General features: G+C 38.9%; 1 protein-coding gene across 1 annotated transcript; it reads left to right on the forward strand.

The window, feature by feature from the left end:
- Positions 1-45,708: 45,708 nt before the first annotated feature.
- Positions 45,709-119,544, forward strand: SRD5A2 (steroid 5 alpha-reductase 2). The gene is made up of 5 exons (XM_064277308.1): positions 45,709-45,989; positions 112,193-112,356; positions 112,865-112,966; positions 115,511-115,661; positions 119,478-119,544. The coding sequence occupies exons 1-5, from the start codon at positions 45,709-45,711 to the stop codon at positions 119,542-119,544; spliced, it is 765 nt and encodes a 254-aa protein (XP_064133378.1).
- The last annotated feature ends 24,635 nt before the right edge of the window (positions 119,545-144,179 follow it).

Genomic DNA, 144,179 nt, shown 5'->3' on the forward strand with positions numbered 1-144,179 from the left:
ATCATCTTTTTTTCACTTTAGTGACCCATCACAGGATCTTCCCAGTTCACATTTCCCTTTTTATTTGCTTGAGCTGCCATATATGCCCTAATATAAGACAGGTTTGTTTTCCTTTTAATTATACCTCAGGGGAAAAAAAAAGAGTTTATCATATACAGGGCACCTTCTCATTTGCTTCATTTTGAGAAACAAAGCGTTGTTGGAGGAACACATGAACCTGAAATAATTTCAATCCAATACTAGTTTTGGATACTTACAGAGTATATGTGATTAGAAATGTTAGAACCATAACAACAATTCAAGGACAAAGAAATTTAATATGGTTTTGGATATCATAATAATACAGTGAGAAGTTTAGTTATAGACATCAGACATATATACCTCTAGGGTGAATAAAAGGAGCCCTGGTGGCACAATGGTTAAGCACCTGGTTGCTAACCAAAAGATCAGTGGTTCAAACCCACTAGCCCCTCTATGGGAGAAAACACCTGGTGAGTTGATCCCATAAGGATTTCAGCCTAAGAAATCCTATGAGGCCATTCTACTTTGTCCTATAGGGTTGCTATGAGTCAGAATTGACTCAATGACACACGATAACAAGGGTGAATGAGGGTTCAGTAGTAGTTCAGTTCCATGCTTAGATTCCGGTTCTATTCCTGGCCAATGTACCTCATGTGCAGTCACCACCTATCTGTCAGTAGAAGCTTGTATGTTGATAGGATGCTGAACACATTTCAGTGGAGCTTCCAGACTGACAGACTAGGAAGAAAGACTTGGTAATCTACCTTTGAAAAATCAGCCAGTGAAAACCCTATGGATCACAATGGTTGTATTCCAATGTACATGGGGGTCATCATGATCGTGGGGCTGACTCCATGGCAGCTAACAACAGGATGAACCAAAAAGCAAAAAACCCTGCGCTACATTATGTGAATGTCCTTATGACTTAGGACAACACTGCCAAGGACAGTAATATATATATATATATATATATATATATATATATATATATATATATATATATATAAATCCTATATCTGGAAAACCTAGAAATGAAGATAATTACTCTTTGAGAAAACAGTGTTGAATGGCTTAGACAGTGATACTGAGATACATCAGAAGACTTTGGATCCCATAAACCCATTGTCATCAAGTCAATTCTGACTCATAGTGACCTCATAGGATAGAGTAGACCTGCCTCAAAGGGTTTCCAAGGCTGTAATCTTTACAGAATCAGACTGCCAAATTTTTCTCCCACCGAGTGGCTGGTGAGTTCAAACCACCAATCTCTTGGTTAGCAGCTGAGTGCTAGACACTGTGTAACCAGGGCTCCTAAGAAATGTATAATATTTATTTACAAAAATATGTAATACTATAATTTTGATCTATCTTGTTTTATATTTAATTTTCAATATATAAGTAATGAAAACAAAGCAAACATCACACACAGATATTTTACTATATTATATAGACCCCTAAAAGTACACGCATTCATGTAGATCAAAAATATATTATGTTTTAATTTTTAAATTTTCTCATTGGGAAAATGTGGCTGTCATTAAATATACATGAGAGTGGGAGTTGGGTGTCAGTCACTTGCAACAATAATAGTCCTGTCCTGTATGTCAGGAGTCAGTGGGTGGAGTATCTTCACAGTGTAGGTAATCAATAGGGTGTGCAGTCAGGTTGGGCCAAGTGATTATCATTCTTTCTTTCCCATGGAGTGCAACTGAGTAAGATAGTCATCCTTCCTTAAAATCAAGGCCAAGGGAAATGGAATAATCAACAGGTGCTTAAACTGTGGAAGAGGTAGAATCACTAACCAACAATCCACTCCAAATGAGAAATGTGGTATTCTGGAGAACTTGTTGGAGAAACATGGCCAGATTCTAGAGATAAGTATGGAGTTCATCTTTGGAACTGGAACTCCTGTTTTCTTAGAGAGCAGTGAATTCCAGAAGCTGACCAAAGTGGGGAACCCAAGAAGGAAAAGAGTATCTTAGAAGGCCTTGAAGTGCCCTTTGTCTTCTGTTAGTCTTCCCTAGGAATGCAGGAGCCATAACAACTGTATCGGGTAAACTGTATAGACAAAATTGTGGAAATAGATGTATAATGCTACCTGGCAGACAAAGCATGTTTTTATACTGTGAACTGGAAGTTTCAAATAGAATTGAAGACTAGGAAGTTTTATATGTCTCAAGTTGAGGAGGGAAGTCTTCCTAATGATGTTTAGGTTCAAGTTCATAGATGCTCACACAGATGGCTGCCAACAGGTAGGCTGCCCTCTTTTGAGGAAAATGGATTGAAGCTGTCCTTTTATAAATAATAAAAAAATTAAATAACATTTTATAAATAAAATAACTGTATGCCCAGGGACTAGCCCATGCTAAAGACAAACCACATATGGGCTGAACTTAGTGGAGTCTGATTGCCTTTGAGGTGGTCTAGCATGGAACTTGGACCATAATGAGTAACAGAAACCAAATCTGGTTAGCTTAACCTGCAAACACTTGATGTTATTGACATGTTGAAATGTGATTGCTGAATGGCTGGCTAGGAACACTCATTTACTGAGTGAATCACTCCTAGGCCTTTAGTGGTATAAACACTGGAAAAATTATGTCTCCTCACATGTCTAACTCAAATAGAAAACAATACTAGACCAAAAAATAAAGTTTTAATTTTTCCCATGGTGACTATTTTTTTTTGTGTGTGTGAAATCTCAACAGATTTTTGTCAAAATTTTTTCTTCTTATTTTGGTCCCTATATTATGCTGATGTTTTCAGCAGATGATTAGTCTGCCTGCTGGACAAGTTAGCAATCCACACACACCAGCCTCACGGTGAATAGCCCTCATATATTACTGAGGAGAAATGTAAATTGTTACCACAGAAGAGGGCAATTTGGTAATATCTATTAAAATAAACCATGCACACATGCTTTCACTCAACAATTGCATTAGGAATTTATTCTACAAACACTTGTGCAAGATTATATATATATAAATGTTAGTTAATATATATTAATATGTATGTATGAATGCATGAGTATAAATTTGTGTATATACAAATATATTTATAAACACATTTATAATAGGAAATGGTAGAAACAATATTCATCTACATAAAAAAAATTAGCCATATTCATAGAATAGATTATTATGCATTTGTTACAAAGAGTGAGATAATCCTTTATGTATTTTTAGGAACACTATCTCCAAGGTATACTGTCAAACAACCAAAAAAAAAAACAAAAGAAGAAGAAAGGGGCAAAGTAATGAATACAATTTAATGTCATTTTTGTAATATACACACATTTACTTCTGTATGTACAGAATACTCCTGGAAGTACACATAAAAACCAGCAGCAGTGCTTGTCTCTTAGGAGTGGAACTGAAGAGTTAGCTAACAGGGCTGATAGAGGGCCTTACTTTGAACTGTATTTTCCTTTTTATCTTTTGAATTTCATACCATTTATGATTAGCTTTTCAAAAAGGAATAAAATTAAATAATCTAGAAAATACAACTAATTTTTCTTTATCAAATGACAAACTACCACGTCTTAGAACTTTGGAGTGATTCACTCAATAGTTAAAACCATGAAAATAGAAACTGAGAATGCCAAGATATATTTTGTTAAGAAGGGGGGAAGGTGGGCTCCCATATCTGACCCTTATTATGGCAAGTGTGGTTCATGGATGGTCAGTATCAGCATTATCTGGGAGCTTGTTAGAAATACAAAATCTCAGGCCCACCGCAGATCCTCCAGATCAGATTATTCATTGTAACAAGACACCTAGGTGATTCCATTGTAAGCTGATACTTGAAAAGCTTTATATTCCTCTCCTAGTCAAACACCTGGTGTTTGTGGTTCACCAGAATTGCTCCTTTTACCGGTGTCAGGTGTTTGGGGAGACCAGCTAAGTCTTGCTTGGCCTGGCACAGGTGTTATCAATAAGAAGCCAGCGGTCTAACTTCAATTCCTTTTATATTATTTCCCGGACTATACACTCTTTCCTCACAACACACTGGCTATGACTGTTGGTTGCCTCTTATTTATTCTCCCATTAATGTCGTTGTTAGTTGCTGCACAGTCAGCTCCAACTCATAAAAAAAAAAAAAAAAAAATGGAGACCTTTTTTATGACAGAACAAAACGAAGTCCGGTCTGGTGCCATCTTTATGACTGTCAGTATGATTGAGCCCATTGTTGCAGCTACTGTGTCAATCCAACTCATTGAGGGTTTCCCTTGTTTCCACTGACCCTCTACCAAACATGATGTCTCCCTTTAATGGAACACCCAATTTTTTGCTGGACGCTTGGCTGCCCAAAGTAAAAATTATATTCCTTGGACTTCTTTGCATCTAGATGCAGTCTCCTGATTAAATTCTGGCCAAAGGGGTATGCTCAAGTCCTGAGACATATCCTTAAAAGGGGGGGGGGAGCTGTGCCCTTTTTGAAAGTTCCTTCTTCATTTTGCCCCACAGAGTCTCCAAGGAGCACCTGGTGAATTTGAACTGCCAACCTTTTGGTTAGCAGCTGTAGCACTCAACCACTACGCCACAAAGATTCGGATGCAATATGAAGCCCCCTGATATTGGAATGTACCCCGCCATTAAAAAAAAAAGGGCGGCCTGCGTGTGTGTCGTTGTTGTTAGGTGCCGTAGAGTTGCTTCTGACTGATAGGGACCCCCCATACAACAAAACTAAATGCTTCCTGGTCGTGAACCATCTTCACAATTGCTGTGTTTAAGCCCCTTATCAGAGCCACTGTGTCAATCCATCTCATTGAGGTGCTTCTTCTTTTTCATTGACCCTCTATTTTACCAAGCATGATGACTCTCTCCAGGAAATAATAACACGTACGAAGTAAAGAAGATGAAGTCTCACAATCCTCACTTCTAAGGAGCATTCTGGCTGTACTTCTTCCAAAACAGATTTGTTTTTTCTTCTGGCTGCATTCTTTATCTCTTCATTTGACTCTTTGGGTTCTAAGAATGATATTTGTCTTTGTTTTACTTAGTTTTTCGGGTCTTTGCTGTGGAGGGATGGCATGGTGCTTCTGTCTACGGCGCCACGTTGGCTGGAAGTCCACTTGTTTGATTTCTTGATTGCTGCTTTCATGGGTGTTGATTGTGAATCCAAGTAAAATGAAATCTTTGACAACTTCAATGTTTTCTCCTTTTATCATGATGCTGCCTTTTGGTCCAGTTGTGAGGATTTTTGTTTCCTTTATGTCGAGGTATAATCCATACCGAAGGCTATAGTCTTTGCCTTTCAGCTGCAAGTGCTTCAAATCCTTTTCACTTTTAGCAAGCAAGGTTTGGTCATCTGTGTATCACAGGTTGTTAATTAGTCTTCCTCCAGTCCTGATGTGTATAGCCTTGTGCATACCTCCCTCATGCATAAGAATTCTATTTGTTTGTCACACACACACACACACACACACACACACACACACATACACCTCAGGGACTTGTGTATTTGCTTTCTAATTTAACACCTATTTTGTCACAGGCACTTGAAGAGTGCCAGTGATATAAAGATAATAAAAAAAAGAAACCAGTTGCCATAGAGTTGATTCTGACTCATGGAGACCCTGCGTGTGTCAGAGTAAAACTATACTCCATGAAGTTTTCAATGGCTGTGATCTTTTGGAAGTAGATCTCTAGACCTTTCTTCCAAGGTACCCGTGGGTCGATTTGAACCACTAATGTTTTAAACAAGCATTTAACTGTTTGCACGACCCAGGGACTCCCATAAAGATTATAAGAACTACTGTTTATTGAGCAACTACTATTTTTCAAGCACTATGTTGAGAGCTTCATTTGCTGATGTGGGACAACTTCAATGAGAAGAAACAATTGCAAGCATCCATTAGTAATCAGAGAGTGGAGTGTACAAAGCATAAACCAAGGAAAACTGGACATCATCAAAAATGAAATGGAACTCATAAAGACAACTATTCTAGGCATTAGTGAGCTGAAATGGACTGGTATTGGCCATTTTGAATCAAACAATCATATGGTCTACTATGTCGAGAATGACAAATTGAAAAAGAATGACATTGAATTCATTGTAAAAAAGAACATTTCAAAATCTATCCTGAAGTACAATGTTGTCAGTGATAGTATAATATCTACATGCCTACAAGGAAGACCAGTTAATACAATTATTCAAATTTATGCACCAATCACTAATACCAAACATGAAGAAATTAAAAGATTTTTAATAACTTCTGCAGTTTGAAATAGATTAAACATGTAATCAAGATGTATTGATAATAACTAGTGACTAGAGTGTGAAAGTTGGAAACAAAGAAGGTTCAGTAGTTGGAAAATATGGCCTTGATAATAGAAATGAAGCTGGAGATCGCCAGATAGAATTGTACAAGACCAACAACCTATTCATTGCAAATACCTTTTTTCAACACATAAACAGTGACTATACATGTGTACCTCCCCAGATGGAATACACAGGTATCAAGTCAGCCACATCTGTGGACCGAGATGATGGAAAAGCTCAATATTATCAGTCAGAACAAGTCCAGTGGCTGACTGCAGAACAGACCATTAACTGCTCATATGCAAGTTTAAGTTGAAAAAGTTAAAACAAGTCCATGAGAACCAAAGTACAACCTTGAGTATATCCCACTTGAATTTAGAAACCATTTCAAGTATAGATACAGTCCATTGAACACTAATGACCAAAGACCAAATGAGTTGTGGGATGACATCAAGAACATCATACATGAAGAAAGCAAAAGGTCATTAAGAAGACAGGAAAGAAAGAAAAGACCAAAATGGATGTCTGAAGACACTCTGAAACTTGCTCTTGAATAGCTAAAGCGAATGGAATAAATCAAGTTAAAGAGCTGAACAGGAGATTTCAAAAGACTGCTCAAGAAGACAAAGCATAACATTATAACGGAATGTGCAAAGACTTGGAGTTAGAAAACCAAAAGGGAAGAACACTCTCAGCATTTCTCAAGCTGAAAGAACTGAAGAAAAACACTAAGGCTTGAGCTGCAATATTGAAGAATTCTATGGGCAAAATATTGAACGACACAGGAAGCATCAAAAGAAGATGGAAGGAATACACAGAGTCACTATACTAAAAAGAACTGGTCAACATCCAACCATTTCAGGTGACAGCATATGATCAAGAACCAATGATATTGAAAAAAGAAGTCCAAGCTGCACTGAAGGCACTGGCGAAAAACAAGGCTTCAGGAATTGATGGAATACCAATTGCATTGTTTCAAGAAACAGATGCAACACTGGAAGCGCTTGCCCATGTATGCCAAGAAATTTGGAAGACAGCTACCTGGCCAAATGACTGGAACGGATTCGTATTTGTGACCTTTCCAAAGGAACTTAATTCAGCAGAATGAAGAAATTATCAAACAATATCATTAATATCACACACAAGTAAATTTTTGCTGAAGATCATTCAAAGGTGGTTCCAACTGTATATCAACAGGGAACTTCCAGAAATTCATACTGGATTCAAAAAGGTTGTGGAATGAGGAATATCAGTGCTGATGTCAGATGCATCTTGGTGGAAAGCAGAGAATACCAGAAAGATGTTTACCTGTGTTTTATTGACTATGCAAAGACATTTGACTCCTTGGAGCATAACATATTATGGATAAGATTGTAAAGAATGGGAATTCCAGAACACTTCATTGCAATCATGAGGAACCTGTACATAGACCAAGAGGCAGTTGTTCTAACAGAAGAGGGGATATTGCATGGTTTAAAGCCAGGAAAGGTGTGTGTCAAGGTTGTGTCTTTTCACCATATTTCTTCAATCTGTATGCTGAGCAAATAATTGGAGAAGCTGGACTATATGAAGAAGGACACGACATCAGGATTGGTGGAAGAGTCATTAAAACCTGTGATATGCAGATAACACAACTTTGCTTGTGGAAAGTGAAGAGGACTTGAACAACTTACTGATGAAGATCAAAGACTACTGCCTTCAGTATAGATTTTACCCCAACATTAAGAAAACTAAAATCCTTGCAACTGGACCAATGAGCAACATCATGATAAATGGAGAGAAAATTGACATGTTCAAAGATTTTCCTTTACTTGGATCCACAATTAATGCCCAGGGAAGCAGCAGTCAAGAAATCAAATGAATTATTGCACTGGGCAAATCTTTAAAGTGCTAAAAAAAAGCAAAGATTTCACTTTGAGGACTAAGGTGGGTCTGAACCAAGCTATGCATTTTGAAAACTGCACAATGAGTAAGGAAGACTGAAGAACTGATGCATTTGAATTATGGTGTTGGAAAAGAATATTGAATATACCATGAACTTCCAGAAGAATGAACATTGTTTTAGATTTTGATACAAACTGAACTAAGAAGAGTCAAATTTACATTTGTCAGGAAAATGACAAATATCTAATTTTTTATTGTTGTTGCAATGCACAGCAAAACATATACCAGTTCAACAATTTCTACATGTACAATTCAGTGACACTGATTACAATCTTCAAGTTGTGCGACAATTCTCACCCTCCTTTTTCAAATTACCTCTCCCCCACTAACAATGAACTCACTGCTCCCTAAGCTTCCTGTATGACGTTTTGAGTTGCCGTTGTCAATTTGATCCTATATAGATAGTTCTTCAAAAGAGCATGAGGTTTAAGGCAAACATTCTTTACTAAATAACATGCCTACTGTTTGGTTTAAAGAAGACTTCAGGAGATATTTTTGCTTTAGGTTTAAAGATTATTTCAGGGCAACAGTTTTGGGGATTCATCCAGATTTAATGGCTCCTAAAATCTGGATTCCATGAGAATTTTGAAACCTGTTTCACACCTCTCCCCCCATTTTGATCAGGATTCCTCTATAGAATCTTTGATTAAAACGATCTGTAATGGTAGCCAGGCATCACCCAGTTCTGGCCTCCTCGCAAAAGAGGCTGTTGTTCATGGAAGCAATTAGACATACATTCCATTTCCTTCTATACCTGACTCTCCTCTTCTTCTGCTGCTTCGGGTGAATAATAGAGACCAATTATTGTACTTTGGATGGCAGCTTGCAAGCTTTTAAAACCCTAGGCACTATGCAAAGAACTAGGAGGTAGAACAGAAGCACTAAAAATGATATTAGGAAAATTACATGGGATGTCCCATGAAACCATGACCCTAAACCTCCAAAGTGAGCAACGAAATCCCATGAGATGTTTGGTTGTATATAAGCAGACTTAGCAGCTTATCTCTCTCTTTTTGTAAAAATATATATCGCTTGATATTTGCCATTTGATTTTTTACAGGTGTACAGCTTATTGAAATCAATTACATTAATCAGATGTGCAACAATTACCCTTAATTGATGTCAATTTTCCATCACCATAAACAGAAACTCAGTGCTACATAAGTAAAAACTCCTCCTATCACCCTCCCTCCTGCCCCTGGTAACCACTAATAAACTTTGGTCTCTATACCTTTTCCTGTTCTTGTTGTTTTATATAAGCGAAATCATGCAATATTTGTCTTTTTGTGGTTGACTTATTTCACTTAACATAATGACTTCAAACTCCATCCAGGTTGTAGCATGTATCAAGACTTCATTTCTCTTTTTGATTGAGTAGCATTCCACATTTTGATTATCTGGTCATTCTTGATGGGTATTTAGGTTGTTTCAAAGTTTTAGCTATTGTAATAGTGCTGCCACGGACATTGGTGTGGATAGGGCTGTTCTGTGGCTGCTTTCAAGTTCCTTGAGTATATTCCTAGCAGTGGGATTGCCAGTTCTGGAGCCCTGGTGGTGCAGTGGTTAAGAGCTCTGCTGATAACCAAAAGGTCGGCAGTTGGAATCCACTAGCCATTCCTTGGAAACCCTATAGGTCAGTTCTACTCTGTCCTATAGGGTTGCTATGAGTTGGAATCAACTCAATGGCAACAGGTTTGGGTTTTTTAAAAAAAATTTTTTATGGTAGTTCTGTTTTTAGTTTTTTGAGGCACTGTTTTCCACAATGGCTGGAATGGATAACAGTTATAATTTCCCCAAATTCTAAGAAACGTTTGTTATTTTCAGTTTTTTAAAAATTTTAGCCATCTTAGTGGGACAGTATCTCACTGTGGTTTTGAGTTGCATCACTGATTATTAAAGACATTGAGCACCTTTTCACGTGTTTGTTGGCCATTTGCATATCGTCTTTGGTGAAGTGTCTGTTCATATTTTTTACCCACTTTTAAAAAATTTTTTTTATTGAACTTTAGATGAAGGTTTACAGAACACACTAGTTTCTCATCAAACAATTAGTACACACATTGTTCTATGACATTGGTTAACAACCCCACAACATGTCAACACTCTCCCTTCTCAATCCTGGTTCCCTATTACCAGCCTTCTGTTCCCTCCTACCTTGCAGCCTCTGCCCCAGGGCTAGCGCTCTTTAGTCTTGTTTTGTTCCATGGGTCTGTTCAGTCTTTGGCTGAGGTCTTTACCCACTTTTTGATTGGGTTATGTATCTTTTTGTTGTTAAGTTGTAGAAGTTTTATATATGTATATATTAGATATTAAACCATTATTGGATATATTGTTCCTGAAGATTTTTTTCCCAGTCTATAGGTTGTCTTTTTACTCTTTTGATAATGCCTTTTGATGAACATAAGTATTTAATATTTGTGAGGTCCAAATTGTACTGATATTTGCCATTTTGAATTGGACAATCATGTATGATCTGGGAACGACAAATTGAAGAGGAATGGCATCACATTCATTGTCAAAAAGAATATTTTGAAATCTATCCTGAAGTACAACACAGTCAGTGATAGGATAATATCCATACACCTACAAGGAAGACCAGTTAATATGAACATTATTCAAATTTACAAACCAACCACTAATGCCAAAGATGAAGAAATTTAAGATTTTTACCAATTTTTGCAGTCTGAAATTGATCAAACATGCAATCAAGATTCACTGATAATTACTGGTGATTGGGATGCAAAAGTTGGAAACAAAGATGGATTAGTAGTTGGAAAATATGGCCTTGGTAATGGAAATGAAGCTGGAGATCACATGATAGAATTTTGCAAGACCAACAACCTATTCACTGCATATACATTTTCTCAACAGCACAATTGGTGGCTATCAAATGGAAAACACAGCTATGAAATAGACTACGTCTGTGGAAAGAGACAATGGAAAATATCATCAATCAGTACAAGATCAAGGGCCGACTGCAGATCAGACCATCAGTTGCTCACATGCAAGTTTAAGTTGAAGCTGAAGAAAATTAAAACAAGTCTACGAGAACCAAAATGTGACCTTGAGTATGCCCCACCTGAATTTGGAGACAATCTCAAGAATAGATTTAATGCATTGAATGCTAATGACTGAAGACCAGAAGAGTTGTGGATTGACATCAAGAATATTGCATATGAAGAAAGCAAAAAGTCATCAGAAAGACAGGAAAGAAAGAAAAGACCGAAATAGATGTTCAAAGACACTCTGAAGTTTGCTCTTGAATGTAGAGTAGCTAAATCCAGTGGAAGAAATGATGGAGTAAAAGAGCTGAACAGAGGATTTTAAAGGGTAACTTGAGAAGAGAAAACAAAGACCTGTAGTTAGAAAACCAAAAGGGAAGAAAACGCTCAGTATTCCTCAAGCTGAAAGAACTGAAGAAAAACACCAAGGCTTGAGTTGCAAATTTCAAGGATTCTAGGAGCAAAATATTGAACGATGAAAGAAGCATCAAAAGAAGATGGAAGGAATATACAGTCACTGTACTAAAAAAAAAAAAAAAAAAACTGGTTGGCATTTGACCATTTCTGGAGATAGCATCTGATCAAAAACCAATGGTATCGAAGGAAGAATTCCAAGCTGCACTGCAGGATTGGTGAAAAACAAGGCTCCAGGAATTGAAATGTTTCAACAAATGGATGCTGCACTGGAGGTGCTCACTCGTCTATCCCAAGAAATTTGGAAGGCAGCTACCTTTTTTTTTACCTGGTTAACCAATTGGAAGAGATCTGTATTTGTGCCCATTTCAAAGAAAGGAGATCCAATGGAACATGAGAATTATCCAATAATATCATTAATATCAGACACAAGTAAATTTTTGCTGAAGATCATTCAAAAATGGTTGCAACAGTACATGGACAGGGAACTGCCAGAAATTCAAACTGATTCAGAAGAGAATGTGGAAAGGATATAATTGCTGATGTCAGATGGATCTTGGCTGAAAGAGAATACCAAAAATATGTTTACCTGTATTTTATTGACTATGCAAAGACATTTGACCATGTGGATCATAACAAATTATGGATAAGATTGTGAAGAATGGCAATTTCAGAACACTTAATTGTGCTCATGCGAAACCTGTACATAGACCAGAATAGAACAGTAAAAAGAACAAGGGGATACTGAGTGGTTTAAAATCAGGAAAGGTGTGTGTCAGGGTTGTACTCTTTCACCACACTTCTTCAATCCACATGCTGAGCAAATAATCTGAGAAACTGGACTATATGAAGAAGATCATGGATCAGGGTTGGTTGAAGACTCATTAACAACCTGTGATATGCAGATGACACAACCTTGGTTGCTGGAAGAGAAGAGGACTTGAAGCACTTACTGATGAAGATCTAAGGCCACAGCCTTCAATATGTGTTACATCTCAACATAAAAAAAAAACCCAAATGCTCACAGCTTGACAAATAAGCAACATTGTAATAATCAGAGAAAATATTAAAGTAGTCATGGATTTCATTTTACTTTGATCCACAGTCAACATCCATGGAAGAAGCAGCCAAGAAATCAAATGATGTATTGCATCGGGCATATCTGCTGCAAACAAACAAAAGACCTCTCTAAAGCGTTGAAAAGCAAAAGTGTCACTTTAAGGATTAAGGTGCATCTGATCCAAGCCATGGTATATTCAATTGCCTCATATGCATGTGAAAGATAGGCAATGAATAAGGAAGACTGAAGAGTTGATATGTTTAAATTATGGTGTTGGTGAAGAATATTGAATATACCATGAACTGCCAGAATGAACAAATCTGTCTTGGAAGTGAGGATGATTAGACTTTGTCTTATATTCTTTGAACATGTTATCAGGAGGGACCATCCCTGGAGAAAGTAGAGGGTCAGGAAAAAAGAGGAAGGCTCTGAAGAAGATAGATTGAAACATAGCGATGATTGTGAGGATGGTGCAGAAGCTGGCAGTGTTTCGTTCTGTTGTACCTAGGGTTGCTATGAGTCAGAACCTATTCAATGACACATAATAACAACAATTTCTTTTTGTCTGCTGCTGCTTGTCCATTCGTTGTTGGGTTTGGTAATCTATTGAAAAAAATTAGGTCCCATAACTTTGCACCTATATTTTCTTCCAGGAACTTTATGGCTTTAGATTGAGATCTTTGATCCATTTTGAATAATTTTTTGTGTATGGTGTGAGGTAAGGATCCTGCTTCATTTTTCTGCATTGGAAATTCAATTTCGCCAACACCGTTCGTTGAAGAGACCACTCCTTTCCCATTGAATGGACTTATACCCTCCTTGAAATCATTGGCTATAGATGTATGGTTTTATTTTGGGTTTTGAAATCTATTCCATTGATTTATGTGTCTGTAATTAAACCAGTAACAGGGCGTATTGATTAGTGTAGCTGTGTAATATGTTTTGAAGTTGGGAAGTGTGAGATCCCCTACTTTGTTGGTCTTCTTCAAAACTGATTTGGCTCTTTGGGGCCTCTTGCCTTTCCATGTAAAATTGAGGATTAGTTTTTCCATTTCTGTAAAACAAATTTATAAATTTTTAAGGCTTGTCCTCAAAACTTGTGACACCCTGCTCAAAATATTGCTCTATGTTTTAATATGTAACTGAGTGTATGACAATTAGGTTCACAGCTGTCACTTAAAAAGTGGTATCTTTTTCTGAAAATTGTGATGTTTGTAAGTATGCCACTTTTATCTACTGAAAAGAGTAAATTGTTTAAAGACTGAACATATTAACACTTGCAATCTCTAGAAAGATTAATAATCTTTACTTTGGGTATAAAAATGAGTGTATTATTTGTGTATATTAATTTTTCCTGAACCATTTTAGAGAAAGGTGGAGTCATTGCACCCATTGCCCCTTAATATTTTAGGGTGTATTTCCTAGGAACAAGGACACTTTCTTTCATAACCAGTATAATTGTAAAATCAGAAAATATAACATTGATATACTGAGTGCAGCCCTGGTGGCACAGTGGTTAAGAGCTTGGCTGCTAACCAAAAAAGTCAGCAGTTCAAATCCACCAGGCATTCCTTAGAAACCCTATGGGGGTGTTCTACTCTGTCCTATACGATTGCTATGAGTTGGAATCGACTCGATGGCAACAGATTTTTTTTTATTCTTTTTTATTACGAGTATTTAATCCACAGCCCATATTTAAATTTTACCGGTTGTTTCAAATATGTCTTTTATAGCTATTTTCCCTCCCAGGCTCAAGGTTCAATCCAGGGTCATGCATTGCTTTTAATTGTCATGTCTCTTTAGTCTCATTTGAACTGAAACAGTGTCTCAGCCATTCTTTGTCTTTCCTGACTGTCTTAGGCTGGATTTTCTAGGTAAGCACACACACACACACACACACACACACACACACACACACACACACACACAAGAAATCGCTTACGTGATTGTAGGGACTTGAAAGTTCCAAGTCCATGGGTCAGGCTGGAGGCTTCTCCTAACTCATGTAGCTGCAGGGACTGGCGAAATAAGACTGGCAGGTCAGACAACAGGCCTCTGGCTCACAGGCTGCCGAAGCTGATGAATCCCAAGATCAGCAAGTAAACTGCTACTCAAGTCCCAAGACTTTGAGGCCAGATGAAGAGGAGCCAGCCACAGGTTCCAGAGCAAGCACAAACCCACAAGACTTGCCAAAAAGTCCACCTCTATTGGATGCAAGCCACACCGTAAAGGAAACTCCATTTCAACTGATTGGTTACTCACAGGATATCCATCATGAAGGTGATCACGTTATATCAGATGTCATCATGAAAGTGATGACATCATTATACAATTGCCAAACTACATCATAACTCCCAAACCACTGAGAATCATGCCCAGCCAAGCTGACACACAACCTTAATGATCACACTGACCTTGACATTTTTCAAGAGTGCGGGTCAGTTATTTTATAGAATATCTCTCAATTTGAGTTTGCCTGGTATTTTCTCACGGTTAGATTCAAGTTTTACATTTTGGTAGGAAAACCACAAGAATAATATTGCAGCATATCAGTTTTTTCCAGTGTTGGGTGATTTAATTTTGATTTGTGGGTTAAGGTGTTGTCCATCAGATTCCTCCACTGCTAAGTTACTCTTTTTCATTGTAATTAATAAAGTAATTATGGGAAATAAAAAAAAAAAAACTTTGAGGTTATTTAAATATCCTGTTTCTTTTCAAATTTTCACACACTAATTTTAGCAACCATTGATGGTTTTCTAATTCTACCCTTCCTTCTGGAGAAGGACATCATGCTTGGTAAAGTAGTAGGTCAGTGTATAGGAGGAAGATCCTCAAGATGGATTGACACAGTGGCTGCAACAATGGGCTCAAGCATAATGACGATCATGAGGATGGTGCAGGACCCGGCAGTGTTTCATTCTGCTGTACATAGGGTTGCTGTGAGTCAGAACCGACTCAATGGACCTAACAACAGCAACAACAACCCTTCCTTCTATATTTACTAGCTGCTAAAGTGTTCCTCTCCTCTTTATTCATTATTTATTTCAGAATGGGTACATGGATTCCTGTTTTATTCAGTGGGTTATAATCTATTGCTACAATGAATTATTTTGATGCTCAAACTGTCCCATATTTAGTCTGTGGTAGATTCCTGTGTCTCTCTGACATGCCCCAATTATTCTTTGAGAACTTCTTTACTTTCTGGCACAAAAAGGTGTTCTGTACTTAAGATAGTTCTCTCCCTCCCTTCCCACCCTAACCATCAAAGAATATTTTCTTCTGTGTTTAAACTGTTTCTTGAGTTCTTATAATAGTGGTCTCACACAATATTTCTTTACAGTTTTCTTTGAGGTAAAATTTATATATAGTGAAATGCATAAATCTTAAGTGACCAATTTGATCAGTGTTGACAAACGCACGTACCCACATAAACCAAACATTTATCAAAATATAGGGCATTTTTATCATGCTAGAAAGTTCCTCATGCCTCTTCCCATACAATGCACCCCTGAAGCCCTGTTGTTGTTAGCTGCCTTCAAGTTGGTCCTGACTCATAGTGTCCCTGTGTACAATGGAACAAAATGCTGCCTGGTCCTGCAGTATCCTCATGATCACTTGGGGATTGGACCATCGTGATCCATAGAGGTTTCACTGGCTGATTTTCAGAAGTAGATTGCCATGCCTTTCTTCCTAATCTAGCTTAGTCTGGAAGCTCCACTGGATCCTGTTCTTCATCATAGCAACACTTAAGCCTCTACTGACAGGTGGTGGCTGCCCATGAGGTGCTTTGTCCAGGAATAGAACATGAGTCTCCTACATGGAAGGCGAGAATTCTACTGCTGAACTACCACTGCCCCAAGCCCTTGTTGTTGTTGTTACGTGCTGTTGAGTCGGTTCCGACTCATAGTGACCTTATAGGACAGAGCGGAACCGCCCCACAGGATTTCCAAGGAGTGGCTGGTGGATTTGAGCTGCTGACCTTTTGATTAGCAGCTGAGCTCTTAACCACTACACCACCAGGGCTCCTAGCCATTCTAGTGGGTGTGTAATGATATCTCACAGTGGTAATTTGAATTTATCTACTAACTAGTAATACTGAGAACTTTTTTCATGTGATTATGAGTCACTTTTGTAAACTGCCTGCTCTAGTATTTTGCCCATATTTTAACTGGGTGTTTGATCTTTTTATTATTGAGTGATAAGATTCTTTATAGATTTTAGACATAAGTACTTGGTCAGTTGTATGTCTGCTCATTAATTTTCTTAATAGGTATTGATGAGAAGTTGTAACTTTTGATGAAGTTCAATTTCTCAATTTTTACTTTTATGGCATCGTGCTTTTTGTGTCTTTTCTAAAAAAATTTTGCCTAATCCCAAGATCAAAAATATTTTCTTCAAAAGTTTTATAGTTGTAGGTTCTACATTTAGCTCCATGATCCATTTTGAGTTAATTTTTATATATGGTGTGAGTTATGGGTCAAAGTTCTTTTTTTTTTTTTTTTGGTATATGAATATCCAATTATTCCAGCACTATTTGTTGAACAACTCATCGAATTTGTCCATCGAATTTCCTTTGAAATTTATCTAAGTCAATTGACCGTATTTGTGGTTCTATTTCTAGACTATTTATTTTATTACATTACATTTATCTGTTTCTATCTTTTTACCAATACAACAATATTTTGATTAACATAGCTTTTTAGTATATTTTGCAATCAGCTTGTGTGTGCCTTCCAAATATTCTGTCTGATTATGATATCAGGAAAATGCTAACATCATAAAATTAATTTAGATATTCTCTCCTCTTATTTTCTGGAAGAGTTTGTATACAACTGGTACTGTTTCTTTCTTAAATATTTGGATGGTGAAGACATCCAGGCATAGAAATTTCTTTGTGGGAATGATTTTCATTACAGATTTAATTTCTTCAATAGATACAGGACTATTCAGGTTTTCTATTTTTTTTTTTTTTTCCTTATTGAGTTCTGGTAGCTTGTGTCTTTCAAGGAATTTGCTTATCTAAGTTCTTGAATTTATGTGCATACAATTGTTTATAGTATTTTCTTATTCTCTTTTTCGTATCTGTAGGATCCAGACTCCTCTTTCATTTTTAACATTGGTAATTTGTGTCTTTTCTTTCTTCTTCTTTTTTTTTTTTCTTGATCATTCTGGCTAGAGATTTTGGTTCCATTGATTTTCTCGATTGCTTTTCTGTTTTCAATTTAATTTTTTCAGCTCTTATTTCTACTTTTCTAAAGTAATTTTTATCTTGTATTTTTGAGTTTAATCTGTTCTTAATTCTCTAGTTTCTTAAGATGGGAGTTTAGATCTTTAAAAAAATCTTTGTTTTTCTATTCCTTTTTTTTTTCTTTCTTTTCTTGTTTCTTACAGTAGTATCTTGTAGTTTTCTTTGTATGGGTCTTTTACATCTCTGGTTAGATTTATTCCTAGGTGTTTTATCTTCTTCGGGGCTATTGCAAATGGTATTGATTTGGTGATTTCCTTTTCAAAGTTCTCTTTGTTAGTGTAGAGAAATCCAACTGATTTTTTGTATGTTTATTTTGTATCCTGATACTTTGCTGAAATCTCCTATTCCAGTAGTTTTCTTGTGAATCCTTTGGAGTTTTCTATGTGTAAGATCATATCATCTGCAAATAGGGATACTTTCCCTTCTTCCTTACCAATTTAGATGCCTTTTATTCTTTTTCTCGCATTATTGTTCTGAAGAGGACCTTCAACACTGTGTTGAATAAGAGTGGTGATAAAGGCATCCTTGTTTGGTTCCTGCTCTCAAGGGGAATGCTTTCAGATTCTGTCCATGTAGGATGATGCTGGGCATTGGCTTTGTGTAAATGCCCTTTATTATGTTTAGGAATTTCCCTTCTATTCCTATTTAGCTGAGAGATTTTATCATGAATAGGTGTTAGACTTTGTCAAATGCTTTTTCTGCATCAGTTGATAAGATCATGTGGTTCTTGTCTTTTGTTTTATTTATGTGATAGATTACATTGATTGTTTTTCTAATGTTGGACCATCCCTGCATACCTGGTATGAATCCACATGGTCATGGTGAATTACTGTTTTTTGATATGTTGTTGAATTCTATTGGCTAGAATTTTGTTGAGGGATATCGGGCTGTAATTTTCTTTTTTTGTTGTGTCTTTACCTGCTTTTGGTATCAGGGTTATGCTAGATTCATAGAATGAGTCTGGGAGTATTCCATCCTTTTCTATGCTTTGAAATACCTTTGGTAGTAGTGGTGTTAACTTTTCTCTGAAAGTTTGGTAGAATTCTCCAGTGAAGCCATCAGGAACAGGGCTTTTTTTGTTGGGAGTTTTTTTTTTTTTTAATTGCTTCTTCAATCTCTTCTTTTGTTATAGGTTTATTTAGTTTTTCTACCTTGGTTTGTGTTAGTTTAGGTAGGTAGTGTGTTTCTAGAAATTTGTCCTTTTCTTCTAGGTTTTCAAATTTGTTGGAGTACAATATTTCATAGTATTCTGTTATGATTCTTTTAATTTCACTTGGGTCTGTTGTGACATCATCCATCTCATTTCTTATTCAGGTTATTTCTTTCCTCTCCTGTTTTTATTTTGGCCAGTGGTTCATTGATTTTGTTGATCTTTTCAAAGAACCAGCTTTTGATCTTTTTGACTCAATTCTTTTTCTATTCCCTATTTCATTTATTTCTGCTCTAATTTTTTGTTATTTCCTTTCTCTGGTGCCCAAGGGCTCCTTTTTATTTATTCAAGTTGTAGGGTTAATATTTTTATTTTGGCCCTTTCTTCTTTTTGGATGTGTGCATTTATTGCAATAAATCGACCTCCGAGCACTGCTTTTGCTGCGTCCCTGAGGTTGTGGTAGGACGTGTATTCATTCTCATTTGATTCTGTGAATTTCTTTATTCTTTTCTTGATTTGTTCTATAACCCAGTAGTTTTTGAGTAAGGTGTTGTCAGTTTCCATGTATTTGATTTTTTCTTTCCATTTCTTCTACTGTTATTGATTTTTACTTTTCTGTCCCTTTTTCTCTTTCCAGGATTCCAATTTCACATATATTGTACCATTTGGATGCTCTGTTTTTTTTCCCCTCTCTCTCTGTGTTTTAATTTCTGTAGTTTCTTTTTTACCTATTGTTGTAGTTATCTAGTGCTACTATAACAGAAATACTACAATTCAATCTTGTAGATTGAGTCCTGCCTCATTAACATAATTACAGCTAATCCCATCTCATCAACATCATAGAGATAGGATTTATAACACATAGGAAAATCACATAACCTATCTTCAAGTTCAGTGACTCTTTTCTTGGTTCTGTCCAGTCTACTAATAAGCTTGTAAAAAATAATTCATCTCTGTTATCTTGTGTTTTGTAACTAGCATTTCCATTTAACTCTTATAGTTTACATCTGTTCTGAAAGCCTCTTATTCATGAATATTGATAACCTTTTACACTAGGGACTTTAACATATTAACTATGTTGTAGTTGTTGTTAGGTGCCATCGAGTCCGTTCTGACACATAGTGACCCTATGCACAACAGAATGAAACACTGCCCACTCTTGAGCCATCCTTACAATCATTGTTATGTTTGAGCTCATTGTTGCAGCCACTGTATCAATCCACCTCGTTGAGGGTCTTCCTCTTTTCCGCTGACCCTGTACTCTGCCAAGCATGATGTCCTTTTCCAGGAACTGATCCCTCCTGACAACACGTCCAAAGTATGTAAGACGAAGTCTTGCCATCCTTGTTTCTAAGGAGCATTCTGCTTGTACCTCTTCCGAGACAGATTTGTTCATTCTTTTGGCAGTCCATGGTATATTCAGTATTCTTCACCAACACCACAATTCAAAGGTGTCAATTCTTCTTCAGTCTTCCTTAATCATTGTCCAGCTTTCACATGCGTATGATACACTTGAAAACACCATGGCTTGGGTCAGGGGCACCTTAGGATTCAAGGTGACATCTTTGCTCTTCAACACTTTAAAGAGGTCTTTTGCAGCAGATGTACCCAATGCAATGCATCTTTTGATTTCTTGACTGCTGCTTCCATGGGCATTGATTGTGGATCCAATTAAATGAAATCCTTGACAACTTCAATCTTTTCTCCGTTTATCATGATGTTGCTCATTGGTCCAGTTGTGAGGATTTTTGTTTTCTTTATGTTGACGTGGAATCCGTACTGAAGGCTGTGGTCTTTGATTAACATCAGTAAGTGCTTCAAGTCCTCTTTGCTTTCAGCAAGCAAGGTTATGTCATCTGCATAATGCAGGTTGTTAATGAGTTTTCCTCCAATCCTGACACCCCATCCTTCTTCATATAGTCCAGCTTCTCGTATTATTTGCTCAGCATACAGATTGAATGGGTATGGTGAAAGAATACAACCCTGACCCACACCTTTCCTGACTTTAAACCAATCAGTATCCCCTTGTTCTGTCCTAACAACTGCCTCTTGATCTATGTAAAGGTTCCTCATGAACACAGTCAAGTGTCCTGGAATTTCCATTCTTCGCAATGTTATCCATAATTTGTTAAGATTCACACAGTCGAATGCCTTTGCATAGTCAATAAAACACAGGTAAAAGTCCTTTTGGCATTCTCTGCTTTCAGCCAGGATCCACCTGACATCAGCAATGATATCCCTGGTTCCACGTCCTCTTCTGAAACCAGCCTGAATTTCTGGCAGTTCTCTGTCGATATACTGCTACAGCCATTTTTGAATGATCTTCAGCAAAATTTTGCTTGCATGTGATACTAATGATACTGTTCTATATTTTCCACTTTCGGTTGGATCACCTTTCTTGGGAATAGGCATAAATATGGATCTCTTCCAATCAGTTGGCCAGGAAGCTGTCTTCCATATTTCTTGGCATAGAGGAGTGAGCACCTCCAGTGCTGCATCTGTTTGTTGAAACATCTCAATTGATATTCCATCAAATCCTGGAGCCTTGTTTTTCACCAATGCCTTCAGAGCAGCTTGGACTTCTTCCTTCAGTACCATTGGTTCCTGATCATATGCCACCTCTTGCAATGGTTAAACATAGACTAATTCTTTTTGGTTTAATGACTCTGTGTATTCCTTCCATCTTTTGATGCTTCCTGAGTCGTTTAATATTTTCCCCATTGAATCCTTCACTATTGCAACACGAGGCTTGAATTTTTTCTTCAGTTCTTTCAGCTTGAGAAACACTGAGCGTGTCCTTCCCTTTTGGTTTTCCAACTCCAGCTCTTTGCACATGTCATTATAATACTTTACTTTGTCTTCTTGAGAGGCTCTTTGAAATCTTCTGTTCAGTTCTTTTACTTCATCAATTCTTCCTTTTACTTTAGCTGCTCGACTCTCAAGAGCAAGTTTCAGAGCCTCCTCTGACATCCATCTTGGTCTTTTCTTTCTTCCTGTCTTTTCAATGACCTCTCGCTTTCTTCATGTATGATGTCCTCCCACATCTCATCTGGTCTTCAGTCAGTAGTGTTCAATGCATCAAATCTATTCTTCAGATGGTTTCTAAATTCAGGTGGGATATACTCAAGGTCATATTTTGGTTCTCGTGGACTTGCTCTGATTTTCTTCAGTTTCAGTTTGAACTTGCATATGAGCAATTGATGGTCTGTTCCACAGTCGGCCCCTGGCCTTGTTCTGACTGATGATATTGAGCTTTTCCATTGACTCTCTCCACAGATGTAGCGGATTTGATTTCTGTGTGTTCCATCTGGTGAGATCCATGTGTATAGTCGCCATTTATGTTGGTGAAAGAAGGTATTTGCAATGAAGAAGTCAGTGGTCTTGCAAAATTCTATCATTCGATCTCCAGCATTGTTTCTATCACCAAGGCCATATTTTCCAACTATTGATCCTTCCTCTTTGTGTCCAACTTTTGCATTCCAATCACCGGTAATTATCAATGCATCTTGATTGCAGCAGCTAATAAAAATCTATTTCTTCATCTTTGGCCCTAGTGGTTGGTGTGTAAATTTGAATAATAGTCATATTAACTGGTCTTCCTTGTAGGTGTATGGATATTATCCTATCACTGACAGCGTTATACTTCAGGATAGATCTTGAAACATTCTTTTTGACGATGAATGCAACACCATTCCTCTTCAAGTTGTCATTCCCAGCATAGTAGACTATATGATTGTCCAATTCCAAATGGCCAATACCAGTCCATTTCAGCTCACTAATGTCTAGGATATCAATGTTTATGCATTACATTTCATTTTTTACAGTTTCCAATTTTCCTAGATTCATACTTTGTACATTCCAGTTTCCGATTATTAATGGATGTTTTCAGCTCTTTCTTCTCATTTTGAGTCATGTCACATCAGTGAATGAAGGTCCTGTAAGCTTTACACCATCCACGTCATTAAGGTCGACTCTATTTTGAGGAGGCAGCTCTTCCCCAGTCATCTTTTGAGTGCCTTCCAACCTGGGGGGCTCATCTTCCAGCAGTACATCCACTGCTATTCATAAAGTTTTCACTGGCTAATGCTTTTCGGAAATAGACTGCTGGGTCCTTCTTCCTAGTCTGTCTTAGGCTGGAAGCTCAGCTGAAACCTGTCCTCCATGGTTAACCCTCTGGTATCTGAATACTGGTGGCATCGCTTCCAGAATCACGGCAACACACAAGCCCCCATAGTACGACAAACTAACAGACATGTGGGCGATATTACCTTAAAAAAAAAAAAAAACTCCATTGCTGTCAAGGTGATTCAGACAAATAGTGACCCTATAATTTTGTTAATTATAGTTTTGTTAAATTCCTTACTTTGTAATTCCAATACCTGAGTCACCTCTGAGTCTATTTCTGTTGATTTTTTATCTCCTTGCAATGGGTTATTTGTACTTCTTTTTGTGTGTGTGTGTGTCTCATACTTTTGATTGAATTCTTGACATTTATATAGAACAGTAGATGCGGAAGTAAATAGCATTTATGCCCAGAAATGAGCACATAGGGTGTGATCCAGTTTGTTTCAGTGTTCCTGGTCCAATCTCAGTTTGTGGCCTTCCCTATATGTGTGTACCACAGCTGCACCACAGATGGTGTCTCTTTAACATACTTTTGCCCTTCACCATTGGTAGGCTGATGTTACTTATTATTCAATGCTTGCCAGATTGGTGTTGAGGGCAGTGTTGTTCTATATTGTCCTGGCCCAACACCAGTTTTATGTAGGCTCTATATGGTGGTGGGTTATATATTTGAGTCTCAGTGGCAAGATTTTCTCAGTGATCCTGCCCTTTTCTGTATTGCAGGCAAACTCTAACTTGTTTTTTTGGTGGATCTTGTGTGGTAGAGAGTTCTCCATCCCTCCCTTAGACGTAGAGGCTTGTTTTCCTTCACCTTCTCCAACCACATTGGGTTTTCCCATATACCCTGGGGGTGTCAGGTTTTACTGTCCTTCTGCTAGTGGCTTAAAGCTTTTGCTCCATAGGTGAGAAGGGTCTAGATAGGGCTTTATACTTTTCTGAAGTGGCAGCCACTTATTTCCACCAGTCCAGGAGTTGTCAGACTTTTTCTGTAAAGGCCAGATAGTACATATTTTAGGCTTCGTGGGCCATCTGGTTTCTAACACCACTACTCAACTCTGGTTTTTTTCTTTCCCTCCCTTAGCATGGAACCAAGTAAAATATGTAAATGAATAGATATGGATCTGTGCCAATACAACTTTATTTACCAAAACATGAAGCTGGCTAGATTTGACCCATAGGCTGCAATTTGCCAACACTTGTTCCAGACTTTCACCGCTAAGGGAGACTCTCTTGATTTTCTTGTTCTGCTCATAATTTTCTCATGAGCATCCTTGCATGTGCATGGAGAAAAGCCTATGAATAGTAATAAATTCCCTTTGTGTCTGTGATTTCCAAACATTTATGCTATCTCATGCTCAACTTTTGCAATTCATTAAAAGTTCAGCCAATTCTTATATCTTCTTGCATCTTTTTCTCCCATGCAATGTAACAAGTCAGCCAGTGTGTGCATCCCATTTATCTTTGGAGGTGTTTTTTCTTTCTTTGGATTTCAGACTACTTAGTTTCTTTACAGAGTGTGCCCTCTGATAGGTTCATAAGGAATTACAAATTTGTAGGGTTTTTTTCTTTCTTATTGTTAGTGTGGAAGCAATGCTTTTTTACAATTCTCTATATCCTAGGCAAAAGTATTCATTTTCTTTCTTTGCTCTTCAGGCTGAATAATTTCTATTGACCTTTTATCAAGTTTACTGACGCTTTCTTCTTCATTCTCCAAACCACTATTACGACAATCAAATATTTCTTTTCTTATTGCAGATACTGTACTTTTCATTTATACAGTATCCATTATAATTTTCATTTCTCTTTTGAGTTTCACAATTTGTTTATTCATTATAACTGTATTTTTCTGTAATTGCTTATTCATAAAAACTATCTTAAAATCCTTTTCTGGTAATTCCAACACCTATGTGATCTCAGGGTCTGTTCCTTTTGACTGCCTTTTTTCTTAACCATGTATCGCATTTTCTTCTATTTGCATGTCTACTAATTTTTTTACTGCATAATGAATATTGTGGCCAATATGTTGTAGTGACTTTGTATCTGTTTTTTTTTTTTCTGAAGAGCTCCCCCCCTTCTAGTAGACAGTTAACTGGCTGGACTCATACTCAAAATCTATCTTTCTCACAGTGGATGGCACCTGGAAAACCTACTCAGTCCTTTCTGCCTTCTATATTTGGATTTTTTTCAGGATTTTTGGAGTCCTCTCCATACATGTGCAATAGGGGAATCAGCAAAGATTTAGTCAACATTATATACAGATTTTAGAGCTCCTCCTTTGACTCCCTCCTCTTCATTATTTCCACCATCACTGGTAAATCCAATTCCATCAAGCCCGTATGACTGGAGCTTTTTCCTTGAGCCCTAGCTGCCTCACCTGCATAGACTTGAGAATGCCTTCAAGTAGAAAGTTATTTACATGATTAATGTAATCCAGTTCAGTTCCTTCATTCAAGGGTCAACTCCCCTACAGTTTCTGCCTTCTTTTGTTTGGTCTCTAGTGGCTTCAAATAGTTGTTTTAAATATTTCCTCCCCCCTCTCCCCCCAGTTTATAATTGTTATTTGCAGGAAGGTTAGTCTGATTAAAGTTACTTCTTCACTGGAAGTGGTACTTGCCAATGTAGGTTCATAGTAATAATAATAATAAAAGCTTGTTGCTGTTGAGTCGATTCCAACTCATGGCAACCCTATAGGACAGAGTAGAACAGCCCCATAGAGTTTCCAAGGAGAGCCTGGTGGATTCAAACTGCAGATCTTTTGGTTAGCAGATGTAGCTCTTAATCACTACACCACCAGGTTTTCCATAGATTTGTAATATTAAATAAATTTTCTGTTCATTAGCCCAATAAAATAGTGGAATGATAAAATCTCATAAAAGCTTTTTACTGGTCATTTTTTTTCCAAGTTTGTTTTTTAAAAGGGATGATAAGTCTGTCCAGAAGAAAAATTATTAACTTTATTATTTGAGAAGCAAAGGTAAAACATCCATCATTTTTGTGGAAAAAAATTATTTGTGGAAAAGTAGGAGGCCAAATCTAAAGCAATGATGTATACTTTGAAGCATTATTCTTACTTTTTAAATAAAGCATTCTACTTTTCCTATTTCAAATTCACATTCTTCTCCACTTCCTAACCCTACCATGTTGCTCATTTTCCTTCAGAAACTTTAGAACAATGCTAACAGATAATGCAATAACATATCTATCTATCTATCTATATATAGATGTATATTATCATTTTGCCATACACAGTCATACTGTCTGGCCAGTCACTTAAAAAAAAAAGAGAAATATTTAAAATATTCTATATTCGCCATACTAATGTCTTTCAGGCTTCCTAATAAACACACACACACACAAGCACCTAACATGATTCGTCTATCAAATGTAATAAATTAAAGAAATTGCATTCATAAAGTTTTAAATTTTGTTTGAAACTGGGAGAATATCATACATTTAAGAACCATATATAGTTTAAACTATGAATTCTATGAGCCTAAAGTCACTAATCTGTATCACTGTACTACACAGCAGTTGTTATATAAGGTAAGTTTATACTTGGAAAATTCAAAGCACATGATTTCAGTAAATGGTTTACTGTTACTGAAGTAATTTACTTAAGCATAACAACTGTTATGTAAGATAAGTCTATACTTGTTATGTAACTTGTTCAGTTAAAGATCTTTGGATGTAACTGCTGTTGAAAAATTATACCACTTTTTGATGACAATTTTTGTATAATAAATGCAGTATAAGAAGTGGTATTTCAGAATTATGGTTTTAGGCAAAGAATAATCAATTCACTTGACAGAACAGTTTCTAGTCAGAAAATACATGGAATGGATTTTAATTTTACAATGTTTGGATGAACCCAAACATTTTGTTTTGTGTACATATGCTAAGCAAAAGGGATGAAAAAGTAGCTGCTTCTAGGATTTTCCAGTCTGTTGTTCGTGTGGACTATCCATATGTTTTTAGAAAATGCCCTTATATATAGGTTTTATTTTGCTTTACATGTGTTTTTCTTTTCTTTGTTAAGTCCACTTTGATACAAGACAACCACTAAGCTCTAAAAGTTCAGAATATTTATGAAATGGTGCAGAAAGAAAAATGTACTTTACAAAGAATTACTCCCATTAGCCCACCTTCACCAATCAACTTCTTTCCTCCTGTAGTGAGTACAATAAACTTTCTTTAAATTATATGTATTTTTTAATTTTTATTTTGCTATTTATTATGTATTTTTTAATTTTTATTTTGCTATTTATTATGCACATGAACTTATTCTGCTCTTCAATTGATGCTTTTATTTTTAAAAAATTGCTTGTGTACCTTGAGTTAAAAGTAATCGTGATTTTTCTCATTAAAACTAGTAGACTTTTTCTCCATTTAGTAGAGTTTTCACTTAGCATCAGGTTTTTCAAGAATTAATTAAAGTTGTTAGGCAAGGGATAAGTGTCCTGATATTTTTGTTTATAATAATTAAGCTATTCTGAAACAATAATGGGAACTATGATATGAACTTCCCCCCCGCCAAACTGAAAATACATTGGGAAGTTAGAATTCACATGGAAAAAAATTGGCAGTTATAGTTCACATATACCAATTGGCCAAGTATACAAATTCAAAGTGTGTATTAAAATAGGTATTTTAAGCCAGGTATCTGTTATTTTTTGTCTGTCAATGTTTACTATTGCCTGTTGGTAGTCAGTGTCCTTTTCCCTCCCTAATATGATCCTTTCTTACCACAAAGACTGGACATCTTTTAGTTGATACAAGCTGAATAGTGCTCCTTTGCAGTTAGGGTTCTAGACAGCCAGGATTAGATGCCAATGTTTCTATCAATGAGATACTCTCCTGAAAGGTTTGGAATGTGAAATGGAGTTGAAGGCCAGCCTACTTGCCCTGGTGGAGGCTAATGGGAGGGCTCTGTCAGAAGTATTTGCAGCTGTCAGAACCCACCTTCCACAGTATGTCCACCAGCTTTGTAGGCCAATCTGAGATGTTGGCAGCAGTTTCTAGACCACTGCATCTCATTTGCGGTGGTGTGTCTATGAAGCCAGTGGTGAGGTGAACTTGAAGTCCAGAGCTAGTGTCTCTGGACTTTTCCAACAATTTATAATTCTCTGCATGACATGTCTTTTTGCTTGAGAAAATTTGAGTAGTTTCTATTTTCTGCACTAAATCGTGACTGATTCCCTCCCACTCCACTACTCCATGTGATTTTTAGGTCTTGTAGAATTATCTTACCTGGATCCACAATCAACACCTACGGAAGCAGAAGTCAAGAAATAAAACAATATGTTGTATTGGGCAGATCTGCTGTAAAAGGCCTCTTTTTTTTTTTTTTTTACAGTCCTCATAAGCATTGTTTATTCTTCTTAACAATGATAATAATAACAAAACAAAATTCAAATCAGACTACTCTGAGGCAAATGATATGCTAATAATATCACAAACATTCTCTCATTTAATCGTTTCTATTGTAATTTTTAAAATAATTTTTATTCTGCTTTAAGTGAAAGTTTACAAATCAAGTCAGTCTCTCACGTAAAAACTTACATACACCTTGTTAAAAAACTACTCTCCCCCTAATGAGACAGTCTGCTCTCTCCCTCCACTCTCTCTTTTCATACCCATTTCACCAGCTTCTAACCCCCTCTACCCTCTCATCTACCCTTCAGGCAGGAGATGCCAACATAGTCTCAAGTGTCGACCTGATCCAAGAAACTCGTTCCTTACCAGCATCCCTCTCCAATGCATTGTCCAGTCCAATCCATGTCTGAAGAGTTGGCTTCGGAAATGGTTCCTATCTTGGGCCAACAGAATGTGTGGGGGCCATGACCTTTGGGGTCCTTCCAGTCAGACTATTAAGTCTGGTCTTTTTATGAGAATTTGGGGTCTGCATCCCACTGTTCTCCTGCTCCCTCAGGGGTTCTCTGTTGTGTTCCCTGTCAGGGCAGTCATCGGTTGTAGCCAGGCACCATCTAGTTCTTCTGGTCTCAGGATGATGTAGGTCTCTGGCTCATGTGGCCCTTTCTGTCTCTTGGGCTCGTAATTGCCTTGTGTCCTTGCTGTTCTTCATTCTCCTTTGATCCAGGTGGGTTGAGGCCAATTAATGCATCTTAGATGGTTGCTTGCTAGTGTTTAAGACCCCAGACACCACTCTTCAAAGTGGGAGGCAGAATGTTTTCCTAATAGATTTTATTATACCAGTTGACTTAGATGTCCCCTGAAATCATGGTCCCCAAACCCCTGCCCCTGCTACACTGGCCTTGAAGCATTCAGTTTATTCAGGAAACTTCTTTGCTTTTGGTTTAGTCCAGTTGTGCTGACCTCCCCTGTATTGTGTGTTGTCTTTTCCTTCACCTAAAGTAGTTCTTATCTACCATTTAATTAGTGAATACCCCTCTCCCGCCCTCCCTCCCTCCTCTCGTAACCAAAAAGAAATGTTTCTTCTCAGGTTAAACTATTTCTCAAGTTCTTATAATAGTGGTCTTATACAATATTTGTGCTTTTGCAACTAATTTCACTCAGCATAATGCCTTCCAGGTTCTTCCATGTTATGAAATGTTTCACAGATTCCTCACTGTTCTTTACCCATGCATAGTATTCCATTGTGTGAATATACCATAATTTATCCATTCATCCGTTGATGGGCACCTTAGTTGCTTCCATCTTTTTGCTATTGTAAACAGTGCTGCAATAAACATGGGTGTGCATATATCCATTCGTGTAAAGGCTCTTATTTCTCTAGGATATATTCCGAGGAGTGGGAGTGCTGGATCGTATGGTAGTTCTATTTCTAGTTTTTTAAGGAAGTGCCAAATCGATTTCCAAAGTGATTGTACCATTTTACATTCCCACTAGCACTGTATAAGTGTTCCAATCTCTCCATAGCCTCTCCGACATTTATTATTTTGTGTTTTTTGGATTAATGCCAACCTTGTTGGAGTGAGATGAAATCTCATTGTAGTTTTGATCTGCGTTTCTCTAATGGCTAATGATTGTGAACATTTCCTCATGTATCTGTTAGCTACCTGAATGTCTTCTTTAGTGAAGTGTACATCCACATCTTTTGCCCATTTTTTAATAGGGTTATTTGTCTTTTTGTAGTTGAGTTTTTGCAGGATCATGTAGATTTTAGAGATCAGACACTGATCGAAGATGTCATAGCTAAAAACTTTTTCCCAGTCTGTAGGTAGTCTATTTACTCTTTTGGCGAAGTCTTTGGATGAGCATAAGTGTTTGATTTTTAGGAGCTCCCAGTTATCTAGTTTTTCTTCTACTTTCTTTATAATATTTTCTATACTGTTTATGCCAAGTATTAGGACTCCTAGCATTGTCCCTATTTTTTCTTCCATGATCTTTATCATTTTAGATTTTATATTTAGGTCTTTGATCCATTTTGAGCTCCTTTTTGTGCATGGAGTGAGGTATGGGTCTTGTTTCATTTTTTTTGCAGATGAATATCCAGTTATGCCAGCACCATTTGTTACAAAGACTGTCTTTTCCCCATTTAACTGTTTTGGGGGCTTTTTCAAATATCAACTGCTCATATGTGGATGGATTTATGTCTGGATTCTCAATTCTGTTCCACTGGTCTATGTATCTGTTGTTGTACCAGTACCAGGCTGTTTTGACTACTGTGGCAGTATAATAGGTTCTAAAATCAGATAAAGTAAGGCCTCCCACTTTGTTCTTTTTCAGTAATGCCTTATTTGTCCGGGTCCTCTTTCTCTTCCATATGAAGTTGGTGACTTGTTTCTCCATCTCATTAAAGAATGTCATTGGAATTTGGGTCGGAATTGCATTAAATGTATAGATTGCTTTTGGTAGAATAGACATTTTTATAATGTTAAGTCTTCCTATCCATGAAAAAGGTATGTTTTTCCACTTATGTAAGCCTCTTTTGGTTTCTTACAGAAGTGTACTGTAGTTTTCATTGTATAAGTCTTTTACATCTCTGATAAGATTTATCCCTAAGTATTTTATCTTCTTGGGGGCTACTGTAAACAGCATTGATTTGGTGATTTCCTCCTCAATGTTCTTTTTGTTGGTGTAGAGGAATCCAAGTGATTTTTGTATGTTTATCTTGTATCCTGATACTCTGCTGAACTCTTCTATTAGTTTCAGTAGTTTTCTGGAGGATTCCTTAGGGTTTTATATGTATAAGATCATGTCATCTGCAAATAGAGATATTTTGACTTCTTCCTTGCCGATCTGGATGCCCTGTACTTCTTTACCTAGCTTAATTGCTCTGTCTAGGACCTCCAACACAACGTTGAATACAATGGTTATAAAGGGCATCCTTGTCTGGTTCCCTATCTCAATGGGAATGCTTTCAGGCTCTCTCCATTTAGGGTGATGTTGGCTGTTGGTTTTGGCTTTGTATAAATGCCCTTTATTATGTTGAGGAATTTTCCTTCTATTCCTATTTTGATGAGAGTTTTTATCATGAATGGGTGTTGAACTTTGTCAAATGCCTTTTCTGCATCAATTGATAAAATCATGTGATTCTTGTCTTTTGTTTTATTTTTGTGGTGGATTACTTTAATTGTTTTTCTAATGTTGAACCATCCCTGCGTAACTGGTTTGAATCCCACTTGGTCATGGTGAATTAGTTTTTTGATATGTTGTTGAATTCTATTGGCTAGAATTTTGTTGAGGATTTTTACATCTACATTCTTGAGGGATATAGGTCTATAATTTTCTTTTCTTGTGGTGTCTTTACCTGGTTTTGGTATCAGGGATATGGTGGCTTCATAGAATGAGTTTGGTAGTATTCCATCCCTTTCTATGCTGAAAAATACCTTTAGTAGTAGTGGTGTTAACTCTTCTCTGAAAGTTTGGTAGAACTCTGTAATGAAGCTGTCTGGACCAGGGCTTTTTTTTTGTTGGGAGTATTTTGACTACCTTTTCAATCTCTTCTTTGTTATGGATGTACTTAGTTGTTCTACCTCTGTTTGTGTTAGTTTGTGTAGGTAGTGTTTCTAGGGATTCATCCGTTTCTTCTAGGTTTTCAAATTTGTTAGAGTACACTTTTTCATAGTAATATGATATGATTCTTTTAAATTCATTTGGGTGTGTTGTAATATCACTCATCTCATTTCTTATTTGAGTTATTTGCTTCCTCTCCTGTTTTTCTTTTGTCAGTTTGGCCAGTGGTTTATCAATTTTTTTTAATTTTTTTCAAAAAACCAGCTTTTGGTCTTGTTAACTCTTTCTATTGTTTTTCTGTTTTCTATTTCATTTAGTTAAGTTCTAATTTTTATTGTTTTCCTCTGGTGCCTGTGGGTTTCTTTTGTTGCTCTATTTGTTCAAGTTGTAGGGATAATTCTTTGATTTTGGCCCTTTCTTCCTTTTGGATGTGTGCATTTATTGATATAAATTCGTCTTTGAGCACCGTTTTTGCTGTGTCCGAAGGTTCTCATAGAAAGTGTTTTCATTCTTAGTGGATTCTATGAATTTCTTTATTCCATCCTTAATGTCTTCTATAATCCAGTCTTTTTTGAGCAGGGTATTGTTCAGTTTCCAAGTGTTTGATTTCTTTTCCCTGCTTTCCCTGTTATTGATTTCCACTTTTATGGCCTTATGGTCAGAGAAGTTGCTTTCTTTATGACCTAATATGTGGTTTATTCTAGAGAATGTTCTATGTGCACTAGAAAAGAAAGTATACTTGGCTGCTGTTTGGTGGAGTGTTCCATATACGTCTATAAGGTCAAGTTGGTTGATTGTGGCATTTAGATCTTCTCTGTCTTTGTTGAGTTTCTTTGTGGATGTCATGTCCTTTACCGAAAGTGGTGTGTTGAAGCCTCCTATTATTATTGTGGAGCTGTCTATCTCACTTTTCAATGCTGATAGAGTTTGTTTTATGTATCTTGCAGCCCTGTTATTGGGTGCATAAATATTTAACGTGCTTATATCTTCTTGGTATATTGTCCCTTTAATCATTATATAGTGTCCTTCCGTACTCTTATGATGGATTTAACTTTAAAGTCCATTTTGTCAGAAATTAATATTGCCACTCCTGCTCTTTTTTGATTGTTGTTTGCTTGATATATTTTTTCTACCCTTTGAGTTTTACTTTGTTTGTGTCTCTAAGTCTAAAGTGTGTCTCCTGTAGGCAGCACATAGATGAATCTTGTTTTTTAATCCGTTCTGCCACTCTCTGTCACTTTATTGGTGCATTTAGTCCATTTACATTCAGGGTAATTATGGATAGGTATGAATTTAGTGCTATCATTTTGATGTCTTTTTTTGATGTTGCTGACAGTTTCTTTTTCCCACTTGATTTTATATGCTGAGTAGATTATCTTTATATATTGTCTTTTCCTCATATTTGTTTTTGTTGATTTTGTTTCTGCTGAGTGTCTATTTTTTTCTTGTATTTTATTTTGATGAATAGGATAGTTTGTCTCCTTTATGCTTACCTTATTATTTACCCTTGTGTTTCTAAATTTAAACCTAACTTTTATTTCTTTGTATCACCGTATCTTCCTCTCTATATGGAAGGTGTGTGGTTACATTTCTTAGTCCCTCTTTATTATTCTAATGTTGCCTTCTTTTATATACTAACATCACTGTTACCCTGATTTGAGCTTTTTTTTTGTTTTTTTTTTTTAATCTTACTTTGTTTGGATTTCCCTGTCTGGGTTGATTTCTGTTTGCTCTGCCCAGTGTTCTAGTCTTGGGTTGATACCTGATATTATTGATTTTCTAACCAAAGAACTTCCTTTAGTATTTCTTGTAGTTTTGGTTTGGTTTTTACGACTTGCCTAAACTTGTGTTTATCTGGAAATGTCTTAATTTCACTTTCATATTTAAGAGAGAATTTTGCTGGGTATATGATTCTTGGCAAGCAATTTTTTTCTTCAGTTTTTAAAATATGTCATCCCATTGCCTTCTTGTCTGCATGTCTGCCGAGTAGTCTGAGCTTTTTCCTATTGGCCCTCCTTTGTAGGCGGCATTTCATTTATCCCTCACTGCTCTTAAAATTCTCTCTTTATCTTTGGTTTTGGAAAGTTTGATTATAATATATCTTGGTGACTTTCTTTTCAGATCTACTTTATGTGGAGTTCAATGAGCATCTTGGATAGATATCTTCTCATCTTTCATGATATCAGGAAAGTTTTCTGCCAACAAATCTTCAACAATTCTCTCTGTATTTTCTGTTATCCCTCCCTGTTCTGGTACTCCAATCACTCGTAGGTTATTTCTCTTGGTAAAGTCCCACGTGATTCTTAAGGCTTCTTCATTTTTTAAAATTCTTTTATCTGATTTTTCTTCAAATATATTAGTGCCAAGTGATTTATCTTTGAGTTCAGAAATTCTAGCTTCTACTTGCTCAGTTGTGCTTTTCTGACATTCTACTGAGTTGTCTACTTCTGTAATTTTATCGTTAATCATCTGAATTTCTGATTGCTGCCTGTGCATGGATTTTTCCAGCTTATTAAACTTTTCATTATGTTCCTGAATAATCCTTCTAATTTCTTCAGTTGCTTTATCTGTGTGTTCCTTGGCTTGTTCTGAGTATTGCCTTACTTCCTTCCTGATGTCTTGAAGGGTTCTGTATATTAAACTTTTGTATTCTGCATCTGGTAATTCCAGGAATGCACTTTCTTCTAGGAGGTCCTTGGATTCTTTGTTTTGAGAGCCTGTTGAGGTGATCATGATCTGTTTCTTTATGTGACTTGATATTGACTGTTGTCGCTGAGCCATCGATAAGTTATTGTATTAGTTTATGCTTGCTTACTGTGTCATAGCTTCTTGCTTTGTTTTGTTTTGTTATGCCCCTATGGGTTGCTTGAGTGAGCTAGCTTGAGTATTTTTGCCTTTGGAGCTCTGATGTCCTGTCCCCAGATGGCTAGAGCTGTTATCATATATATCAGTCTAGGAGTCCATTCAGTTTTCTTGTATGAATTCAGCTCAGGTTTCCAGGTAGCTGATCACCAAGTGTGTGGTAAAGGCTCTGTCCTACAGCCTTAAAGGGGCTGGGGTGATTGGCATATATACTGGTATCTGATTGCAGCAGGGGACCACACTCTGAATGAGGCAGGGGGCTGAGAACTGACCCCTGAGTGTCTCTGAGGAAAGTGCGTCCTTGTTCTCTAGAGGGTGCAAGTGGGTGGGTTCTGCAGATGGGCCATGGGCACCCAAAGTTTTTGGTTGTAAGGACTGGGAGGTACCAGTTATCTTTGGACCTCTGTCACGGGTGGCTGGGTTACCTGAGTGGAGCTACCAGCCCTTACATCCCTGATGTGTGTAGGTGAGGACTTTGTTTAATAGGAAAAGCAATGTCAAAGATCGAACAGCCACCTCTCCCCCACACAGCTGAAATGGTTGGAGTGTGCCAACAAGGGCCTATTCTCCCGAAATAGGCCCACGCATGTCCATGCAGACGGGAAAGTTGCTTAAGGTCCACAGACGGTTTATGCCTGGACAGGAGCTGCTTCTGTCCTGAGCTCCCCTGGTTAGTGGAAAGCCCTTATCTTTTACCTTAGATGCAATTTTTTTCCTCCCCCAAGGCCAGAAAGATGGCTTTAGGTGCTCAACAGTGCTTATCTCAGGCCCAGGGAATTCAGCTGCTGAAGCCATTTGTGGAGGGAGGGGTACATTAAAATATACGCAAGTACTTAGCTTTTGCTGAAAGCGCTGTTCTCCTCAGGTTCTGGAGGTGTGAGTAGGCTGTGGGGCTGGGTGCTTCTCCCTGAGGAAACTGTGGCTGAACGCTAGTACCAGCCCACCACCACTGCTCCAGGAGTGGTACCTGAGGGCTCCCCGCAATTCAGGTCTGGTAACTCCTCTCCGCTTGTGAATGGTCTCTTCCTTCCCCTCCCCTCAGTTCGTTTTCTAAGCTTACCTTTGAAGCTCAGGCCTCCCAGCTTGTCACAAATATATTCATTTCACTTGTCTTTTGGGGTCTTTGTTGTAAAGAGGGCACTCCGGAAGCATCTGTCTCTTCCGCCATCTTGGCTCCACCTCTGTAAAAGACCTCTTTAAAGTGTTTTTTTAAAAAAAGCAAAGATGTCACTTTGAGAACTAAGGTGCACCTGACCATAAAAATATTTGAAATTGAAAACATGGTATTTTTCATTGCCTCATACATATGCAAAAACTGGACAATGAGTAAGGAAAACTGAAGAAGAATTGATGCTATTGAATTACACTGTTGGCAAAGAATACTGAGTATACCATGGACTGCCAGAAGAATGAACACATCTGTCTTGGGAGAAGTATAGCCAAAATGCTCCTTAGAAGTAAGGATGGTGAAACTTTATTTCTTGTACTTTGGACATGTACGAGACATGTTCAGGAGGGCATGTACAGAAGGACATGTACAGGAAGGAGCATTCCCTGGAGGTGGACATGATGCTTGGTAAAGTAGAGGGTCAGTGAAAAAGAGGAGCACCCTAAAGGTGATGGTCTGACACAGTGGCTACAACAATGGGCTCAAACATAGCAATGATTGTGAGTATGGCACAGGATTAGGCAGTGCTTTGTTCTGTTGTGCATGGGGTTGCTATGAGTTGGAACCAACTTGACAACACTTAACAGCAACAACAACAACAACAAGGATTATCAATGAAAGCATCCTGGTCATAGGATGAGTACTTGATATAGGCTTCCATTTACTAGTACCCCATATCTTTGGACAGTGTTTCCTCCAGGGTTAGAGTTCCCTTCTTGTTCTCTGTTTATCATGATGTTGCTTTTTGGTCCAGTTGTGAGGACTTTTGTTTTCTTTATGTTGAAGGTTGTGTTAAAGTTCCCTTAAAAGAATGATATCCTCATAGAGGAATCTACTTTAGAGATTGCAAGAAGTAAGGCCTGGCTATATGAGAATGAAGCAGAAAGAAGCAGAGTTAATAAGTGATGACCGAGTGCTAGTGACAATGTTTTAACCCTTGGATCTAGCTTAGCCTTGAAGCCACCCCTTGAATATCTCATTTATGAATACAAATACATATATTTCCCCTTTTGCTTAAGCTGGTTTGAGTTAGATTTTATCACTTATTTCCTAAAAATTAGTACCTATTACAATATTATTACACCCACTTTACTGGTGTAGAAAATGAGTCTCAAAAAGTTTAAATCAGACGATCAAGGTCATACAACTACTAATAGTAGGCTTCAGAGTCAACATTTGACTTGAAGTTTGTTATCTGGACATCTAAGCTATAATGCCCTTAAGGAGCTCACATCTTAATAGAGGAAACGACCATGTTAATAGCCATTGTAAAAACTGTGAAATTTTGTAACTGTACAGTACAGACATGCAAAAAGTACCCTAAGAACATAGACAGGGAGTAATTATTTCTATCTGGGAAAGCTTCATAGGAGAGGTGAATTTGAGCTGAGTTTTGAAAGATGATTAGGAGTTTCCTAGGCATATAAGGGAGCCTTTGTAGTAGAGTGGTTAAACACTTGGCTGCTAACCAAAAGGTCGGCAGTTTGAACTCACTAGCCACGCCAAGGGAGAAAGATGTGGTGTTGCCCAATTAGGGTCTGTGCCCTAAAGCAAGTGAACCAATGAAACGTACTCTAAGTCAGAAAGAGTAAGAAAGTTTATTTAGGAGATGTATACACCACCGGGAACCTGGCAGCAACACTGACTGTCTCTATGGAGTCCCAAGGAGCAATTTTATATTACAGCTTATACAGAATTTTTACAAAAGTTTAGAAGTGTCTCTGTAGCCTGCGGATAGCATGGCTGGTGGAGTTATTCATTACAGGATAGTGACAAGAGACTCTTTATCAGACTTAAGAGATACATGCCAGACATCTTCTTATCAGGCTAAAGATATACATGTCAGACATCTGGGCTCTGATTTCCCTGTGAGGGGTGTTAGTCACAGATGGTCAGACAGAACAAAAAGAAGTTATTTACTTCAGATCAAACAAAGAACAAAGTTATTAGAGTTAGGTCAAAACAAAGTCATTAGCAAAGATACGTTAAGGAGGAGGCAGGCAGAAGAAGGAGAAAAACTTTTAGGTTCATCATGGTGTTAGTTATGTCAAGCACTGGGTCACCTGTTCTGAAAAGGAGAAAACATGCTGAAGCTTGGGTGGCCATACATACCTATCCCAAGTTTCAACCTATTTTTTTAGATCAGAGAATTTCAGGCGAAATGATTTGAACTATCCATTGGCGGTTTGACTTGGGACAGAGAATGCCATCCCACATAAAGGCATAAATTGGAGATAGCAACAGGTTAACAGACCTATAACAACCAATCTAACTCCACTAATGAATAAAGTTTTTAGCCAGGTAAATCTGGCAGCTAAGAGGTCAGTCAAGAAAAATCAAGCCCTTCATGAATCTTGTAACAGGCCCCCAGCTATAAATATCAGAACATTGTAGCTCTTTCTTTGTGTGTTTGAAAATGGTGAAATTTCTCGACACCTTAGGGGAGTACAAACCCTGATGAGACAGGATTGAGGGCTGAGTTGGCATGCAATCCCCCGTCCAGACAGAAATCAGTAATGTTTAACACTTCTCTGGCAATACAGACCCCAAAATTTTCATCTTTTAACAAGGGGTTGGCGGGGGGGAAGCATTTATCTCAGGGTCGAGAGTTCCCCAGGCAGAAATTTCTCTGGTACCCAATAGTAATCCTATCCAAGTTAGCATTAAAAACATTTTTTACTTTTTTTAACCCAAAAAAGTCTTAACTTCAGGCATCGATGGATTAGGCTTTCCACTCTTCCTTGACACTGCAGACCTGGCAGGGCTTGACGTGGGAATGGTGGATCCATGGTTTGACTCCTGGGAGCTTTACGGCTGTGTGAGTGCTTAGTATGGTGAAAGGTCCAGTCTACTTAGGCAGTAACGGGAGATCCTTCCCTTTTCGGAGGAGCACCTGGTCACCCGGCTGGAAAGAGTGCTCGGCTATCTCAAGAGGGCACTTCTGTCTGATGTAACTGGGAAAGAATTTTGGTTAGAGAAAGCAAATATTTAGACATCATTACAATAGGGGGCTGGATGGATAATTGTGAGGAGAGTTGGTTGATACAGTATGCTCTCCCATAAAGTATTTTAAAAGGACTGATTTTAAGTTTTCCCTGGGGTGCAATAAGAACTCAGAGGAGGGCCAGTGGCAGAACATCCGTCTAGGGCAGCCTGGTCTCTTGGCACAGTTTACTAAGATGATGTTTTATGGTCTGAGTCATTCTTTCAATCTTTCCACTAGATTGGGGTCTCCATGCTGTCTGGAGTTTCCACTTTATTCCTAAAGCAGTTGAAGCCTGTTGCACCTCTATCTAGCCGTCTCAGTCAGGCAGGGAAAAGCCTCTACTCATCCTGAAAAAGAATCTACACACACCAGTAAATATTTTATCCAATGTTTAGTTTTGAACACTTCACAAAAGTTAAATTTGACTTTTTTCAAAAGCTGGGTTTGATATAGTGCTAGCCAACTGGAGATAAGCCACAAATGTTCTTTTTATTCCAATACTACAGTCACTGTGTGAAGGACAAAAGTGATAGTATCATGCCCCAAAGTAAATTTACTAGCCTCCTTTATGATAATCTTAGCTGCGTCAACAACTTGGAGGCAGGCCGGGCAGCCTTTTGAAAGTGTCCAGAGTTTTAGAGAAATAGGTGACAGGGCGTCTCTATGGTCCCAACAACTGGGTTAATACACCAATGGCTATTCCTCTTCTTTCATCTATATAATTCAAATAGTTTTTGATAATCTGGCAGCCCCAGGGCTGGGGCTTTCATCAACTGGGACTTTAAATCACAAAAGGCTCACTGACACTCAGGAGTCCATTTGAAACATCTCTCTCTGCCCTGCGGCTGCTAACCAAAGGGTCGGCAGTTCGAACCTACCAGGTGCTCCTTGGAAACTCTATGGGGCAGTTCTACTCTGTCATGTAGGATTGCTATGAGTTGGAATCGACTTGACAGCACTGGGTTTTTGGGTCTCGCTGCCCTGAGTAGCCTGATAGAGAGGTTAGCTTGCAACTTTCTTAAAGACACTGGGTATCCAGCTTTGGCCAAAAAATTTAAGACTGTCACGGTATTTGTAAAAGCATCTTTCTCAGACTCGCTTCCTATCAGGAGGTCCATACATTGCAGGACCACTACTTGGTGGGGAGGTAGGTAATTGCTCTAGTTCTTGGGCCAGTGCTATTCCAAAATTAGTGGGGGAGTCCTTAAACCCTTGAGGTAGCACAGTCCAACACAGATGTTTCTTCCCTTTGTCCCCTTCCCATTTGAAAGCAACAATCAGCCGGCTCTCAACAGCCATCGGGATACAAAAGAAAAAAAAGAAAGCTTCTCTTAAATCCAGAACAGTAAATGAATACAGGAAGTTAGGAGAGCCAATAGTAGGACATATGGGTTTGGGCCTACCAGGTGTAAGGTCTTCACAACTTTGTCAACAGCTCAAAAATCTTGAACGAAATGATGCTCACCAGTCATCAGAAGGACAGGAGTGTTGAATGAGGATCGCCTGGAACAGTCCCTACTCTAGGTATTGAGTGATCAGTCCCTGCAGCCCCAGGTGAGCCTCAACTCTAGATACTGTTTAATCTGAGGAGGCATGATGTTGGGTAATGGTTCCATGGTCACAGGGAGGAGGGGTCAGTTGAAAAATTCCAGTGATGGAAATGATGCAAACCTGATATAAAGGAGAAGTGTTAATAAAAGGACTTAAAGTTTCAGTTAACCCATTTATAAAGTGAAGATCATAAAAATAACCACCTTATTGTTTCAAGGATGAAATGAGAAGATGAATGGAAAAATGCTTTGTGAATTCTAAAACATTGAAAATGTAGTGAATGAAATATTAGGAAATTGTCCTTTCATCCTACTTCTCAAATATGTCTAGACTTTATTGTCTACAGAAAACTGTCAGATTTCTTAGTAACAATTCTACTAGTACTATGTGAACTACTATTACTACTATTATCACTATTATTAACAGGTGACATTAATATATAATTATATACATACTATACATAATGAAATATACTATATACATACATGCTGTATATATTTCTTGTAATAACCCATTAAGAAGTAGAGACTAGAATATACATTATTTTCATGAGACTCAATAAAGCTATTTTATTTGGATTTTAAAGAAATGCAACTATTTACCTATGTATATAATTTAAATCCTGAATTGGCATTTATTGATAAAGGCTGTTTTAACATTGGCCTGGAAATTAAGATGTGGGACTCTTCATTTTCCCTCTACTTTCAACATAGGATTTTTATAATACTGGTGTTCATCTTATCTAGTGATGCTAGGCATTAGGGAAAGCAGTGTCCTTAGTGCAAAGATGTCAGGAGTCCCCAGATCTATCCAGGGACTTTGCCAACACTAATAGGTGATAGTTTTATATTAAAAACATGCCAATAAACTTCAAGAAGAATATCAGAAAAATAGATAGGAGCCCCCAAACAAACATATTCTCCCTTCTCCCTGTCCTGAATTCTCTTAACAATCTATTGCTTACTGTATGATATGACTTGTTATGGTAATGGAGGCAAGCTGAACTGAAAGGAGACTGTGATATTGAGGTGGCAGCAAACTACATAAACCTGTGTCAAAATTTACTACTCAAATACTCATCAGCAATAGAATGCCTTAGTAAACTATAGTACACTGACATAATGGAATGCTACACAGCATTGAGAGTAAACAAATTACAACTGTATGCCACAACATGGATGAATCACATATACACAAAGCATAAATACTGTATGATACAATTTATATAAAGTTCAAAAGTAGGCAAAACTAATTTATGTTTGGGGTAGTGGTCAGGGTAGTAGTAATTCTGGAAGGGGGATGGAAGGAGTCATTAGGAGACTTCCTGGTATGCTAACAATCTCTTGATCTAGGAGCTGGCTACAAGAGTGTGGTCAGTTTTTGAAAATCAGTGAAACTGTGCATTTACAATTAGGGCCCTTTCTTTGAGTATGTAATACAGAACATACACATTATTGGCCCAGTTTTCTACCCCACTCAATATCCCTGTTCTTTGCCAAGGAAACTCTGCAGTACTCTCCTACTCTGACTTTGTACCAACCATGTGATTTGGCTTAGCCAATAGAATGAAGAGAACGTTAGAGTATGCTAGTTCTTGAACACAGCCTCAAAAGGCATGTGCATTTCTGCTTGTACTCTTGTGCTTCTATTACTCTTATTAGATAGACATGCTGGGGCTAGCTCGCTTATCCCAGGATGAGAATCATGTGGATTAACTAAGGTTCCCAATACAAATCCAATTTGGAGTAGGGCCCTAAGTTGCTCCACAAACAATGAGTGAGCATAGTCAAGATCAGTCAAGTGCCAAGTCCATCCTAGGTCAGCTGACCCCTAGCCAATCCACACATGCTTAAACTACGGTTTTATTAAGCCATTGACTTTTAGGGTGGTTTGGAGCCCTGGTTTTCTCTTCGTATTTTTTAGTCCCAGAGGTTGCAGCACCAAAGGCTGAGAGACAAGGAACAAATCATCAAGGGGCATCCTAAGGGGGAGAACTGGTAAAAGGCAGGGCACAGGGTGGCTCTGCGGGTGGAGGCAAGGCAGGGGTATGTGGGCCCTGAATAAGTTTTTGGTAAGAGCTCAGACAGCTAACCAAAAGGTCAATGGTTTGAATCCACCAGCCATTCCTGGGAAACCCTATGGGCAGTTCTACTCTGTCCTACAGGGTCCACTCTAAGGCAACAGGTTTCATGGATTATGCAGCAAGAGCTAACTGGCACAATAGTAGAAAAAAGATAATGAGAATTGTTATGGATTGAATTGTGTCCCCCCAAAAGTTATGCTGAAGTATGACCCTGTTTGGAAATAAGGATTTTTCGTTATGTTAATGATACTAGAGTAGGGTTGTCCTAAGTCTAATCCTTTCTGAGTGATGTCTTATAAAAAGACAAGAATAGACACAGACACTCACAGAGGAAGACAGATGCCACATGAAGATACACCACAAGCAGCAAAGGAATGCCAAGAAATGCCAAGAAAGTGATACAGAAGCAGAAAGAGACAAGAATCTTCCTCTAGAGCCCACAGAGAAGGACAGTCTAGCCCTGCTGATGTCCTGAACTCGCCTCCTGGGAGAAAATAAATTTCTGTTCCTTAAAGCCACTCTCACTTGTGGTATTTTTAGTACAGCAGTCCTAGGAAACTAAGACAAGGACCAAAATTGGGCAAAGTTAGGAGGAAGAAGATGAGAGTTTTGAGACAGGAGAAATTTCATTAAAAATAAAGTTATTTCGTTGAGTTAGGTTTAAGTGTCTCACTGCTCATTCTCTTGATGCTGGATAACATCATGTAATCTGTAGTCTCCTAAGAGTCTACAAGCTAACTTCTCATGGAGGCTATGACTATTGAGGGTAGAGTATAGCTAATAATGAGGGACACAGAAAGAGGATTTGGATGTGGGTGGGGTAGAGGTGAAGATAAATGGATGTAGGTCACACCCTCAAGGAAACTCCCTCTACATCAGATACTGTGTACTTTAGTAAGGGTGCGATTCAAGATATACCCCACACTAATCCTGCCTCATTAACATATAGAGGTTTAGGGTTTACAACACAAAAAGGAGAATAATTACACAATACCACAAAATGGGGGACAATTACATCAGATCACAAAATGGAAGACAATTACACAATACTGGGGATCATAGCCTACATTACACTTTACAAGTCCAGTCCCAAAGTTTAGTTACTATTTGCCTGTGGAGGATGTCCAAATCTGGATCTCCAGCCAAGACCTGAGCTTCAGATCTGCATTTTCTCCCTTCTGGACATCTCCACTTAGATGCCCTTCAATGACCTCAAATTTAACCTTACCAAAAACTGAACTCATTTATCTTCACCTCCACTCCTATGTAGTGATCAGTTAAAAACTGAAACATGATTACCATTTAATTTTTAATCCAACAGGGAAATAATAGATACCTCTTGGTCAGCAAGCAAAGAGTGCCCTGTAGCAATAAAGCATTACCATATACAAGTCATGTGTCTCAGGACTGTGGAAATAGCTCCAAACTGGACTGGATGGTGGAGTCAGCCTTTCCTTAAACAGTCTTACCACAGGGCAGGAGTGAATGGGAAAATACTGAGCAAGGCTCCTGAGAGGCAGTGGGTTGGAGCTAAAATGGAAGGATGAATAACTGCCACAGTTAAGGGGGGTGGAGAACCATGAGCCTAAAGTGGGAGCCAGAGGAGAAAATAAAGAGGGGTAAGGCTATCAAGAACGGTAGCACAAGAAGGTGGAAGAAGGAAAACAGCAGGTGGGAAGAGGAGGTCAACCCGGAAGGAAGAAGTCAGTTCAAAGAAAGGAGAGAAAAAGAAGGTGCACAAAACAGAGGAGGAGGGGAGCCAAGGATGTCTGGATGATGAGTCAGATAAGAGAAGAAGATACAATGAGCGGGATAAGAGAGAGTCAGTGGACAGTAGAAGAGAGGCAAATAGAAGGAAGAGGAAGAACCACATCTGGGTGTTCGAGAGCCTGGAGAGTAGTTCAGAGCACTGCCATGTCTCCAATGGCACCGCCATTTGGAAGCCGGCTCAACCGCTTGAGCCCTGGGAGGGAGCGTCCAGTCTATTTAGCCTCAGTCTGAGCCAGCTCTCGGAGTCCCAGGAAGTAGGGGAGTCTAGGCGGACCGACAGGGTTATTGCGGGTGGCTACATTCTGTGCGCTCGGGTCACCGCGCCGCCGCCGACGCGCTCTTTGGCCCAGATAGAGCAGGGGTGTAGAGAAATAGCGGGGAATTAGGGATAGGAGACAGGCTGATCTCTGCCTCGGGGGTGTGGTGAGCAGAGCTGACCCTGAGACTGAGAGTGGCGAAGGAATGCGGAGACCCAGAGCAGGGGGGCCGGCAGACTTTGAAGTGGGCTAGGGTCCAAGGAAAGATGCAGGGTTGGGTGGGAAAGGGCAGAGAGTGGAGGCAGGTAGAGAATGGGGGGTGGTGGTGGTGGTGGTGGAGAGATCTTGACTTGGGGTGGGTCGAGGGAGGGGGCTGCTTGGCGACTGCCCAGAGAGTGTGTGTTGGGGCGGAAGAACGGCCACAGCTAAAACTTCCCTGTAGTTTTCTCTCCGTATTTTTTAGTTCCAGAAGTTGCAGCACCAAAGGTTGATAGACAAGGAACAAATCACCGAGGGGCATCCTAAAGGGGAGAACCGGTGGAAGGCGGGACACAGGGTGGCCCCGCGGGTGGAGGCAAGGCAGGGGTATGGTCCGGTTAAGGCGCTTGGGCCCTGAACAAGTTTTTGGTACCCGACCGCCTTCACCTTCTCTCTTCTTGCATAAGGGACATCACCTCCCGAAGCGCCAGCCCTGCATAAGGGACTTCACTGCAGGCTGGCCCCCCAGAGGTGGGAGGCAGGATGGAGGGGCGGGAGCCAAGGCCGAAGGGGCGGACACAGGGTGGTGTCTTGCGCTCCATAAAGGGGCCGTAGGGACCTCGATCTCCTCAGAGCGGGTGGCGGCAACCGGCGAGGAGCGCAGCGCGATGCAGGTTTGGTGTCAGCAGAGCCCGGTGCTGGCAGGCAGCGCCTCTTTGGCCGCCCTGGGAGCACTGGTCCTGTACTTCGCGGAGCCAGCGGGCTACGGGAAGTACTTGGAAAGCCTGATGCCGGTGGGTACCCGTCTGCCGGCCCGTGCTGCCTGGTTCCTGCAGGAACTGCCCTCCTTCGTGGTGCCCGCGGGGATCCTCGCCCGGCAGCCTTGCACTCTCTTCGGCACTCCTGGGACCGTGCTTCTGGGCCTCTTCTGCGCACATTACTTCCACAGGTAGAGCTTTCCTCTGCGGGCGCGGAGCGAGCCGCACCGTGGCTTCGGGCATTGGTGTCCAGGTGCATGCAGGGAGCGCCCAGGGTGCAGGGCCGGTGGCTGCGCATAGCCGAGAGCACCTGACAGGAGCCGGGGTGCGGGTCCGACACCGGCAGGTCGGGAAGCTGCCACAGGGCGAACGCCGCCTTCACTCCTTCGCTTCTCTGGCCTGCTCCAAATCATCGGCTCGCGGGGAAGGGGCCAAACGGGAGCGGGAGGCGAGCTGGAAAGCTCAGGTTGGGCAGGGCTATTGGCTCGGTTTTTCTCTTCTCTAACTGTGCGCAGTCCACAGACAACTGTGGTGTCTCACGTCCCCGCCTTCTTTTCCTTTCTTTGCCTTTCCCTTGCAGGCTAGGGGTGGGCTGATTCCAGGATCTTGGGAAAGCCTGAGTGTTGGCAACTCCCGGAGGAAACTCGACTCAGACAGAGGGACTGATCAACTTAGTCCTTGGGGATCTGAGGAGGGAGGTGGGCACAGACCAGACCAGTACTTCATAGAGACCCACCTCTCCGCCAAGCGAGGGCCTCCCTTCTCAGAGCCCACCCAAACGGGTTGGAGCTCATCATCAGTTTACCTGCCTTTCCAGTTCCCCTGGATTTGAATTGTGAGGCGGTCAAAGTTAATGTAGAGCTAAATTCTATTCTAAATAAAAAATTCCAAATTCAGTAGAACTGTGCCTTATAGTCTAGGAACCAAAGACAGGAAGGAAACCAAAGGTTATCAGGATTTGGAGAAAACTGCAGGACCCTGATAAAGACCCACAGGGAAAAGAGGAAGGAAACAGCATTTTATTAAATTGCCCACCACCCTCAATAGTTATCATCTATAGGGTCTCCATAAGTCAGAACTGACTTGAACATAATGTTTTTGTTTTTCTGTCTCATTTAGCTTCTTCTCTCGTTTGAACCTTGTACGAGCCCTGGTGACATAGTGGTTAAGAGTTCGGCTGCTAACCTAATGGTCTAGGAGTTTGAATCCAACAGCCGCTCCTTGGAAACCCTATTGGGCAATTCTACTCTGTCTTGCAGGGAAGCTAGGAGTCCCATTCGACTACGTTATTCCTTTAAAAACAAAGAAACCGAAGCCGAGTAAGGTTATATGACTGAATGAAGAGGATACAGTTAGTCAGTGCCCAGCAAGATTCAAATCCAAGGCTGTGAGACTCTGGGGTTCAGGACCTTTCCAGTATATTAAGTAGGTGGATTCTCCACACAGGGAGAGAACAGAGTCTACTAAAAGAGAAAGGTTGCCAAAACCAAAAAGAAGTTGAACAGAAGCAGAGTTCTAAGAACAGAATTTCTAGGGTCAAATGATTAAGAAAATTTAGATTCAAAACTAGGGTAAAAACTGTCCTAGGAAGCTGAAACACATAATCGTCTTTCTGTCATCAGGAGAATTTGAAGTCTCATTTTGGGAGAGAGAGGATGTCAGAGACACAAATTATGACCTATCTTTCCCTAAAGAAATAAATTTCAGAAATGGGTGTCTTTTCAACAGATATTTGCTAAAAACCAATTCTGGAGAAGAGCAGGCCTAGTTATCAGTCGCTTTATTTTACTTAGATTTAGATGGTATAATTTGTGCAGAAAGAAGAATCATGGGTGCAGTAGAAGAGATCAGCTTTTGATTTCATTGTTGTTGAAACAAACATTTGACAGAAAAATATGATTGTATCAGTTATTTTTATTTTCAAATGAACTACTGCCTGTTAGCACCATAAACCATATCTTTGTGAGGGCATTTCATCTTAAAGTAGTGATTGGTGTTTTTTGACAATCCTATTAACATAATTGTTAGATTAGTTTTTACAACCAAAGGCACTTTGCACAATAAATTATGACCAGTACATTCAGAAATTATCCATAAATGAATGTCTACATACTTTCCATTTTCAGGGGAAAATTTAAAAATATTAGTAAAGGATATTGGGATTGATTCTACTTGAGGGAAAATTGTCCACTGAAAGCACAACTCCGAGTTACCTGTTCCTGAGGCATCAGGATGTGATTTTTGCTTACTTTCTCCTTATTTGGTCTCTTTTCTTGAGGCTGGTGGAGTGTTGGATATAATATCACTTATCAAGTGCTTACTAGGTATTCGGCTCTGTGCTAATCACTCTACTGAGTTACCCAGTAATCCTCATACCAACCCATTTTGGTAACACTATTATCACTCCCATTTTACAGGTGGGAAGATGGAGTAAGGAAAGGTTAAATAACTTGCCCAAGTTCAGACGGCTAGAAAGTTGGGGAGTCAATATTCTAACCCAGGCATTTGCATCTAGAGCTTAGGCTCTTCGCTATGAGGTTACACTGCATTATACTAGTTCTTGTTATCTCTTCCTTGCCTTTTAAAAACTATGTTTAGGCTTAAGATTATTTTTTAGTACAAAAATAATGCTAGTTTACTAAAGAAGAAATGGAAACTAGAAAGTAGAAAAATGCCCATAGTTTCAACACCTAAGTATATTAACTGTTAATGTTTTGGAATATTTCCCTCAAGCCTTTTATTCTTCATGGTAGATTTTTTACACATGCTGGTTATATTGAATCTATAATTTTTCATTTTCGTTTTGCATGACTACTGTTAGCTCACCATGACCCCATGCTCATCATGACTCCATGCACAATGTGACAAAACTGCTGCCTGGTCCTGCCCCATCCAATTGAGCAGTTGCAGATTGGACTGTAGTGATCCGTAGGGTTTTCACTGGCTGATTTTTCAAAAGTAGATAGCCAGGTCTTTCTTCCTAGACTGTCTTGGCCTGGAATTCCATCAAAGCCTGTTCAGCATCATAGCTACGTGCAACTCTCCACGGACAGACAGGTGTTGACTGAGCATTGGCTGGGAGTCAAACCCAGTTCTCCCTCATGGAACATTGTATCATAAGTATTTTCTCACTATATCATAGGATCTTGTATACATCATTTTAATGGCTGTCTATTATTTCATCTTTTGTAAAGCCAATAATTTACTTATCCATCAATTTATAGTTTGACATTTGTTTTCTTTTTTTTTTTGGCCAGGTTAAATAAAACCATGATGCACATTTTTGCACCTAAATACTCTTCAGAAGTTAGGACTATTTTCTTAGTCAAGATTCCTGGGAGTGGGTCAAAGGCTATGAGAGTTTTTTAGGATCTTGATACATATCTGCTATGAGGTCTCAGAAGTCATTTGGCATCAAACTGTCCTGGCTTTATTCTGTCCTGAGCAGTGCTATGACACAGAGAATAAGATGGAAGAACAAAAGCTCAGGAGGAAAGATGGCTCAGTTTGGGTTAGACTCTTTTGCAAAATGTCCCTTGGGATCTGTTCAGAATAGCAATATATCCCATTGGATAGAAGTTAAAACTCATTGCACTTTTCTCGGTTAAAGGATGATGCAGCAGAATGTAAATTTCAGTAGGGCAGGGGCTTTTGTCTAGTACTTTCATGGCTTTATCCCCCGTACCTAGAAATGTGCTGGAACATAGCTGTCATTTACTAAACTTTGGTGAGTGCATGAGTGAATTCAACTTCCAGTATCATACAGGCATTACAGGAATTAACAGGTAAGACAATGGTCTGATCTGCAAAGATCATGGAGTTGGTGCAGGACTGGGCACTGTTTTTTCCATTGCACATGGGATTGCCATGAATTTGGGGCTGAGTCTACAGCAGCTGACAAAAACAACAACAGAGATTATTTAGGAATCATTAGTGCTGAGGTTGCATGGCTAGGTCAACTGGGATGGTTCACCTCCCTTCAGACTCTATTGTTGTGGATGTTCCACATGAAAATGCTGCCTAAGCATGTTGCCTAATCCTACTGCCAAAGTTGTTTGAAGTCCATGTTTATGTCACCTCTTGTTGACCTTGACCACAGCCCTGAAATGGTCCTTCGACCACACTTTCTGATTGATCTCCAGCTTTTCATGAAGTCTTGGTGCTTTATGCAATGACTGTCATACCACCTCTGTCTGTGGAAGACAAAGTCTTTTTTCAAGACTTGCAGGTTACCTTGACAATGGGATAAAAAACAAAAAAAAAGCATGTTTTCAAAAAATGCAACTATGTTGTGAAAAGTTGCTGGACTCTGTACCATGAAATGCACCCAGAAACAGAGTGTAATGCACACATTAGAATCTGTTTGAATTTAGAGAAATCTCTCCTGGGGTTTAGATGCTAAAGCAAAAGATGTTTTCCTAATCACCTGAATGAAATTATAGTCTCAATAGGGTGCTTTTTTGCTTTATTGGTCAATCTGTTTATCAGCAGCATGAATTCTTCCACATACTTTAAGTTTCAGGTCAGGCATCACTTCCTCCAAGAAGATTTTTCTGAGTGCCTTCTCCGCTTTAATCCAGGTGTGATGTTTTCCTTGGATTTTCATAGCAGCCACTGTGGCCTTCCAAGAAGCACTTCACGCACTGGATCAAAATGATATGTTCTAAGGAAACTCAGACCTCATCTGTCTAGCCTCCTCATTTTACAGAAGTGAAGCACCGAGAGGCTGAGTCAGTTGGGGACAAAGCTAGAACTGAAACTTGAGTCTCCTGATAGGCCCTTGCCAAAGCTGCTTCTAGCTCATACGGGCTGCTGTTGTCGTTATGTGCCGCTGAGTCTGTTCTGACTCATAGGGACCCTATATATAACAGAATGAAACACTGCCCCATCCTACACCATGCTCACAATTGTTGCTGTGTTTTAAGGCCATTGTTACAACCACTGTGTCAATTCTTCTTGTCAAAGGTCTACATCTTTTTCGCTGACCTTCTTCTTTACCAAGCATGATGTCCTTCTTCAGGAAATGGTCCCTCCTGATAACATGTGCAAAGTACATGAGACGAAGTCTCACCATCCTCACTTGTAAGGGGCACTCTGGCTCTACTTCTTCCAAGACAGGCTTGTTCATTCTTCTGGCAGCTCATGGTATATTCAATATTCTTTGCCAACACCGTAATTCAAAGCCATCAGTTCTTCTCCATCTTCCTTTTGTCATTGTCCAGCTTTTGCTTGAATATGAGACAATTGAAAGTACCATGGCTTGGATCAGGTGCACTTTAATCCTCAAAGTGACGTCTTTGCTTTAAAGACCTTTAAAGAGGTCTTTTGCAGCAGGTTTGCCCAATGCGATATATCGTTTGATTTCCTGACTGCTGCTTCCATGGGTGTTGATTATGGATCCAAGTAAAGGGAAATGCTTGACAACTTCAATATTTTCTCTGATTATCGTGATGTTGTTTATTGGTCCAGCTGTGAGGGTTTTGGTTTTCTTTATATTGAGGTGTAATCCATATTGAAGGCTGCGATTTTTGATCTTCATCAGTAAGTGCTTTCAAGTCCCCTTCACTTTCAGCAACAAGGCTCTGTCATCTGTGTATAGCAGGTTGTTAATGAGTCTTCCATCAATATTTGTGCCACGTTCTTCTTCATATAGTCCAGCTTCTCAGATTATTTGCTCAGCATGCAAATTGAATAAGTATGGGGAAATGATACAGCCCAGACACACACCTTCCCTGGTTTTAAACCATTTCAAATGATTGCCTCCTGGTTTATGTATAGGTTCTCCTTGAGCACAATTAAGTGTTCTGGAATTCCCATTCTTCGCAATGTCATCCATAATTTGTTATGACTCACGAAGTTGAAAGCCTTTGCATAGTCAATAAAGCGCACGTAAACATCTTTATGGTATCCTTTGCTTTCAACCAAGATCCATCTGACATTAGCAATGATATCTCTCATTCCACATCTTCTTCTGAAGCTGGCTTGAATTTCTGGCAGTTCCCTGTTGATGTACTGCTGTAATGACCTTCAGGAAATTTACTCACATATGATATTAATGATATTGTTTGGTAATTTCCACATTCTCTTGGATCCCTCTTTGGAATGTGCACAAATATGAATCTTTTCCAGTAATTTCCTGGCTTAAACAAGTGAGCACCTCCAGTGCTGCATCAATCTGTTGAGCCATCTCAATTGGTATTCCGTCAATTCCTGGACCTTGTTTTTCACCAATGACTTCAGTGTAGCTTATACTTCTTCCTTAAGTACCATTGGTTATTGATCATATGCTACCTCCTGAAATGACTGAACATCGACTGATTCTTTTTGGTATAGTGACTCTGTGTATTTCTCTCATTTTCTTTTAAATCTTTCTGAGTCCGTCAAGAGTAGTTCATAGAATCCTTCAGTATTGCAGATTGAAGCTTGGATTTTTTCTTCAGTTCTTTCCATTTGAAAAATTCCAAGAGTGTTCTTCCCTTTTGGTTTTCTAACTCCAGGTCTTTGAACAGTTCATTATAATACTTTGTTTTCTCAAGCTGCCCTTTGAAATCTTCTGTTTAGCTCTTTTGCTTCATCATTTCTTCCATTTCCTTTAGCTGCTAGATGTTCAAAAGAAAGTTTCAGAGCCTCTTCTGACATCAATTTTAGTCTTTTCTTTCTTTCTTGTCTTTAATGACCTCTTGCTTTCTTCATGTATGGTGTCCTGGGTGCTATTCCACAAATCGACTTATCTTCAGTGCAGATGTCTCAAATATTCAGAAGTAATCGAACCTCACTAAGGAAAGTACTCATTGACTGAGAATCAGAATGATAATTAATAACAATGTTGAAAACAAACTAGACAAATCTCTCCTCTTACAGATTAGAAAAGAGGCCTAGAGAGGATAAGTAACATTCTTGTGGCCACTTAAGTAACATTCTTGTGGTCACGTAATCGTGTGTTACGGACATTCATGAGGTCTAATTTTGATCAGTTAAGATTAACTGCATGTGAAAGCTTTACAATGAATAAGGACGATTGGAGAATTGATGCATTTGAATTATGGTGTTGGCAAAGAATATTGAATATACCATGGATGGCCAAAAGAACGAACAAATCTGTCTTGTAAGAAGTACAGCCAGAATGCTTAGTGATGAGGAAGGTGAGACTTCATGTACTCTGGATATGTCATCAGGAAGGACCAGACCTTGAAGAAAGACATCATGCTTAGTAGAGAAATGGGTCAGTGAAAAAGAAAACAAACTTGACGAGATGGATTGACACAGTGGCTGCAACAATGGTCTCAAACATAACAATGATTATGAGAACTGGGCACTGTTCCATTCTGTTATGCACGGGGTCACTATGAGTAGGAACTGGCTCTACAGCACAGCACCTAACAACAGCAATAACAACAAGATTAACTGAAGGATTTTTTAGCATAGGGGTCAGCAAACTTATTCTGTAAAAAATCAGATAGTAAATATTTTAGATTTTACAGCCATATAGTCTCTGTTTTGACTCCTCCACTCTGCTGCTGTAGCATGATGAGAGCAGGTACGGACAATATGTTAACGAATGTGTTTGTGTTCCAATAAAATTTTATTTACAGAAACAAGCAATGGGCCAGATTTGACTTGTGAGCTGTAGTTTGCCAACTCTTGATTTAGAATACCATGAGCGGTATAGTTTATATTCAGTATCCTGGTAATTTTGTCTATAATAAAAATTTATATTAAATTCTACGGCAAAACAGTGGGCATATTTTAGAAAATTTCTGCTACATTCAAGTAAGACCATGTTAGTAAACATCATTTTATGAATAGCCTTGTGTTCCGAATCGTTTATTTGAAACCTTATGGGAAATAGTAGGAGTCTTGGAGTTCACATTCTAAAGTGGATGACATCATAAACACATCTGATAAAGTATATAACTCTTTGTCAAAAATGTAAACAAGCTTTAGCAATCTTGACCATTTCACTTTTACAACATTGACGAACTGACTTCTTCCTCATTTTTAATTTAATTAAGTGTGTCTTTTAAAAGAAGAAAAAAAGATAAGAAAACAGAGATCCAAACTGGTGATGTAACATGTATCGAGTCACATGATAAGGAAGGCAGAGAGCAGGATTTCAACCCAGATCACCTGATTCTTTAGTCAGAGTTCCACATGCTGAGAGCTATGCTAGTCCTGTGGGAGAAAGAAAAGAAGTACAATACCCGGTGCTTGCCCTTCAGGAAGAAGGCAGAAAGGAACCATCATTGTATGCCTATCATTCTTTTCTAGTATGATAGTTGGGTGGTGGCAATGTCAGGCCTGGAACAGACGGGAAAATACAAATTTTGGGGGATATGTGCCTGAGCGATGCCACAGTCATGCCGTTAAACACACCGATGTCTATCTGTGTTTGAGTGTGCATGGGAGGGACTGTGCTGGGATATAAGGCAGATGGGATACCATGGTGAGGCTTGAAGGGGTCCCAATATATGGGGCGCCTCTTTCTAACCCAGGTTAGGAACCAATCAAGTTCAGAACCAACTGAGAAACAGAAACAAGAATCAGGCAAATACAAATTACCATTCTTATTCCTGGTAAAGCTGGTTTGGTGGAATGTGACTTAGATTCTAGGTCATGTGGACCTCCTCACACTGTACCTCAAAAATACTCAGCAATAAGCATGGCTGTACAACCCAATTGTGTCTGTTCTGAAAAGCCAGCAGAATGAAAGAAGGGCTGAGAGGTACACACCCTTTGAGAAGTGCTGCTCTCAAATTTATCAATCATATGATTCACTTCTCTTTCTATGGGAAGGAATGGGTGCAGAACAGCAGAAAGGCCAAGAAGTATACTCTAATGGAGGTCCCTGAACAAGCCAGAGGGGCAACACAGATGTTTTTCCCTAATAGAATACAAAAGTTGTCTATGTATTGATTTTTGCCAGAGCTTGGCAACTTGGTTCTGGAACCTGGGGCACTTCCCATTCTTCTTTTTGACTCCCTGCCATGTACGGTAATGGGGACATAAAAGTTTGAACTGGAGTTCTTTGAAAAGTTGCTATGCTCACCCAGTAGCTCTTAATGAGAACTCAGCTCAACATTGGAGCCCTAAATTTTAAAAACCTCTGAACTGGGGCTAGCAGTGCAAATTGCCTTCTATTTGGTTATGGGAGAGGCAAAATGGAAGGAGAAACCAATATTTATTGCGCTCCGGGTGTTCCAGGCATTGTGTTATGTGTTTTACATTGGTTATCTCATTTTATCCCTGAGACAGTCTCTATTATTAGCACCGTTTCATAAGTGACCACAGTCTCTCTGTGTGGTGCCATAGATTGCTTTTGTGTGGCCTTTCTAACCATGATCTTGTAACTCCCACCCAAGCGATTGGGCAGGACTGTGTGATAGGGTAGTTGTGGCCCGCTAAAGGGATTGGTTAGTTTTGCCATCCTGCTGGGCTTGAAATGAACCACCCCAGAGGTGGGAAAAAAGAAGATTCCACCACCACCATCAAGGAAGAACAGCCAGGATCCAGCGTGTCCTTTGGATCCAGGAGCTCCTGGAACCAAGAGACAGAGAGATATAGAGAGAGCTGTAACAGTGAAGGCAGTGAGATCAGGCAGCGGAGAACTGACAGCAGGAGATGGCGAGATGGGCTCCCCATTTCATGGAGAGAGAAAGCTGAGTGCCTTTAGGTAGAGGCCTAGGGCCAGAGAGAGGCTGTCCTGATGGAGGAACTGTATCCTGAGTGTTCCTGAACGTGAATTGTAACCTGTTACTTCCGTAATAAACCCCGTAATTGAGAGTATTGTCTGTGAGTTCTGTGTGGCCATTGCAATGAATTATCAAATCCAGCAGAGAGACAGAGAGTGCTTGGGAGGGATGGTTGGTGTCAGAAATGGTAAAGATGGCAGAGAGAGGAGGCATGTCTGGCCTCTACCTCATAGGAATCAGCCTTGGGCTGCTGATCTTGATTCTCCTTTCACCTTGTGAAGTTGGAGGAGGTCAGACACTACCCCCATGCACTTTTTACACTCTAATTGCAATGCAGAAGCATTTGTGGCGGTGAGTGGGAGTGAGGTTGGGAAGGCAGGCACTTGGTTGTAGCAAAGCATTGTCTATTCCCAGACTGGTGAGTGGGAATGTGATGTTCAGTCAGGGAAAGGGGCCTGTTTGGTGGTCTATGCATCAAAATTTCCCTGTACTGCATATACTTGGCATTGGAAAATCTCTCCACTTTTTAATTCATAACATCTTCTTTATTGATGCCATGCTATGCAGTTCTACTATCCAAGCCTTAAACCAGGTTCTGGACCATTTTCAAAATTGTTCCATTATACTTGTTTCATATTGTCAAGACTTAGGAATTTCTGTGAGGAAAGTAGACCAATCCTCCTCCCCCTGCCATTTTTGTGGTGAAAATATACACAACAAAACATGTCAATTCAACAATTTCTATGTGTATAATTCAGTGACATTGATTGCATTCAAGTTTTGCAACATTCTCGATATCCTTTTCCAAATTATTCCACCACCATTAATATAAACTTGATGTCCCCTAAGCAAAAATTCCCTTTTCCTCCTGTCTTTCATCCCTGGTAACCACTAATAAATAGTCTTTGACTTCTATATATTTGCTTATATCATATAAGTAAGATCATGCAATATTAGTCCTTTTATGACTGACATCTTTTGCTCAGCATCATATTTTCAAGATTCACCCCAGGTTTCCTGTTTCCATTCATCCAGTTTTTCTATGCTTCCTGCCTTCTCATCTTTGCTTTTGGGATGGTGTGCACATTAGTCTCGTATACATGATTGAACTAAGAAGCAAGTTCCTCAAGTGTGTTATTGTTTGCTTTATGGACCTGTCTAATCTTTGGTTAGATAGTGAACCTCAGGAGTGACTTCAGTACTGAGTTAAAAAGGTGTCTGAGGGCCATACTCTCAGGGTTGCTACAGTCTCTGTCAGAGCAGTAAGTCTGGTCTTTTGTTTTTTTCTTTTTGTGAATTTGAATTTTGATCTAGGTTTTTCTCCAGCTTTGTCTGGGACCCTCTATTGAGATCCCTGCCGGAGCAGTTGGTGGCGGTAACCAGGCACCATCGAGACAGATGATCTGGGCTCACTCTGGTGGAGGTTGTGGTAGTTGTGGTCCATTAGTCCTTTGAATTAATCTTTCTCTTGTGTCTCTGGTTTTCTTCTTTCTCCTTCGCTCCAGCCAGGATGGGTCCAGTAAATATCTTAGACGGTTGCTCAAAGGCTTTTAAGATCCCAGATGGCACTCACCACAATAGAATATAGAACATTTTCTTTATAGACTATTTTATGCCAACTGAAATAGATGTCCCTCAAGACCATGGTTCCCAGGCCTCAGCCCAGTAGCTTGGTCCCTCAGGGTGTTTGGATGTGCCTGTGAAGTTTCTGTGGCTTTGCCCTGGTCAAATTGTGCTGAGCTCCCCAATATTGCATACTGTCTTACCCTTCACCAAAGTTACCACTTATCTACTATCTAGTTAGTATTTTTCCCTTCCCACCCCTCCCTGCCCTTGTAACCATCAAAGATTAGTTTTGTTTTGTGTGTAAACTTTTCCATGAGTTTCTATAATAGTGGTCTCATACAGTATTTGTCCTTTTGTGATTGACTTATTTCACTCAGCATAATGCCCTCCAGATTCATCCATGTAGTGAGGTGCTTTGCAGATTCATCATTGTCCTTTATTGTTTTGTAGTATTCCATTGTGTGTATGTACCATAGTTTTTTTATCCATTCATTGTTGATGAGCTCTTAGATTGTGAATAATACTGCAATGAACATGGGTATGAATATGTCTATTTGTGTGATGACTCTTCTTTCTCTAGGATATATATCTAGGACTGGGATTGCTGCATAGTATGGTATTTCTATTTTTAACTTTTTAAGAAAGCTCCATGTCATTTTCCAAAATGATTGTGTCATTTTGTATTCCCACCAGCAGAGCATTAGAGTTCCAATCTCCCCACAACCTCTCCAACAACTGTTATTTTCTGTTTTTTTTTTTTTTTTTTTTATTTGTGCCAATAATGTCGGGGCAAGGTGGTATCTCATTGTAGTTTTGATTTGCATTTCCCTAATTGCTAGTGATCTTGAGCATTTCCTCATGTGTCTGTTAGCTGCCTGAATGTCTTCTTTGGTGAAGTGTTTGTTCATATCCTTTGCCCATTTTTTAATTGGATTGTCTTTTTATTGTAGAGGTGTTGGATTTTCCTATAGATTTTAGAGATTAGACCTCTTTGTCAGCTATGTCATAGCCAAAAGTTTTTTCTTAGTCTGTAGGTTCTCCTTTTACTCTTTTGGTGAAGTGTTTTGATGAGCATGTGTTTAATTTTTAAAAGATCCAGTTATCTAGCTTATTTTCTGGTGTTTGTGTATTGTTAATTATGGTTTGTATCCTGTTTATACCGTCTATTAGTACCTCTAGTGCTGACCCTATTTTTTCTTCTATGATCTTTATAGCTTTTGGTTTTATATTTAGGTCTTTGATCATTTTGAATTAGTTTTTGTGTATGGTGTGAGGTATGGGTCCTGTTTCATTTTTTTTACAAACGAACATCCAGTTTTACCAGCACCATTTGTTAAAAAGACTTCTTTTCCTTATTCACTGGACTTTGGGCCTCTGTCAAAGATTAATTGGATGTCAGTAAATGGATTTACATCTGGGTTCTTGATTCTGTTCTATTGGCCAATTTGTCTGTTGTTGTACCAGTACCAGGCTATTTTGACTCTCATAATTGTTATAATATGTTCTGAGGTCAGGTAGTGTGAGGCCTCCTACTTAGTTCTTTTTCTTCAATAATTCTTTTATTATCTGGGCTTCTTTCTTTTCCATATAAAGTTAATGATTAGTTATTCCATCTTGTTAAATAACACTGTTGATATTTGTATCAGGATTGAATTGTATTTGTAGATCTTTTTGGGTAGGATTGACATTTTCACAATGTTGAGTTTACCTGTCCATGAGCCTCGTATGTTTTTCCGTTTATGTAGGTCTCTTGTGGTTTCTTGCAATACTGTTTTGTAGATTTCTTTTACAGGTCCTTTATGTCTCTGGTTAGATTTATTCCTAAGTATTTTATTTTTTTAGGGGGTATTATAAATGCTATTGCTTCCTGGTTTCTTTTTCTTATTTCTCTTTATTGGTGTATAGGAATCCAACTAATTTTTGTATGTTTATCTTGTATCTTGCTCCTCTGCTGAGTTCCAGTAGTTTTCTTGTGGCATCTTTAGTGTTCTCTACATATAGTATCAGATCATCTGCAAATAGAGATAGTTTTACTTCTTCCTTACCAATTGGATACCCTTTATTTCTTTTTCTTGACTCATTGCTCTAGCTAGGGGTTCCAGAACAATGTTAAATAGGAGTGATGACAAAGCTCATCTTTATCTTGTTTCTGTTCTCAGGGGGCACGTTTTCAGACTCTTCCCATTGCGAATTATGTTGGCTGTTTGTTTTGTGTAGATGCCTTTTACTATGTTGAGAATTTCCCTTTTCCTCCTATCTTATTGAGAGTTTTTAGCAGGAATGTGTGTTGGAATTTATTGAATGCCTTTTCTGCATCAATTGAGATGATCATGTAATTCTTTTGTTTTTATATATGTGGTGGATTACTTTGATTTTCTAATGATGAACCATCCTTGCATACCTGGTATGCATCCTACTTGGTCGTGATGTATTATTTTTTTATGTGGTGCTGAATTCTATTGGCTAGAAATTGGGTGAGAATATTTGCATCTATATTCGTGAGGGATTTTTTTTTATTTTTGGAGTTTTTCCTGCTTTTCGTCAGGGTTATTCTGGGTTCATAGGATGAATTTTGAAGTATCTCTTCCTTTTCTATGTTCTGAAATAGTTTGAGTAGCACAGGTGCTGGCTCTTCTTTGAATGTTTGGTAGAATTCTCCAGTGAAGCCATCTGGACCAGGGTTTTTTTTGTTGTTGTTGGGAGTTTTTTTTTTTTTTTGGTTACGGATCTGTTCAGATTTTAGACCTCGGCTTGTTAGTGCGTTTCTAGAAATCTGTCCATTTTCTCTAGGCTTTCAAATCTGTTGGAGCACAGTTTTTCATAGTACTCTGTTATGATCCTTTCTATTTCAGTTGGGCCTGTTGTAATGTCTCCCATTTCATTTCTTATTTGGGTTATTTTTATCCTCTTCTGTTTTTCTGTTGTCAGTTTGCCCAGTGGTTTGTTGATTTTGTTGATCCTCTCAAAGAAATAATTTTTGGTTTTGTTGATTCTTTCTATTGTTTTTCTTTTCTGTGTTTCATTTATTTCTGCTCTGATTTTAATTATTTCCTTTCTTCTGGTGGCTGTGAGCTTCCTTTTCTCTTCTCTTTCTATTCGTTAGAGCTGTAGGGCTTCTGTTTTTATTTTGACCCTTTCTTCTTTTCTTTTTTTATTGTGCCTCTATTGCTATAAATTGAGCTCTGAAGACTGCCTTTGCTGTGTCCCAAAGGTTTTGGTATGACGTGTTTTATTCTTATTTATCTCTAGAATTTTTTCAATTCCATCTTTGATTTCTTCTGTTACTTGTTGTTTTTAAACAAGGTGTTGTTCAGTTTCCATGTATTTGATTTTTTTTTCGCTTGCTTTTCCTGTTGTTAATTTCTATTTTTATGGTGTTGTGATCAGAGAAGATGCTTTATATTCTCTCAGTGCTTTAGATTTTGTTGAGCATTGCTTTCTGCCCTAAGGTGTGGTCTATTCTGGAGAATGTTTTATGTGCATTGGAAAAGAATGTGTTCTTTGTTGCTGTTGGGTGAATGTTCTATATATGTCTATGAGGTCAAGTTGGCTGATTGTGGTCTTTAGATCTTCTGTATCTTTGCTGAGTTTCTTGATGTTCTGTCCTTTACTGAGAGTGGTATGTTGAAGTCTCCTACTATTATTGTGGAACTGTCAATTTGTCTTTTCAGTGCTGTTAGTTTGTTTTATGTATTTTGGAGGGCTATTTTTGGGTGCATACATTATTACAGTTATGCCATCATGGTGGATTGCCTTTTAATCATTATATAATGCCCTTCTTTGTCTTTTATGATGGATTTTGCCTTAAAGTCTATTTTATCTGAGATTAGTATTGCCACACCTGCTCTTTTCGGTTGCCGTTTGCTTGATATATTTATTTTCATCATTTGATTTTTAATATATTTATGTCTTTGTGTCTAAAGTGTGTTTCTTGTAGACAGCATAATTATAGGCCTTTTTTTTAATCCATTCTGTCACTCTCTGTCTCCTTCATTGTGATTATTGATAGGTGTGAATTTATTGCTGTCTTTTTGTAGTGATTTTTTTTGTAGTACTGACTTTCTTTGCTCATCTTACTCTCCTGTGCTGAGTGCCTTTTGTTTGTGGGTCATTAGTGCGTGGGTTTTAAATATTGGTACAAATTAGAACCATTTTGGAGAACTTTTAAAAGCTGTTGAGGGCAGGCCTCTGAGAAAATTGGACAAAACTTAACAAATTGTGCACTTTAAATATGTGCAGTTGCTTGTATATAAATTATATCTGAAAGTTAAAAAAAAACTGTAGGTAAGTCTGTTAGAAAATTGTACATCCACGTGAGGCACTATTTCTATCAGTTTTGAGACAGCAGTATTGAAATGCCCAACTATAATTGTAGGCTTGTCTATTTCTCCCCACAATTCAGTCAGTTTTTACTTCATGTATTTTGAAGCTCTGTTATTAGGTACATAGATTTTCAGGTTGTTATGTTCTCTTGTTGAATTGACCCTTTTACTATAATGAAATAATTCTTTTTATCTTTACTAATATTCTTTGCTTTAAAATCTACTTTTGTCTGATAGTGATATAGACGCTGTAGCTTTCTTTTGACTATTGTTAGCATGGCGTAGCTTTTCCCAACATCTTACTTTTAAACTGTTTCTGTCTTTAAACTGAACATTTGTTTTTTGAAGGCAGCATATAGTTGGAGCTTGTATATAGTTTTTTCCACTGTGACAATCTCTCTTTTTAATTGGTGTGTTTAGAATGTATATATTTAATGTGATTTTTTAATATAGTTCGATTTTTTTGGCTTCTACTTGTCCCATCTGTTTTTGTTCCCATTTTTCTCCTTAACTGCCATTTTTTGGAATTAGTGTTTCTAATTTCATCTTATATTCTTGGGTTACTAGTTTTAACTCTTTCTTTCATTACTTTATTAGTTGCTTTAGAACTTATAGTATGCATCTTTAACTTATTATGGTCTACTTTCAAGTAATATTATACCACTTCATGTATAGCATAAGAATCTGAAGTGGTATACTTCAATTTCTCCCCAGTTGACCTTTGTGGTATTGTTGTCATTTGTTTTATAATATTCTATAAAAGCCTGATATTATTATTTTTGTTTAAACAGTCAATTACCTCTTAAAGAGATTTAAATAATAAAAAAAGCTTATATATTTACTCCTGTAGTTATCATTTCCAATGATCTTCATTTTTTGGTGTTGATTCCATCAGGTATCACTTCTTTTGCCTAAAGGATTTACTGTAACATTTCTTTTCAAAAATTTCTGCAGGTGATGAATTATTTCAGCTTCTGTATGTCTCAAAATGTCTTTATTTATCCTTCATTTTTGGAACGTATAGAAATCTAGAGTATAACATTTTAGGTTGACGGCTGTCTTCTGTCAGTGCTTTAAAGATGTTGCTCCACGTCTTTTTGCCTGCATTGTTTCTGACAAGAAATCTGCTGTCTTCCTTATCTTTGCTACTCTGTAGATAATGTCCTTTTTTTTTTTCCTTATTGCATTTCATATTTTCCCTTTGTTACTGGTTTCTAACAATTTGATTATTGTATGCCTTGGTGTATTCTTTCTTTCTTTATTTTTTATGCTGTGATTCTTTGAACTCTTGGATCTGTGGGTTTAAGGTTTCCTCAAATTTGGAAAATTTTTGTCCATTAGTTGTCAATTGGCTTTCTCTCTCCTCTTGTTAATGGACTAAAATTACATATATATGAAGTTCCTGTGTATATAAAGCTGTCCTATGCTTTTGTAATTTGTTTTTCTATTTGTGTTTCGTTTTGTACAGCTTCTATTGTTATGTCTTTAAGCTCACTAATCTTTCTTCTGCAATGTCTTATCTGTTATTAATCCTATCTGGTGTAATTTTCATGTCTAAACCTGTTGTCTTCGAGTCGATTCCAACTCGTAGCAATCCTATAGTACAGAGTAGAACTGCCCCTTAGGGTTTTTAAGGAACACCTGGTGGATTCCAACTGCAGATCTTTTGGTTAGCAGATGTAGCACTTAACCACTATGGCACTAAGGTTTCTAACTTTCATGTTTAGAAGTTTAAATTTGATCTCTTTTTAATCTTCCACGTCTCTACTTAATTTTTATAAACATATGAATGCAGGTATAATAGCTGTTTTAAAGTGATTGTTTGCTAATTATAACATGTTATTTCTCCATTACGGATAGTGTTTCCTTATAAATTTAAGAATAATCTTGTCTATATTTTTAAAAATGTCCTGCTGAGATTTTAATAGGAATTGCATTATCAATTTGAGGAGAATTGACATCTTTACTATGTTGCGTCTTCCATCCAGGAACATGATATGTCTCCATTTACTTAGATCTTCTTTAATTTCTTTCATTAATTCTTTGTAATTTTCAGCATACAAGTTGTGTACATGTTAGGTTATATTTACACCTAAGTATTTTAATTTTTTAGCTTTGGTAAATGGTTGCTGTGAGTCAGAATCAACTCAACAGCCACAAGTTTTGGTAAATGGTATCTGATTTAGGCTGGGTTCTCTAAAGAAACAAAGCCAGTAAAGTGTATAAATATATATATATATATATAGAGAGAGATTTATACCAAGAAAAGGGCTCATGTGGTTTTTCGAGGCTGTAACATCCCAAGTCCATGGGGCAGGAAAGAAGCTTCTGATTCATGTAGCTACAGGGGCTGGCAAAACCAAGATTGGCAGGTCAGAAAGCAGGGCTCTTGCTTACAGGCTGTGAAAATCGATGAATCTCAAGATCCACAGGCAAGACTGCATGTAACCTGCTAGCTTAAGTCCCAAGAACTGGAGGTCAGACAAACAGGAGCCAGCTGCAGGATCCAGAACAAGCAAAAGCCCTGGCAAAGGGAGCAGGAAGGGGTAAGCATCAGACAGTGGAGAGATGAAGGCTAAGGGGGCAGTGAGTTGCACAGGCCCTGCTCCTGCCAGTATCACTCACAGCAGATCCCATTGCGGGGGTGATCACATATCAAATGTCAATAGCAAAGTGATCACAGCATTACACAACTGCCAAAACACTGAGAATCATGACCAGCCAAGTTGACGTATAATCTTAACCATCACAGTATCATATATATCTATTTCTAAGTAAAATAGGTGTCAGGCTGTACTTTAAAAATACTTATTGTATTTTTGGTGAAAGCGTACACAGAAAAACAGGTTTCCATTCAACAATTTCTACACATAATTTTCAGTGACATTGGTTACATTCTTCACATTGTGTGAATGGTCTCGTTATTTCCTATCTAGTTTTTCCATTTCCATTAACTTAGTCTTAATGCCCCCCAACTTTCTCAACTATGATCTAGAGTAACTGTTGTCTGTTTGGTCTCATATAGATAATTTTTTAAAAGAGCGCAGTACTCAGGGGTGACATTTTTTACTTTTTTAGCTAACCTGATATTTAGTTTAAAGGTTGACTTCAGGGAATATATTTGGTTCAAGGCTTAAAGAGTATCTCAGAGCAGTAGTCTTGGGGATTCCACTGGCCTCAATGGGTCCAGTAAGTATAGATTCTTTGAGAATTTGAAGTCCTGTTCCACATTTTTCTCCCTTTCTATCAGGATCCATCTATTGTGACCCTGATCAGAACGTTCAGTAGTGGTATCTAGGCACCATCTAGTTTCTGGTCTCAGGAGACAGTCCTGTAGGCCAGTTATTTCTCTGATTCTTGATTTTCCTTCTTTCTCTTTTGCTCCAAAGAGAAATAGTTGTGTCTTAGATGGCCACTTACAAGCTTTTAAGATCCCAGGCACTACTCACCAAACTAGGGTGTAGAACATAAACTTTTGAGCTATATTACGCCAAATGACTATGACCCTAAAAAAAAAAAAAAAAAACTAACCCCATGAGTTGATTGTTTATGTTTAAGAAATGTCAGCATCTGTACCCCTATTTGTTTAATTATACATGTACACATACATCTACCTATCTACCTACCTACATACATATCCATCCATCTATCTATCTATCTGTCTGTCTGTCTGTCTGTCTGTCTGTCTATCTGTCTATCTATTATCATCATCTATCATCTGTCTATGATGGTTAAGGTTGTGTGTCAACTTGGCTGGGTCATGATTCTCAGTGCTTTGGCTGTTATGTAATGATGTAGTTTGGCAGTTCTGTAATGATGTAGTTATCCTCCATTTTGTGACATAATGTAATCAGCTCCATGATCTGATCTGATGTGATCAACCCATCAGTTGTAAGGGAAGTTTTCTGGGGATGTGGACTACACTCAATGTATATGGACATTCTGGCAAAGCTCTCTGGCTTTTGCTCGCTCTGGATCCTTCTCCTGGCTCATCATCATCTGACCTCTGGTTCTTGAGACTTGAGCCAGCAGCCTGTCACCTGACCTGCCAATCTTGGATTCATAAGCCCCTGCAGCTCTGTGAGTCAGGAGAAGACTCCAGCCTGATCCATGGATTTGGAGCTTTCCAGCCTCTATGATTGCTTGAGCCATTTCCTTGATATAAATCTCTCTCTCTGTCTATGTGTGTGTATATACATATATATATATGTATATATATATATATGTATACACACACATATATATATACATATATCCCCCATACGTCTGTCAGTTTGTTGTACTGTGGGGGCTTGCGTGTTGCTATGATGCTGGAAGCTATGCCATTGGTATTCAGATACCAGCAGGGTCACCCATGGAGGACAGATTTCAGCTGAGCTTCCAGACTAAGACAGGCTAGGAAGAAGGACTCAGCAGTCTACTTCTGAAAAGCATTAGCCAGTGAAAACCTTATGAATAGCAGCAGAACATTGTCTGATACAGTGCTGGAAGATGACCCCAGGTTGGAAGGCACTCAAAAGATGACTGGAGAAAAGCTGTCTCCTCAAAGTAGAAAAAAAAAAAAAACATTTCAAAGTAGAGTCGACCTTAATGACGTGGATGGAGTAAAACTTTCGGGACCTTCACTTGCTGATGTGGCATGACTCAAAATGAGAAGAAACAGCTGAAAACTTCCATTAATAATCAGAAACTGGAATGTATGAACTATGAATCTAGGAAAATTGGAAATTGTCAAAAATGAAATGTAATGCATAAACATCGATATCCTAGGCATTACTGAACTGAAATGGACTGGTATTAGCCATTTTGAATCAGACAATCATATAGTCTACTATGCTGGGAATGACAACTTGAAGAGGAATGGTGTTGCACTGATTGTCAAAAAGAACGTTTCAAGATCTATCCTGAAGTACAACACTGTCAGTGATAGGATAATATCCATACTTCTACAAGGAAGACAAGCTAATATGACTATTATTCAAATTTGCACAACAACCACTAGGGCCAAAGATGAAGAAATAGAAGATTTTTATCAGCTGCTGCAGTCTGAAATTGATCGAACATGCAATCAAGATGCATTGATAATTACTGGTGATTGGAATGTGACAGTTGAAAACAAAGAAGAAGGATCAGTAGTTGGAAAACATGGCCCTGATGATGGAAACAATGACAGAGATCGAATGATAGAATTTTGCAAGACCACTGACTTCTTCATTGCAAATACCTTCTTTCACCAACATAAATGGAGACTATACACATGGGCTTCACCAGATGGAACACACAGAAATCAAATTGACTACATCTGTGGAAAGAGATGATGGAAAAGCTCAATATCATCAGTCAGAACAAGGCCAGGGGCTGACTGTGGAGCAGACCATCAATTGCTCATATGTAAGTTCAAGCTGAAACTGAAGAAAATCAGAGCAAGTCCATGAGAGTCAAAATATGACCTTGAGTATATCCCACCTGAATTTAGAAACCATCAGAAGAATAGATTTGATGCATTGAACGCTAGTGACTGAAGACCAGAAGAGTTGTGGAACGACATCATATGTGAACAAAGTAGAGGTCAAAGAAAAGGCAGGAAAGAAAGAAAAGACCAAGATGGAACTCAGAGGAGACTCTGAAACTTGTTCATGAATGTCATGCAGCTAAAGCAAAAGGAAGAATTGATGATGTAAAAGAACTGAAGATTTCAAAGGGCGGCTCAAGAAGACAAAGTATCATAATGACATATGCAAAGAACTGGAGATGGAGAGCCAAAAGGGAAGAACACGCTCAGCGTTTCTCAAGCTGAAAGAACTGAAGGAAAAATTCAAACCTCGAGTTGCAATAGTGAAAGATTCTATGGGGAAAATATTAAACGATGCAGGAAGTGCCAAAAGAAGACGGAAGGAATTGTACCAAAAAGAATTAGTCGATGTTCAACCATTTCAAGAGATGGCATATCATCAGGAACCGATGGTACTGAAGGAAGAAGTCAAAGCAGCTCTGAAGGCACTGGTGAAAAACAAGGCTCCAGGAATTGATGGAATATCAATTGAGATGTTTCAACAAACAGATGCAGTGCTGGAGGTGCTCACTCATCTATGCCAAGAAATATGGAAGTCAGCTTCCTGGCAAACTGACTGGAAGAGATCCATATTTATGCCTACTCCCAAGAAAGGTGATCCAACCGAATGTGGAAACTGTAGAACAATATCATTAATATCACATGCAAGCAAAATTTTGCTGAAGATCATTCAAAAATGGCTGCAGCAGTATATTGTCAGGGAACTGCCAGAAATTCAGGCTGGTTTCAGAAGAGGATGTGGAAGCAGGATATCATTGCTGATGTCAGATGGATCCTGGCTGAAAGCAGAGAATACCAGAAGGATGTTTACCTGTGTTTTATCGACTATGCAAAGGCATTCGACTATGTGGATCTTACCAAATTATAGATAACATTGTGAAGAATGGGAATTTCAGAACACTTAATTGTGCTCATGAGAAACCTTTATACAGATCAAGAGGCAGTTGTTTGAACAGGACAAGGGGATACTGACTGGTTTAAAGTTAGGAAAGGTGTGCATCAGTGTTGTATTCTTTCGCCATACCCATTCAATATGTATGCTGAGGAAATAATCTGAGAAGCTGGACTATATGAAGAAGAATGGGGCATCAGGATTGGAGGAAGACTCATTAACAACCTGCATTATGCAGAAGACACAATCTTGCTTGGTGAAAGTGAAGAGGACTTGAAGCACTTACTAATGAAGATCAAAGCCCACAGCCTTCAGTATGGATTGCACCTCAACATAAAGAAAACAAAAATCCTCACAACTGGACCAACGAGCGACATCATGATAAACAGAGAAAGGATTGAAGTTGTCAAGGATTTCATTTTACTTGGATCCACAATCAACAGCCATGGAAGCAGCAGTCAAGAAATCAAAAGACACATTGAATTTGGTAAATTTGTTGCAAAGGACCTCTTCAAAGTGTTGAAGAGCAAAGATGTCACCTTGAAGACTAAAGTGCGCCTGACCCAAGCCATGGTGTCTTCAAGTGCATGATATGCATGTGAAAGCTGGACAATGAATAAGGAAGACTGAAGAAAAATTGACGCCTTTGAATTGTGGTGTTGGCGAAGAATATTGAGTATACCATGTACTGCCAGTAGAAAGAAGAAATCTGTCTTAGAAGAAGTACAACCAAAATGCTCCTTAGAAGCAAGGATGGTGAGACTGTGTCTTACATACTTTAAGACATGTTGTCAGGAGGGATCAGTCCCTGGAGAAGGACGTCATGCTTGGCAAAGTACAGGGTAGTGGAAAAGAGGAAGATCCTCAACGAGGTGGATTGACACAGTGGCTGCAACAATGAGCTCAAGTATAACAATGATTGTAAGGATGGCTCGGGACCAGGCAGTGTTTCGTTCTGTTGTGGATAGGGTCACTATGAGTTGGAACCGACTCGATGGCACCTAACAACAACAACAACAACAATACATATATATGTGTATATATTTATATAGACCTTGGTTTTTTTTTTTTTTTCCGGTGGCACAGTGGTTAACAGCTCAGCTGCTAACCAAAAAGTTGGCAGCTCGAATCCACCAGCTGCTCCTCAGAAACCCTATGGGGCAGTTCTACTCTGTCCTATAGCGTCTCTATGAGTTGGAATTGACTTGATGGCAATGGTTTGTGTGTGTGTGTGTGTATAAAAAAAATATATATATATGCTTCACTGGTTTTGCTTCTTTACAGAGCCCCACCTAAGACATTTCATACTGAGAGTGGTTCTAGAGACACAAAATTATAAGGATGAGTTTCCTAAATTAGTTCTCAAGCCTGGTTAGTCTTAAAGATGGTGATGACTCTGCTTCCAGTAGTAAAGAGTTCACTGCTAATCCATGGCATGAGGTGGCAATAGAAATACACAGAATGACACCACCAATAGATCAGGTATTGGTAAGAAGCAAGCCTGTAGGTATCACATGTTTGATATCTTTCTACAATTTTATCAGAATGAGAAGTATAAAGAAGCTTGTTGGTTGGTCCTACTTTGCTAGACAAAGTGGTGAAAGAAAGATGAGCTCAGCATTTCATAGTCATAGCTCAAGCACTGCATAAATGATCTCAAAGTTTCCACTTGTCCCTTGAGAGAAAACCATATTTCTTATAGTAAGAGAGCTGTTATTACTGAAAACCAAACCCAGAGCCTTATCGTAAGAGTGGTTGAATTACAACACCAATTGAATTCCAAACCTTGAATGGTATCTGAAGCTAGAGTGAGGGCATTGATTGGGAAGAAATGGGATCCTGAAAATTGGGATGGGGACATATAGGTAGATAATCAGGAAGCTGGGTAAACTGAGCACCTAAATTTCATTGAATCACTCCCACCCTCCCCGGTAAAACCATTAACCCCTCCACCTCATCTGATGAGATTAACTCAGCTGTGTCTGAAGAACCTTTGAGTATTCCCTCAGGAAGCATCTGAGTCATTGCCTGGGGCATTGCCTGAGGCAGATGCCTTACAAGACATTGCTGAATGTTCTAAGAACACGTCCCCACCACCCATTTTTGCTTCTAGACCTATAATTAGACTTAAGCCCTACTGAACCCCAAAAGGTGAAGTATAAAATGTGACCCAGGCAGAGGTACACTATACTCCAAAAGAACTGCTTGTGTTTTCTAATACGCACAGAGAAACCTGATGTGGGATAATAGTGCAAGGAACATAATATTGGATCAGTCTGAGTTTATTGACATGAGTCCATTAAGCACAAATTCTTCATTTAATGCTTCAGCTCGAGATGTTAGGAAAGGATCTCATAGTTTATTTGGTTGGTGCCTTGGATTGAATTATGTCCCCCCAAAAATATGTGCATAAATTTGGCTGCACCATGATTTCCAGCATTGTTTGGTTGTTCTCCATTTTGTGATTGTAATTTTATGCTATAAAGGATTACAGGGCATTATAACACCACCCTTACCCAGGTCGCATCCCTGTTCCAATGTAAAGGGAGTTTCCCTGGGGTATGGCCTGCACTACCTTTTATGTCTCAAATGATAAAAAGGAAAGCAAAGAAAGCATAGCATTGGGGAGCTCATACCACCAAGAATGAAGCACCAGGAGCAGAGTGTGTCCTTTGGACCTGGGGTTCCTGCACCTGAGAAACTCCTTGACCAGGGGAAGATTGAAGACAAGGACCTTCCTCCAGAGCCAACAGAAAGCCTTCCCCTGGAGCTGACACCCTGAATTTGGGCTTTTAGCTTACTTTACTGTGAGGAAATAAACTTCTCTTTGTTAAAACCATCGACTTGTGGTATTTCTCTTATAGCAGCACTAGATGACTAAGGCAATTGGTTTGCTGAAGCATGGATTACCCGATGGCCTACACTAAGTCAAGATGAAATGCCAGACCTGTGTTGGTATACTGTAGAAGAAGGAATCCAAAGGCTGGGGAAATTGGCATGTTAGAGTGGATTTATAGGGTTAGACACACAGACCCACACATGGAGTGCCCGTAGGACACACCTTTTACCACAATGGTGAGAAACAAATTTTTAAAGGGAGCCCCAGCATCCTTGAAGACTGCTGTGGTTGCTATTTTATGTAAGTCAGATTTGACAGTGGGAATTGCCATAGCAGAATAAAGACACCTAACTAAAATGGGGTGGATGGGGCCCCGTGGTGGTAGGGGCCAAGTGACAGCACTCAATTAACAAATACCAGGTGGGCATGATTACTGAAATGGTCAGTGGATTCAAAGCAGTAATCAGAATAGTTTTATTTAATATGGACTTATCTCATTGGCTACTTAGTCATGGTGTCCCTAGGAGTGAAATAGGTGGGAAATCTACTAAATATTTACTTGATTTTTACAAGTGGAAGAATTCAAGGTCAAGTGGAAGAATTCAAGGTCAAGTGAATGGCAGTCTAACTTGAATCACCAGAATAGTCACAGCCCCTCAATCAATTCCCAGATTTCAGTGAGTTTACAGGCCCACAACCCCTTCAGTGAAGGGGAGGTTGGGTCCCCTTGAGAAACTGTCAGAAATTTATACTGTTAATTTTTCTCCTTGACTATTCACTGGGGAAAAGAATATAACCAGACTTTTCGGGGATACTGGAAACAGGCTGTGAATTGACACTAATAGAGGTGACCCAAAAGGTCACTGTGGCCCACCAGTCAGAGTGGGGGCTTATGAAGGTTAGATTGTTAATGGAGTCTTAGCTTAGGTATGGCTCACAGTGGGTCCAGTGGATACATGAACATACCCAGTAGTGATTTCTCCAGTTCCAGAATGCATAATTGGAATAGATATACTCAGCAACTGGCAGAACACCCACATTGGATCCCTGACAAGTGGATAGGGGCTATTATGGTCAGAAAAGCCAAGTGGAAGCCATTAGAACTGCCTCTATCTGGGGAAATAGTAAACCAAAAGCAATACCACATTCCTGGAGGGATTGCAGAGATTGCTGCCTCCATCAAGGACTTGAAGTATGCCTGGGTGGTGATTCCCACCACATCCCAATTCCGCTCATCTATTTGACCTGTGCAAAAAACAGATGTATTTTGAAGAATGACAGTGGATTATCAAAAACTTAATCAGGTTGACCCCAATTTTGGCTGCTGTTCCAGATGTGGTTTCATTGTTTGAGAAAATTAATACATTGCCTAGTACCTGGTATACAGCTATTGATATGGCTAATGCCTTTTTCTCCAACCTGTCTCAAAGGACCACCAGAAGCAGTTTGCCTTCAGCTGGAAAGACCCGCAATGCAAATTTACTGTCCTACCTCAGAGGTATATCTGCTGTCCAGCTCTATGTCGTCATTTATTCTGCAGTGACCTTGATCTGCTTTCCCTTCCACAAGACATCACACTGGTCCATTGCGTTGATGACATTATGCTGATTGCACCTAGTAAGGAAGAAGTATCAGTAACTCTGGACTTATTGGTAAAATATTTGTGTACTGGGGGTGAAAAATTAATCTGAGAAAAATTCAGGTGCTTTCCACCTCAGTGGAATTTCTAGGCGTCCAGTGGTGTGAGGGCATGTTGAGATTTCCTTCTAAAGGGAAGGATAAGTTATTGCATCTGGCCTCTCCTACAACTAAAAAGGAGGCACTATGTCTAGTGGGCCTCTTTGGATTTTGAAGGCAACATTTTCCTCATTTGGGTATCCTATTTTTTTTGTTCTAGCCTATTTATCAAGTGACTCAAAAAGCCTCTAGTTTTGAGAGGGACCCAGAACAAGAGTAGACTCTGCAACAGGTTTAGGCTGCTGTGCAAGCCACTCTGCCACCTGGACCATATGACTCGGCTGATCCAATGGTACTTACAGTGTCAGTGTCAGATGGAAATGCTATTTAGAGTCTTTGGCTGGTCTGTATTGGTGAATCATAGCACAGACCCTTAGTATTTTGGAGCAAAGTGCTATCATCCTCTGCAGATAACTACCCTTCTTTTGAGAAACTACTTTTGGCTTGTTACTGGGCCTTAATAGAGACTGATTGCTTAAACATGGGCCACCAAGTCACCATGTGGCCTGAGATGCTCATCATGAACTGAGTGTTTATGACCCACAGTGTCATAAAGTTGGATGTGGACAGCAGCATTCGATCATTGAATGGAAGTGGTATATACGAGATGGGGCCCGAGCAGGACCTGAAGGCACAAATAAGTTGCATGAGGAAGTGACCCAAATTCCCATGGTCTCCACTCCTCTCACATTATCTGCCCTCTCCCTATCTGGACGTATGACCTCATGGGAAGTTTCTTATGGTCAGTTGACTGAGGAAGAAAAAACCTGTGCATGGTTTACAGATGCTGTACGTGATATGCAGGCACCACTTGAAAGTGGACAGCAACAGCACTGCAACCCCTTCCTGGGACCTCCATAAATGACAGTTGTGAACAGAGATCCTCCCAATGGGCAGGACTTCAAGCTGTGCACCTGATTGTTCACTTTACTTGGGAGGAGAAATGGCCAGATGTGTGATTGTATACTGATTCATGGGCTGTGACCAATGGTTTGGCCAGATGGTCAGGGACTTGGAAGAAATATGATTAGAAAATTGGTGACAAGGAAGTATGGGGAAGATGTATGTGGATTGCCCTCTCTGAATGGGCCAAACAAGTGAAGATATTTGTGTCTCATATAAATGCTTACCAAAGGGTGACCTTGGCAAAAGAGGATTTTAACAATCAAGTGGATAGGATGACATGTTCTGTGGAAATGAGTTATCTTATTTCCTTAGCCACTCCCATTATTGCCCAATGGGCTCATGAACAAAGTGACCATGGCTGCAGGGTTGGAGATTATGCATGGGCTCAGCAACACGGAGTTTCACTCACCAAGGGTGATTTGGCTGCAGGCACTGCTGAGTGCCCAATCAGCCAGCAGTAGAGACAACACTGAGCCCCTGTTATGGCACTATTCTTTGAGGTGATCAGTCAGCTACCAGGTGGCTGGTTGATTACATTGGACCACTTCCATCATGGAAAGGGCAACATTTTGTCCTTAGTGGAATAGACACTTAGTCTGGATATGACTTTGCCTCCCCGTATGCTACCATTTGTGGACTTACAGAATGTGTTATCCACCGTCATGGTATCCTACGCGGCATTGCCTCAGATCGAAGTACTCACTTCACAGCCAATGAAGTGCAGCAATGGGCCCATGCTCATGGAACTAGTCTTTCCATGTTCCCCATCATCCTGAAGTAGCTGGCTTGATAGAATGAAGGAATACCATTTTAAAGACACAATTGTGGTTCCAGCTAGGTGGCAATACCTTTCAGGGTTGGGGCAATGTTCTCCAGGAGGATGTATATGCTCTAAACCAGCATCCAATATATGGTGCTGTGCCTTCTGTAGCCAGGATTGATGGGTACAGAAATCAAGGGGTGGAAATATGAGTGGCACCACTCAATATTATCTCGTTACCCACTTGCAAATTTTTTTCTACTTGTCCTCATGACCCTGTGCTCTGAGGGTCTAGAGGTCTTAAATCTAAAGGGAGGAATGCTCCCACCAGGAGACAGAACACAATTCTATTGAACTGGAGGTTAAGGATGCCACCCTGCCACTTTGGGCTCCTCATACCTCTGGAACAACAGGCAAAGAAGGGAGTTGTGTTGGCTGTTGTGATTGATCCTGGTTGATGTCATATTTTGGCTCTCGGGGGTTGTTTTAATTTTCTTCAGCTTCAAGTTGAACTTGCATATTAGCAATTGATGGTCTCTTCTGCAGTTGGTCCCTGGCCTTGTTCTGACTGATATTGAGCTTTTCCATCCTCTTTCCACAGATATAGTCCATTTGGTTCCTGTGTTTTCCATTCAGTGAGATCCACATGTATAGTCACTGTTTATGTTGCTGAAAAAAGGTATTTGCAATGAAGACACCATTGGCATTGCAAAATTCTGTCAATTGATCTCTGGAGCCTTTTCTTTCACCAAGGCTGTATTTTCCAATTACTAACCCTACTTTATTTCCACTTTCTCATTCCAATCACCAATAATTACCAAAGCATCTTGATTGCATGTTTGATCAATTTCAGACTGCAGAAGTTGGTAAAAATCTGCAATTTTCTCATCTTTGGTGCATAGCTTTGAAAAATAGTTGTAGTAACCAGACTATTGTTGACAGTGTTGTACTTCAGGATAAATCTTGAAATGTCCTTTTTGACAATGAATGCAAAGCCATTTCTCTTCAATTTGTCATTCCCAGCATAGTAGCACCATATGATTGTCTAATTCAAAATGGCCAGTACCAGTCCATTTCAGCTCAGTAATGCCTAGGATATTGATGTTTATGTGTTTCATTTCATTTTTGATGACTTCCAATTTTCCTAGATTCTTACTCTGTACATGCCATGTTCTGATTATTAATGGATGTTACAGCTGTTTCTTCTCATTTTGAGTTGTTCCACATCAGCAATGAAGGTCCTGAAAGCTTGACTCCATCCATGTCATTAAGGTCAACTCTATTTTGAGGAGGCAACTCTTCCCCAATCTTATTTTGAATGCCTTCAAACCCGAGGGGCTCATCTTCTGGCACTATATCAGACAATGTTCTGCTGTGATTTGTAATGTTTTCTCTGGCCAGTTTTTTCAGACATAGACTGCCAGGCCCTTCTTACTAGTCTGTCTTAGTCTGAAAGCACCACTGAAACCTGTCCACCAAGGGTGATCCTGCTGGTATTTGCTGGTGGCAAAGCTTCCAGTATCACAGCAACAGGCAAGCCACCACAGTACAAGAAGCTGACAGAGGTGTTGTGATCCTGATTACGAAGAGGAAATCAAATTAATAGTACATAATGGAGGTTGTTAATGGAGGTAAAGAAAAGTACATCTGGAATACAAAAGATCAGACAGGATATTCTTTAATATTACCATGCTCTGTGATTAAAGTCAATGGAAAACTAACATAACCCAATTCCAACATGACTACTAATGGCCCAGACTTTTCAGGAATGAAGTTTTGGGTACTGCAACAGGAAAAGAACCATGACCAGCTGAGATGCTTGCTGAGGGTAAAGGGAATTTGGAATGGGTGGTGGAAGAAGGTAGTTCCTACCAGCTATGACCAAGTAACCAGTTATAGAAAGGAGGACTGTAATTGCTATGAGTATTTCTTCCTTGTATGTGTACATCAAATATTTTTGTTTTCTTCACTTATAACGTGTGTTTTTGGTTGTATATGTGTTAGTTGTATCATGTTAGGCACAAGTATGACTTTATAATTGTCTTTGTTTAGAGATTGTTTATGGTTTAGGGAGATGTGAACAGGTGCCAAGTTGACAAGGGTTCGATCATGATGGTTAAGATTGTGTGTCAACTTGGCTAGGCCATGATTATAGGTGGTTTGGCAGTTATGATGTAGTTTAGCAGCTATGTGATGATGTAATTACCTCCATAATGAGATCTGATGTAATGTAATCACCTCCATGATGAGATCTGCTATGAGCAGCCAATCAGTCGAAAGGGAATTAATTTCCTTGAAGGTGTGACCTGAATCCAATGTATGTGAACTTTCTGGCAAAGCTCCTGGATTTTTCTTGCTCTGGATACCGCAGTTGGCTCCTCATCTGACCTCCAGTTCTTGAACCTTGAGCTAGCTGCTGATTTTGGGGTTCATCAACCTGTGAGCCAGAGGCCTGCTGCCTGACCTGCAGATCTTGAGTTTGCTAGCCCCCACAGCTATGAGAGTCCAGAGAAGCCTCCAGCCTGACCCATGGACTTGGGACTTTCCAGCTGCTACAACCCTGTGAACCTTTCCTTGATATAAATCTCTCTCTCTCTCTCTGTATCCACTTCCCTGGTTTTGCTTCTCTAGAGAAACCAGCCTAAGACAATGCTCTTAATAGAAGTTTCCTTCTATTCCTATTTTCTCAGAGTTTTTATCATGAGTCGGTGTTAGATTTTGTCAAATTCTTTTTTTGGCAATAATTGTTATGATCATGTTATCTTTCTTTTTTTATCCTGTTAATATGATGGATTACATTTGTTGATTTTTGAATATTGAACTAACCTTTCATACCTGGAATAAACCCAACTTGGGTTTAAGCACTCTACTACTAGCCAAAAATGGTGGTTTGAACCACCCAGAGGCACCTTGGAAGACAGACCTGGCGACCTGCATCCAAAATAGTGTATAATTATTATTATACGTTACTGAATTCTATATTCTAGTACTTTATTAAATATTTTTGTGTCTTTATTCATGGGACATATTGACCTATAGATTTTATTTTATTTTTTTGTTTTGCACTTTCTTTGATTTTTGTATCAGGGTAATACTAGCTTGGTAGAATTCTCTAGGGAAACCATGTGGATCTGAGGTTTTTTTTTTTGGAGTTTTAAAATTATGAGTTCAATTTCCTTTAGAGTTATAGGATTATTCAACATATATCAAATTATCAAGTATCTATGACATTATCTCTTAAACACTACGCTACCAGGGTTTCCATTTCATACTGGGTGAGTTGTGTTTTTCATTGATTTTTGTCCATTTCATCTGAGTTGTCAAATTTATGTGTGTAGAGTTGTTCATAGTATTTCTTTGTTTTCTTTTTGATGTCTGTAAGGTCTGTTATAGGATCCCCTGTTTTATTCCTGATTGTGTCCTCTCTGTCTTTAATTTGTTAGTCTTGCTAGAGTGTGCAAATTTTATTGATCTTTTCAAAGAACAAGTTCTTTTGTTTCATTGATTTTCTTTGTTTTTACCTGTTGTTGTTGTTGTCATTAGGTGTCGTCGAGTCGGTTCCGACTCATAGTGACCCTACTTTCAATTCAATTGATTTCTGCTTATTTCCATTCTTTTTTTTCCTTCTGCCTGCTTTGGGCTTATTTTGTTCTTATTTTTCTGGGTTCCTGAATTGGGAGCTCTGAGACCTTTTCTCTCTTCTAATGTATATATTCGGCTCTGATTTAACTATTTCTCACAAATCATTGTATGTTGTATTTTCATTCATTTCAATGTAATTTTTATTTCCCTTGAGACTTCTTCTTTGACTCACGAATTATTTAAAAGTGTGCTGTTTTGTTTTCAAATTTTGGTGATTCTGTTGCTATTTTTCTTCTGATTTTTATTTAGATTCCACGTGGTCAGAGAATATATTCTGTATGATTTTAATTTTTAAAAACTTGTCGTTGTTTGTTTTATAACCCAGGATGTGGAATATCTTGTTACATATTCCATTGCCACTTGAAAAGTATATGCATCTACTGTTATTGAGTGGAGTGTTTTACAAATGTCAATTAGATCCTGTTGGTTGATGGTGTTGTTGAGTTGTTCTATAGTTTTAATGATTTTCTGTCTAGTTTTTCTATCAATTGTTCAGAGAGGGGTGTTGATATCCCCAACTATAATTGTAGATTTGTCTATTTTTCCTTTCAGTTCTATCAGTTTTGTTTCATGTAATTTGCAGCTCTTTCATTTAGTGCATACACATTTAGGATTGCTATGTATTTGTGATGCACAGCAATATATATCGTTATATAATGTCCCTCTCTGTTTCTGGTAACTTTCTCTGAAGTCTACAATTTTGATATTGATATAGCCACCCCTGCTTTCTTTTAACTAATGTTTGCATGTTATCTTTTCCCATCCTTTTACTTTCAACCTGCTTACACAGTTACAATTGGAGTGAGTTTCTTATAGATAGAATTTAGTTTGGTTACATTTTTAATCAACCTGTCAATCTCTCTCTCTTAACTGATGTAGTCAGACCATTTATTAGGGCTTAAGTATACAATTTTATTTTTTGTTATCTGTTTCCTCTGTTTTTCATTTCTCTATTTTCTTTTTCCTGCCTTCCTTTGGATTACTTGAACATTTTTTTTTTTATGTTGTATTGAACTTTTTTTCTTTTTAATAACTTTTATTAAGCTTCAAGTGAACGTTTACAAATCCAATCAGTCTGTCACATATAAGTTTACATACATCTCACTCCCTACTCCCACTTACTCTCCCCCTCTTGAGTCAGCCCTTTCAGTCTCTCCTTTCTTGACAATTTTGCCTGCTTCCCTCTCTCTCTATCCTCCCATCCCCCCTCCAGACAAGAGTTGCCAACACAATCTCAAGTGTCCACCTGATATAAATAGCTCACTCTTCATCAGCGTCTCTCCCCCACCCGCTGACCAGTCCCTTTCATTTCTGATGAGTTGTCTTCGGGGATGGTTCCTGTCCTGTGTTAACTGAAGGTCTGGGGAGCATGGCCGCCGGGATTCCTCCAGTCTCAGTCAGACCATTAAGTTTGGTCTTTTTATGAGAATTTGGGGTCTGCATCCCACTGATCTCCTGCTGCCTCAGGGGTCCTCTGCTGTGCTCCCTGTCAGGGCAGTCATCTATTGTGGCCGGGCACCAACTAGTTCTTCTGGTCTCAGGATGATGTAGGTCTCTGGTTCATGTGGCCCTTTCTGTCTCTTGGGCTCTTAGTTGCCGTGTGGGCTTGGTGTTCTTCATTTTCCTTTGCTCCAGGTGGGTTGAGACCAATTGCTGCATCTTAGATGGCTGCTTGTTAGCATTTAAGACCTCAGACGCCACATTTCAAAGTGGGATGCAGAATGATTTCATAATAGAATTATTTTGCCAATTGACTTAGAAGTCCCCGCAAACCATGTTCCCCAGACCCCCGCGCTTGCTCCGCTGAGCTTTGAAGCATTCATTTTATCCCGGAAACTTCTTTGCTTTTGGTCCAGTCCAATTGAGCTGACCTTCCATGTATTGAGTGTTGTCTTTCCCTTCACCTAAAGCAGTTCTTATCTACTGATTAATCAATAAAAAACCCCTCTCCCACCCTCCCTCCCTCCCCCCCTCATAACCACAAAAGTATGTGTTCTTCTCAGGTTTACTATTTCTCAAGATCTTATAATAGTGGTCTTATACAATATTTGTCCTTTTGCCTCTGACTAATTTCGCTCAGCATAATGCCTTCCAGGTTCCTCCATGTTATGAAATGTTTCACAGATTCCTCACTGTTCTTTATCGATGCGTAGTATTCCATTGTGTGAATATACCACAACTTATTTACCCATTCATCCGTTGATGGACACCTTGGTTGCTTCCAGCTTTTTGCTATTGTAAACAGAGCTGCAATAAACATGGGTGTGCATATATCTGTTTGTATGAAGGCTCTTGTATCTCTAGGGTATATTCCTAGGAGTGGGATTTCTGGGTTGTATGGTAGTTCTATTTCTAACTGTTTAAGATAACGCCAGATAGATTTCCAAAGTGGTTGTACCATTTTACATTCCCACCAGCAGTGTATGAGAGTTCCAATCTCTCCACAGCCTCTCCAACATTTATTATTTTGTGTTTTTTGGATTAATGCCAGCCTTGCTGGTGTGAGATGGAATCTCATTGTAGTTTTAATTTGCATTTCTCTAATGGCTAATGATCGAGAGCATTTTCTCATGTATCTGTTGGCTGCCTGAATATCTTCTTTAGTGAAATGTGTGTTCATATCCTTTGCCCACTTCTTGATTGGGTTGTTTGTCTTTTTGTGGTTGAGTTTTGAGAGAATCATGTAGATTTTAGAGATCAGGCGCTGGTCGGAGATGTCATAGCTGAAAATTCTTTCCCAATCTGTAGGTGATCTTTTTACTCTTTTGGTGAAGTCTTTAGATGAGCATAGGTGTTTGATTTTTAGGAGCTCCCAGTTATCTGGTTTCTCTTCGTCATTTTTGGTAATGTTTTGTATTCTGTTTATGCCTTGTATTAGGGCTCTTAACGTTGTCCCAATTTTTTCTTCCATGATCTTTATCGTTTTAGTCTTTATGTTTAGGTCTTTGATCCACTTGGAGTTAGTTTTTGTGCATGGTGTGAGGTATGGGTCCTGTTTCATTTTTTTGCAAATGGATATCCAGTTATGCCAGCACCATTTGTTAAAAAGACTACCTTTTCCCCAGTTAATTGACACTGGTCCTTTGTCAAATATCAGCTGCTCATACATGGATGGATCTATGTCTGGGTTCTCAATTCTGTTCCAATGGTCTATGTGTCTGTTGTTGTACCAATACCAGGCTGTTTTGACTACTGTGGCTGTATAATAGGTTCTGAAGTCAGGTAAGGTGAGGCCTCCCACTTTCTTCTTCTTTTTCAGTAGTGCTTTGCTTATCTGGGGCTTCTTTCCCTTCCATATGAAATTGGTGATTTGTTTCTCTATCCCCTTAAAATATGACATTGGAATTTGGATCGGAAGTGCGTTAAATGTATAGATGGCTTTTGGTAGAATAGACATTTTTATTATGTTAAGTCTTCCTATCCATGAGCAGGTATGTTTTTCCACTTAAGTATGTCCTTTTGAATTTCTTGTAGTAGAGCTTTGTAGTTTTCTTTGTATAGGTCTTTTACATCCTTGGTAAGATTTATTCCTAAGTATCTTATCTTCTTGGGGGCTACTGTGAATGGTATTGATTTGGTGATTTCCTCTTCGGTGTTCTTTTTGTTGATGTAGAGGAATCCAAGTGATTTTTGTATGTTTATTTCATAACCTGAGACTCTGCCAAACTCTTCTATTAGTTTCAGTAGTTTTCTGGAGGATTCCTTAGGGTTTTCTGTGTATATAATCATGTCATCTGCAAATAGTGATAACTTTACTTCTTCCTTGCCAATCCAGATACATTTTATTTCTTTGTCTAGCCTAATTGCCCTGGCTAAGACTTCCAACACGATGTTGAATAAGAGCGGTGATAAAGGGCATCCTTGTCTGGTTCCCGTTCTCAAGGGAAATGCTTTCAGGTTCTCTCCATTTAGAGTGATATTGGCTGTTGGCTTTGCATAGATGCCCTTTATTATGTTGAGGAATTTTCCTTCAATTCCTATTTTGGTAAGAGTTTTTATCATGAATGGGTGTTGGACTTTGTCAAATGCCTTTTCTGCATCAATTGATAAGATCATGTGGTTTTTGTCTTTTGTTTTATTTATGTGATGGATTACATTAATGGTTTTTCTGATATTAAACCAGCCTTGCATACCTGGTATAAATCCCACTTGATCAGGGTGAATTATTTTTTTGATGTGTTGTTGGATTCTATTGGCTAGAATTTTGTTGAGGATTTTTGCATCAATGTTCATGAGGGATATAGGTCTATAATTTTCTTTTTTTGTAATGTCTTTACCTGGTTTTGGTATCAGGGAGATGGTGGCTTCATAGAATGAGTTGGGTAGTATTCCGTCATTTTCTATGCTTTGGAATACCTTTAGTAGTAGTGGTGTTAACTCTTCTCTGAAAATTTGGTAGAACGTCTGCAGTGAAGCCGTCCGGGCCAGGACTTTTTTTTGTTGGGAGTTTTTTTGATTATCGTTTCAATCTGTTTTTTTGTTATGGGTCTATTTAGTTGTTCTACTTCTGAATGTGTTAGTTTAGGTAGGTAGTGTTTTTCCAGGAATTCATCCATTTCTTCTAGGTTTTCAAATTTGTTAGAGTACAATTTTTCATAATAATCTGAAATGATTCTTTTAATTTCATTTGGTTCTGTTGTGATGTAGTCCTTCTCATTTCTTATTCGGGTTATTTGTTTCCTTTCCTGTATTTCTTTAGTCAGTCTAGCCAATGGTTTATCAATTTTGTTAATTTTTTCAAAGAACCAGCTTTTGGCTTTGTTAATTCTTTCGATTGTTTTTCTGTTCTCTAATTCATTTAGTTCAGCTCTAATATTTATTATTTGTTTTCTTCTGGTGCCTGATGGATTCTTTTGTTGCTCACTTTCTATTTGTTCAAGTTGTAGGGACAGTTCTCTGATTTTGGCTCTTTCTTCTTTTTGTATGTGTGCATTTATCGATATAAATTGGCCTCTGAGCACTGCTTTTGCTGTGTCGCAGAGGTTTTGATAGGAAGTATTTTCATTCTCGTTGCATTTTTATGAATTTCCTTATTCCCTCCTTGATGTCTTCTATAACCCAGTTTTTTTTCAGGAGGGTATTGTTCATTTTCCAAGTATTTGATTTCTTTTCCCTAGTTTTTCTGTTATTGATCTCTAGTTTTATTGCCTTGTGGTCTGAGAAGATGCTTTGTAATATTTCGATGTTTTGGACTCTGCAAAGGTATGTTTTATGACCTAATATGTGGTCTATTCTAGAGAATGTTCCATGTGCGCTAGAAGAAAAAGTATATTTTGCAGCAGTTGGGTGGAGAGTTCTGTATAAGTCAATGAGGTCAAGTTGGTTGATTGTTGTAATTAGATCTTCTGTGTCTCTATTGAGCTTCTTACTGGATGTCCTGTCCTTCTCCGAAAGTGGTGTGTTGAAGTTTCCTACTATAACTGTGGAGGCATCTATCTCGCTTTTCAATTCTGTTAAAATTTGATTTATGTATCTTGCAGCCCTGTCATTGGGTGTGTAAATATTTAATATGTTTATGTCTTCCTGATCAACTGTCCCTTTTATCATTATATAGTGTCCTTCTTTATCCTTTGTGGTGGATTTAAGTCTAAAGTCTATTTTGTCAGAAATTAATATTGCTACTCCTCTTCTTTTTTGCTTATTGTTTGCTTGATATACTTTTTTCCATCCTTTGAGTTTTAGTTTGTTTGTGTCTCTAAGTCTAAGGTGTGTCTCTTGTAGGCAGCATATAGATGGATCATGTTTCTTTATCCAGTCTGTGACTCTCTGTCTCTTTATTGGTGCATTTAGTCCATTTACATTCAGGGTAATTATAGATAAATAAGTTTTTAGTGCTGTCATTTTGATGCCTTTTTATGGGTATTGTTGACAATTTCATTTTTCCACATACTTTTTTGTGCTGAGGCGTTCTTCTTAGTAAATTATGAGATCCTCATTTTCATAGTGCTTGACTTTATGTTAGTTGAGTCGTTACGTTTTTCTTGGTTTTTATCTTGAGTTATAGAGTTGTTGTTATACCTTTTTGTGGTTACCTTATTATTTACCCCTATTTTTCTAAGTAAAAACCTAACTTGTATTGTTCTATATCGCCTTGTATCACTCTCCATATGGCAGTTCAATGCCTCCTGTATTTAGTCCCTCTTATTGATTATTGTGATCTTTTACCTATTGACTTCCATGATTCCCTGTTATGTGTATTTTTTTTTAATTAATCTTAATTTGTTTGTTTTTGTGATTTCCCTATTTGACTTGATATCAGGACGTTCTGTTTTGTGACCTTGTGTTGTGCTGATATCTGATATTATTGGTTCTCTGGCCAAACAATATCCTTTAGTATTTCTTGTAGCTTTGGTTTGGTTTTTGCAAATTCTCTAAACTTGTGTTTGTCTGTAAATATCTTAATTTCGCCTTCATATTTCAGAGAGAGTTTTGCTGGATATATGATCCTTGGCTGGCAGTTTTTCTCCTTCAGTGTTCTGTATATGTCGTCCCATTCCCTTCTTGCCTGCATGGTTTCTGCTGAGTAGTCAGAACATATTCTTATTGATTCTCCCTTGAAGGAAACCTTTCTTTTCTCCCTGGCTGCTTTTAAAATTTTCTGTTTATCTTTGGTTTTGGTGAGTTTGATGATAATATGTCTTGGTGTTTTTCTTTTTGGATCAATCTTAAATGGGGTTCGATGAGCATCTTGGATAGATATCCTTTCGTCTTTCATGATGTCAGGGAAGTTTTCTGTCAGGAGTTCTTCAACTATTTTCTCTGTGTTTTCTGTCCCCCCTCCCTGTTCTGGGACTCCAATCACCCGCAGGTTATCCTTCTTGATAGAGTCCCACATAATTCTTAGGGTTTCTTCATTTTTTTTAATTCTTTTATCTGATTTTTTTTCAGCTATGTTGGTGTTGATTCCCTGGTCCTCCGGATGTCCCAGTCTGCATTCTAATTGCTCGAGTCTGCTCCTCTGACTTCCTAGTGCATTGTCTAATTCTGTTATTTTATTGTTAATCTTTTGGATTTCTACATGTTGTCTCTCTATGGATTCTTGCAACTTATTAATTTTTCCAGTATGTTCTTGAATAATCTTTTTGAGTTCTTCAACAGTTTTATCAGTGTGTTCCTTGGCTTTTTCTGCAGTTAGCCTAATTTCATTTGTGATATCATTAAGCATTCTGTAAATTAGTTTTTTATATTCTGTATCTGATAATTCCAAGATTGTATCTTCATTTGGGAAAGATTTTGATTCTTTTGTTTGGGGGGTTGGAGAAGCTGTCACGGTCTGCTTCTTTAAGTGGTTTGATATGGATTGTTGTCTCCGAGCCATCACTGGGAAACTAGTTTTTCCAGAAAATCCGCTAAAAAAAAACTGCAGTCAGATCCCTATCAGAGTTCTCCCTCTGGCTCAGGCTATCCAGATGTTAATGAAGCCGCCTGGGGAGGGTGGGGGAGGGAACAGAGAGATAGGAGAGTAGCACCTCAGAATATAGCCAGAGTTGCTTGTCTTGCTTGGAATGACTATTATATCTGAGATTCCCGCGGGCGCGTCGCCTATGTGTGCTGGCTGTGTGGAGATTGCCCCCGGGGGGTCTGGCCCGCTGGAGTCACGGTCAGATCCTCCGCTTCCAGCCCCACGCCCAGCGTCAAGGCTCCCCTACTGGGACGGTGCACTCTCGACTCCAAAATCAGTCGCTGCCTCCCGGGGACTTCTCATCCCTCCAGCCACGTGGCCGTGCCACCCCCGAGAACCAGTTGGGCCTCCTCCCGGGGTTAGTTCAGATGGGTGGAGCAGCTCCCCGTGCTTGTGCCGTAACCGAGTGTCCCGGCTGGGATGCTGTTCTCCCCGCTCCAATACCAGTCGCTGCCTCCCGGGGACTTCTCCTACCGGCTGCGTCCCACGCCGCCCGCGCGACCCGGCTGGTCCCCTTCCTGGGGTTAGTTCAGGGGGGTGGAGCTACTCTCCGTGTTTATGGCGTACCTGCGTCCAGTCCAAATCCCTGCGGGATGTTTCCCCGGCTCGGATGCTGCTCTTTCTGCTCCAAGACCAGTCACTGCCTCCCAGGGACTTCTCCTACCAGCTGCGTCCCACGCCGCCTGTGGAACCGGCTGGTCCCCCTCCCGGGGTTAGTTCAGGGGGGTGGAGCAGGTCTCTGTGCTTGTGCCGTACCTGACTGTTACGCTGGCTCCAGGCTCTGGAAACAATCGCTGCTTCCCCGTATTAGTTCGTTCTCCGTCTCTAAATCTGTGTTTGTTGTTCAGGGTTCGTAGATTGTTATGTATGTGATCGATTCACTTGTTTTTCCGTGTCTTTGTTGTAAGAGGGATCCTAGGTAGCGTCTGCCTAGTCCGCCATCTTGGCTCAGCCTCCTACTTGAACATTTTTAGAATTCCATTTTGGTTTATCTGTAGTGTTTTTGAAAATATCTCTGTACGGCTTTTTTAGTGATTGCTGTAGGTATTACATTATATATACATACAACTTATTACAGTCTACTGGTGGTGTCCTTTTTTGCAGTTGGAGTGAAGTGTAGAAACATAGACAATAATATCATTTGCAACAGGGGCAGTTTTATTTCTTCTTCTATGATTTTTATGCCATTTCTTTTCTTATTGGACTGACTAGAATTTCCAGCACTTTGCCGAATAAGATGGTGTGTGAGGACATTCTTGCCTTGTTCACAATCTTATGAGGAATGTATCCAGTCTTTCACCATTAAGCACAATGTTAGTTGTAGTGTTTTGTAGATGCTCTTAATGAAGTTGAGGAAGTTTCCTTCTACTCCTATTTTCTCTTTTTGTTCCTTTATCCTCCTTTATTTGTAATATAGTTTTCTTAAATACTTACCCTCCATATATTTAGATCTACATCACATAATGTGTTGGTCATCTATTGATTGTCTTTTTAAATTCAGTTTGAGATCTTTCTGGATCTTGGTATGATGAGTGATTTTTCGATTGAGACCTGGACTTTGTAGATATTATGTTATAGTCTCTGATTCATGTCTGCACCTTCTGTTTTATCTGGCTTCCTTTGACGCTGTTCCAAGTGAAGAAGAGGGAGTGCCACCTTGCTAATACCAGGTCTGAGTTGAGATACAGCCTCCTCACTCAGTCCCTATTGACACCTGAATTAGGAAGCTCCTTGTCACTACTGAGTGATGATGGGAGTTCTGACTCACTACTAGACTTCACCTGATATCTTCCTGGCTGGCGGGGTGAGGAGAGCCTGCTTTCTGCTTTCGTGTGACCTGCACTGACAATATGGGGTGTGACGGGGTGACTTCATTATTGCTGAGAAATAGTGAAAATCCTGACTGTTCTGACACCACCCAGTCTGGGAGGAGGAGGTCAGGGCAGAAATCCAGGCTCCCCAAGTCGTCTCCACTGATGCTGTGGGAAGATGAATGATCTTGTTACTTCCCAGTAGGGATGAAAGTGCTGTTGTTGGGTGGAATGTTTTACAGATATAGAGAAGGCTCCCTACTCAACCTTCTCTGACATCACCCCACTGGGAGTGCCTTGTAACAGGATGGTGAGGGTGGACTCCTTGTCAGCCTTTTCTCGTTGGTGGGAGTGGGGCCACAGTTATTATTTGTTTTCCCTTGAAGTGTTTGGCTGCAGTGGAACAATTATTCCCTTAAAGTTGTTGTCTTGCTAGGCTGCCCCTTTTTCTGGTCTCAGAGCAAGCCTTCTTGGCAACTTTTTTTTTTTATGTACCCATTGACTTTTCTTGGTTGCCAGTTTGTCTTATAATGTCCAGGGATTTTGTTGTATTTAATGGAAGAAATAGAGAAATATATGCCCACTTCATCTTCCCGGAAGTGGAAATTATGATGCATCTTTAATGGTGTATAATTTGAAGTTGCGTATGCATACTATATATACTATTTACAGTGTATGACATTTATTCCAGTACTACTTGTTCCAGGCACTGCAGATAAATGCAATAGAGAGCAGAACTGACAATTAAGTGTGCGTTCCTGTGGGAAGAGAGAGACAATTAACAAATAAAATACAACATGTTAGGTAGTGAAAAATACAATTGGAAAAAATAAAGCAGGTTTAGAAGGATGATGAGAGCCGAAGGTGCTGCAGACTTCCTTCTTTACATAGGATGGTCAGGGAAGGTAACACTTGAGCCTTGTGGGTATCGGGGAAGAGCTCTCCTAATAAGTAAAAAAGCCTGAGGCAGCACATACTGGTCTGTTAAAGTCACAGTGGGGGAAGTGCGAATGGCTGCAATGGACAAGGGGAAAAGTGGTAGATGTGGTCAGAGATACAGTTGAGGAACCATATTGTGTAGAGCCTTGAAGACGATTAGAATTTGGCTTTTTCATTAGCCGTGAGAGGATTTTTCAGAGAGAGACAATATGATCTGGGTTATAGTTTTACTTTTTTCTGTGGAGAACAGACTGTTGTGGAGCAAATGTGGAAGCTGGTTGTCACATGAGAGGTTTTTGCAAATACCTAAGACGTTTAATGATGTCTTGAACCAGGGTAGAGTAGTGGAGTTAGTAAGAAGTGGTCAGATTATAGAAATATTTTGAAGATAGGACTGACAGGATTTGCTAAGATTTTTTGTGTATATATGTGTTTTGGGGGAGTCAGAAACAGAAAGAGAGAGAGAGAAAAAAATTAAGGATGGTTCAAGATCTTCAACCTGAGCAATTGGAAGAATTGACTTGCCGTTTACTGAGATGGGGAAAACTCAGGAAGGGGCAAGCTTTGGAAAAGGGTGGGGAATCAGGGGTTTGGTTTTAGGTGTGTAAAGTTTGAGATATATATTAAACTAGATGGCTATATGTGTCTGAGTTGAAGGCCTCAAGACATCCCAGATTTGGGAATTATCAGTCTATAGAAAAAAAAATTTTTTTTTTTTTTATATAACATTTAAAGACATGAGACTGGGTGTGAGCACTATACAGTGCCTGTAAATAAAGAAGAAAAGAGTACCGAGCTCTGGGGCACTTCAATTTTGAGAGATCAGGAAGATGAGAAGAAACCAGCAAAGCAAAAGGAAGGGAAATCAGAGAAGTAGGAGACACAAGAGAGTGTGGTATGCTGGAAGCCAAGTGAAAAAAGTGTTTTCAGAAAGAGGGTGTGATTAACCTGTCAAATAAGAAAGCTGGGATGGCTCTTGGATTTGGAAATGTGGAGGTCGCTGATAGCTTTGCCAAGATCTGTTTCTATGGAGTGGGGGAAACAGAAGAGTTGAAGAAGACATAGAGATGGTAAATATATACAACTGTATGGAGGAGTTTTGATGTGAAGGAAAGCAGAGAAATGTGTGGATATAGGGGAATATGGGGTTGAGGAAGGGGTTATTACTATACATGATAGGTAAATATGTACACAGAAACCTTATAATTATACACAGATTTTGAATTTATTTTGATTGAAAATGGAGTCTTAAATCTCATAAAATGGGAAGTGATCCATAGGCTTGGTAATCTTAGCAATAGCATTTATATTTGAAGAAGACTTAGTTAAATATGAGCTGGTCTACATATGATGTGTAATTTTAAAGCTTTTTGATTAATTTGGGTTTGCAATTTCAGTTAACCCTTCCCAATAAGAGTCCTTCCAAATGAATATTTACTTAGCAGTGATAGAAAACTTTATAAAGTACTTATCAATCTCTGTATCAGAACAAACACAAAAGAGTGAAAAATCTACATTAGAAGTGTAGTAAGAAATTAAAGAGATGTGGTACGAAACCAGAGAAACAGTCTCTGGAGGAATGTGGGGCATGGGATCAGAAGGTGAAATCCACTTTCAATCTTCCACAGCAATACTTACCAGCTTCTTGGGCTACTTGACTCTCTTCCCCTTTCTGTTTGTTGTTTTTGTCATTTTCTACATTGAAACATACTTATTTTGCTCTGCTTCCAGTTTTCCAACAGCAAAGCCATTCAAATCAGAAGAATATTGTTTGTTCTCCACGACTTCTGGCTCTCGAGAGTTTTCTTCCCTGTGCTATGTATTCACCAAAACTCTTTTCCTGCTGAGAAACCCAGCTAGGTTACATTTCCCAGTCTATCTTGCAGTTTAGTACAGTCAAAAGAATAAGTGAGGGAGTAATATGTGCCCCATTCTGCCTGGTCCTTAGGAAAATTTTCTGCATGATCTTACATGCTTTCTCTTTTCCTTTTGCTGACCAGATGCCAAGGATCCCCTGGCCGAGCCTGGGTCCTGAATGACTGTGAAGCACAGCATCTCTCCTGACCAGCACTGCATTTGGGCATGAGCAAGAAACAAGCTTTTATTATGTTGAACCTCTGATACTTTGGAGTTGTTTGTTACAGCAGTGAGCCAGTCCTAATTAATACATACTCCTTTGGATGAGAAGCAATGAGTATTGACTTTGCATTCACACTTTAGAAGTCCAGAGGGTATGGGTGGCCACAGGGTTTAATCTGGAAACATGACTAACTACCTGCACTATGCCCTGGGTTTTGAAAGGCAGAGATTTTGCCTTTTGAGTCTGTTTTTGGAGCATTGTTGGCACAGACAAGGTCACACTGGGAAACAAATAACTATTTTTTAATGACTTCCTATAGCCTTCTGGAATCCTTTCCCTCTAAGAACTTAAGCTACCTTCAAACCCAAAAAGCAAACCTAAACAAATATTGAGAAACTACCCTCTATCAGACACTTTTTCTTGCATTTCTTGCATCTTCTTATTTCATATTTACAACAATTCAATGAGGTAATTATGATTAACCTCAGTTTACGGATGAAGAAATTTGTCCAAGATCACAGAGTTCGGAAGCAGAGGAATCCTTGTTTCAGACCAGACTTTCCAACCCAGAGCACTTACTCTTCCCATTGTCTTCGCTCTTCTGTTTCCCCCTGGAGAAGGAAAGTCTTGTAATTCGCTTATTCACACCCCGTTATTAGAGACTCATCTCCTCTCCCTTAAAATGCATTTGCATTTTAAAGGATATGAGAAACAGGATGGTAGTCAATTGTAGGCAGTGTTGTGATTGAGTGGGGGTAGAAAGCACTCCTCAGATAACAAAGAGGGCCTGAGTCCAAACAGAAGGAAAAGGGGAAGATAACAGTGTTTAGTTTCTGGGTAGGCAACACAGGGAAATAACATTCTTTTCCCTTTCATGATTTGTCAGGAGGCTGGATTAAAGGTGAGAAGGTCATCATGAGAAGATTCAGGCAGCCTCTCTATTCCAATAGGATTGTCAACATCTAAGCCAAGAAAGGAAAGAGGGAACTTCTGTCAAGGGGAAAAGTTCAGGTCTACAAGACCAACTTCATATTTTATGTTTCTGCGGGGGATATAACATTTGGCTCACATATAATGCATTACCTCCTGTGCACTTTTGCTAATCGCTCTAGAGTTTAAAACGCGCTTCTATATACATTATTTAATTTGATCCTCACAGAAATTTTGGAAGGCAATGGGATAGGAATTATCATTCCATTTCCAGGTGAGGCAGTGATGACCCAGCTTTTCTTATGCTGCCTTCTCTTGATTAGGAGATCTAGTACAAGCCTCCCAGACTTTGAAGCTAGGAGTCCATACCCAAAATGCAACTGTGATTATCTGTAACAATCTCCAGACCCTATCTGGTCTTTGTTGTCTGCAAAGGGTCAGATGAATGCGTATGTGTGTGTGCATGTGTGCATATAGTTAACATGATATTTACAAAATCAAATTTCAGCTCTCAAAGTCAGTATCCAATCTCCTGTATAAGAGTATCAGCCATGTTTTGGAAAGTGTTTTCTGGAGTTGAGCTCTAGTTCTATGATGAATGTGGCACACTGGAATGTCTTTTTAGGTGAGACACAATATGTTTAAGCATGTTGAGGCTTAAAGAACTCCCACAGTAAATAAATATGTTTGGCCTTGTTTGATGTACCAGTTCCCAAACTTACTTAGCTGATAACAGAATCCTTTTATCTGGGTCTATCACTCATTCCCACGCAGTAACAGCACATCTTTTTGCAAATGCCAGTGGCAGAATAATTAGGTTTAATGTAGAGAACTGGGCTTATCATCAGAAGACCTAGATCTTGTTGCTTCATCACTAGTTGGCTCCATTATCTTGGACAAAATATTTAACATTTTTGGGCCTTAGTTTTCTTATGTGTAAGGAGTTTGATAAGAATATTTTAACTCTAAAATTCTATCATTCTGTCTCTTTTGTTTTAAAACCAGTGTGAAATACTTAAGGGGGTTTGAATACATGTATTTTAGTCTTAATCTATTTAAGGACTCCAGCCTTAGTTTGCCCATCTTTCCAAAATGAGAATGTTGAACTTCACTGAGGTTTCATCTACCTCTAAACTCCTGGGACTTAAAAAAAAAAATCTTTTAACCATAAAAAGTTTATAAAATCTAAAAAATAATTGATGATGGGTCAGGTCTTATCTACATGAGATCTTAAATTACCAGAGTTACTAGTTCGTTCTTGAACTTTCTGGTCAAGACTATTTGCTATCTTTCATTTAGTTTCTTTTTTAATGACTTCTTCCTGCTTTGTATTACTAACACCCTTTTTCATCTCTTTTTTTTTCAGATTTTTTTTATTGTGCTTTAAATGAAAGTTTACAATTTAAGTCAGTTTCTCATACAAAACTTACACACATATTGTTATATGACCCTAGTTGCTCTCTCTACAATGTGGCAGCACACTCCTCCTCTCCACCCTGTATTTTCCGTGAGCACTGAACCAGTTCCTGTCCCCTTCTGCCTTCTCATCTTGCCTCTGGACAGGAGCTGCCCACATAGTCTCATGTGTCTACTTGAGCTAAGAAGCACACTCTTCACCAGTATTATTTTATATCTTATAGTCCAGTCTAGTCTTTGTCGGAAGAGTTGGCTTCGGCAATGGTTTTAGTTCTGAGCTAACGGCGAGTCCGGGGGCCATGTCTTCTGGGGTCCCTCCAGTCTCAGCCTGACTATCGAATCTGGTCTTTTTACTAGAATTTGAGTTCTGCACCCCACTTTTCTCTGTTTTGTTCCTTGTCAGGGCTGTCATTGGTGGTAGCCAGGTGCCCTAGTTCTTCCAGTCTCAAGCTACTGGAGTCTCTGGTTTATGTGGCCCTTTCTGTCTCCTGGGCTCATATTTTCCTTATGTCTTTGGTGTTCTTCATTCTCCTTTACTCTAGGTGGGTTGGGACAAATTGATGCATCTTGATGGCTGCTTGCTAGCTTTTAAGACCCCAAGTGCCACTCAACATAGTGGAATGCAAAAGATTTTCTTAATAACCTTTGTTATGCCAGTTGACCTAGATGTTTCAACCATGGCCCCAGACTCCCATCCCTGCTACTCTGTCCCTCGAAGTGTTTGGTTGTATTCAGGAAACTTCTTTGCTTTTCATTTAATACAGTTGTGCTGACTTCCCCTGTATTGTGTGCTGTCCTTTCCTTCACCAAAAGGAAACTCTAGTTAGGGAATATCCCTACCCCCCTCCCTCCCCACCCTCGTAACCATCAAAGAATGTTTTCTTCTGGGTTTAAACCTTTTCTCGAGTTCTTTTAAGAGCAGTCTCATACAATATTTGTCCCTTTGGAACTACTTTCACTCAACATAATGCCTTCCAGATTCATCCATGTTATGAGATGTTTTGAGGATTCATCATTGTTCTTTATCGTTGTGTAGTATTCCATTCTGTGAATGTACTATAATTTGTTTATCCATTCATCCATTGATGGGAACCTAGGTTGTTTCCATCTTTATGCTACTGTAAACACTGCTGCAATGTACATGGGTGTGCATATATCTGTTCATGTAAGGGCTCTTATTTCTCTAGGATATATTCCAAGGACTGGAATTGCTGGATCATATGGTACTTCTATTTCTAGCTTTTTAAGGAAGCGCCAAATCGATTTTCAAAAGTTGTACCATTTTACATTCCCACAAGCAGTGTATAAGTATTCCAGTCTCCCCACAACCTCTCCATCATTTATTAGTTTGTGTTTTTTGGATCAGTGCCAGCCTTGTTGGGGTGAGATGGTATCTCATTATAGTTTTGATTTGCATTTCTCTAATGGCTAATGATTGTGAGCATTTCCTCATGTATCTGTTAGCCATCTGAATGTCTTTTTTGGTAAAGTGCTGTTCATATCCTTTGCCCGTTTTTTAATTGGGTTATTTGTTTTTTTGTTGTTGAGGTTTTGCAGTATCATGTAGATTTTGGAGATTAGATGCTGATGGGATTTGTCGTAGCCAAAAATTTTTTCCCAGTCTGTAGGTTGTCTTTTTACTCTTTTGGTGAAGTTTTTGGATGAGCATAAATGTCTGATTTTTAGGAGCTCCCCATTAACTAGTTTCTCTTCCAGTGTTTGTGCATTATTAGTAATGGTTTGTATTCTCTTTATGCCATGTGTTGGGGCTCCTAGCATTGTTCCTATTTTTTCTTCCATGATCTTTATTGTTTTAGATTTTGTGTTTAGGTATTTGAACCATTTCAAGTTAGTTTTTGTGCATGGTATGAGGTATGGGTCTTGTTTCATTTTTTTGCAAATGGATATCCAGTTATGCCAGTACCATTTGTTAAAAAAAAACAAAAAACCCACTGCCGTCGAGTTGATTCCGACTCATAGCGACCCTATAGGACAGAGTAGAACTGCATAGTGTTTCCAAGGAGCTCCTGGTGGATTCGAACAGCTGACCTCTTGGTTAGCAGTTGTAGTACTTAACCACTACACCACCAGGGTTTCCGCCATTTGATAATGAGACAGTCTTTTCCCCAATTAATGGACTTTGGGCCTTTGTCAAATATCAGCTGCTCATAAGTAGATGAATTTAAGTCTGGATTCTCAGTTCTGTTCCATTAGTCTATGTATCTGCTGTTGTACCAGTACCAGGCTGTTTTGACTACCGTGGTGGTATAATAGGTTCTAAAATCAGGTAGACTGAGGGCTCCCACTTTGTTCTTTTTTTTTAGTATTGATTTACTTATCTGGGGCCTCTTTCCCTTCATATGAAGTTGCTGATTTTTTTCTCCATCTCATTAAAAAATGCGATTGGAATTTGGATCGAGATTGCATTATGCCTGCACAACGGTTTGGGTAGAATAGACATTTTCACAATGTTTAGTCATCCTATCTGTAAGCAAGGTAACTTTTTGATCTCTTTTGGTTTCTTGCAATAGTGTCTTGTAGTTTTCTTTGTATAGGTTTTTTATGTCTCTGGTTAGATTTATTCCTAAGTATTTTATCTTCTTGAGAGCTATTGTAAATGGTATTGATTTTGTGATTTCCTCTTCGAGGTTCTCTTTTTTGGTGTAGAGGAATCCAACTGATTTTTGTATGTTTATCTTGTATCCTGATGCTCTGCTGATGTCTTCTTTTAGTTCCAGTAGTTTTTTTTTTTTTTTAGATTCTTTGGGGTTTTCTGTGTATATGCTCCTATCATCTGTAAATAGAGATACTTTTAATTCTTCCTTACCAATTTGGATGCTCTTTGTTTCTTTTTGCCTAATTACTCTGGCTAGGAACTCCAGCACAATGTTGAATAAGAGTGGTGATAAAGGGCTTCCTTGTCTGCTCCCCGTTCTCAACGGGACTACGAAAATCTATGGGGTAGTTCTACTCTGTCCAGTAAGGTCTATGAGTCAGAATTGACTCGATGGCAGTGGGTTTTGTCTTTTGGTCTCCATTTAGTTTGATGTTGGCTGTTGGCTTTGTACAAATGCCCTTTATCATGTTGAGAAATTTCCCTTATATTCCTATTTTGCTGAGAGTTTTTATCATGAATGGGTGCTGGACTTTTTCATACACCTTATCTGCATCAATTGATAAGATTGTGTGATTCCTGTCTCTTGTTTTATTTATGTAATAGATTACATTGATTGTTTTTTATTTGTTGAACCATCCCTGCATACCTGGCATGAATCTCACTTGGTCATGGTGAGTTATTTTTTTGATATGTTGTTGAGTTCTATTGGCTAGAATTTTGTTGAAGATTTTTGTGTCTATGTTCGTGAGGGATATTGGTCTGTAGTTTTCTTTTTTGTGTGTGTGGTATCTTTACCCAGTTTTAGTATTAAGGTTATGCTGGCTTCATAGAATGAGTTGGGGAGTATTCCATCCTTTTCTAAGCTCTGAAATACCTTTAGTAGTAGTGGTGTTAGCTGTTCTCTGAAAGTTTGGTAGAATTCCCCAGTGAAGCTGTCAGGCCAGAGTTTTTTTTTTTTGTTGTTGAGAATTTTTTAATTACCTTTTCTATCTCTTCTTTTGTTATAGGTTTATTTAGTTGTTCTACCACTGTTTGTGTTAGTTTAGGCAAACAGTTTGTTTCTAGAAATTTGTCCATTTCCTCTAGGTTTTCAATTTTGTTACAGTACAATTTTTTCATAGTACTCTATTATGATTCTTTTAATTTCAGTTGAGTCTGTTGTGATATTGCCCATCTCATTTCTTTTTTGGGTTATTTGCTTCCTGTCCTGTTTTTCTTTTGTCAGTTTGGTCAATAGTTTATCAATTTTGTTTTTCTTTTCAAAGAATCTGCTTTGGTCTGTTAACTCTTTCAATTGTTTTTCTATTTCATTTAATTCTGCTCTAATTTTTATTATTTGCTTTCTTCTGGTGCCTGAGAGCTTATATTGCTGTGCTCTATTTTTTCAAGTTGTAGGGTTAATATTTTTATTTTCGCCCTCTCATCTTTTTGGATGCGTGCATGTATTGTTATAAACTGACCTCTGAGCACTGCTTTAGCTGTGTCTCAAAAGTTCTGGTAGGATGTGTTTTCATCCTCATTTGACTCTGTGAATTTCTTTATTCTGTCCTTAATTTATTCTATAACCCAGTAGTTTTTGATCAAGGTATTGATCAGTTTCCTTGTATTTGATTTTTTCCATTGCTTTTCCTGTTATTGATTTCTACTTTTATGGCTTTATGGTCAGAAGAGTTGCTTTGTAATATTTCAATGTTTTGGATTCTGTTAAGGCTTGCTTTATGTGGCCTAATATGTGGTCTATTCTCGAGAATGTTCCATTTGCATTGGAAAAGAAAGTATGCTTGGCTGCTGTTGGGAGGAGTGTTCCGTATATGTCTATGAGAGCAAGTTGGTGGATTGTGGAATTTAGTTCTTCCATGTCTTCACTGAGCTGCTTTTTGGATGTTCTGTCCTTCACCTAAAGTGGTGTGTTAAAGTCTCCTACTATTATTGTGGAGGTGTCCAGCTCTCTTTTCAACATAAAAGTTTGTTTTATATATTTTGGAGCCTGTCGTTGGTTGTGTAAATATTTATTACGGTTATGTCCTCCTGGCATATTGACCCTTTTGTCATTTTATAGTGTCTTTCCTTATCTTTTGTGGTGGATTTTACTTTAAAGTATATTTTGTCAGAGATCAATATTGCCACTCCTGCTCTTTTTTGATTGTTGTCTGCTTGATATATATTTTTTCCATCCTTTGAGTTTTAGTTTGTTTGTTTCTTTAAGTCTAATTTGTGTCTCTCCTAGGCAGCATACAGAGAGATTATGTTTTTTTGATCCATTCTGCCACTGTCTGTCTCTTTATAGGTGCATTGAGTCCATTTACATTCGGGGTAATTATTGATGTGTATGAGTTTAGTGCTGTCATTTTGATATCTTTTTTTGTGTGCGTGTTTGTGTTGTTGACAGTTTCTTTGTTCTGCTTAATTTTCTGTGCTGAGTTGTTTTTCTTTATGTATTTTCTTTTTATCTCTTTCATTGTTGTTGATTTTTTATTTGCTGGGTCTTTATATTTTTCTTTTTTATTGTACTTTAGATGAAGGTTTGCAGAGCAAAGTAGTTTCTCATTAAACAGTTAGCACACATATTGTTTTCTGATGTTGGTGAACAACTCCATGACAGTCAAAACTCTCCCTTCTCAACTTTGGGTTCTCTATTACCAGCTTTCCTGTTCCCTCCCCCCTTCTAGTCCTTGCCCCTGGGCTGGTGCGTCCCTTTAGTCTCATTTTGTTTAATGGGCCTGTCCAATCTTTGGCTGAGCTTCAGTAGTGCCTTCGTTACTGAGCTGAAAGGGCATCTGGGGGCCATAATCTCAGGGTTTCTCCAGTTTCTTTCAGGCCAGCAAGTCTGATCTTTCTGTTTGTATTAAAATTTTGCTCTACATTTTTCTCCAGCCCTCTCCGGGACCCTCTGTTGTGATCCTTTATATTTTTCTTGTTTTTTATATTGATGTGTAGGATTGTTAGTCTCCTTTGTGGTTACCTTAATATTTACCCTTATTTTTCTGTTTAAACCAATCTTTTATTTCTTTATATCACCTTGACTTTCTCTCCATATGAAAAATCTGACTCCATTTTTTTAGTCCCTCCTTTTTGTTTTAATGTTGTCATCTTTTATGTAATTACATCTCTGTTTCCCTATTTTCGGCATTTTAACTTTGATTTATTTTTGTGATTTCCCTAACTGGTTTGATATCTGGTTGCTCTGTCCTGTGTGCTAGTCTTGGGTTGCTATCTGATGTTATTGGTTTTCTATCTGGAGGGCTCCCTTTAGTCTTTCTTGTAATTTTGGTTTGGTTTTTGCAAATTTCCTAAACTTCTGTTTATCTGGAAATGCTATAATTTCACCATCATATTTGAGAGACAGTTTTGCTGGACATATAATTCTTGGCTGGCAATTTCTTTCCTTCAGGCTTTGTATGTGTCATCCCATTGCCTTCTTGCATGCATGGTTTTTGCTGAGTAGTCTGACCTTAGTCTTACTGGCTTTTCTTTGTAGGTGACTTTTCATTTATCCCTAGCCAATCTTAAAATTTTCTTTTTATCTTTGGTTTAGGAAAGTTTGATTATAATATGTCTCGGTGACTTTCTTTCAGGATCTACCTTGTGTGGGGTTCAGTGAGCATCTTGGATAGATATCTTTTCATCTTTCACAATATCAGGGAATTTTTCCACCAACAAGTCTTCAACAATTCTCTCTGTATTTTCTGTTTCCCTCCCTGTTCTGGTACTTCAGTCACTTGTGGGTTATTCCTCTTGATAGTAAAAAGAAAAAGTCCCACATAATTCTTAGGTGTCTTAATTTTTTTCAATTCTTTATCTGATTTCTCCTCCAATATGTTGTTGCCAAGTGTTTTATCTTCAATCTCACTAACTCTGACTTCCATTGCCTGAATTCTGCTCCTATGACTTTCTATTGAATTGTCTAATTCCAAAATTTTATTGTTAATTTCTGGATTTCAATTTGCTCTCTATGGATTCTTGCAGCCTATTAAATTTGTCATTATTCTCTTCTCTAATCTTCTTAAGTTCCTTGATTGCTTTTTCTGTTTGCTCTTTGGCTTGCTCTGTATTTTGACTAATCTGCTTCCTGATCTCTTGAAGGGTTCTGTATATTAATCTTTTGTATCCTACAAAATTCATTCTACAAAATAGGTAGGGTGCGTCCTCCTACTTTATTCTTCTACTTCAATAATGCTACTTATCTGGGCTCCTTCCCTTTCTATATAAAGTTAATGATTAATTTTTCCATCTCTTAAAAGAATGTCATTGGTATTTGGATTGGGATTGCATTGTATTTGTAAATCGCTTTGGGTGGAATTGTCATTTCCACAATGTTGAGTTTACCTGTCCATGAGCATGGTATGTTTTTCCAGTTATGTAGATCTCTTTTGATTTCTTGCAGTGCTGTTTTGTATCTTTGTTTGTATAGGTCTTTCACATCCCCGGTTAGATTTATTCCTAAGTTTTTTTTTTTTTAGGTGCTATTATAAATACTATTGTTTTCTTGATTTTCTTTTCATTGCTCTCTTTATTGGTGTATAGTAATCCAACTGATTTTTGTATGTTTATCTTGTATCCTGCTACTCTGCTGAATCTTCCTATTAGTTCCAGTAGTTTTCTTGTAGAGTCTTTTGGGTTTTCTTTGTATAGTATCATATCATCCACAAATAGGTACAGCTTAACTTCTTCATTACCAATCTGGATGCCTTTTATTTCTGTTCCTTGCCTTATTGCTCTAGCTAGGACTTCCAGCACAATGTTAAATAGAAAAAAAATAGAAGTGGTGATAAAAGGTGTCCGTGCCTTTTCCTGTTCTCAAGGGGAATATCTTTACCCTCTCTCCATTAAAAATGATGCTGACTGTTGGTTTTGGATTTATTGCATTGAGAAATTTCCCTTGTGTACCTATTTTATTGAGAGTTTTTATCAGGAACGAGTGTTGGACTTTGTCAAATGCATTTTCTGCATTGATTGAGATGATCATGTGATTCTTTTCTTTCCTTTTGTTTATGTGCTGGATTCTGTTGATTGATTTTCTAATGTTGAACCATCCTTGCATGCCTGGTATGAATCCTACTTGGTATGGTGTATTATTGTTTTGATATGATGCTGAATTCTAGTGGCTAGAATTTTGTTGAGAATTTTTGCATCTCTATTCATGAGAGATATTGGTCTGTAATTTTCTTTTTTTGTGGTGTTTTTGCCTGGTTTTGGTATCAGGGTTATCCTGGCTTCATAGAATGAATTTGGAAGTATCCCTTCCTTTTCTATGTTCTGAAATAGTTTGAGTAGTACTGGTGTCAGTTCTTCTCTGAACGTTTGGTAGAATTCTCCAGTGAAGCCGTCTGGGCCAGGGCTTTTTTTTGTTGGGAGTTTTTCATTACCTTTTCAATCTCTTCTCTTGTTATGGGTCTATTCAGATTTTCAACATCATTTTGTGTTAGTTTGGGTAGGTAGTGTGTTTCTAGAAATTTGTCCATTTCCTCTAGGTTTTCAAATTTGTTGGTGCATTGTTTTTCATAATACTCTGTTATGATCCTTTTTATTTCAGTCAGCTCTGCAGTAATGTCCTCCATTCCATTTGTTATTTGGGTTATTTGCATCCTCTCCTATTTTTCTTCTGTAAATTTGACCAGTGGCTTGTCAATTTTGTTGATCCTTTTAAAGAATCAACTTTTAGTTTTATTGGTTCTTTCTATTGATTTTCTTTTCTCTATTTCATTTATTTCTGCTCTGATCGTTATTATTTCCTTTCTTCTGGTGGCTGTGCACTTTTTTTTGCTGTTCTCTTTCTATTTGCTTGAGTTGTGTACCTAATGTTTTGATTTTGTCCCTTTCTTCTTTTTCGTTGTGTGCATCTGTAGCTATAAAATGACCTCTGAGTACTGCCTTTTTTGTGTCCCAAGAGCTTTGGTATGATGTGTTTCCATTTTTGTTTGATTCTGGGAATTTTTTGATTCCATCTCTGCTTTCTTCTATTACTCAGTGGTTTTTAAGCATGGTGTTATTCAGTTTCCATGTAATTGATTTCTTTTCCATGCTCTTCCTGTTGTTAATTTCTACTTTGATGGTGTTGTAATCAGAGAAGGTACTTTGTATTATCTCAGAGTTTTGGGTTTTGTTGAGGGTTGCTCCGTGGTCTAAGATATGGTCTATTCTGGAGAATGGTCCCTGTGCACTGGAAAAGAATGTTTACTTTTCAGCTGTTGGGTGGACTGTTCTATATATGTCAATGAGTTCAAGTTGGTTGATTGTGTCTTTTAGCACTTCTGTATCTTTGTTGAGTTTCTCTCTGGATGCTCTGTCCTTTACTGAGAGTGGCGTGTTGAAGTCTCATACATTGTTGTTGAACTGTCAGTTTCTCTTTTCAGAGTTGTTAGAGTTTCTTTTTTTTGTGTGTGTGTATTTCGCAACCCTGTCATTGGGTGTGTAGATGTTTATCATGGTTATGTCTTCATGGTGGATCATCCCTTTAGTCAATATAGTGCCCTTCTTTGCCTTTTATGGTGGATTTTGTTTTAAAGTCTATTTTATCTGAGATTAGTGTTGTCACTCCTGCTCTTTTTTGGTAGCTGCTTGCTTGATATATTTTTTTCCATCATTTGTTTTTTAAAAAATTTATGCCTTTGTTTCTAAGGTGTGTCTCTTGTAGACAGCATATCGATGGATCCTTTTTTTTTTTTTTTTTTAATCCATTCTGTCACTCTCTGTCTCTTTATGGGTGCATTTAGGCCATTTAGATTCAGTGTAATTATTGATAGGTGTGAGTTTATTGCTGTCATTTTGTAGTGTGCTGACTTTTTTTTGGTTCCTTTTACTCTCCTGTACTGAATTTCTTATGTTTATGGATTTTTTTCCTTTTCTTTTGTTTTTGTAGTTTTTTTTTTTTATTGAAACTTTATATTTTCTTCTTTATTTTGACGAGTAGGTTTTTTTTAAACTTCCTTTGTGGTTACCCTGAAACTTACCCTTGTCTTCCTGGTTTGAACCAGTGTATTATTACTTGATATTGCCTTGCCTTCCTCTCTATTAGAAAGCTCTATATCTACACCATGTATTCTGTCTTTTATTGTTCTGATGTTGTTGTCATTTACAGATTAAGCTCTGTGGTTCCCTGTTGTAATTCTTTTGATTTTTGATAGTCCCTGAGAGTTCATTTCCTAGATTGGTCTCTAGTTAGTATGATTTTGCATATTAGATTCAAACTGTGGTCTGATGTTTGTTCTCAAACCAAAGGACTCCCTTTAATAATTCTTGTAAGTTTTGTTTGGTTTTTACATAGTCCTTTAATTTCTTTTTTTTTTTTTTTAATTTCTGTTTATCTGGAAATGTCCTAATTTCGCCATTGTGTTTGAGAGTTTGGCAGCATATATTTTCTTGTTTGGCAATTTTTTCATTCAAGGTTTTATATATGTCATTCCATTACTTTCTTAACTGCATGATTTCTGCCAAATAATCAGAGCTTAGTCTTATTGTTTCCCCTGTATATGTGACTTTTCGTTTTTCTTGAGCTGCTCTCAGGATTCTTTCTTTGCCTTTGGTTTTATCGAGTGTGATTCTGTTATGCCTTGGTGATTTTCTTTTGGAGTCTGTCCCATATGGGGTTCGATGAGCTTCTTGGATGGTGAGATTTTCATCTTTCTTGATATTAGGGAAGTTTTCTTTCAGCAATTCTTCAATGATCATCTCTGGGCTTTCTGTTTCCTCCTTCTGTTCTGGAACTCACAAATTTTTGCTTTTGACTGTATCCTACATAATTCTCTGGGTTTCCTCATTTTTTTTTTTCTGATTTTTCCTCAAACAAAGTTGTATACAAGTGTTTTTCTTCAATTTTGCTGATCTTGTCTTCCATCATTTCACACCTGTTTCTCAGCCCTTTTATGACACTGTCCAGTTCTGAAACCTTATTGTTTATCTTTTGGATTTCTAATTGTTTTTGTATGATTTCTAGTTGTGAATTTATTTTGGCATTTTTTTTCTGTATTATTTTCCTGAATTCTTCCATTTTTTTGTCTATGCTTTCCATGAATTTGTCTTTTTTTCCCCCCCTCATTTTTGTATGTTTTTTGCTTCAAGTCTTGGGTAGCTCTGAATATTAGAGATCTGAATTCCCTATCAGGCAGTTTTAGTGCCTTTTCTTCTACTGGAAAGCCATCTGGTGTTTTATTTTGAATGCCTACTGGAACCATCCTATTCTTTTTTAAAAATATGTTTTGATATTGTCTGCTGTCTTTGGGACATTCAGTAGTCATAGTCTTCATTTATTGATTGTAAATTTGTTTCATTCTGCTCTTTTGTTTTATTTGGGTCTGTCTGAGCAGGCGGACTGTGCATTCTTTGTAGTTTGCTTGTCTGTGGGCATGACACTTTTCACCTCCTTGTCCAATGGGCAGGGCCAGTTGCCCAGTTGTGGTGCAGCAGGGAAGGTCCAGCTGAAGGGGAGGGGCTGCCATGGGTTGCTTGTGGCATGTAGTAGGGCCAACAGAGCAGTCCAGGTGTCAGTGTAGAGCAGGCCATGCCTGTGCTGCTTGGGGGTGTGATGTTCAGCACACAGTGCAGGTAGGTGGGAAGGAGGGGGGAGGTTGTGACGTGTGGAACTAAGATGGATATGGAATAAAAGAAATAGAGGAGAGAGAAACAGGAGCCGACAAACAATCAAAAAGAAAACAAGGCTAAGTGGGCTTACCATTGCAGTGGAGAGACGAGAAACTGAGAAATGGAGAAAAACAAAAAGAAAAAGAAAAAATAATTAAAATAAATAAAAATTAGCAAAAAGAAAAGCCCCCAGAGATCCATCTAGTGTGGCTGTGAAGGCGAGGGAAGTGGCTCCCAGGCTGCACAATACACACTGGCTAGAAGGGGCAGAGTTGTCCCACAGCACCAAGTATTCAGGAGACAGGAAAAGAAGGTAAGTATAGAGAAGCGAAAAACTGAGAAATGAAGAAAGGAAAAACGAGAGAGAGAGAGAAGAAAAAAGAAATGGCCCCAGGAATCCCACCAAAGCAGCTGTGCAGACAAAGGAAATGGCTCCCCTGCCATCCAGTACAGCCTGGCTAGAAGGGGCTCCTGAGCTCTTGCAGAATTGAAAAAGAAAACAAACAGAATAAAACTAAATTAAAAAAAAAACAAGAAAACAAAACAACAACAAAGACCCCAGGGATCTCATCAGTGTGGTGGTGTGGACAGGGGAAGCAGTTCCCCAGCCTAGTGGCACTTCACAGCCTTTCGAGAAGAAGCAAAGATGGCAGATGGAACCAGGGGTTTTAGAGAAAGGAGGATAATGAGGTGAAAGAGGGAAGAAACCAAAAGAAGCAGAAAAAAGCAACATCAGCAACAATGGAATGGCTCTGAGGGAGCCGGCCCCTGTAGGCAGGGTGAATCCAAGCATCATGGAGCCCGAGTCTGTGCCTCTCAGCCAAGATACTGCAGCATAGCAGGAGGAAGAAGGGTGGAGGGTGGAAAAGCATATATTACTGGTTGCAGGTGTCTCCTGCCGGGAGCTCCATGAAGCTGCTTTCCTGTACTCCCTATCTGCCAATCTCCAACAGGAGTCCATGATGGTGAATCAGTGTTGCGTTAGTTAATAGGGGACCTCTGCGTGTATCTCTCCTTCCTCTCTGTTCTCTGTCAGTTTCTTATTCCATTTGGTGCTTGAATGAATTCTTTATCTCTTCATTTGATGTTTAGGGTTCCAAGACTGATGTTTGTCTCTGTTTTACTTAGTTTTTCAGGTCTTTGCTGTGGAGGACAGCATGGTGCTTCTGTCTATAGCACCATGTCGGCTCTGCATCCCCACTTCCAATTATTGGATGTTTGCAGTTGGTTCTTCTCATTTTGAGTGTGCCATGTCAGCAAATGAAGGCCCTGAAGACTTGATTACATCCATGTCATTTAGGTCAGCTCTACTTTGCAGAGGCAACTCTTCCCCAGTCATCTTTTGAGTGCCTCCCAACCTGAGGGGCTCACCTTCTGGCACTATATCAGGCAATGTTCTGCTGCTATTCATACGTTTTCACGGGCTATATTTTTTCAGAAGTAGACCCCCAGGCCCTTCTTCCTAGTCTGTCTTAGTTTGGCAGCTCAGCTGAAATCTATCCACCATGGGTGAACCTGTTGGTATTTGAATACTGGTGGCATAACTTCCAGCATGACAACAACATGCAAGCCTACACAGTAAGACAAACTGACAGACATAAGGAGACCCTTGGCTTTGAGTGGCCCCATTCTAGTCCATCTGAGTCACAACTCCACCCCCTAGGTCTTAGGAGGCCCTGTTCTTCTGACTCTTGTTCAAGGCAGCACCCCCCCCCCGCCCAGTTTTGGGCAGCAGTTCCATCTCCCTGGCACACTTAATGGCAGCCCCACACTCTGGAACCAAGATGGTGAAGACCTTACTCTTTTTTTTTCTAATTTTACTGTGTTTTAGGTGAAAGTTTGCAGCACATATTAGTTTTTCATTTAAAAATTTTATGTGCAAATTGGTTTATGTCATTAGTTGCAATCCCTGCAACGTGTCAGCAGTCTTTCTCTTTCTCTTTCCACCCTGGGTTCTCAAAGTCCCTTCATCCAGTTTTTCTGTCTCTTCCTGCTTTCTCCTCTTTGCTCATTTGGTTTCCTATACTTGATTAAACTAAGAAGCAAGTTCCTCATGTGTGTTGTTGTTGATTTTATAGGCCTGTCTAATCTTTGGCTGAAAGGTGGACTTTGGGAGTGGCTTCAGTTCTGAGTTAACAGGGTGTTCCAGGGCCATAGCTCAGGGGCTCCTCTAGTCTCTGTCAGACCAGTAAGTCTGGGCTTTTTTTGTGTGTGTGTGAATCTGAATTTTGTTCTACGTTTTTCTCCTGCTCTGCCTGGGACCTTCTATTGTGATTCCTGGGCCCAGGCTGATGGTAGCTGTTGTTCATGAGGTGCCTTACTCCTTTGAACTAGTATTTCCCTTGGGTCTTTGGTTCTCTTCATTCTCCTTTGCTCTGAATGTGCTGGGACTGATAGATGTATCTTAGATTGCCACTTACAAGCTTTTAGGGCTGTCTTAGGGTAGGCTCTCTAGAGAAGCAAAACCATTAAAGAGTATAAATATATAGAGAGAGATTTATATCAAGGAAACAGCTCACATGATTGTAGGTGTTGGAATGTCCCAAGTCCTTGGAGCAGGACTGAGGATTTTCCCAATTCACAGAGCCACTGAACCCAAGATGAGCAGGTCAGAGAGCAGGGGTCCTGCTCACAGGCTGTGACGAGGTTGAGGAATCCCCAAGGTAAGCATTAAGACTGCAAGGTTTTTCCTGAGTCAGGTAGCTGCAGGGGCTGGTGAATCCAAGATAGGCAGGTCAGGGAGCAGGACTCTTGCTCGCAGGCTGTGAAGATTGACTAGTCCCAAGATGGACAGATAAGCTGCTAGCTCAAGCCCCCAAAACCAGAAGTCAGACAAGAGACAGTTGCTGGATCCAGAACAAACCAACAACCTTTGCAAGGTGAGCAGGAAGGAAGTAGGTGGTGGAAGGTGGAGAGATGAAGGCTGAGGGGATGGTAAGCCACCACAGGCCCCACCCCTGCCAGTACCACTCAGCAGATTCCATCATGGGGGTGGCCATATATCAAATTTTGACAGGGAAGTGATCACATTATACAACTGCCAAAACACTGAGAATCATAGCCCAGCCAAGTTGACACACAATCTTAACCATCACAAGGACCCAGACTCTACAAGTCAAAGTAAGATGTAGAACATTTCCTTTATGAACTATGTTATGCCAATTGACCTAGATGTCCCCCAGCCATTGTCTGCAGCCCTCAGTACCAGTAACTGAGTCCCTCAAGGTGTTTAGATGTGTCTAGGAGGCTTCTGTGACTTTATCTTGGGCAAGTTGTGCTGACTTCCCCTATATTGTGTTTTGTCTTTCCCTTCACCAAAGTTAACACTTGTCTACCACCTAGTTAGTGATTTCCCCTCTCCACCCTTCCCTTTCCTCATAACCATCAAATATTGTTTTTTTTTTTTCTGTGTGTAAAGGTTTTCATGAGTTTTTATAATAGTGGTCTCATACAATATTTGTCCTCTCATGATTGACTTATTTCATTTAACATAATGCTCTCCAGATTCATCCATGTTATGAGATGTTTTGTGGAGTCATTGTTGTTCTCTATTGTTGCATATGTAGCATTTCATTGTGTGTATGTACCATAATTTGTTAACTACTCATCTGTTGATGAGCATTTAAGTTGTTTCCATTTTTTTGCTATTGTGAATAATGCTGCAGTGAATATGGGTGTGCATATGTCTAGCCATGTGATGACTCTTGATGGCTTTCATTTCTCTAGGATATATTTCTAGGAGTGGGATTGCTGGATCATATGGTATTTCTATTAAGATATGACTCTTTCTTAAACCTAGGGGGCTGTGACTTGACCCTCTAAAATCGATGCAGCCCTGTTTCCTGTACTCCTTCCAACAGTTCTGCTAATCTCTGAGCTGCTCCAGGGATGGTCGTCTTCTTTTCTTGAAGAACAACAGATGTAGCATCTTTGATCTGTTTCCTGCCTCTGGAATTCCAAGAGGCAGATAGCATTCTTTCTTTTCATTCCTTCTGTGTTCCCTTCAGTCTAAGCTGATGGGTTTTCTGCTGTGAGAGTTGGTTAGATCCATCAGTTGCAGGCTTAATCTAATAAAAGATTGTGTAGCCATGTCCTTGGTGAAAATTCTAGAACACATGTCCTTAGTTTGTACAACAGAATTTTCCAAATCTTTAAGTTTTTTTCCATTTTGCGCAGTTCATTTTAAAGTCCATCTCTTTCTTCTTGAATTTTACTATAAGTGGCAAGGAGAAGCTACACGGCTCCTTTAAGATCTTGTTGAGATAGCTCCTCAGCCAAATATCCAAGTTTATCATTTCCAAGTTCTGCCTTCCATCAAACATTTGAACATAACTCAGATAAATTCTTTGCCACTGCATAAAAAACATCACCCTTCCTTCACTGTCTTATCACATATTCATCATTTTCTTCTAAAGCTTTACAAAGCACATTTAACATTCACATTTCTGGCAACATTCTGTTGCTGGCACCATATGTATTCTATAAGAGAACAGAAACTTTCTCTATAGCTCTCATCACTTCCTTCTGAGCTATCACCAAAATTGCCTTTGGTGTCCATAATTCTACCAACAGTCTTTTCAAGGCAATCTAGGCTTTTACTATTAAAAAAAAAAAAAAAAAAATTTTTTTTACTATTAGGTGCCTTAAAACTCTTCCAGCCTCTATACACAACCCAATTCCAAAACCACTTCCACATTTTAGATATCTGTTAGAGCAGCACCCCACTCTTCTGGTACCAATTTTGTCTTAGTTATCTAGTGATGCTATAACAGAAGTACCACAAGTGGATGGCTTTAACAAACGGAAATTAATTTTCTCACAGTTTAGGAGGCTAAAAGTCCAAATTCAGGGTGTTGGCTCCAGGGGAAGTCTTTTTCTCTCTGTTGGTTCTGGAGGAAGGTCCTTGTCTCTTTGAGCTTCTGCTCCTGGGTGATCTTTATGTGGGTTGACATCTCTCTTTCCTCACCTGATTCTCTTTTATATCTCAAAAGAGATTGATCCAAGACACACCTTACACTAATCCTATTTCATTAACATAACAAAAACAACCCATTAGCAAATGGGATTGTAACACAGGCATAGAGGCTAGGATTTACAACACATATTTTAGGGGGACACAATTCAATCTATAACACCATCTGTAAACCAGACTTGAGTCTTTTCTTTGTAAGTCAACTGGCTATAAGGAAGTACTTTTGAGACCATAAGCATTTATTAAAGAGGCAATGCAGCATTAATTAATGTTAAGAGTCTGTGTGAGTTAACTTCCCAGGCAACTTACTTGTATCTTCTAGAACTGGTTGGTGCAGTATAAGTTACCTTGTGCTGCCGTAACATAAATAACACAGGTGAGTGCCTTTAAAGAACAGAAATTAATTTTCTCACAGCTCTGGAGGCTAAAAGTTTGAATCAGAGTGTTTGCTATTTAATTTCTTCCTTGTTGGTAGCTCTGGGTATTCCTCAGTTCCTTGGTATTCCTTGATTTGTAGACGATCCTTACATGGTATCAGGATTCTCCTGTGTGTATATGTGTATGTGCGTGTCTGTTCTGCTCTTTTTATAACTCAGAGATGATTATCTTGAGGATCCACCCTACATTAATATGACCTCAATGGATTGATTATATTACATTAGATTGCATTATGAAAGGTGATTACATTACATCAGATCACACTATGAAGGTGATATGCTCTACCTAAGGCCAACTGATTTAATCACATGTAACTACTTCATGAAAACAACTAGATTAGTGTTTGGCCAAACATCTGGGAACCATAGCTTAGCCACATTGGCACTTAAAATTAATGATCACAGGTGTCAAAATCCTTTAATGGTGAAAATATAGTCTTTTCAAAAACTGCTGCTGGAACAACTGAATAACCACATGCAAAAGAATGAAGTTGGACCCTTTCTTAACACCATATACAAAAAATTAACTCAAAAATGGATCAAAAGACCTAAATGTGAGAGCTAAAACTATATAACTCTTAGAAGAAAACAGGGATAAATCTTCATAGCCTTGGATTTGTCAAAGAAATCTTAGCTATGACACCAAAAGCACAGCAACAAAAGTGAAAATAGAAAATTTCGACTTCATCAAAATTAAAAACTTTTGTGTTTCAAAGATACTGTAAGAAAACAGAAAAAAAACCCACAGAATAGGAGAAAATATTTGCAAGTTATATATCTGATAAGGAACATATATCCAGAATATATAAAGAACTCTTATTGAAAACACTATGAAGCACAGTTCTAGTTTGACACACATGGAGTTGCCATGAGTCAGAACTGACTGAATGGCAACTGGTTGGCTATTGTTCATAGTAGTTCCAAACTGGAAACAACCCAATTATACATCAAAGTAAAAGACAGATGTGGTATACTCAACAATGAGAATAATACACAGCAGTGAAAATGAATGAGCTACAACTATAGGAAACACCATGCTTGAGTCTCACAAACATAAGTTAAAGAAATAGGGCACAAAAGAATACTCTATCACAGAGTATGATTTCATACATAAGGAATTAAAAATAAGAAAACTAGGGCCCTGAATAGCTAATGTGATCTTGAAGATGTAGAACAAAGCAGGAGGGCTCACACTTCTGGATTTCAAATCATACTATAAAGGTATAGTAGTCGAAATAGTCTAGTATTCATATAATATTAGACACATAGACCAATGGAATAGAATAAAGAGTCCAGAAATAAACCCATACATCTATGGCCAATTGGTCCATCCAGTAGAGAAAAAAATAGTCCCTTCAATAAATGATGATTGGATAACTGGATCTCTACATGCAAAAGAATGAAGATGGACCCATACTTGACACCATGTAATAAAATTAACTCAAAATGGGTTAAAGACCTAAATGTAAGAACTAAAACCATAAAACTCTTGGGACAAAACATAGAGGTAACGCTTCACGACCTAGGTTTTGACAATGGATTCCTAGATATGACACCAAAAGCATGAAAATCTAAAGAAAAAATAACATTCCATCAAAATTAAAAACTTTTGTGCATCAAATGACTTTAGCCAGCAAAGTGAGGGGACAATCTACAGAAAAGGAGAAATTATTTGGGAACTACATATCTTATAAAAGTGTAATACCCAGAGTATATAAAGAACTCTTACAACTCAACAACAAGAACAACAACAAAAATCAATAAAAAATTGGGCAAAGGATTGGAGTAGACATTTCACCAAAAAAGATATAGAAATGACCAATAAATATGCGAGAAGATGCTCAACATCATTAATCGTTAGGAAAATGCAAATCAAAATCACAATGAGATACCACTTCACCTCCACTAGGATGCGAAAGGAAAATAAGTGTTGGTAAGGATGTGGAGAAATTGGAATCCTCAGGCATTGCTTGCAGGATTGCAAAGTGGTGAAGATACTGTTGAAAATAGTATTATGATTCCTCAAAAAGTTAAACATAGAGCTACCACATGATGCAGCAATTTCACTCCCAAAAGACTTGAAAGCAGGGACTCAAACAGATACATGTAAACCGATATTCATTGCAGCATTACTTACAATAGCTAAAAGGTGGAAACAACCCAAGTGTCCATCAACAGATGGATGGGTAAATAAAATGTATATACAATGGAATATTATTCAGTCATAAAGAGAAATGGGTTCTGAGGCATGGTCTGATATGGATGAACCTTGAAAACAATGTGCTGAGTGAACTAAAGCAGACTGAGTGGGATTTATTCCAGGGATTCACAGGTGGGACAGTATTGCATGACCCACTTATATGAAATAAATAAATAATCAATAAAGGAAAGAATATTGCATGACAACCCCCCCCCCAAAAGAACACTGTATTTTTAGGGATACATACAAATATGGCAAAATTATGAAAAATGAAAGGAAATGATTGTTACAAAATTCAGGATAGCTGTTACCGCTGGGGCAATGGTGGTCTTGTGAACAGGGAGGGGTGATGGCAGTGTTCTATTTCTTAACCTGGTTAATGGCTATATGGGTGTTTATTTGATAATTATTCATTAAATTCTTCACATATGCTTATGAATATTTCTATATAAGTGTTGCATCATAAGAAATTATAAAGAGGATGTAATTGGTGGCTTTGTGCTTAGTATTACCTTCTGGGAAATTTTTAAATTTGAGGTTATTTATAATTTTTTCATTTCTCTAGATTCATAATTCCTAGCATTAGAAAGGTCTCTGTCTTTTCTCAAGGGGTTTTGTAATCTATTTTCTAGGGAATGCTACAATATCAGTTACAATGTCATATTAGAAGCACATTATGGGAAGCCCTATGACTGGATGTTTGCTACCAAAATGCCATTCCACTGTTGCTTGGGATAAGCCAGGCTTTACCTTTCTTCCAGTATAACGTTGATTTCACTTCTAGATTTACATAAAACTCATGTCTAATCCAGGACTCATTGAATTGAATTATTTACTACTGAGTAGGGATGATATTTACCTCTTGAGGTTGCTGTGAGGATAAAATAAGATAAGTAAATGGTGGCCACTATGAATAATAGCATAAATCCTTGCTCTAGCACCAGCCAGTGTTCTTTCATTCCACAAATTTGAGGGCAAATCATTTTTAAAAATAGATTTGATGTGTTACCTATTTGAAACCTTTTCCCTTTATTGTTTGACTTTTTTTTTTTAATAATAGCTCCTAATCTTTCTCTCATCTATTCCAGGACATTCATTTACTCATTGCTCACTAGAGGGAGGCCTTTTCCAGTTGTATTCCTTTTCAGAGGCTTTATCTTCTGCTTGGGAAATGGATTCCTTCAAGGCTACTATCTGATTTACTGTGCTGAATACCCATATGAGTGGTACACAGATATGCGGTTTAGCTTGGGTAAGTATACCTGACCACTTCTGACCCACTCCCCAGCTAACATCTCTCCCTGCATTCTTAAGTAACTCATCATAGTCATTTTTCTCCACACTACTGCAATAACGAATGATTCCATTCTCCCTCTTTCCCACTCTTAACACCAGTCTTTTTCTCCATAGCAAGCAGAGAGATTTAAAAAAAAATCTACAAGTCATTCCTCATCCCGTAATGGATTTCCATTTCTCCCAGTCAGAATAAAATACAAATTTCTAAGCACTGCTTATGAAAACCAAATATGTAATTAAAGCCCCTGGTCTAGGAAGAAGCATAGCCCCTCCACCCAACTTGAGACCAGGGCTAATTGTCCTTTCCCACCTTTTTTTTTTTTGCCACATCTTAGTACCATTCTTAGAATTAGAAATTAAATGCACTTCCCTTTATTTTTATGGAAAAAAAAAACTTAACAGTGGGAAGAAACACCAAAATTGCGATATATTTTTAACTTCTTTTCCCTCTTTTCTTTGCCAAGGTGTTTCCTTATTTATTTTGGGAATGGGAATCAACATTCATAGTGATTGTATACTGCGCCAGCTCAGGAAGCCTGGAGAAACCACCTATAGGATTCCACAAGGTAATGACACCCCACCTGCCTGATTCCTACTCTTCTTTGGGAAATCTTAATTGTAAACCAGGATTATGCTGAGTCATAAATGGAGAGGAGGCAGTGGGGACACAATGACTGTACATCTCAGTTTGCCCCTAATTTCCCCTCCACACCTATCCCACCCACATCACATTTGCATTTCCTATTTAAATAAACCTGGAAGCTCAAGGGATGTACAAGAACCCTCAGGAGGGTGCAACATCATAATACCCCGCAAGTGAAGATCAAGTACAAGGTTTGGAGGTGGGGGCCGCTAAGCTACAACCTAGTTGCAGCAGTTAAGATTATCACGTACGCACAGAGTGCTGGTCCTTCTTGTTGTTGTTGTTAGCTGCTGTTGAGTTGGCCCCTGACTCATGGCGACCCCACGCACAGCAGAAGAAAACACTGCCTGGTCCTGTGCCATCTCCATAATTGGTTGCAGATTGGACAGCTGTGATTCATAGGGTTTTCATTGGCTGACTTTTGGAAGTAGATTGCCAGACTTTTCTTCCTAGTCTGTCTTAGTCTGGAAGCCCTGGGTGTTCAGCATCATAGCAACACACAAGTGTTGTTACACTTTGTGTGACTGTGAACTTGAAATTTGCTGATCAGCAGTGGGTGTCCAGGGCAGAGTAGTGGGAAGGTAAGAGGTAGCCCGGAAACATTCCTTATTAGAATGAAACAAATGCCAGATGTCCGGACAGATATTGGCCAAGAATCAAACCTGAGTCTCCCATGTGAAAGGCAAGAATTTTGTCACTGAACTACCAAAGCAACTGGTCCTTTGTAGATTAGCAAATAAAGCTTTATCATGTATGACCAACAAACTTATACCCTCTAATCGATCTAGACTTGAGAGTAGTAAAGGGTAGTATTTGTGTATATCCTGACACTTGCATACTCTTAAATGTGTGGAGAACCACATTTACTTAATTAAAAATTAGGATTTGAGGTCTTACAAATATAAATGCATTTTTAGAGATAAAGGTAGAATGTTTGAAATTCTAACTATTCCCAAGAACCAGGGTGTGAGGTTGACAAATGTAAACAAGTGGGAATGAGTCAGCCCAAGTAAGTCTTCCATATATTCAGGTTGGTATTTGTGTAGGTCAGGTACTTTCATCTTTTTTGAGTCTCAAAACGCTTTATTTCATTTAAAAAAACAAAAAAACACCTGAATTATGACATGATGTTATGCATCTATTGATTAAGAAAATAATGACAAAGCTATTATGAATGTAGTAACATACATAAATGAATACATATGTAATTAACCTCATAACAGTATCTACATCAAGCAGTGGTTAAGCACTTGGCTGCTAACCTAAATGTCAGCAGTTCAAACCCACCAGTCGCTCTGCAGGAGAAAAATGTGGCAATCTGCTTCCATAAAGATTTACAGGCTTGAAAACCCTGTGGGGCATTTCTACTGTGTTCTGTAGGGTCACTATGAGTTGAATTCTACTCGGCAGCAATGGTTTTTTTTTGTTTTTGTTTTTTTTACTATATTCATAGACCTTTTGCAATGGGCCTGTGGTTCGCCCAGGTTCTGGGCTGTCACAGGTGAGGAACAATTATTGCAGTGTCAGTCTTAAAGAAGACAACTTCAAGGGACTTCAATTTTTTAAATCTTCACTTAATAAATAGATAAATAAACATGGGCAGTGAAATTTCTTAAAAGCTAAATTGTCAAGGTCAGTTTCGAAGTATTGAGGTATGATACAAAATGATTTAAAAACAAAATATTATTTTCTATAACTATGGAGAGAAAAAAATTGTTTTTGGTGAAACTTTCCCAGTTTAGTGGCGGGCAGAAAACTTGAACATGGACAAATTTAATATCATTAGAGATGTGTTGACTTTCTAGCTCCAGTTTTAAGAGCAGAAATACCTGCAGCCTTTCTCAAACTCAGTTAATTTGGTTGGATGGAATAAGAAACATTAAAAAATCAATAGGAACAGACCTCATTAGCCTCCTGCAGGCTACAGCTCCTACTTCCCACTTTAAACTTGAACGGGGTACACTGCTTTGCACACCTGAGAGAGTAAATGCCAAGAATCTAATTACTTCTTGCATCAGTTCAGATTTTTATTATTTTCATTTAATGTGTTGTTAAACTTTGTGTGAAATTGTGAAAATGGAATTTGATGATCAGCAGTGTGGGTGTCCAGGGAAAAGGAGTGGGAAGGTAAGTGGTAGTCTGGAAACATTCCTTAATAGAATGAAACAAAAGCCAGATGTCCCGTACCTCTTCGTTGTACTGCCCAAAGTTAGTGCCCAACAGTTTTTGGAGCTCATCAGGCAGTTGGGACCAGTCTTCACTATTCCGGAATGTTCCAAAGTCAACAGACTGCTGTTGCTTTGTTCTCTTCCTCGAAGGAGGATTCCACGAAACTCACATGACTGTGAAGGGAATCCAGTGCCATGTTTGTTCTAGCTGCCCTTATGTGTCTTGGAACAAAGCAGAAAGGTCTAAAGATGAAATGATTCGGTTCTGATGGTTGACTTTTTAACTCTTCTGCCCGCAGGTGGATTGTTTACATATGTCTCTGGAGCCAATTTCCTGGGTGAGATTACTGAATGGTTTGGCTATGCCCTGGCTACTTGGTCCCTCCCAGGACTTGCATTTGCATTTTTCTCATTCTGCTTCCTTGGGCTACGAGCTTTTCACCACCACAGGTAAGCTTTTCAATCAAGGTGGAGACATCTACATAGATTTTTTCTCCAAACACATGGAGTCAGATTTAGAAATTTAAGATATTTATTTTTATAATGTAAGGTTGATACAATAATTTGAATTCGTAGATTCTGACTCCTTAGTCTTTCACTGAAGTCGGGATTTAGCTGGGTGATAGTAGTAGTAACAAATGTTTTTTCTAAGAGAAAAAATAAACCCATGTACACAGAGGCCCCCAAGTTGGCTACTGGGAGGCACTGTGCCCACCTGTTGAAGAAGGCTTTCCGGCAAGAAGGTCTTGCGGCCTTGTATCCACATGCAGTTAGTTGACCCAGGCTTTGTGGTCTCCTTACAGGCTTACCTAGAGATGGTTATGGGTTTGCAGTAGGCTACATGGAAGAGTAAAGAAGTAAAAGAAATAACTTTTGGTTCCATGCTTCAATCCAATTCCCCTCTGCCACATTTCTAACACTGTGTTCCATTTTGGGGACCATGGCCAGCACATAGTAAACCTCTGTCTTAGTCATTTAGTGCTGCTATAGCAGAAATACCACAAGTGTTGCTGTTGTCATTAGGTGCCGTTGAGTCAGTTCTGACTCATAGTGACCCTATGCACCACAGAACGAAACGCTGCCTGGTCCTGTGCCATCTTTACAATCCTTATTATGCCTAAGCCCATTGTTGCAGCCACCATGTCAGTCCATCTCGTTGAGGGTCTTCCTCTTTTCTACTGACCCTGTACTTTACCAAGCATGATGTCCTTCCACAGTATGTAAGACACAGTCTCGCCATCCTAGCTTCTAAGGAGCATCCTGGTTGTCCTTCTTCCAGGACAGATTTGTTTGTTTTTTTTTTTTGGCAGTCCATTCAATATTCCTCACCAACACCACAATTCAAAGGCGGCAATTCTTCTTTGGTCTTCACTATTCATTGTCCAGCTTTCCCATGTAAATGATGCGATTGAAAATACTATGGCTTGGGTCAGGCACACCTTAGTCTTCGAGGTGACATCTTTGCTTTTCAATACTTTAAAGAGGTCCTTTGCAGCAGATTTGCCCAATGCGTTGTGTCTTTTGATTTCTTGACTACTGTTTCCATGGGTGTTGATTGTGGATCCAAGTAAAATGAAATCCTTGACAACTTCAATCTTTTCTCCATTTATCATGATGTGGCTTAATGGTCCAGTTGTGAGGATTTTTGTTTTCTTTATGTTGAGGTGTAATCCATACTGAAGGCTGTAGTCTTTGATCTTCATCAGTAAGTGCTTCAAGTCCTCTTTGCTTTCAGCAAGCAAGGTTGTGTTATTTGCATAATGCAGATTGTTAATGAGTCTTCCTTCAATCTGATGCCCTGTTCTTCTTTATATAGTCCAGCTTCTCAGGCCGGATGGCTTTAACAAAGAAAAATTTATTCTCTCACAGTCTAGTAGGCTGTAATTCCAAATTCAGGGAGCCAGCTCCAGGGAAAGACTTTCTGTCTTTGTCAGCTCTGGAGGAGAGTCCTTGTCGTTAGTCTTCCCTTGGTCTGGGAGCATGTCAGCACAGGAACCTCAGGTTCAAAGGACACACTCTACTTCCAGCACTGCTTTCTTGGTCGTATGAGGTCCACATGTCTCTTTGGTTGCTTCTCTCTTTTATATCTCAGAATAGATTGGCTTAAGACACTATCTAATCTTGTAGATCTCATCAATATAACTGCGGCTAATCCATCTTATTACATCGTAGTGATAGGATTTAAAACACATAGGGAAATCACTTCTGATGATAAAATGTTAGACAATCATACAATACTGGGAATCATGACCTAATCAAGTTGACAGATATTTTGGGGGGACGCAGTTCAATCCATGACAACCTTCAAGGACCATTCTGAGGCATGGCCAGGATTGAGAATCACTGAATCAAAGCACTAGCCCTGTGCCTAATGTGGTTGAGATTTTTGGCTCTTATATTTAACTCTTTGGAAGAAGTACAGCCAAAATGCTCATTACAAGCAAGAATGGAAAGACTTCGTATCGCATACTTTGGACATATTATCAGGAGGGACCAGTCCCTGGAGAAGGACATTCATCATGCTTGGTAAAGTAGAGGGTCAGTGAAAAAGAGTAAGCCCTTCAATGAGATGGATTGGCACAGTGGCTCCAGCAATGGGCTCTAAGCATAACTGATTGTGAGAATGGTGCAGGACTGGGAAGTGTTTCATTCTGTTGTGCATAGGGTCGCTATGAGTTGGAACAGACTTGAGGACATCTAACAACAACAAATACTATTTTTAACTCTAGGTTCGATGCTAACAGTTCAGGTAATCACAGGGCCCTAGAAACTCCAGGATTATTTTCCCTGGAAACTGTGTAATACGAGCTTCTTTTGATATTCTCCTTCCCTACCCCCCGCAACAGAGCCCTGGCAGTGTAGTGGTTAAGAGTTCGGCTGCTAACCAAAAGGTCAGTAGTTCAAATCCACCAGCCCTCCTTAGAAACCCTATGGGGAAGTTCTACTCTGACCTATAGGGTCGCTATGAGTTGGAATCCACTCCATGGTATTTTTGGTTTACCCCCTCAATAAATCATAGCCAAGCTGGCTTTCTGGGAAGGTAAGGTAAGCAGTTAGTTGCTTGCGTGGTGTGATTTCAGGACTGTCCCATCTGCTGGGAAATGTTGGTATTACAGGGTTGCAGAACCTTTCCTCTGATGGTCTAACCCCACCTGCCTCCTAACTGTTCCATCTAGGGGTGGCTGGGGAAAAAAGAGTGTACTGGAAGTATTCCTGGAGGGGAAAGGCCACGTACTGATTTTTTTTCAATCAGGCTTTTAATCTGAGGGTGAATTTCAGATCCTTTCCCTAAAAGAGCTTTTTGTGACTGTAGAAAAGAGGAAGCCTGTGATTACTGGGGACAGAGCAGGAGGGAATACCCAAAAGGGAACAGACTTGGAACTAGAGCCTGGAGAAACTCTTGCCTCTTATCTGGGTGTTTTAGTCTGGCTAATGGCTAATTTTGTAGCTTTCAAGGTTAAACTAAGAATAGGCTTTTTTCCTTGGAGTGGATTTTACCCAGAAACACAGACCTGTCAGAAATGAATGAAACAATAACTCTCCTCATGGCTGACTCTTGCCTGTTCCCTAGACAGGGTGGAAACAGGCAGAAAAGGACCTCTAGAGTATAAGAGAGTAAGGGTAATGGTTCTCACTGCCTTAGCCAAGATCTGTTGCCCACCAGAGGCAGAGAGGAAGTGGGGGAGGAGAGAGCATGGCCAGGTACTCACAGGAATGAAGGCTGCATGAGCAAAGGCAACTCACCAGTCCTTTCAGATCATGCTATCCCAAACCAGGCACCACTTGTAGTATATTATGTGTCCCCCAATTCAGACTAGGGTACTTCATCATCTAGACTATAACTTGAGGGCTACTGGCTTCAGTTAGGGAAGAGGACTAAGGTAACTCAAAGAGAAAGCCTTTTTACAAGGTAACATTTTCTTGGCATGCCCAGGGATCATGAAGGGATGTTTTCCTGGAAAACTGCCAGCTATCTAGGGTTAACTTTGCCTATGATCTTTGGGGCCTCTGGGTTCCTGTATTTCTCAGCTCAATACAAATGGGAGATTCTTTTTGGCTACCACATTTTATTCCCTATGCATTCACCACAGAACTAAGAAGCTTAAAAAATTATGATATAGATTGTAGGAGGGAGAAAGATGGGCAAATGACCATCATGACCTGAGTAACTGTAGGTTGCTTGTAAAAAGGATTTCAGACGTATCAAAAATCCACTCTTGACCACTCCTTGACTGCATCTGTAATCATTTCTTTCCTGTCTTTTAGGTTCTACCTCAAGATGTTTGAGGACTACCCCAAATCTCGTAAAGCCCTAATCCCATTCATCTTTTAAAGAAACTGAATAAAAAAGGAACAAAACTCCCTCAAAACTGGTGAAAACCATCAAGCTGCTAAACCCATGACTTTTAAAGTCCCACTGTGTATGTCATAGTTGGCATGCTGGTGTCCTGACAGCTGGCCTGGGCATTCTGAGTGGTGAGTCCCACCCTCCCAGGGTTCTAGCCTCATCTCCTATTGAAGCTTCAGCAAGGCCCTTTTCCACTGTACACATTTGCTTCTAGCTCTTCCTCCTATAAAGTGCAAAACTTCCCCTACATATTTTTTTTTCTCTGGGTGGTCCAAGGGTATGTGGCTTTATATCTATATTGATATAGGACAGCTCTGGAGTTGAGAAAGCTTTGGGTCGAAGGGAGTGCTTTTAGAATTTATTTTAAAAGTATGCATTTTAACCTATACAAAGTAGAAGAGGTTTAAATTCTGAAGCCACACAGACACAGAGCAAACATATTCCCAAATGAAAACAACACAGTCAAATCTTCCTTTTCCTCAGAAATCAGGAAAACAATACCATTTATAATAGCCCCTAAAAAAACAAAACAAAAAAAAAAAAACACTTAGGACTAAACCTAACCAGGGACATACAGACCTACACAAAGAAAGCTACAAAACACTACAGCAAGAAACCAAAAGTGACCTACATAAATGGAAAAACATACCATACTCATGGATAGGTAGACTCAACACTGTGAAAATGTCAATTCCACCCAAATCAATCCACAAATAAAGTGCAATCCTGATCCAGATACCAACGGCTTCTTTTAATGAGATGGAAAAACTAATCATTAACTTTATATGGAAAAGAAAGAGGCCCCAGATAATGAAAGCATTATTGAAGAAAAAGAACAAAGTAGGAGGCCTCACACTACCTGACCTCAGTACTTGTTATAACAGTTAAAAAAAAAAAAGTTATAACAATTATGATAGTCAAAATAGCCAGGTACTGGTACAATGACAGACACATTGACCAATGGAACAGAATCTAGAACCTAGATGTAAATCCATCTACCTATGGCCACCTTATCTTTGACAAAGGCCCAAAGCCCATTAAATTGGGAAAAGACAGTCTTTTTAAAGAGTGGTGCTGGCAAAACTGGATGTCCGTATGTAAAAAAAAAGAAACAGGAGTCATAACTCACACCATACACAAAAACTAACTCAAAATGAATCAAAGACCTAAATATAAAATCAAAAACTATACAGATCATAGAAGAAAAAATAGGGTCAACACACCATGATTCTGACTCATAGCCACCCATAGGGTTTCCAAGGCTGTAAATCTCTACAGAAGCAGCCTGCCACATCTTTCCCCCTAGGTGCCACTGGTGGTTTCGAACTGCTGACCTTTTGGTTAGCAGTTGATTGCTTTAATCACTGCACCACCAGGGGGTCCTAATAAACAGTATACCAAAAACTAAACCCGTTGCAGTCGAGTCAACTCCGACTCATAATGACACTATAGGACAGAGTAGAACTGCCCCATATGGTTTCCAAGGAGCGCCTGGTGGATTCGAACTGCCAATGTTTGGTTAGCAGCTGTAGCTCTTAACCACTATGCTACCAGGTTTTCCAAGAAACAGTATACAAACCGTAATTAACAGTACACAAACACCAGACGGTAAGCTAAATAAATGAGATTCCTAAAAATTAAACACTTATGCTCATCAAAAGACTTCACCAAAAAAGTAAAAATAGAACCTATAGACTGGGAAAAAAACTGGCGATGACATATCCGGCAAAGGTCTGCTCTCTAAAATCTGTAGGAAAATTCAACACCTCTGCAGTAAAAGGACAAATAATTCAATTAAAAAATGGGCAAAGGATATGAACAGATACTTCACTAAAGAAAACATTCAGGAGGCTAACAGACACATGAGGAAATGCTCGTGATCACTAGATATTCAAAAACAAACCAAACCCATTGCCATCGAGTCGATTCCTACTCATGGTGACCCTATAGGGTAGACTAGAACTGCCCCATATTGTTTCCAAGGAATGCTTGGTGAATTTGAACTGCCATCTTTTTGGCTAGCAATGGTAGCTCTTAACCACTATGCCACCAGGGTTCCCCATTAGCCATTAGAGAAATGCAAATCAAAACCACAATGAGAAACCATCTCACTCCAACATTACTGGCATGAATCAAAAAAAAAAAAAAAGAAAAGAAAAGAACAACTGTTGGAGGGGTTGCAGGGAGCTTGGAACTCTTATGTACTGTTGGTGGGAATGCAAAATGGTACAGCCATTTTGGAAAACAATATGGCACTTCCTTAAACTCTAGAAACAGAAATACTATGTGATCCAGCAATACCACTTCTAGGAATATAACCTAGAGAAATAAGCTGTCACCTAAATAGATATATGCACACCCATGTTCACTGTAGCACTATTCACAATAGCAAAAAGATGGAAACAACCTAAATGCCCATCAACAGATGAATGTATAAACAAACTATGGTACATACACACAATGGAATACTACACAACAATAAAGAACAATGATGAATCTTTGAAGCATCTCACAACATGGATGAATCTGGAGGGCATTATGCTGAGTGAAATAAGTCTATCACAAAAGGACAAGTGCTGTATGAGACCACTAGTATAAAAACACATGAACACATTTTCACACAGAAACGATCTTTGATGGTTATGAGAGGGGGACTGGTGGGGGAGGGAAAGACACTAGCCAGATAGTACGTAAGTGGTAACTTTGGTGAAGGGTAAGACAGTACACAATACTGGGGGAGTCAGCACAGCCTGACCAGGGTGAAGTCATAGAAACTTCACAGACACACCCAAATGCCCTGAGGGACGGAGCTACTGGGCTGAGGGCTGGGGATCACAGTCTCAGGGAACATTTAGTTCAATTGGCAAAGTCTATAAAGAAAATGTTCTACATCCGACTGTGGTGAGTAGTGTCTGGGGTCTTAAAAGCCTTTAACCAGCCATGTAAGATATAGCTACTGGTCCCATCCTGGCAAAGGAAAATGAAGAAAACCAAAGGCACAAGGGAAAGATTAGTCCAAAAGACTATAATGGGCCACAACTACCACAACCTCCACCAGACTGAACCCAGAACAAGAGGGTTCCAGGCTACCACCACTGACTACTCCTGCAGGGACACAATAGCGGATCCTAGACAGAGCTGGAGAAAAATGTAGAATAAAATTTAAACTCACACACGCAAAAAACAAAAACAAAAACCAGACTTATGGGTCTGACAGACTGGAGAAATCTCATGAGTATGGCTCCTCTAAAACTTGCTGCTGTTGAGTCGATTTCAACTCACAGTGACCCTATAAGACAGAGCAGAACTGCCCCATAGGGTTTCCAAGGAATGGCTGGTGGATTTAAACTACCAACCTTTTGGTTAACAGCCATAGCTCTTAACCACTATGCCACCAGAGTTTCTGCCATAGAGTAGACAGGCCTATAAAACAAACAGTAATAATACACGTAGTTCAACCACATATATGAGACTAAATGGGCACACCAGCAAGCACAAGAATGCAGGAGGGGACAGAAAAGCTGGATGAATGGAAATGGGGTGCCCAGGTTGAAAAGTGGAGAGTGTTGACACATCACAGGATTGGCAACTAATGTCACAAAACAATAGGTGCATTAATTGTTTAATGAGAAACTAATTTGCTCTGTAAAACTTCACCTAAAACACAATAAAAAATTAAAAGAAAAATAAGAAGCAAGAAAAAAAAATTTTCCTTAGTGCATTATGAAAGATATGAGTTTATCAAGTAGACCTTTGATAGAGGAACCCTCCCCTCATACTGATAAAAGAGCAATGATGCATTGACCCCATTTCAAGTTAGAGATATCATAACTTAACCCACAAAACTGGCACAGGTTTCATTAAAGATCGGGTTTTAATGATCACAAGGAAAAAGTGATGACTCTGGATGGCTACTGGGAGAATAAAAAAGTATTTTACAATAAAAATAAAAAATCTCATGTTTTTGGAAACAGTTGGGAATATTCAAGTAATGACAGCGCCAGTTAAGGGAAATTCACGAATAAGCTTGTCTCCTGCTTGCCTCATGAGATATCTGGAATGACAGTGAAGTGAATTAGAAGTAATGAGCAACTTGCCTCTTGGGGACTTTCTTCACTACAGTCCTCCGAGCCTGCTCAAGGCTGTGTCTCCTGGGGCTGGTTTGAGCATCAGCCACCAAAGCTTCTGAGGGCAGAAATCCAAAACTGCAGCTAGTGGCATCTACCTTGGCAGAAAATCTGTTTTGTTTGACTCAGGCTATGTTTCACACATAATTTGATTTTTTTTTTTTTACATTTGGTTTACAAAATTTAATAATTAGGAGGTTTCTTCATAAAACTCTGGCATTCCGGCTTCCTTTAACAATTTGGAGGATCTGGTTACACCAAGCTTCCGTTCTCACAGAAGAGCTGACACCAAGTAGCTAGTAAGCATTTGAGTTTGCAACTCCTGAGGGTGCTACATGGTTGCTGGGGCACTTTGCCTCTCTAAGGAAGGGCCTGAATATTCATAAACAGAATATATGACTATGTTTATATCCTCAGGCCTAGGCTTGTGGCAAGCACTGATAATATTGACAAGCCCTTTTGAGAAATGGGCACCAGTCTGATCTGATACAGGGCCAAGTACAGAAACTAACTATGTAAGACACATTTGAAACGGGAAGATCCGAGAAGGGTGAGATTGCTGAAAAATGCAAATTGTAACCATAGAAATACTTGTTTTTGCTGTTTTCATTAAATGTCTTTCAAACTATGGATGTTAAGCAATTTTGTTTCAATTAAAAGATCCCTGGACTTCTGGAGATTTTTTCAAGGTTTGGAGCTGTGATTTTATCCCTCTTCTCCCCCAGTTTTTTTCTTTTTTAGTACTGTTTCCTTTTTGCTTTTCTCTCTTCACTTTGACAACCTGGGATTAGAGGCTCTGAGCTGAAAATAATGAAGAAGTGTGACTTACAGAAACTCTCAACCACAGCTCAGAACTCCACCCCAACCCAAAACCCCCAAGGAGTTGCAATAAAGGTACAGAAAAACATGTTAGGGTTAGTTGCCACCTCAAGTGTTCAGGAATATCCAGGGGGCGATAAAACACACTCAATGAAATAAATCTTAAGGTGTAGCTTAGGCTCTATGAACTCAAAGATTTTTAGTTCTCTCCTTGACATTGAAAGCTGCCTTTCTTAAATCTTTTATCTTACTGCCACGTCAAATAATGAGTCCTTGAAATGTAATAAAAAACCAAAACCAAACCCATTGCCGTCAAGTTGATTCCCACTCCTGACAACTCCAAGTATTACAAAGTAGAATTACTCCATAGGGTTTTCTTGGCTGTAATCTTTACGGAAGCAGATCACCAGGCCTTTCATCTATCTAACTGCCAACCTTTTCCATTAATAGGCAAGCACAAACCATTTGCACCGCCCAGGGACCCCTTGAAATGTAATAAGTGCAGCTACTATTTGCCAGGCCATGTTTCCTTCTGTTATGTATATGGCCACTATTGAGTCAACAACACAGTAACAACAATTTGCCCTGCAAACCAAAAGGTTGGAGATCTGGAAGTACCTTGGGATAAAGGCCTGGCAATCTACTTCCGAAAACCAACCATTGGAGTCGATTCGATGGGTAATTTTTTTTGTTGTTTTTGTTTTTACTGTTTGCCCAGGACAAAACTGCTATTCCACGTTTTACCACTAGGGGGTAACATTTAAAATTTTGTTTTGGCCCAAAATGACTGCCATGGAGTCAATGCCAACTCCTAGCAATTCTACAGGACAGGGTAGAACTGCCCCATAGTGTTTCCAAAGTTGTAAATCTTTACAGAAGCTGACTGCCACATCTTTCTGCCGAGGAGCAGCTGGTCGGTTCCAATAGCCGACATTTGGATTAGCAGCTCAGTGCTTAATCACTGTGCCACTAGGGATCGTTTTGGCCCCTAATAGAGTAACTTACATACTTAGAAAGAAAAAAAAAAAACCTCTATTGTCATTTCAAGTTAACATGATTGTGCATGTTATTAATTTAAGTATAGTGTAGCATGAGCTCCATGTAATATTACATCTTCCTTTGGTAACTGAGGTATTCTCAATGCTCTATGGCCATTATTCTCACCCTCAGTTTTTTGTTTGTTTAGGACTAGGATATGTATATAGAGTGAATACAATAAAGACCTTAATGTGTGCTTGTCCCTGAATGTAATTCCAATTTTTCCTAAAAATAGACTGCAACAAAAAATGTGGTTAATCTCGATGACTGCCCTGACAGGGAGTGCAACGGAGAGCCCCTGAGGGAGCAGGAGAGCAGGAGAGCAATGGAATGCAGATCCCAAATTCTCATAAAAAGACCAGACTGACTGAGACTAGAAGGACTCCGGAGGTTATGGTCCCCAGACCTTCTGCTAGTTCAAGACAGGAGCCATTCCCAAAGCCAACTCTTCAGACAGGGATTCGACTGGACTATGGGATAAAAAATGATACTGGTGAAGAGTGAGCTTCTTGGATCAAGTAAACATATGAGACTATGTTGGCTTCTCCTGTCTGGAGGGGAGATGAGGGAGCAGAGGGAGTCAGAAGCTGGCTAAATGGAAATGAAAATAGAAAGTCAAGGAAAGGAGTGTGCTGTCTCATTAGGGGGAGAGCAATTAGGAGTATATAGCAAGGTGTGTATAAATTTTTATATGAGAGACTGACTTGATTTGTAAACTTTCACTTAAAGCATAATAAAAAATTTTTTAAAAATATGGTTAATCTATGTTTCCATGGAATGGTTTTTGTTAAAAGAATATAACAGTGTCTTAGCTAACAATTTCTTCGGTCTTGCTCTTCATAGAGGGAATGCTTTCCTTCTGACCTTGTAGAAGGTGTTGCAGTGTTTTATTTCCCACAATTTAGCCTAAAGAGCTGAAGTTTGCCTTAGACATCAGCTAGTCCAGCCCTTCATATTATGAATGGAGAATATAAGACTCACAATGTTAAATGCCTCCCCAGAGAAATGGCAAGAGCAGCCACTTTAACTTGTCTTTTTGGGGGTCATAAGTCTTTTTTTCTTCTTAAGGCATAGCAGGCTTCTACAAGAGCCCCAGCAGAATCTACACAGTTGGGTGTGAGTTTAAGGCCTGCACAAACACATTCCCTCAACATCATTTATTGAGTATTTACAATATGAGATACGTCAGACAGTATGAGGATATTGTTGAATTAGACACGATTATTGCCCTTTAGGAGCAGCTATTTGGATTTCTAAAGAGCTCATGCGGGAGAAAAACAGCCAGAGCTTTTGCGTATAATCCATGTTCTTCACTCTGTAAGGAGAATGAGGCTGATGCTTTTTTCCTTGTGTCCAGTTGCATTTGACAAAATGAGGTGTTTTCTCACCTGAGGGTGATACAAACTGCATTTATGTTCAGTACAAAAAAGGTTTCAAGTCACAAATTCCCTTTATCCCCAACACTCATCTTCATGGAGAGCAAAACTGGCTCCACTACATTCTAAAAGGAAAAAAGAGTGCTTATGGGAAATTTGTGATTAAATAATAATTTTAAAAATCAGCTGCTTTTGAGTCAACTCTGATTCATGGTAACCCCATATGTGTCACAGTACTACTGTGCTCTGTAGGGTTTTCAATGGATGACTTTTTGGAAGTACATCACCATGCCATTCTTCTGAGGTACCTCCAAGTGTACTTGAATTGCCCACCTTTCAGTTAGCTGCTAGGTGCGTCAACTATTTGCAGGGACTTCAAATAGAGTGGTACAAATAATAGGTGGCTTAAATCCTTTCAGGAACAAATACATAAACCTATGAATTTACTGCCCTGTGGTTTTGCAATAGCTTTTCTGACTTTTTGTGGTAACCTCATGGCAATCTCACAAGAGGTGGGGCAAACCCATGGCACGTGGATGACTGCACTAGCAAAGAGCCATTTCCTTTTCTGCTGGCCTTTTGGTTCTCTAATAGGCTGTGGGCTGAGGTCCAGGCAGGGCAAATAAACACAGTAACAGCAAATGTAAAGCCAAACCTTCTGGAGCAGGCTGCTGATGGTTTTACAGCATCTATTTTTATCCTAGCCCATAATAAATGAAAGGGGCATGGAGCCAGAAGGCAATGTGGGTGATTGGCTGAGTAGTTAATAGTCCATTGAGTGGATTTAATTTCTAAGTAAGAGATTTGTGCATTTTCTTTACAAGTCCACTGAGTTGTGATCTTAAGAGGTTTTGCGTGTTCTATGAATTGTCTCATTTCTTTCTACCCATCCTTACCTTGGGAGTTAGAAATGAAGTGAATTGTGGGAGACGGTTAAAGCATGCATCAAGCTGTGTTAGTTTCTCTAGTCCTGTCCTTTTCAGATTCAGTGTTTGGCTTTGCAGTGCAGTCAGAGTCTAGATGAGTGATAGCCAATATCCTTTTGCAGATGGCAGGTTGGCTGGGAGGAGAAGGAGAAGAGAGAGAGTAAGTAGAAGAATGAGGAGAGTTGTGTGGGAGGGGATCCAACCCCACAGGGAGAGACTGGCAATGAGGCCAGGCGAGGACCGTGGGAGACAGTGGCCTCCCCCCAGCAGAATGGGCTTCTTCCTTTTTCCTTGTGTCCAGTTGCATAAAACTGACCCCCTCACAATGCTACCAGATGGAGTTGCTCTGAGAAAAGATAAGCTCTTCTGAGAGCACCTTTTTCATAAGAGAAAACCTGAGTTTCTTTAAACAGAAGCCATATGGCTGTGCCTCACGATAAATTATCTAATTGTTCTTCTGTCTGCTCATCTTCTAAAGATGGTTTTAAGTTGGTGCCCCGGTGACACTTGTGAGAATGGGGTGAAATAGTTATTCCGAGAAGTGTGCAGCAGAGTCCAAGTTCCGTAAGACCATTGGGAAGAAGGTAGCAGCCAGAGGAATGCCAAGGGCCTTTGCCTATAAGGATACATTGTCTTTTTTCTCTAAGAGTTACCTAAATAGAAAATACTGTGAAGTCAATTAAATTTCATCAATTCATGAATTATTTGCATTCATTTGTCAAAAACAGCTTTTTAGATACTATTTCATTTAACCGATTCTTGTGGTAGTTTTTAGCATGATAAAATAAAAATAGATAAGTGGAGACAAGTAAAAATAAAGGTGAAAAAATAAAGCCAGAGGTAAAGTTAAAATGTAAAATGTACACCAGAAGATCACATACAGTGGCTAAGATTTAGGCCATAAATTGGGTTCTGAGTCTTCAAAGTAAAGAAGGAAATGATCAGTTGCTAAATATTCACAGCATCCATTAGATTAAAAAAAAAAAGGAACTGGTTGATCCGGGGAACACAACTCTTCCTGTACTGATTCATGATAAATTTTTTCACTGTATGATGTGGGTACTGACATTCATCAGAACATCTTCACAACAACTGTTGTTGCTGTTAAATACCGTCAAGTTGATTTTGACTCATAAAGACACTACAGGACAGAGTAGAACTTCCCCATTGGGTTTCCAAGGAACAACTGGCGAATTCAAACTGCTGACCTTTTGGTTAGTAACCCAGCTCTAAACCACTGTGCCACCAGGGCTCTCACAACAAATGTAGTGGTTACTTTCGTGCAACGACTTAAAATGTCCTCCCACAAGAACAAGAGTCTAATGTCAGAGATTCAATTCTTAAAAAGCAAAGGGACTGAGGAGTTTTGCTTTCGTTTGGCAGGTAAAAAGCCACAAAGATCATTACTCTTTTCTTAACAATGAGAAAAGCCAAAAAATCTACAAAATCCTTTGCTTTACTCTACAGACTCCAAAAGAAAGGGCCTTGTCTCTATAAGGATGCATTTATTTCAGTGTTGACTGTAAAGCAAACACCATAAAATCAATTTAATTTTGCTAATTCATTTATTAATGTTTTCACTTGTCATAAATTGCTTTATAGATACTATTTTGTTAAAAAAAAATTATAATGCCACCGAAAAAGGGGTAGAAGCAAAAATTATCTCTCTTTAAGGGCTAGGTAACGGCGAGAGGCAGAAAGCTGGCCTGCCCTCACCATGAACCCTGCACCGAGTAACAAGCAACAAGCATCAGCAGCCTACTGTAGGAGGAGGGGCAGGGACCGCCCCAGTCCCAGGTAAAGTTCATGGATGCTGAGGGAGGGGTGGAAGCAAAAGCTGTCTGCCCTGAGGGGAAGGCAGGAAACCACCCGGGTCCAGAATCCTGCAGTGATACAAAGAGGTCTGCTGCTACTAGGGGTGTGGGGAATGAGGAGCAGGAGTGCTGAGAAATCTCCACCAATGCAGCCCAGGCTCAAATGGCCTGTATAAGACTGAGGCTGGGGCGGGAGAACCGATAAACCACACCATCTCCACCACATAGCTTCATCAAAATCATTTGCTGTAGAGTCAACTTCCACTCACGGTGACCTTGTGTGTGTCGGAGTAGAACTGTGCTCCATAGGATTTTTAATGGCTGTAATCTTAGAGAAGTAGACCGTCAGGACTTTCCTCTGAGGTGCCTCTGTGAACCTCCACACAGCTTACACTGAGTAATAAGCCACAGCTGTCTACCACTGGGGGAGCAATAAGAGAGACCTCCTCTGAGGCACAGGCATGCAGGATCTGCTGAGAGCTGAGGATAGAGGAGAAACAATGAATAATCCCTCTGCCACTCAGGCTTCACACTAAGCTCAAGGCAGCATCAGCCCATCACTGGGGGAATTTGAAATGTGTAGTTCATAGTAAGTAAATACTACAAAACAAAACCCAAACCCGTTTCAATTCCTGAGTTATTGATTATCAATAATTATTAATTATAAAAAATCAATTGATTGATATTATTAATCTTATTTATTGATAACAATAAATATTATTAGTTAATTGACATTAATTATTAATAGTCAACTACTGAGTTATTGATTCAACCCTGCTCCTCTCCTCTCACCAATGGCTGAAAGCAAAGGTAAGCTTAATTTTAGGTGTAAACACTATTTACTCCAGCCTCTACTGTTCTTTTATACATTATATGAAAGTCTTGTATTTAATAAAAAATTATGAAACACACACACACAAAGGAAAAAACACGATCCACTCTCAAGAGATAAACAGTCAACAAACCTAAACAAAGAGGTGGCCCAGATGTTAGAACTATCAGACAGGGACTTTAAAATAACTATGATTAATATATTAAAGGACCTAGAGGAAAAGGTGGATAATGTGTATGGACAGAAGAGGAATATCAACAGAAAGATGAAACTAAAGCATTCACACAGAAATGCTAGTAAAAAAAACCCTAAAATATCGAAGATGAAAATTTATTTGATGAGCTTAGCAGCCTGAACACATCAGAGGAAATAATCAATAAATTTGAAGATAGGCTAATAAAAATTACCTAAAATGAAATAGAGGGAAAAAAAGTGTGATGAATGGATTATTATTAAAAGTATGAAGTATGTGTAATTGGAGTCCCAGAAGAAAGAGAGAGAAAATGTGGCAGAAGAAATATTTTAGGAGATAATAGTTATGAATTTTTCCAAAACTTCTAAAAGACCACACACCACAGATCCAAAAAACTCAGAGAAATCCAAGCAGGATGAATAAAACAAATACAGAAACAAACACCTACACATTTCGTAGTTTAACTGCTAAAACCAAAGAGAAAGGGAAAATTTTGAAAGCATGGTGTAGTAATAGGAACTGGATTTACAACTAAAATACTAGAAAAAAATAGATGAAAAAAATTTTTTTGACATTGAAAACCAGTGCCTGACAGTGGTTCCTGAGCAAAGACAGACATGATTGTCCCAGCTTACTGACTAGAGAGAGTTTTGAAGCCACAGCACAGGGAGGGAAACCCAGAGGCTGGCTGTCTCCGCAAGCTGACAAGACAGAGTTGATGATTTGGCAAAGCTAACGTGGCTGGAAGCCAAGGTGGCAGAGGGATCTGGAGGGATCTGGGAAGGCTTCACAGAGGCAGTAAAATAAGCTTCATGATGTCCATTATAAAATTGGAGAGTATTTTAATGGTAGGGAAAGTTCCCCATATGTTTAGTTGAAAATTTGGGATAGAAAATCTCCATACCTTCTGTACAGTGGCCATTAGGAAATTCTGTCTAATCTTTATTTAGGGAAACCCTGGCAGAGTATTGATCAAGAGCTACGGTTGCTGACCAAATGGTTGGCAGTTCAAATCCACCAGGTGCCCCTTGGAAACTCTATGAGGCAGCTCCACTCTGTCCTATAGGGTCGCTATGAGTTAGAATTGACTCAACAGCAACGGATTTTTTTTTTTAACCCTTATTTGGAACCCTGGTGGTGCAGTGGTTAAGAGCTCAGGCCACTAACCAAAAGGTCGGCGGTTGGAATCCAACAGCTGTTCCTTGGAGAATGTACAGGGTAGTTCTATTCTGTCCTATGGGGTCGCTATGAGTCGCAATCAACTTGATGGCAATGAGTTTTGCTTTTTTTTTTTAAATCCTCCTTTGGCTGTCTCAACCAGGCTGTCATCTACTCTTCCCCCACACACCAAAGCATTCCCTTCCCAAGTTCACAGGAGTTTTTCCTGTTCCAGGAATACTGACACCATTCTTTACTTCTTATTGGCAGAATTATTAGCAGAGCCTAATGGGGCTTTATCTACAGGTCTAATGTTCTCTCTTCTCCATTCTAAAAGCCTGAGAGGTGTAAGTTAGGCAAAACTTCATTTTGTTCTGTGTCAGTTCAATGGATTCAATATTTTACTTTAGCCTATTAAGATCTGTAGGAAAAATCCAAATGCTTCTGAAGTCAAGTCACATCAGACCTCACATGCAGAAAAATAAATGTGGACTCCTATCTCACACCATAAACAAAATTAACTCAAAGTTAATTTTAATTCTATACCTAAGAGCTAAAACTATAAAACTCTTAGAAGAAAACATAAGATTAAATCCTCTTGACATAGGGTTAGGTAATGATTTCTTAAGATATGAGACAAAAAGTACAAGTAATAAAAGAGAAGATTGACAAGTTGGGCCTAATTAAAATTAAAAAAAAATCTGTGCTTCAAAGGACACCATCAAGAAAGTGAAAATGTACCCCACATACTGGGAAAAAATATTTACAAGTCACTTATCTTATAAGGGACTTGTATCTAGAATATATAAAAAAAAACCCCAAACCAAACCCCTTGCCCTTGAATTGATTCCAACTCATAGTGACGCTATAGGACAGAGTAGAACTACCATGGGGTTTCCAAGAAGTGCCTGGTGAATTCAAACTGTCAACTTTTTTGATTAGCAGCCAGGTGATTAACCACTGTGCCACTAGGGCCCTAGAGTATACAAATCACTCTTTTAACTCAATAATAAAAAGATAACCCAATTACAAATGGACAAAGGATTTGAACATACGTTTCTCCAAAGAAGATATACAAATAGCCAATAAACTTGTGCAAAGATGCAGAACAAACGTCAGCCATCAGGGTAATGAAAATCAAAGCCACAATGAGATACCACTACATGGTCACAAGAATCATTATAATCAAAAATGCAGACAGTTACAAGTGTTAATGAGAATGTGAAAGAATCAGAACCCTCATACACTGCTGGTGGGAATGTAAAAAGATGTAGCTGCTTTATGCAAAAAAGATCTTTCAAAAGGAACAGTGAATGTACACTGACTCATGATTTTGAAAGAGGAATGTAGGCCAGTCTCATCGGAGAGCTGAATCAAGTAGGAAGTGGAAGATAAAATTTCATTGACTGCTGGTCTCACTTTGCCAAGAGTTGTTTGAGGTAGAGTTTGCTCTAGGAGTTACCTGGATGCTCATTAGGAAAAAAGCCTAAGTCATTGGCATCATTCTTGTGGGCTACCAGCATTCAGTGCAATTTGGCATACACAATTATTGAGTGCCTATTTTTTTTTTTATTGTGTATTACACACTAAATACAAGAAATTAAGATACAGCCCCTGCCCTTAGGCCACTCAAAATCTTGTGGGAGAGACGGTGTTATACAATCTAAAAAATAAAATCTACAACAGAAGTATAAAAAATTCTTAAGGGGTGGCAGGGAGTGGGATAGTGGGTTCTGATTTGAGGGAAAGGGTTGGGAAAAGATTCACAGAGAAAGAACTTGAAAAATTAGGGGAATTCTAATAGGTGCAAGGAGAAACAAACAGCCTTAGCAAAGACTCAGGCAACAGAGAGGTTGGGATTAGAATTCTGGACACCCGCCAGGGACTGGGGAGGAAAGCCAGAAAGGAAACCAGGCACAAACTTCAAGGGAATGAGATTTAGTTAACCATAAGGAAGACAACCTGGAAATGAGTTTCCCATCACTGGAGTTTTCAAGAAGAGACTGGAAGATGGCATGTTGGGGAAGGTCAGGCTGAATGGAGGCCAGGGTTTGGACTAGTGTACTTTAAGCTCCTTTCTGCATTGAAGACAAAATTCGTGGTTCACAAGTTTGCCTGGGCCAGCCTGACCTCTAGTTCCAGAGGTTTATGGGAATCAACTCACCTCTGTACAGGATCTTCTGAAGCACCAACGATTCAGTTGCACTGAACTGTGAGCCTGAACCAGTAACACCTGAACATGAGTGGGTGGAAAAACACAGGACTCAAGAGGTTTAGTTCAATTCAAAGGAAAACTAAATCTCTTGGAGAACCAAAGTCCAAATTCTGGGCAATAACAGTTCTAGGAGTCAAGTGTGATGAACGCATAACCTGGGCAGCACAGGAAAGTAACTTGGGAGAGAGCTGCCTCTTTGTGGCAGAAGGCGGGTAGGGGGGATGGGAAGTGTCCACAGAAGCAGGGTTGTGCTTCCAAAGACATGCATTACTTGCATCCAAGGGAACTGATAAGGGGATAAAGAGGGAGAAACCATAAAATATAGGAGAAGACTCCAGCAGGATGATATATCAGTGACTTGATTATGCAAATCATTTTGTTAGACAAAAATTTTTTATTTCTTTCAATTTTAGGAGAAAGAAGAACATCATAAAAAAGCAAAATGATATTGTTGTTGTCGTGTGCTGTTGAGTCAATTCCAACTCACAGCAACCCTGTAGGACAGAGTAGAACTGCCCCATAGGGTTTCAAAGGAGTGCCTGGTGGACTTGAACTGCCAACTTTTTGGTTAGCAACCTGAGCTCTTAAGCACTTTGCCACCAGAGTTCCAAAATGATATTTGGGGTGTCTTTTTTTTTTTAATCAACCTGATGATAAATGATTTATTTACAATAAATAGCATCCATTTAAAGTGTACAATATAATGAGTTTGACAGTTGTTTACAACTGGGAAACCATCATTACAATCAAGATACAGAATGTTTTCTCACCTGTATCTCTCTTTGAAGTCCATTCTTGCCTCTACTCCTGACTGTAGGCAACCATTGATTTGCAAAGTTTTCTTTATTATAGGTTAGTTTTTATTTTATGTAAATGAAATCATACAGTATGAATTCTATTGTGTCTAGATTCTTTAACTCAAATTCTTAGTTATCTAGTACTTTTATAACAGAAATACCACAAGTGGAGGGCTTTAACAAAGAGAAATTTATTCTCCCACAGCCTAGGAGGCTAGAAGTCCAAATTCAAGGTGCTGGCTCCAGGGGAAGGCTTTCTCTCTTTCTTTTGTCTCTGGGGGAATATCCTTGTCATCAATCTTCCGTAGTCGAGGAGCTTCTCAGCACAGGGACCCCGGGTACAAAGGCTGCACTATTCTCCTGGCTCTGGTTTCTTAGTGTTGTAAGGTCCCCATGTTTCTCTGCTTGCTTCTCTCTCTTTTATATCTCAAAAGAGATTGCCTCAAAATACAATCTATCTTGTAGATTGAGTCCTGCCTCATCAACGTAACTGCCTTTAAACCTGGGTCGTTAACATCGTAGAGGTAGAATTTACAACACATAGGAAAACCACATCAGATGACAAAATGGTGGACAGTCACACAATACTGGGAATCATGGCATAGCCAAGTTGACACACACTTTTGGTAGACACAATGTAACCCAATGAGGGTGGGCTCTGCCTAGTTCAACCCCTCAAGTCAATTGAGAGACACCAGGCCTTTGAAAAAGTAGACTTTATTGCAAGCTGGTCAAGCAGGGAGCTCAGAGACAAAGTCTCAAATCAAGTTCACTGAGATTGGGGATTCAAAGGCAGTTATAGAGTTCGGAATAGGGAACTTATGCATAATTCATGAAGTTTCTGAGAATAGGCGGGCAATTTCAGGAACTAATGGGTGCAGTGGGAGCTGTAATATGGTGGCTGGGAACGTGTGTTTTGTGAGGGGTACACACACCCAGTGCCGTTGAGTCGATTCCGACTCATAGCTTTGAGGGGTACGACACATTAAGTTTATCTAAGGACAGCTTTGCGGCTTGTTGCTCATGTCTGAATGGAGGGCAGGTGATTGGTGAGAAGTGAAGTGGCCTTGAGCAGGGAAGCAGTTAAGACGACATTGGGCTGTAACACAGAAATGCCCTGTCAGGACCTCAGCCTGGGCATGATGGGAAGATGTGGGACTAATTTAACCCTATCAGTTATAACAACTCAATCCATAACGCTCGGCATAACAACGCTGAGATTCATTCACCCATGTGGTACTGTTTATCGGTAGTTCATTCCCTGTTATTGCTGCATAATACATTAAATTTGTCAAAATATACCACATTTTGATTATTCTTTCACATGTTGATGGACATTTGGACTGCTTCTAGATTTTGGGGGTTATAAATAAAGCTGTTATAAACATTTGTATACAGGTTTTTGTGAAGATATGTTTCATTTCTCTTTGGTAAATATGTAAGAGTGGGATTTCTGAATTATGGTAAGCATTTTTTATGTTTAACTTTATAAGAGAGTGTCAAAAGGTTTTTCCAAAATGGCTGTATCATTTCACATTCCGATCAGCAGTGTATGAGAGTTCAGTTGCTTTGCATCTTCACTAGCACTTGGTATTGTCAATTTTTTAAAGCAATGCTAATAGATGTGTAGTAATATTTTTAAAATGTGTCATGTTTTTAATTTATATTTCCTTAATGACAAATGATGTCCAGCTTCTTCTTTTATGCTTATTTACCATTCTGTTTTTCTTCATTGGTGAAAAATGTCTGTTCAAATCTTTTGGCTTTTTTTTTTTCCCCTAGTTGGGTTATTTTTTTATTGTTGAGTCTCGAGGGTTATTTACGTATTCTGAAGTGCTTTGTCAAATATATGTGTTGCAAATGCTTTCTCCAAGTCTGTGGCTTATCTTTCAATTATCTTAATAGTGTCTTTAACAGATCAAAAATTTTAAATTTTGATGAAGTAAAATTACTATTTTTTTTATTTCATGAATCATATTTCTGAACTCTTAGAATTCTTTGCTTAAATTAAATCTTAAAAAATTTGCTTTACTCAAGGTCTTATTTTTCTAGAAGTTTTAAAGCTTTATGCTTTTCATTTATATCTATGATCTATTCTAAGTTAAATTTTGTATAAGATGGGAGATATGGGTTGAGGTTAACGTTTTTGCATATGAATGTCCAAGTGCTCCATCACCCTTTGTTGAAAAGACTATCTTTTTTCCATTAATTTGTGTTTTCACATTTGCCAAAATCCTGTTGCATATATTTTTATGGGTCTATTTCTGCATTCTATTCTGTTTCCTTATTTTATGTGTTTATCTTTTTATCAATATCACACTATCTTGATTACTTTAGATTTATAATGAGTCTTAGTATCAGTTAGTATAGTTATTTCAACTTTGCTTTTATTTTTCAAAATTGTTTTGGATATTGTAATTCATTTGCCCTTCCATATAAATTTTAGAATTTGCTTGTTATTAGCTACAAATCCAACCCTCTGAGGTTCTGATTTGTATTGCTTTGAAACTATAGCTCTATCTGGGGAGAACTGACATTTTAACAATTTTGCCTCTTCCCATGCATGAACATGGTTTGTCTCTCCATTTATTTAGGTCTTTCCTGATTTCTTTTATCAATGTGTTGTAATTTCCTGGATAGATCCTGCACATATTTTGCAGGACTTATATCTAAGTGGCCCATGATTTTGGTGTTATTGTAAATGGCACCATCTTATAAATTTCGAACTTCAATTTTTTTGGAATTAAATGCTGGTGTATAGGAGAACAATTGATTTTTGTACCTTGATCATGTATCCTCCAACCCTGACAAACTCACTTATTAGTTTGAGGTGCTTCTTTTTTAATATAGATTTTTGGGATTTTTTACATAGACAATCACAATTTTAGAGAGTTTTGTTTATTTCTTTTCAGTCATGACTTCTATTTCTTATTACACTGGCTAGGACTTCTAGTACAACGTTGAATAGGAATGATGAGAGAGGACATCATTGCCTTGTTCCCAGTCTTAGGAGGAAGCACTCAGTTGTTCACTCTTAATAGCTATAGGTTTAAAAAAAAAAAAATGTCACTTACCATTTACCAGATCATGAAAGTTTTATTTTTCTAAAATACAGAGAGTTTTTATCATGAACAGATGTTGAATTTTGCCAAATACTTTTTCTGTATCTATTGAGATGATCCTAAGGTTTTCCTTCTTAAGTCTGTTAATATGGCACATTGCATTGATTTTTGAATGTTACTATGAATTAGAATCAACTGGACGGCAACGGGGTAAACCAAACCTCGGATAAACTCCACTTGGTCATGATATATTACCATATTTATATATTGCTGGATTTGATTTCTAACATTTTGTTGAATATCTTTGCATTTATGTTTATGAAAGATACTGGTCTATAGTTTTATTTTCTAATAATGTGATTGGCTGATTTTGATATTAAGGTAATGATGGCTTCAAAATTAGTTGGGAAGCCTTCCCTCTTCTTTTGTCTTTTGCAAGTGACAGAACAGAATTGGTATTATTTCTTCCTTAAATGCTTGGTGGCATCTCTGGGTGGTGCAAATGGCTAAGTGATTGACAATTAGCTGAAAGGTTGGTGATTCAAACCTACCCAGAGGCACCTCAGAAGAAAGGCCTGGAGATCTGCTCTCAAAAGGTCACAGCCTTAAAAACTTCATGGAGCAATTCTACTATGCACACATGAGGTCGCCCTGGGTCAGCATGGACTCAACAGCAACTAACAACAACAAATGTTTGGTAGAATCCACAAGTGGGAAAATCGGCCTGGAGTTTTCTTTGGTGGAGGGTTTGTATCTGCAAATTCAGTTTCTTTAATAGATACAGTCTTATTCTGATGATTTATTTCTTCTTGAGTGAGTGTTGATTGTATCTGTCTTTCAAGGGATTGGTCTATACCTTAGGATGGGTTCTCTAGAGAAGCAAAACCAGTAAAGTGTATAAATATCTATATATTTGTATCAAGGAAAATTTATATTTGTATCAAAGAAACAGCTCCATCTATTGTAGAGGCTGTAAAGTCCCAAGTCTGTGAATAAGGATAGAGGTTTCTTCTGATTCACGTAGCTGCAGGGGGTTGTGAACCCAAGACTGGTAGGTTGGACAGTAGGGCTCTTGCTCACAGGCTGTGAAGATTGATGAATCCCAAGATCAGCAGATAAGCTGCTAGCTTAAGCCCCAAGAACCAGAGGTCAGATGAACAAGAGGCAGCTGCAGGATCCAGAACAAGCCAAAAAACTTTGTCAAGGCGAACAGGAAGGTAGTAGGCAGCAGAGGGCAGAGAGATGAAGGCTGAGGGGCCGGTGAGCCACCACAGGCCCCACCCCCACAGTACTATTCAGCAGATCCCATCATGGGGGTGATAACATATCAAATTTCAACAGGGAAGTGATCATAACATTATACAACTGCCAAAACACAGAGAATCGTGGCCCCACCAAGTTGACACACAATCTTAACCATAAAAGTCTAATTCATGAAAATTGTCAAATTTGGGGGCATAGAGTTGTTTGTAATGTTCCCTTGTTTTTCTTTTAATGTCTTTGTTGTTTGTTTTTGCTGTTCTTTCCTTTGTTCTTGATAATGGTAATTTATGTCTTTTCTCCCGCTTTTTTGTTTGTTTTGTTTTTCTTGGTCAATCTTGCTAGGAGTTTATCAGTTTTGTTAATCTTTTCAAAGAACCAGGCTTTGATTTTCTGTTTTCAATTTCATTGACTTCTATTCTTATCTTCATTGTTTTCTTGGATTTAAGTTATCCTTTTGGATTTTTTAAAATAGAACCTTAGATTTTTAAGATGTTTCTTCTTTTCTGAGTGTTTAATGTAGTAAATTTCCCTCTAAGCATTGCTTTAGCTGAGTTCCACAGATTTTGATACTTTGAATATTTATCATTCAAATATTTTCTAATTTCTTTTGTGTTTTCTTCTTTGAGCCACAGATTATTTTTTCTCTTTTTTTTTATTGTGCTTTAAGTGAAAATTTACAACTCAGGTCATTTTCTCACACAAAAGCTTATACACACATTGTTATGTGACCCTAGTTGCTCTCCCTATAATGTGACAACACACTCTTCCACTCCACACTTTATTTCCAGTATCTAACAAAAAGAAAAAAAAAATTTTTTTTTTTTTTATTCAACCAGCTCCTGTCCCCTTCTGCCATCTCACCTCCAGACAAGAGCTGCCCACATAGTCTCATGTGTCTACTTGAGCTAAGAAGCACACTCCTCACTAGTATCATTTATTGTCTTATAGTCCAGCCTGATCTTTGTCTAAAGGGTTGGCTTCAGGAATGGTTTTAGTTTAGGTCCATGACCTCTGGGGTCCCTCCATTCTCAGCCAGACCATCAAGTCTGCTCTTTTTACTAGAATTTGAGCTCTGTACCCCACTTTTGTATGGTTCCATCAGGGATTCTCTGTTGTGTTCCCTGTCAGGGCAGTCATTGGTGGTAGTGGGGCACCATCTAGTTCTTCTGGTCTCAGGCTAACAGAGTCTCCAGTTTATGTGGCCCCTTCTGTCTCTTAGGATCTTATTTTCTTTGTGTCTTTGGTGTTCTTCATTCTCCTTTGCTCCACGTGGGTTGAAACTAATTGATGCATCTTAGATGGCCTCTTGGTAGTTTTTAAGACCCCCAGATGCCACTCTCCAAAGTGGGATGCAGAATGTTTTCTTAATACACTTTGTTATGCCAGTGACCTAGATGTCCCCTGAAACCATGGTTCCCAGACCCCTGCCCCTGCTATTCTGTCCCTTAAAGTGTTTGGCTGTATTCAGAAAACTTCTAGCTTTTGGTTTAGTCCAGTTGTGGTGACTTCCCCTGTATTGTGTGTTGAACTTCCCTTCAACTAGAATAATTCTTGTCTACTATCTAATTAGTGAATACCCCTCTCCCTCCACCCCACCCTTGTAATCATCAAAGAATGTTTACTTCTGTGTTTAAACCTTTTCTTGAGTTCTTACAAGAGTGGTCTCATACAATATTTGTCCTTTTGTGACTGACTAATTTCACTCAGCATAATGCCTTCCAGATTCATCCATGTTATGAGATGTCTCATAGATTCATCATTGTTCTTTATGATTTCATAGTATTTCATTCTGTGAAAATACGATAACTTGATTATCTATTCATCCATTGATGGGAACCTTGGTTGTTTCCTTCTTTTTGAAATTGTGAACTGTGCTCCAATGAACATAGGTGCAGATGTATCTACTTGTGTGAAGGCTCTTATTTCTCTAGGATATATTCAAAGAGTGGGATTTCTGGATTGTGTGGTACTTCTATTTCTAGCTTTTTAAGGAAGCTCCAAATTGATTTCCAAAGTAGTTGTACCATTTCACATTCTCACCAGCAGTGTATAAGTGTTCCAGTCTTTCCGCAACCTCCCCAACATTTACTATTTTCTGTTTTTTGGATTAATGCTAGCCTTGTTATTGCACCAATATTGGGTGGGTTGTTGGGGTGAGATGGTATCTCATTGTAGTTTTGATTTGCATTTCTCTAATGGCTAATGGGGCAGTTCTACTCTGTCCTACAGGGTCACTATGACATTTAGCATTTAATGGGTTAATGGCTAATAATTGTGAGCATATCCTCAAGTATCTGTTACCCGTCTGAATGTCTTCTTTGGTGAAGTGCCTATTCATATCCTTTGCCCATTCTTTAATTGGTTTGTTTGTCTTTTTCTTGTTGAGGTTTCGCAGTATCTTGTAGATTTTAGAGATTAGATGCTAATCAGATTTGTTGTAGCCAAAAATTTTTTCCCAGTCTGTAGGTAATCTTCTTACTCTTTTGGTGAATTCTTTGGATGATCCTAAGTGTTTGACTTTTAGGAGCTCCCAGTTATCTAGTTTCTATTCTGGTGTTTGTGCATTGTTAGTAATGTTTAGTACACTGTGTGTATCATAAATTAGGGCTCCTAGCATCATCTTTATTTTTTCTTCCATGATCTTTATTGTTTAAGATTTTGTGTTTAGGTCTTTGATCCATTTTGAGTTAGTTTTTTTTTTTTTTGCATGGTTTGAGGTATGGGTCTTTTTTCATTTTTTTGCAGATGGATATCCAGTTATATCAGCACCATTTCTTAAAGTGACTGTCTTTTTCTCAGTTAACTGACTTTGGACCCTTGACAAGTATCAGCTGCTCATATGTGGATGGATTTATGTCTGGATTCTCAATTCTGTTCCATCGGTCTATTTATCTGTTGCTGTACCAGTACCAGGCTGTTTCAACTACCATGGTGGTAAAATAGGTTCTAAAATCGGTACTATGAAGCCTCCCACTTTGTCCTTCTTCTTCAGTAAGGCTTTACTTACCCAGGGCCTCTTCCCTTTCCATTTGGAGTTGGTGATTTGTTTCTCCATCTCATTAAAAAATGTCGTTAGAATTTGGATTGAGACTGTATTGTATCTATGGATTGCTTTGGGTAGAACAGACATTTTCACAATAATGAGTCTTCCTATCCATGAGCAAGGTATGTTTTTCCACTTATGTAGGTCTCTTGCAGTAGTGTCTTGTAGTTTTCTTTGTATACGTCTTTTAGGTCTCTGGTTAGATTTATTCCTAAGTATCTTATCTTCTTGGGGGCTATTGTAAATGATATTGATTTGGTGATTTCCTTTTCAATGTTCTCTTTGTTAGTGTAGAGGAATCCAACAGATTTTTTTATGTTTAGTCTTGTATCCTGATATTTTGCTGAAATCTTCTATTAGTTTCAGTAGTTTTTTTTTTGTGGGTTCTTTAGGGTTTTCTGCGTATAAGATCATATCATCTACAAAAAGAGATACTTTTACTTCTTCCTTACCAGTTCGGATGCCCTTTATTTACTTTTCTAGCCTAATTGGTCTGGCTAGGACCTACAGCACAATGTTGAATAAGAATGGTGATAAAGGACATCCTTATCTGGTTCCCGTTCTCAAGGGGAATATTTTCAGAATCTCCCCATTTAGGGTGATGTTGGCTGTTGGCTTTGCATAAATGCCTTATATTATGTTGAGGAATTTCCTTTCTATTCTTATTTTGCTGAGAGTTTTTATCATGAGAGGGTGTTGGACTTTGTCAAATACCTTTTCTGCATCCTTTGATAAGAATATGTGGTTCTTTTGTTTTATTTATATGATGGATTACATAGATTTTTTTTCTAATGTTAAACCATCCCTGCGTACCTGGTGTCAATCCCAGTTGGTCATGGTGAATTATCTTTTTGCAATTTTGTTGAATCCTATTGGCTAGAATTTTGATGAGGGTTTTTGTGTCTAAGTTCATGAGGGATATTTGTCCTAATTTTTTTGGTGAAGTGTTTACCTGGTTTTGGAATCAGGGTTATGCTGGATTTACAGAATGAGTTTGGGAGTATTCTGTCCTTTTCTGTGCTCTGAAATACCTTTAGTAGTACTGTGTCAACTCTTCTCTGAAAGTTTGGTAGAATTCTCCAGTTAAACTTTCAGGGCCAAGGCTTTTTTTCTTGGGAGTTTTTTAATTATTTTTTTGTTTTCAAATTTTTATTGTGCTTTAATTGAAAGTTTACAAGTGAAGTCAGTCTCTCATACAAAAATTTATATAAACCTTGCTATGTCCTCCTAGTTGCTCTCCCTCTAATGAAACAGCACAGACCTTACCTCCACTCTCTATTTTCATATCCATTCGACCACTTTCTGATCCCCTCTGCCCTCTCATCTGCCCTCCAGACAGGAGCTGCCCACATAGTCTCATGTGTCTACTTGATCCAAGAAGCTCGCTCTTCACCAGTATCATTTTCTATCCCATTGTCCAGTCCAATCTCTGTCTGAAGAGTTGGCTTTGGGAATGATTCCTGACCTGGGCTTACAGAAGGTCTGGGGACCATGATCACTGGGGTCCCTCTAGTCTCAGTCAGACCATTAAATCTGGTCTTTTTACGAGAATTTGGGGTCTGCATCCGACTTTTCTCTTGCTCCCTACGAGGTTCTCTGTTGTGTTCCCTATCAGGGCAGTCATCAGTTGTAGCTGGGCACCATCTAGTTCTTCTGGTCTCAGGCTGTTATAGTCTCTGCTTTATGTGGCCCTTTCTGCCTCTTGGGCTCATACTTACCTTGTGTTTTTGGTGTTCTTCATTCTCCTTTGCTCCAGGTGGGTTGAGACCAATTGATGCATCTTAGATGGCCTCTTGCTAGCGTTTAATATACCAGATGCCACTCTCCCAAGTGGGATGCAGAATGTTTTCTTAATAGATTTTATTATGCCAATGGACTTAGATGTCCCCTGAAACCATGGTCCCCAAACCCCTGCCACTGCTACGCTAGCCTTCAAAGTGTTCAGTTTATTCAGGAA

The sequence above is a fragment of the Loxodonta africana genome, chromosome 26, assembly GCF_030014295.1.
Source record: "Loxodonta africana isolate mLoxAfr1 chromosome 26, mLoxAfr1.hap2, whole genome shotgun sequence".
In the NCBI taxonomy this organism is placed as follows: Eukaryota; Metazoa; Chordata; class Mammalia; order Proboscidea; family Elephantidae; genus Loxodonta; species Loxodonta africana.

Coding starts and splice junctions, on each gene's coding strand:
- SRD5A2 (XM_064277308.1), top strand. CDS start 45,709: ATGCAGGTTTGGTGTCAGCAGAGCCCGGTGCTGGCAGGCAGCGCCTCT. Junction 112,357..112,864: donor AGATATGCGGTTTAGCTTGG/GTAAGTATACCT, acceptor TTCTTTGCCAAG/GTGTTTCCTTATTTATTTTG. Junction 112,967..115,510: donor CACCTATAGGATTCCACAAG/GTAATGACACCC, acceptor TTCTGCCCGCAG/GTGGATTGTTTACATATGTC.